At 40.4% G+C, this 144,179-nt stretch overlaps 1 protein-coding gene across 1 annotated transcript; it reads left to right on the top strand.

Annotated features, from left to right (window-relative positions):
• The first annotated feature begins 65,501 nt into the window (after positions 1–65,501).
• LOC139463885 (protein OS-9-like) lies at positions 65,502–128,269 on the top strand. Its single transcript, XM_071245296.1, has 16 exons — positions 65,502–65,648; positions 68,501–68,674; positions 69,631–69,694; positions 70,471–70,547; positions 71,363–71,470; positions 73,158–73,359; positions 75,766–75,930; positions 76,713–76,838; positions 77,389–77,596; positions 79,891–79,988; positions 80,392–80,501; positions 82,003–82,105; positions 86,576–86,701; positions 97,117–97,290; positions 108,588–108,706; positions 124,477–128,269. Exons 1-16 carry the CDS (start codon positions 65,502–65,504, stop codon positions 124,600–124,602), a joined length of 2,127 nt encoding a protein of 708 aa, XP_071101397.1. The 3' UTR covers positions 124,603–128,269.
• Positions 128,270–144,179: the final 15,910 nt, after the last annotated feature.

Raw genomic sequence — 144,179 nt, 5'->3', positions numbered from 1 at the left:
TGCTTTAACCACTAGGCTACCCGACCGCCCCCGCTCCTTAGAGAAGCATGTGTAGCTGAAGATCAATTCTAACCTGGATCTTCATGGGTCCACAATCACAAATTGCATCTTTTAAACATAGCATTACAAAGAAGCTGAACTCGTTTGATGCTCATTTTCAGCAAGTCAAATACCAATTAGTACAGCTGGCAGTATTCCTGTCCACACAACCTGGATGTAGTCCATAGTTTACTCAAACCATTTCAAGCTGGGATAAACATGTGTATTGATAATCCAGGTGAGCTCATATGAAAAATTACTCTTAGCCACTTACCAATGCCTTAACCCTACATTCATGAACAGAAACAAATGAATTCTTTTTCTATTTCAAGTATTATTTTTAAGGACAATTTTAAATCCTCTTCCAAATGAGATCCCGCACAAGGTGTCAAATATGATTAAAGTGATAAAGACAAACTAATTTATCATCTACGTGTCGAACTGCAGTGTACATATGGGTTAATGGGCGACATGATCACTGCCCGTCTGTCCTTCCAAAACTGACCTGTCAGTACCCTGGGGGCAACTCTCATCTCCAAAATGGCCCATTCATGACAACAATTGCCATTCACGGGAACTCAACCATATCCAGGCAAACAACGACCTACCTACGTGTGTAGTCAATGTTTCAAAACAACTGCAGCTCTCACCGAGCAGATTGTTATGGAGGTAATCACAGCAGAGGCTGATAGAAGTGTGCCTGAGAGACTCTCTTATTTCCACTTAATGGCTACAAAATATAATAGACAAACATTCATTACCTGCAGGAACACAAAATCAAGGACAGGCCCCCTGTGGAGGCAAGCATACTTAGAAATATTGCCTTCGGCCATGACACGTCTGGTTATGAATTTTTCTTTACCTTATATTTTTAAGTGAAATGCTGTAATTATTAATGAAGTTTTGAAGTGCCACTCAGGCAGCCCTGTACACTTAAAGCAGGTTGTCAATCAACATGAATGAGAATCATTTTGTATAGATCATCTCATAGAGGGCCTTGGTATATCGTCCTGACCTAAGTGATATGGAGATTTGTGTTGAATCTAAGAACCACACACACACCCTACTGTAGGTACAGCCACACTGAGTTGATGGTACAACGTGCTGTGAGAGATGACCTCTCAATACCGGGGTGCCACCTTCCATCCATCCCCACCCCACCTACCCTCCAACACCCACCTGCCACCCCACCTACCCTCCACCAACACCCACCTACCACCCCACCAACCCGCCATCACCACCCACCTACCCTCCATCTCTACCCCACGTAACCTCTGTCCGAACCCCACCTACCCTCCATCATCACCCTGCTACCACCCCACCTACCCTCCATCCCCACCCCACCTAACCTCCATCACCATCCCACCTACCCTCCATCTCCACCCTGCTACCACCCCACCTACCCTCCATCCCCACCCCACCTAACCTCCATCACCATCCCACCTACCCTCCATCCCCACCCCACCTAACCTCCATCACCATCCCACCTACCCTCCATCATCACCCTGCTACCACCCCACCTACCCTCCATCCCCACCCCACCTAACCTCCATCACCATCCCACCTACCCTCCATCATCACCCTGCTACCACCCCACCTACCCTCCATCCCCACCCCACCTAACCTCCATCACCATCCCACCTACCCTCCATCATCACCCTGCTACCACCCCACCTACCCTCCATCTCCACCCTACCTATACTCCATCCCAACCCCACCTACCCTTCATCCAAACCCACCCTCCATCCCCACACCACCTATACTCCATCCCCACCCCACCTACTCTCAATCAACACCCATCTACCACCCCACCTACACTCCATCCCCACCCACCCTCCATCACCACCCACCCTCCATCACCACCCCACCCCACCTACCCTCCACCCCTACCCTTCCCATTACCATCCAAGTCTTATCATAAATTCACAAAGTTCCCAAACTTTCTTAAGTTAACTTTACCAACACAACCTTACTCTGACCTTGAGAAAATGATTTTTCTGACTTTCCCCACACACCCCAAACATATCTCCACAACAGCCCACATCCCGGGCTCCACACCACTCGACATCCTGAGCTCTAACAAATGTGTTTTAGCCCTAAAAGGCAAAAGCTCTGAAAAACAACTGTCTGTTGCAACAACCCTTGGGAATAGACCAGACAGCTCTAATGAAGTCCCTAAAAATGACCCCAACAGGAATACCCAACTGACCAGCAGACAGGAAACTTAGTTCGTTCTACCAGCAATTCATTCTGTGAAAAGCCAGCTTTGATCAAACGCAACCTAATTTCACCCGAGAAATGTCAGCATTTAGTCATTTACCTGTCTCCTGTCGGTCTCCCACCAACACAGGTACAGAGAGTTGTCTCCTAGCCGGGCTGCACTTCACACTTCCCTGTATCAGTCAATACAGACAGCAAGGCAAACCAAACAGACATTTTCTGACTACAATTAAATGTCGGTCGTTGTTCAGATGATTACTAAACAAGACTATCCAAAACTGACATGGATGAAACTGATGATTTCAGATATCATGTACCTTATGATATGCATTAAGTGTGGTGAAACAATACAGCATTTGTTGTGCAGAGATATTTTAGCTTGAAATGTTCATTGTAATTTTCTATGCAATGACTTAGAACAACATTGATACTAGCCATAAAACAAGTTACTAGTCATGAATCAAGTTACTAGTCATGAAACACGTTACAAGTCATGAAACAAGTTACAAGTCATAAAACAAGTTACTAGTCATGAAACAAGTTACTAGTCATAAAACAAGTTACTAGTCATGAAACAAGTAACTAGTCATGAAACAAGTTACTAGTCATAAAACAAGTTACTAGTCATGAAACAAGTTACAAGTCATGAAACAAGTTACAAGTCATGAAACAAGTTACTAGTCATAAAACAAGTTACTAGTCATGAGACATTGAAGTAACCTCAAATGTTTGTTGCAACTTTCTATGCAATTTTATATTTAACATATTGTCACCACAATTCCCGTATTCGACGTAATAAGTGGCTAGTGAACAATCCCAATTAGCACCCCTTCCGATTGATCAATGTACACAAGACTTATATATTCGCCTATAATACGCACTCGTGTGTTATATGCACCCTTAATTGTGGGCAATAAAATTCTGGAAAAATATATCTGCCGTATATAAACATTTCAGGCTGTCAGCATAAACCACGAAATTTATCTTTCAACCAAAATAATATTCTAATAAGATACCCCTATTTCTAATTTTGAGAGCGACCCGGGCGCTTATTCGTTGAATATGGTACACGTCAGACAGTGTCCTGACAGATCATAACAAAACAGAAAAATTTAGCTACAAGATGGATGATTTGATATTCTCAGTTCCATTTGAGTGAGTTTGGTTTTATGGTGCTTTGAACAGTATTCCAGTTATATCACGGTGTCAGCTTAATGTGGGATGAAAGCATGAAGTGATGCATGTCTTAAGACGTTTACCACATTGGTGAAACCCAAGAGCATGGCTATGGTGCTGACAAACCTAGAAACATAATTGGGGCGAACCGAGATTCGAACCATTAGGCTTCCCAGATCGTAAAGTTCATCACACAAAACCTTCAACTGTGGGAAAAAAGTTGAATCATTTCAAGTCCTGAGACATTTCAGTAACAAATGATTGTTGTGATTCAGTAACAAATGATTGTTGTAGATGACACATAAAAAATTCAATACCTTCGAGAAACAAAGCCATAAGGCAAATTAAAAGAGCACTGAAAATCATGAATGAAAATTGCAAATGTATCACAGAAATCCTAGAAATATACTGAAGGACATTTTAGGCATTGTTGCTTTAATATTTACAAAGTTTGTGAATGTCAAGTGGTAGAGAGCGTATTCAAGTCAGCAAAACCTAACGACATAGGTTTAATAACTCGGTCATCAGATCCACTAAGAATAATTTCATAGATGTGGAACATAAATTTAATTTTGACATGTCATTTTCTTCCAGTCAAGCCTATTAAACAGTAAAGATAAAAAAACTCTAAAGAAGGTTCCCATGAGAGAGGAAGCTGCCATCTAACTCTTTATTTCACACAAAATACAACACATATAACACATCACATTAAAATATAAAAAAATATATTACATATCTCTTTCTTTTTCAACCACCCACCTTATAGTTTTAGAATAAAACATCCTTAAACTAATAAAATATAATATAAGCCTAAATAACTCATTCAAGGAACTTTATATATAATTCCAAAGCAGTAAGACCTCTTCTAGCTGAGTCAGTAAGGTGCATTATGTTCATTCAAGTCTACCCTAATTCCAGTATACGTGAGGACCAGATATATTTCTCATTCTGAAAACCACAAAACCTCCTTCAATGAGCATGACCCACAAAAAAGGCAACATAATCGGAGATCAAGTACCTCTCACCCAAAATCCCCATTTCAGACGAGACCTATCACATGCTATTCCTGTCCATACTCGTATCTTACCTTGCCCAATAAACCTGATCTTATCATGGTCGGAAAAAAATCAATAGATAAAAGCATATTAAGGATAACACAGAATATGACCTACTTGCCCGTACGGTAAATCACCAAAGTCCAAACAGAAAAATCATTGAAGGCTTGGAGAATCAATCAGCTTGTCAATGCCAAACTTGAACAATAATAAACATTCACCTACCAAACAGGACCTATTTTCATTCATCGACACGAGCTGAGCAGAAAGTAGGCTGCACAATGAGCTAGGCAGGCCGGTTTCGAGGTATGCCATTCACAAAATGAAAACACTTAAAGCTTCTACCAAACACTACATGGTGGCAGAGATATTTACGATATCATTTAGTCCTACCTCAATACGGTCTATGTCAGCCGTCCGAGCAGTTAACGTGCGACTTCAAGTACCATCGTTGATTAAAAAAACTTTTGCATCGCTCACACTAGTCATGTTCCAATGTTTGCTAGTTCACACTTCTAGGCCCATGAAATGTCACATCAGCCTTCTAACATCTTGCATCTCGGGTTTAAGTAAATGTAAGTATTGACTTATGAAATATTATAAATATGAGATGAGCTGTTCATTGGATAGATGTGCCTGGGTTTGAAAGCAGCAGATGGGTGATTGCCTGATGTTTACACATGTTGTGGTATCTTGAAAGTTGGAAGACACTTAGCATTTAAAAATTACTTTCACAAGAAGTTTGCGACTTGAAGCAGACACCTAATTCTTTTCCCACCTGATCGTTTGCTCAAGACCCTTTGACTTTAACCAAGGTTTAAGCGGTCTTGCTGAGTTTCTGAAGGAATTCAGAGCACCATAATCAATGGGTGAAACAAAGTCTGTAGTTGATCCAAGTATGATATTTGAGAGTCAGTAAGTTAGTGTGTTGGGTTGAACGCCGCTTTGAACAAAATTCCAGTTGTATCATCATAGTGTCGGCTGGAAGTGAGAGGAAAGCCCAAAGTGATACAGGCCTCAGACGTTAACCACTTTGGTGAAACCCATGAGCATGGATATGGTGCTGACAAACCTAGAAACATAAATGGGGCAAACTGGGATTCAAACCCAGGATCAAAAGTTTTGGGCGTGCCCAAGGGACACAACTCTGCACAGAGAACTTTGGCACCTTGGACGACTGGGCCACCCATGCCCCCTTATATTTAGATCTTGTCACAATCTAATGGACCTGCCATTGGCATTTGTCCGTGGTTACCAGTTACCATCTATGTAGCAGAACTTAAAAACAAAAGCTTTCATACAGGCTACTGGTCTAAATGTGGCATTTCTGATCAATAAAACCATTTTGTTTCCGTCATTTTTTAAGGCCAGACCAACAAATTTTCTCATGGAATTTCTTTGCCTAACTAATGATGCCGAAAGGCAGGTGCAAACACATTAAAAAATAACCTCTTGAAATAATGTTACTCCAAAAATACAAGTAAATGTTCTAAAAAGCATGTTTTCCATCAAACAAGGCAGTTGGAATTTTTTGTTTTACCAATGCAAAATTTTTGGTAGAACTGTCTATAAACCACAACTATAATTGGTCTTGTCGACGCAGTGAAAAAATAACACTGTCCTTGTTCTCTGTAGGCGCCATTAATCAGAAAAATTACCTTGCATGAAAGTATCTTATTTATTCCTTTGGACAAACATGAAACTCTAGGTGGTCCATTTTTTAAGTTTTTCAAAGATATCTTCATGTCGGGAAAATTGAATTACGTGTACGAAAAAACTTCAAAAGTTCATATAAAGAAAAAAAATCATTATTTTCTGACTAGAACAGATGTTGAAACAAATTCAATGTCTAGTTACTGGTGGGTGCCAATTCATTCTTTACCATCATGTAGTGACGCAATTGGACATACCCACACACATTTGTTCTGTTCGTAACAAAATATTGTATTCACGAAAGGGGATTACGTAATGGCAAACTGATTCACTACCCACCCCAATGTTAAACATGATGTCAGTGCATCCAAAATACATAAATGTAAATGACATAAAAATCCAGCACTGAAATAACCAAAAAATGCAGGTTAAAAAAATTCAGATTTGTTTTTCTCCTAACTAGTCTTTCAACTGATTTCAATTATAACAAATGTTGTATTTGGGAAAAACTTTCTTAGTAATGACAGATTCTCGTACTTTTTGGGGTTGAGTCCCATCCGGGATTCGAACCCACACCGCCAGAGTGCGGCACCTAATTGCCAGCACATTGTTACATTTGACCACTCTCTAAATGGCATGGCGTGTTCATGATTTCAGTTATGAAAAATCCACTGTAGGTCCATATGGAAACCTACTTTTTTATTTCTTTTTATTCAGCTGACCAACAACAACATGCAAGGTCACTTTGATGAACTTTGTTTCTAAAATTTACATTTATTACTTTGACTGAGGGGGCGTTGGGGCAGTCTAGTGGTTAAAGCGTTCGCTCGCCATGCCGAAGACCCGGGTTCGATTCCCGACATGGGTACAATGTGTGAAGCCCATTTGTGGTGTCCCCCGCCATGATATTGCTGGAATATTGCTAAAAGCGGCGTAAAACCATACTCACTCACTTTGACTGAAGGCAGAATAGGTCCTAAGTGTCTCATAGTTGTTGAAGGAGATAACAGCCTTACATCTGAGTGGTCACAATACCTAGCTAATCGTGGGTCATTATATATGAGGGCGTGGATGGCTGCTTATGTTATCGACCACTGGTTATTCCTCTGCCACACTCTAGTGAGTTAGCATTGCAGCTGGGATGCCAGGGAAGAACAATAAAACCAACAGTTTTAGACCATCAGTAACAATACACATTTTTGTTTGTTTGTTTATTTATTTGTTGTTTAATGCCTAAGGTGACTATGCTTATCGTAAGAGGCGACTAACTGGATCGGGTGGTCAGGCTCGCTGACTTGATTGATGCATGTCATCGTATCCCAATAGCATGGATTGATGCTCATGATGTCAATCACTGGATTGTCTGGTACAGACTGGATCATTTACAGACTACCGTCATATAGCTTTAATATTGTGGAGTGCAGCGTTAAACAACAAACAAACAAACAATTTCCAGCTGTATGATGTCTGTCTGTGAATATTGATGTCTGGACTAAATGTTCGAGTCTGGACTAGACAATCAAGAGATTCATATTGAGCACAACGATCCACACCGACAGGTTAAGATGACACGCCATCAACCAAGTCACCAAGCCTGACCACCCAATCCATTTGGTCACCTCTTACGGCCACCAATAGGTTGTTAGGGACCTGTTCTTACCCATAATCCACCTTGGAACTATACACAAACAGCAGGGTCAAGTCATTCTGGTCTTAATCCATACCTGGCATTGATTGACAGCTTGTTATATCCTGGAGGTGTCTGTCCTGTCATGGAAACTCCAGGACGAGATCACAGTCAATATATGGAGTAGGTTTTTTACTTCACGCAGACATTTAACAATGTGGGTCAGCAAGAATAAGCTTATCATGAGTGGAGCCCTTGGGGAGGGGGTTTCTGTAAGATGACTTAATACACGAGTCATCAGGCTACTATATTTGACAAGATAAACTCAGATAATCCATGTGGTTAGATGTGGGAAGGCATGTGTGAGAAATGGACATGAATGTACTTTCATTGAGTAAGTGAGTATATCTTATGCTGCTTTTAGCAATATTGCAGCAATATCATGGTGGGGATACGATAAATGAGCTTCACATTCTACCCAGGTGGTGAAATGAAACTGGCCCTTCAGCATCAGTGCATGTTGTCGGTTTTAACCACAAGGCTGATCAGCGCCCTTAATCTCACTGAGATCTGCATTAAGTAAGTGCAATGATATATAGTTGAAAAATGATGACGATTTAAAATTTAAAAGAACAGTGTGAGTGTTGATGATGATGATGATGATTGTGATAAGGATGATGATGATTGTGATAAGGATGATGATGATGATGATGATTGTGATAAGGATGATAATGATGATGATGATGATTGTGATGATGTTGATGATGATTGTGATAATGATGATGATGATGATGATGATTGTGATAAGGATGATAATGATGATGATGATGATTGTGATGATGATGATGATGATGATTGTGATAAGGTAATGATGATTGTGTTTCACGTAACAAATTGATGATTGTTTTAGGAGATCAGTTCCGCAAAGGCATTTTTGATATTATTTTAACAAAGCAGACACCCAAATAAAATCATTAAAATGATAATGAAATTGGTGATGGTATCGATGATAATAATGACAATTGTAATAATAATGATAAAAAAAAATTGATCAAATAAAAAATCAGTGTAAACAATGTGCAAAGCTGACAGACAACTCACGATGTCACGATTCTTCTACATATTGAAATAATACTATCTTGCGTTTTAATAAATTCAATATTGACTGTCGTCTCTGATGTAAGTTAAGAAGGTAGACAGTATTTGCTGGCCAGAGGCCTAATGGCAGTGGCAAGTGCTGCCAAACTCCAAGTTCTAATCTAACAACACCTCCTGGGACTGAGTGGAACATCTTGTCTCCATAAGATGCCAAACCTACAAATTGCCTGTCTCTTCTGGTTCAATGATTACACACTGATTGAATCTCTTGGGATAGATGCAAACATGTTCGATTATCCAACATGTCTTGAATATTTCCATTCAATTCCAAGGATCAAGGTTCAGTATCATATATAACCTATTCCCCATAGCAATCCATCATTTATAACATATTCCCCCATATCAATCTATCATATATAACATATTCCCTATATCAACCTATCATTTATAACATATTCCCCAAATCAATCCATCATTTATAACATATTCCCCATAACAATCTATCATTTATAACATATTCACAATAACAATCTATCATATATAACATATTCCCCATAACAACCTATCATATATAACATATTCCCATATCAATCCATTATTTATAACATACTCCAGATTTAAATCCATCATTTATAACATATTCCCCGCATCAACTATCATTTATAACTGATTACCCATATCAATCTATCATATATAACATATTCCCTATATCAACCTATCATTTATAACATATTCCCCAAATCAATCCACAATTTATAACATATTCCCCACATCAATCCGTCATTAATAACATATTCCCATATCAATCTAACATATTCTCCATATCAACCTATCGTTTATAACATACTCCCAATATCAATCTATTATTTAACATATTCCCCATCATATAAAACATATTCCCCATATCAACCTATCATTTATAACATATTCCCCATATCAACCCATTCTATATAACATATTCTTTATATCAACCCATACCCTATAACATATTCCCCATATCAACCAATCATATATAGCACATTCCAAAAGTCAACCCATCATTTCTACCCAGAGACCATATATCAGAATATGGTCTGTTTCTACTATATTGCCAATATAGACCCTGTGACACAAGGTGACCTGCAACATAAACTCAATGAGCCATTAAGCCTGAGATACCAAGCCACCATCTCCTGCACCCCTCCTTGACCTCCCATTGACCAGAACTGTTATCTACCTAACAGCCCCCATTACAATACACTGTTTATTACCCAAGCACTATTGCTGGACACACAAACTATTCCATTGGCTGGTCAGTAGATTCTAAGACAATCAAAAGTATCTTCTAAGGCAATCTGGTTTGTGTTCAGTATTAGTGCTTGACTTGTATCAACTATCTTGATCCAATAATTGCCATTGTTGGGCGGTTAAAGGGTTTATGTCCGGTATAAAGCTTCAAAGCAGGCAATATCACAGATAGGTATCTGCAATCATTAGATCCCTTTTGTTCTTTTGGTTTATCTGCCTACTGATGGTGATATCATCAATTTTGATCAGGGAGACATGACTTCATGAAAACATTGGACAGTTCAACATATTACCAATATCATCACCCATACTGTCGTGATGGGTTACCCATCAATCACCACATCATCCTCAACACCACCACCACACTGCTCTTCCTCCTCCTCATTCTACTCATCAATCACCAGATCAGCAACACTCATATCATCATCATCATCATCATCATCATCATCATCATCATCATCGTAGTCTCATCGATCATCACTACATCAACACCACATCATCATCTTCAGCAGCAGCAGCATCCCGATCATCATCATCATCATCTCATCGATCATCATCTCATCGATCATCACTACATCAAAACCAGCCACATCATCTTCAGCAGCAGGAGCAGCAGCAGCAACAGCAGCAGCAGCATCCCGATCATTGCTGATCAATTAATTGTACCAAAACATGTTTCTTAGAAAACAAAAAAGAGCACGAAACAAAAAAATCAGTGTTTAAAGTATTTGGTTTTTTTATACCCTGATAATCAAAATTGTTTTGATAATAAAACTAGTTTCAAAAAATCTGGTGTCAATTGAAAACCTGAAATGAACTGTCTTCAGTGTTTTAGGACTAAAAAAAGAAAAGAAACAGTACAGAAAATATAAAAAAACAGTGAGACTTTAGTCTGTCTACCAGACCCTAGAGAATAAATAAAATTATATCAAACTCAAGTCTAGAATGGTTGGGCAAGTCTAGATTGACCCAGCTCTAGAAAAAAATAACCATTGTTCTGGGCTCCTTTTTGATTATTTTTTATAATTTTGTAGATATTTATGAATAGGATAATTCTATTTTGGGGACTAAATGTTATTCTATATATCTCCACATTTAATCTCAAAACCACCCACAGAGATTCTATTGAAATCATTTCATTTCATTATAATCTACTGACCACATTTTTCAGAAATAAATCCGTAACCTCCCCCTAAAAATGTCCAGGCTTAACCAGGAGACAGTGGTGTGTACTTGAAAGCTGGGATAATCTCCCACTGGGTGTAAGCCACACAGTCCACCACGGCTGATACAGATCTACAATGACTGCCCACAGCACGGCCTGGCCACCAGCTCATGTACCCACTCTCATTTAGCTGCTCATAAAAATATTTCCACTGCCCTCTGGTCCATTCTGTGGGGTAAAATAGCGATCAAAGAATTTTTTTGTTTGTTTGGTGTAAGCAAAATAGGACAGTGAATAGATCCATGGTTGAGATAGTTTTCGGTGGGGTAGGTTCCCAGTGCTGGAGCTCCTCAGTGAAATTCATTCAACATTTTTTGTATCCTCTGTGGAGGAACTAGCACCTGTTTTGAGATCAAGCTGCTTATCTAATCAGTATTAATATGAAAAACATGAAAATCCTTCATAAAACACCGGACATCAAAATTTGTTTAATGTCATGATTATGATGAACATAATGTAAGAACCGTTTATGCCCATTCTTTTTATGAACTATTAATCCAGAGTTTCTTGTGAAAGGGTGTTTTTCTATAGTAAAACATATTCAGATACAGATATATTAAATTAACTCCATGAGGGAGTTGTGTTGTGTTGTGTTCCTTTCATAAAAATATAAAATTAAAATTATGTTTCCCTAAATATAAAAAAATAAAACAGCAAACCTCCAAGACCCTGTTACTTCCAAACACTGCACATAATAATACAAAACACAAACGAATAAAAACAAAAGAAAATATATTTTCAGATCTGAACATGCACCTTTTCAAAACTTGAATTACATTTTCTCTTTCAAACAAAAATGCTTGGCTTGATTGATTCATTATTATTCTTTAATTAATTATTTAACGGAATAAAGAAACATATTTGTAATTTGTCACATAATGTGAGACATACATTTATTGGCTTTTAGTATAACGCTGTGTCGGCAGTAATGTCATGCAATATAGAACACAGAGACGTGGCCCACACATGATTGTCTGCAAAACCTGACGTCAGACACCGGGTTTCGAGATTTGTGATTATTGTGTAAGTGACTAAGTTAAAAGTGTGATCTTGTTATCAGATGTGCATGTTGTTGCTAGGTGATCAGTGTCCCTGTTCTAATCACGTGTGTGTTGAACGGACATTTTAACTGTATGATTCATTCGACAGATGTCACCTTGCACTCATGCGAAAGATATTTAATCACATGACATTGATATTTTATTTTAGATTTAATCAATACATTTTAACATAAAATGTCTCTTGCACATCGATGTCTTTAGGGGATATTAATAGGTGTGATTCACTTCTTACTGTTTGATAACAGAAGCCAATGAGTGAGTGTGTGAGTGAATATGATTTAACGCAGCTTTTAGCAATATTCCAACAATATCACAGCGGGGGACACCAGAAATGGGCTTCACACATTGTACCCATGTCGGAAATCGAACCCGGGTCTTCTGCGTGACGAGCGAAAGCTTTAACCACTAGGCTACCCGACCGCCCAGAAGCCAATGAAATATACAGAAAAACAGAATCAATATAAAAGAAAATGAATATTCGGAACAAAACAATTATCTGGAGCTCTGCGTTTGTTCTTGCATACTGAACACAAAAAGTTGGGGATCATGAATAAATTGGGGCATATCTTTATGAAAGTGTGTGCTCAGTCTACACGAACAAAAAATATCCCCATAAATATTCAACATCCCTAAATTTTTGTGTTCAGTAAACAAGAACAAATGCAGGGCTTCCATTGAATGTTTGTTTGGTTGGTTTGTTGTTTAACACCGCACTCAGCAATATTCCAGCTATATGACGGCGGTCTGTAAATAATCGAGTCTGGACCAGACAATCCAGTGATTAATATCATGAACATCGATCCATTCAATTGGGATCGATGACATGCATCAACCAAGTCAGCGAGCCTGACCACCCGATCCCGTTAGTCGCCTTTTACGACAAGCATAGTCGCCTTTTACGGCAAGCATGGGTTGCTGAAGATCTATTCTACCCCGGATCTTCACGGGTCCATTGAGTGTTTGAGCCACGGAGTGAATCCTCACTGTATAACCCACAGGATCAGAAATAACCGAGGTAATAAAAATCGTATGTGCACTGGTGCAAATATCATTTCTTATGCACCAGTGCATTGTTTCCGTCGTCCGGACGTCGAATCTCATTGTGACATAAGGACGGAATGATGTCACACTTATATAAAACGACATCATAGCTGAAAAAAGTTGACATCATTCAACAAATTGTGGTTTTCTAGGAATCAGAACATTTTTCTAAAGGGGACCTCAGGGGTATTAAGAAAAAATGGGTAATAAAGAAATTATTGCACGCAAATGCGTGTTATACTGATTTTACGAAACTCGTATGCAAATTCATTCATTACCCTTGCTCTGGCTTGGGAAATGCAAGAATTCTTACACTCGTTTAATAAAATCAGTATGACACATATGCTTGTATAATAATCTCTATTCATTATTCACACTGGTATTCACGTGTACCTGGTATTGACGTTTACTTGGTATTGACGTTTACTTGGTATTGACGTTTAATTGGTATTGACATTTACTTGGTATTCAGTATATTTGTACTTGTGTCTATTGAGCTTTTTATAACCAGAATGTAAACCTATTTTTAAATAATTCTGTCTGAAATGCTGTTTCGGGTGACTTTAATTTGCATCTGTTGACGTGTTGCCCCAAAAGTGTCACATGTCACACGAGCTGACAAAAGTGATACACGTCTCGTTACAAGAAGTGAGAAGAAGCTTTTGTACATTATTCACTGCAGGGGAGTGCATTATTCACTGCAGGAGAGAGCATGTATACTTGATCCCAGCATTCAGTAAGTAAATAAAGATCTGTGAGGTTATGCAGGTATGCATGTTGAATAGACGACATAGGGTAATACACACTGTTGTTATACTATTGGATGCAACGAATTGGGGATCACTTGGCAAATGTGCCACCCATGTCCCAAGCTTAAAACTTCAGCAACCCATGCTTGCCGTAAAAGGCGATTATACTTGTTGTAAGAGGTGACTAACGGGATATGGTGGTCAGGCTTGCTGACTTGGTTGAAGAATGTCATCGATCCCAATTGAATGGATCGATGCTCATGATATCAATCACTGGATTGTCTGGTCCAGACTCAATTATTTACAGAACGCCGTCATATAGCTGGAATACATTGCTGTGTATGGCATTAAACAACCAACCAACCATTACCAACCAAGCTCAAAATGAATGTTTAAGCTCATTGTGTCTATCCTATAGCATAAAGATGGGGTCACACAATGTAATGTTTTTTGGTTTTTTTTGTTTAACATAATTTGAAATGGTAAATTTGTCATTTCAATATGGGAATTTTTACTGACTTTTCCTGCAGACTTGGGGCCGAATATTGGCCTTTGAGCAGGTCTAGATAAATTCCTGCACTTTGAAATTAAAAGATGAATTTATATATTTGAGCAGAAATCAATTTATTTATTCCATAAAAAAAGGAAACTAACAGAGTATCTATCCTTCAGACAAGTCACGTCAAGTTCAATGTCAGCTCCCCTCCTCGAATAACGAGAACAATGACACCCATAAAAAAGGAAACTAACTGAGATTCTATCGTTAAGACAAGGCAAGTTCCATGTCAACCCCCATCCCCCAACCCTGACTCAATGACACCAGTAGTCGCGCCAGAAGTCAAGGCCCTCACAGCAGTGTGTGAGTGACACAACTCTATCCGCCTCACGGTCACAGATTCTCAACCCACAGCAAGTACATTCGGGGATTAGTTCATGGGCTTCCTGAAAATGGAGGAAGTTACGAGAAAACATGTTTCGAAGTCTTATTCATCCCCTGAAAGGAGTGCTTCATTCAGCAGTGTAGTGTTTCCTACCTAATCTTGTCAGGACAATCTGTACTTAAAGCCACACTGAACCTTTTTCTATCACAATTTCGTTTGAGGTGAGGTGAGGTGAGGTGAGGTGAGGTGAGGTGAGGTGATTTTGTTTGTATGTTGTTTAACGCCGCACTCAGCAATATTCAAGCTATATGATGGCGGTCTGTAAATGATCGAGTCTGGACAAGACAATCCAGTGATTGACATCATGAGCATCGATCCACGCAATTGGGTTCAATGACATGCATCAACCAAGTCATTGACCTGACCACCCGATCCCGTTTTTTTGCCTTTTATGACAAGCATGGGTTGCTGAAGACCTATTCTACCCCGGGAATCTTCACGGGTTTGAGGTGAGGTGAGGTGAGGTTTAATGCACTTATATAGCGACATGCATGTGGTGTGACTGATGCCAGTTTTATAGTGCGAGCCCACTGAGATACCATGCACAATTTAATATGAATACCCCACTCAGACACAGTATACTGACTCTGAGCCGACCAGTCCTTGTTTTACGCTCTTAATGACATTGTCAGGCAGGGAAACAACAAGTACAATCTATTAATCTCTTTTGGTATGACATGTCTGGGGATCAAACACCAACCCTATCCGCTCTTCAAGCAGACACTCTATCCACTAGACCACTGAGACAGAATATTTCTTATGGACATGTCAGCATAAATCTTGACAAGAAATATCACAAGTTTTAAAAGCTACACACTTAAAAAGTTCATATTTTTGTCTACATGTCTTTAATTTTGGTAAATCATGAGTAAGATGGGTATAATGTTGCTTTAACAATGTTCCCATCACATCACAGTGTGTTGACTCAATGTGGGAGGAAAGCCTGAAGTGATGCAGGTCTCAGACATTTACCACTTTGGTGAAACCCACGAGCACATGCAGGTGTGACTGGTGCTTAGAAACACCATTGGGGCGAACTCGGGATTCTAACCACAATCATAGATTTCAGGTGTGGACAAGGGATGCAACACTGCACAGTGAATTGCGGCGCCTTAGACGACTGGGCCACCCTTTCTGCTGGTAAAATATGAAAAAAATAACCAAATGGTTCTTTCTTAAGTTCAGTTTTATTCTGACTTTGAGAGGGAAATAAACTGAAGGCTGTTGTCGTGAAACTCAATATTGTTGAAATAAAGCCAGTGCAAGGCTGACAACTTGTGTATTTCCCATACAGCCTTGTTTAATCTTGGGAACAAGACGGACATGTAATGGCCAAAGCTGACAAAACACCATTTCTAAGGCTTCATTGAGTGAAGGATCAACAAAGGAGAAACAGATAGCCCATCATACACCCAGTCAACTCCGTTATAGAGTTCCCAGAACAAACCTTTATGTTTTAAACACGTGAAAACTTCATTTTCTTGGCTAAAAATAATGTTATGAAGTGACTGATGGACCAGACTGGATGGGACGACATTAAGATGAGTTTGCCTTGGCTTCCTAACCATGGGGCAACTTCATTTGAAAGACACTGAATATTTTATCCACTGATTCATTCACTGATGCCAGTTTTCACGTAACACTTCCATTTCAGAAAATAAATGAAAAATAACAGCTACACATTCCAGAAACATTTCCTGCTGTAGCCCCTTCTTCATAATTTTGCCTGGGTTGGGACAACCTGACCCTAACTCTACATAAATAATTTGAATTATATCCAGGGGTTATGATTTTTTATTTATTATTATTATGTACAGATTAAAATAAAGAATGCAGCAAAGATGGTTTGGGTGATCCTAGCACAGTCAGGCTGGTTAGGCTCATCATCAGCTCAGGGCCCTTGCCCCTTCTACACGCAGCCCAGACTTTCTCGAGTAGTCTGTCTTACAGACCCTGATACATTTATATCAAATACAGCCCATGCAAGTCTATAATGTTTGGCAAGTCTAGATTACTGCAGTATCTGAAAATGAAGAGAATCACTGGGCTCCCTTTTTATTAGATTTTTATTTTCTGTATGATATGTTCATTTCAGAGACTATATGTTAGTCTATTTCTCGAGTAGCGACTGAGGGAGGAAAATGTCCACCAAACCTTAAAGCTGGTCAAATGATACTATTGCAATGGTGTGGGATACTATTACAATAGTGAAAATAGTGAAAATATCCCCAACAGTCACCCTAACTTAATGGAACTCCTATTCACATTCAGCTGGCACGCTGATCATGCATTGTGAATTACATCCCTCTGACAGCATCTACAGCTGCAGACCAAAGGAAGACCTGAGCTTTATGGCAAGTAGTGTGGAAAATCTCATCAACAACAAATAACACCCTCCTATATCTGCCAGTCTCCATCATAACACTTCACAGAACCTAAAAACAGTCTGCAATGACCCAGAAAAACTGTTTCCCAATTTTCCCATAATAAACTAATGGGAAAAGAAACATACACTTGAAAATTGGATTTGACCAAAAAATGACTACCATTATCAGAATGTTACAAGGCTAAAAACAGATGCCGACACTGCAAACTTAAGTCCAAAACACAACTATGGTGCTCACATCAAATATTCATCACCAACGAACGACTGTTTTTTGTTTGTTGAATTTTTAGCCACCATCAAACATGGGTGTATACCATTATTTTCTTTTGCCTGGCAGTTTATAGAAATAAAAGGTCTTACAGCAATCGCATGTTACAGCGTAACTCTAGGAGCATAAATTAGAGAAATTCTTTCAAAAATGTCCCATTTTACTATGCAGGAATGTTCCATATGTGTTAATGGCTTGTTTTGCTAACATAAGAGCAGGTCACCAAGTGCTTGTTCACACTCTAAGGTAAGTGTTAAAACCTCTCCTTGTTCAGGTGTGGTTATTCACCTGCTCTGAAACATCTGCCATTAATGCTTTTTTAACTCGTTAGCTCAGGTGAGGTGGCCAGGCAGATGGTGGGGTGAGTTTCTTCAAGTTTTAAATATTTAAGTTCAATACAGGTGTTCCGAATGAAAAAGCCTGCAAATCATTTTACACAGTGATAGTGGGATGAAGAACTCTTTCAGGCTTAATGTCCAACATTGGCAGTGTTAGTTAATCACAATACTATATCCCACAGAAAGATCTGTAGCCAACAATGAAAGGGTTCTTGTGTGATGAACTGTAAATGGCTGAAAAGCCTGAAATGGAAATTACTCAATTCTGATTGGTCAATGAGAGGTTTCAAATCACATTAAGAACCTCCAAGTGAAAAAGCTGATTTAATGTAACAAATGTTATATTTGGGATAACACTTTCTTTATAGAGTACAGATTCTCATACTTTTTTGGGTTGAGTCCCATGCAGGATTCGAACCCACACTTGCCAGAGTCAGGCACCTAATCGCCAGCACACAAAGTCAGCGATCTAACCCACTCAGCCACAGGGGCTTCCACAAAAATGAAAGCCTGACAACAGGTAGTCTAGATCACGTACTTTGAGTACCCCTCTGACAAATGTATTCATAGCCGATTTAATGTCTTCATATTCAACGTAACATGGTTACACTACAGGTTAACAAGCTCTACGTTTTAAACAGTATGTTTATCACCTAAGCACCACACTCAGAACTATTCCTGCAAAATGACCGTTGCCTTGGGAAAAAAAATCAACCCTGGACCGGAAAACCTGGGATTGATATTCTGAGCATTCGTTTTTTTAACGATATTCAGAACTCTACTCTAGAGGTCTATTAAGGAAATAATTATTGTTATCTGCAATTAAATAATATTTGAAAGTTATGGTAAGTGGAAAACTAACCAACACTTGCAAAGAAAACACAACATCACACGACAAGGCCATGAAGTAACAGTGTCAATGAGGTGCATTTATGCATTGCAGGAAAAACTTTGTGTTGGACCTATTGTAACCTGGATCCTCAGGAGGTTACTGTTAGCATATGTAACTCATAGGTGAGTGAGTGAGTGAGTGAGTGAGTAAATGAGTGAGTGAGTAAATGAGTGAGTGAGTAAATGAGTGAGTGAGTGAGTGAGTGAGTGAGTAAATGAGTGAGAGAGTGAGTGAGTAAATGAGTGAGTGAGTTTGTTTTTACGCCGCTTTTAGCAATATTCCAGCAATATGACGGCGGGGGACACCAGAAATGGGCTTCACACATTGTACCCATGTCGGGAATCGAACCCGAGAGAGAGAGAGAGAGAGAGAGAGAGAGAGAGAGAGATAGAGAGAGAGAGAGAGAGAGAGAGAGAGAGAGAGAGAGAGAGAGAGAGAGAGAGAGAGAGAGAGAGAGAGATATCATGGGTGTCTTGCTTGTCTAAGAGAAGCAACTCTTTGCATCAAATTAGACGTGCCTTAGACGACAAGGCCACCTGTGCCCCCCCCTTACAGTCAATGGGCTCAATAAACTGCCTCTGCTATTCTCGATAGATGCCTTCCTTGATTGATGAAGGAGAACAGGAATGGTTTTGTCTTCTATTACAAAGGAGGACATCATCCAAGTAAGGATTAAAACATCTGTACGAAGAAATCTCTGACACCTACTGTGTCATTTTCTTAAGTGCTTTAGATTCACATTTATCTCAATCACACAATCAAATATCATGCCTGACCACACAACTGAAACCACTGGAGCAAAAGGTTATTGCTGCAGTGATTAGTAACAAGGGGTGCATCTGCCAACATGCTTCTAGAATTTCAATCTTATGAAAATCAGATCTTTTACAATCCATGAAGATCCGGGGTAGAATATTAGAAAAGTGACTATGCTTGTCGTAAGAGGCGACAGACGGGATCGGCTCGCTGACTTGGTTGATGCATGTAATTATTTCCCAGTTGCGTAGATCGATGCTCATGTTGTCAAGCACTGGATTGTCTGGTCAAGACTTGATTATTATTTACAGACTGCTGTCAAATAACTGGAATATTGCTGAGTGCGTCATCAAACAACAAACAAACAAAAGTTCTGTTACTCGAATACAATATCTGTGTGTGAAGGTCTGAGGTCAACTCCATAGAAGGTCACGTGAACTTTGACCTGCTGATCTAAATATAGGATACGTGGATTCTTGGGCCAATCAGATGTCAGCTTCATTTTTTTACTGCCTTGATTCGGAATTTTTTTATTTTTATCTCAGCAAAAGAAAATCTCAAAAGAACACAAATTGTACACCCTTTTGGGTGTAGATGCCATGGCACTCTGAAACTGGGTGTATATTGTATCTATAATAATGTCATAGTGCAGCTTATGCTTAAGCACTGAAAACATTTCTTAAGTACTATTGGGGCGGTCAGGTAGCCAAGTGGTTAAAGCGTTCGCTCGTCATGCAGAGGACCTGGGTACAATGTGTGAAGCCCATTTCTGGTGTCCCCTGCCGTGATATTGTTGGAATATTGCTAAAGGCGGCGTTAAACCATACTCATTCACTCACTCTTAAGTGCTATTAGATTCACATCTCTCTCAAAAATAGGGCTTGGATCAAATTTACTATGTGGGTACCACAGCCATATTACCCAACCCTACCCAGGTACCCACTTCAGGTCTCAGGAGACAGGTACAAAATGTCTGATTGGGAAAGGTTGACTGTAGCCCTGGCAATATGTAATTAGATACACTTATAAAACAATCTTGTCATGCATACACTAAAGATTTATACTGAAGTATTATCTTTATTCAAACATGAAGTCAGAAAGAAATGTGAACATTAGTGACTTGTAGTGTAGCCACGAGGTTCTAGATAATTCTTGACAAAAAACAAAATATCACATGACTAACCATGGGTCCGGGTAGTTTTGTGGGTACCCGGGTCCTACTCAGTACCCACTCGACCTGAGTTTCTGAGTCACCTTGGTTACCCATACCGGCCCTACTCAATGACACAATCAAATTTCCAGCCCTTCCCCACAACTGAAACCACTGGAGAAATAGATTATTGCAGTGATCAATGACACAGGTGAACTAACACCTGAAGTTTCGGAAGATATATCATTTTGATAGAGATAAACATCTCCATTTAAATTGAAAAGGAGCCCCAGTATCTGTTGAAAATTTAGACTTGCTTCATTTAGAGATGTAACATACAGTAAGGGCTGGCTGGAAGGCAAAATAATATGGTTCAGGGAATGTGAGAAAGGGTGCTTCAGTCAATTTACTCTGAGTTCAACAAACTCCTATCACTTTGTTACAGAAATTTGTTCTTGGCATTGACAATAACTTGAAGTACTGGCTGCTTTAGATTTTAGATTTACAATTTGACACTGGGTGATTTTTCCACCTTTGGCAGTAAATTGCTGTTTAGGAATCTTTGTCCCAATTGGTAAAATTATTGGATATATAATACAGTAATCTACAAAATCATCACATGGTTTTGAGATGTCCCTTCAGTTCAACAATATACTATCACACTTATAACACACACCTATATTGAGATGGCCCCTACAGTTACATCAGTGCATACATATACTGAGATGGTCCCCAAGGCTACTCAAACACCCACATATATTGCGATGATATTTTTAGAGAAACTGTTGGTGTACTGGACGCTACACAGAGGATAGGATGGGCATAACTAACTTATACCACACTGCAGGTGAATAAACATTTATACACCAGATATTCATTCAATGCAATGTGCACATATCACCACTGACACTTACATGGACATATATCATTCAAGAAAAAAATCCAAGTGACACAGCAGCTGAGTCAAATGACAAAGTTCAGAGTTCATATCTCTGGTGCAAAGGTTCAGAGTTCATATCCATGGCGGGATGGATTACATAATCCCTTGACTTTTTCTCAATAAAGGCAAGATGAGAAAAGTGTAGGTGTATTATTCATTGCAAGCGATTCTGTGGTATTAGATTGGCTAAACAACCAATTATCTTTGGTTTTATTTCCATAAACCAAAAAACAATTAGAGCATGTCTAATAACAAACTACTGTTTTCTGATTGGTTGAAAATAGAATGGGCAGAGCTTGCGTGGGATTATTGTGCTAAATGATGTCACTGACTTCTGATTTCACACCGGTGTGAAAACTTTGCCTTACACATTACGCACACTGTTTTTTAACTTCTATACCTCCATAAACGCAAAAAATATTAAGGTCAATTCTTAAGTGGGAAGGATAAGCGTAACTGCCAACATCCCCAGTTTTTAACAAGGAAACAGGACAAGTGGTCTATAAACACCAATAAACACTACAAACTGATGCCGATTTTTAGTGCTAGCCCACTGAGATACCATGCCGCAGTTTAACATGAATACCCCACTCAGATACAGTATACTGACTCCAAGCCGACCAGTCCTTGTTTTAGCCCCTTAATGCCGAGCACCAGACAAGGTAACAACAAGTACCATCTTTTAACGTCTTTAGGTATGACGCGGCCGGGGATCGAACCCCGGAACTTCCGCTTTCCTGGTGAACGCTCTACCACTAGACCACACAGGCGGTCACATACCTGAAGGGATACCAATAAACACATGTGTTGAGATGGTCCCCATGGTCACACACAACCCCACAGTTTACACACATATCTAGATGGTCCTCCAGTTACACAGGTGTATTGAGATAGTCCCCAGTTACACACAAATATTGAGATGGTCCCCAGGTACATACAGATACTGAGATGGTCCCCACAGTTACACAGACCTACGGAGATAATCCCAAGTACACAAATATTTGGAGATTGTCCCCAGTTAAACAGAATTATTGAGATGGTCCCATCAGCTTCACAGACATAATCCCAGTTACACAAAAATATACTGAGATAGTCCCCAAGTTACACAGGCCAACTGAGATAATCCCCAGTACACAAATATTTAGAGATGGTCCCCAGTTAAACAGAATTATTGAGATGGTCCCCACAGCTTCACAGACATAATCCCAGTTACACAAAAATATACTGAGATAATCCCCAGTTACACACTGAAATATTGAAATGGTCCCCAGAACATAGATTTTTTGAGATGGTCCCCACCGTTACACAGACCTAGTGAGATAATCCCCAGTGTCAAACAGATATACTGAAATGGTCCCCAGTTAAACACAGATATTGAGATGGTCCCACAGCTCCACTAATACACCCATGTAATGGTGTTTCACCAACACCCTCAGCATGTCCCCCAAGAGAGCTGCAAAACCACGAGACCATGAGTGGAAAACCAGCACTGGTCAAACAGTGTAGCATCAACAGGATGGACGACAGTAATACGTATTGTCCTCCACAGGTATTGACGGTGGGCACAATACCTTTCCCCTCTTGTAAATATTCATCAAATCTGTTCGCCTTTTCTCACTGGTAAGTAGAGCCTATGTCAACACATGGCACTGACACTGAACGTGATTGATGAAAGGTTTTCATCACCAGAATTTTACACAGATTTATCAAGTGTTTTACAGCTTTTATACCATGCCTAGTTGGTGTGATGCTTGCCATCCAAACCTCTACCTGTCTACGCCCTTTACACAGAGTGACAGATTAACTAGACCACTCACAAGTGATGGAAATACCCTTCCTTAATTGTCTCAATGAAAGATAGATTTGTCAGTGCCAGAAATACCGGAGTAGTTATTACATAGAGTGACCACATTCTTGTGGAATCATTCAGTCTGATTATATTTATTACCAGTGGAGTATGCTGGCATATACTGAGGTTCATAAAATGTTTGTGTATCATGTGCCATCAAATACCCAGCGTTAGAAATTGGCACTAGTCCTATCATCCTGGCCAAACTGCCCAATAGTTAAGGCATCATAAGAACTAGTAGACGAACATCTAGTCTCTGAAAAAAAACAGTTGTCAAGTTATCTTAATAAAAATATAATAAAAAGGAGCCCTGAGACTCATTTCCTCATACTGCAGTAATCTAGACTTGCCCACTAATATACGCTTGCATGGGATTTATTGGATGTATTTGTTCATGGTCTGTATGACAGACTAAAGGACTAGTAGAAATTTGACATTTTTAACAGTTTTGCCGTATGTTATCAGTATATATCATGTATGAAGCATATTTCATGTGTGAAGCATGTTTCACGTGTGAAACATATATCATGTATGAAACATATTTCATGTGTGAAGCATATTTCATGTATGAAGCATTTATCATATCATGAAGCAATTATTTAGCTGGTATCGTATGTCAGTGAATTGGACAGAATGCAGTCCTGAACAAGCTGTGTCACTACAACGAAGGTAGGCAGCCTAGACACAGTGTCGTAGACGTTTCACACTTTGTAAAAAATACACAGTTGTTACGCTGACTAAGTGTCATAATTTAAGTGATTTCCGGATCTGTTCCAATTATCAGCAGATCCTTGCACAGCTAAGAGAGACTACTCTGTACAGCAAAATGTGGCGCATACATTTGCCAACATCGAAAATGAAGCCAAACAACATAACCTACCTTTAAGATGCACAGTGCACTTTCCTTGTAGTGAATCATGTCATTTCTGAAAAGAAGATATAAACAATATGATGAGGATCTATTACAGAAAGTGACAATAACAATTGTAATCAATATTTAAGCGATCAAGCCTTTCTTTTTACAATACAGCAATTTCTTCTAGTCATTGTGTAAGGTAGTGCAGTTTGCAGTGAGATGCGTCCCTTCACCTTGTCAGGATTCTCTAGCTGTGGATTGAAATTTCAGATTACACCCCAATTGTAATCTTTTGAGTTTTGTTCACTAGTTTATAGTTTTCACAGAATTGAGAAACATTTTCAAACCTTGTCACTTTAAGATAATACATCAGGAATACATTACAAAATGCTAAAAATTGCAAAAAAATTGAGTAAAAACTGACTCACTCATGTTGTTTTCACAAATATAGCAACCATACCATCAATTCTTAGTTCTAAAAAAAAATACACGCCTTTATTATTTATGCAAAATAGTGACTACAGAAATAGCAAAGCAAGAATAAATTTACATGTGACCATCCATTAAAGCAACAGCCAGACACAAGGATAACGAACACTGTAACCTGGAGGCGACAGGAAAAGACCCTGATCCTACACTATCCCATGACATGACTCTTCAACAAGGTACTCCAGCTCCCTTAGCTGACCACTGCATAAGTTCCAGTTTCCGTCAAACCAGCACAAAAACATCCGATTCAGCTTTAAGCCATTACAAAACAGTGACAGACATGTAATTAGACATGGTTCTAACGCGTCCAGTCTATCCCAACAAGCTTCCTTCCTGCACTGCGGCTCTCATCACCAAGCATGGTCAACAGTATACATCATCAACAGCCATCTCTACACTGTAAACATACACATCTACATATCATACATCATACACATCATCAACAGTCACTGTCAACAGTGACATCTACATCAACAGCCATTACTGCATTGTCAGCAGTAACATCTACATCAACAGCAACAGTGTCAACAGCAACATCGACATCAACAGCCGTCACTGTCAACAGCGATATCTACATCAACCGCTACACTGTAAATAACATCTACATCAACAGCTACAATGTCAACAGCAACATCTACATCAACAGCTACAATGTCAACAGCAACATCTACATCAACAGCTACAATGTCAACTGCAACATCTACATCAACAGCAGTAAATGTCAACAGTGACATCTACATCAACAGCTACACTGTCAACAGCAACATCAACATCTACAGCTACAATGTCAACAGCAACATCTACATCAACAGCTACACTGTCAACAGCAACATCTACATCAACAGCAGTAAATGTCAACAGCCATATCTACATCAACAGCTACACTGTCAACAGCAACATCTGCATCAACAGCTACACTGTCAACAGCAACATCTACATCAACAACTACACTGTCAACAACTACATCAACAGCTACTGTCAACAGCAACATCTATATATCAGCAGTCACTGTCAACAGTGACATCTACATCAACATTGTCAACAGCAACATCTACACTGTTAACAGCAACATCAATAGCTACACTGTCAACAGCAACATCTACATCAACACTGTCAACAGCATTATCTACAGCAACAGCTATATCACATCAATAGCAACATATAGTCAACAGCCACTACTACAGTCAATAGCAAAATGGACAGTCAACAGCCACTACAACACTGTCAACATTGACTGATCTAGACAACAGTGACACATACTGACAACAGCGACATCTACACTGTCAACAACCCCTATTACTATGTTCATAGATACAACATCATCGTCCATACACACACTGCTTCATCATCCACACACACACTGCTTCATAATCCACACACACTGCTTCATGGTCCACACACACAGTACTTCATCGTCCACACACACTACTTCATTGTCCACACACACTGCTTCATTGTCCACACACTCACTACTTCATTGACCACACACACTGCTTCATTGTCCTCACACTACTTCATCGTCCACACACACACTACTTCATTGTCCACACACACACTGCTTCATCGTCCACACACTCTACTCCATTGTCCACACACACTACTTTATCGTCCACACACACACTGCTACATTGTCCACACACACTACTTCATTCAGCCACACACACACTGCTTCATCATCCACACACACTACTTTATCGTCCACACACACACTGCTACATTGTCCACACACACTACTTTATCGTCCACACACACACTGCTTCATCATCCACACACACTACTTTATCGTCCACACACACACTGCTACATTGTCCACACACACGACTTTATCGTCCACACACACACTGCTACATTGTCCACACACACTACTTTATCGTCCACACACACTCTACTCCATTGTCCACACACACTACTTTATCGTCCACACACACACTGCTACATCATCCACACACACACTACTTCATTCAGCCACACACACACTGCTTCATCATCCACACACACACTACTTCATTCAGCCACACACACACTGCTTCATCATCCACACATACTGCTTCATTGTCCACACACACACTACTTCATTGTCCACATGGACAGTGAACCTGCAGGAAAACTACCCCCAACCCAAGTATATTAATGGTCAGTTCCTAATAAAGCTGATGAATTAGTAATGTTAGAGGGTCACACATCATGTATGTGTTTGGTAATGTTATCATCAACAAACATTCCTGTAAGTTTTGTGGCATATGTCTCTTGCTCATCATCAGCATTATCTCAACATACTCAAAAAAGATGTTCCGATATCAACAGCGAACTATGTTTAGTTTAGCATGCTAAAGTGTCCAAATACCTTTGTACTGACTGTGTGAAAGATAAATTACAAGGCTTGGAGCTAAAAGCTGCAGCTATTTGATCATTCTCCATTTGGAACTTTGAATTGAACACTAAGGGTATGGATAAATCAAAATAAATATTAAAAAGTCAAGGAAAAAATATATGTAAAAGTCACGTGGTGGAAACCCAACCCATTGGATCTTTATGTAACATGTGTTAGGCTGAAAAGAATAATAGTCTTGGTTCTCAGTGAGTGAGTTGGGTTTAACACCGCTTTTAACAGTATTCCAGTCATATCACGGCGTGTCAGCTTAATGTGGGAGGAAAGCCCGAAGTGATGCAGGTCTCAGACGTTTACAACTTCGGTGAAACCCACGAGCATGGGTATGGTGCTGACAAACCTAGAAACACAATTGGGGCGAACCGGGATTCGAACCCACAATCATAGCTATCTGGCGTGCCAAAGGGATGCAACTCTGCACAGCGAATCGCGGCGCCTTAGACGACTGGGCCACCCGTGCCCCCCTTGGTTCTCAGGCACTGCCCAAATCATCATAAAGTTCACTGCACATTTTGTCTTTGTTTCCAATTCAATTTTTGTGTGTGTATTGTTTAAGTATTTTATATATTTTTTGTAAAAATGGAAATAAAAACTTAACATGCGGCAGACTTTATGATGATGCGGGTGGTGCCTGAAAACCAAGACTATTATTTTTTTTAAGCTTTTTATAGTTGTTTAATTTAGCGTTAAACAGTGATTGTAACTGTATTACATAGTTTCCGTTGAGATTCAGTTGAAGTTCATTGCATTGTATTTGGACACTGATTAGTTGTCAGGAATGTAGTACTTTTTAAAGTAAGCACAGGTGAGAAAGTTATTATATTTAGATGCTAGAATAATCTGTAAACTTCTAAAATAGCTTGGATGGATGTCAAGCTTTATAGAAGCATGTTGAATATTCTGTGATGTTCTAGTGACACTGGACTGGTCTGTAATTGTGTGCTGGACCCACTGTCTTATCTCACATTTCATCTGATATTACATCAAGACCAACTTTTGAGTGAAGAGCACTTATTGTTGATTGTATACCAGTGGTTGGTTGTTTGTTGGTTTCACACAAAATTCTTTTACAACCAGATTTCTGAGTTAACATGTTTCAATTTGGGAATCAACATGAAAGTATTACTTGAAAAGGCTTATGGAATTTGTAAAATCTAAACAATTTTTCTTTCGTGTTGAATAAATTTATTACCTACGTGGGCAGTATATTAGGCTCATAAAACTCAGATGATGTATACATGTAACATCTCCTTAGTTACAAGAGAACGAATATTCAAGTAACCTTTAAATGTCTCGCTGTTTATTACCATCACACACATCATAAGCCATAATACCTAAATGTCATACACATATCTTCAAGCAAAATAATAGACTTCAAAATGCTGGATGTTTAGAATATATTTGCTGTGTTGAGATGGAAATATGTTTTATGTATCTGAATATATTTCATTTGGACTTTTTGTGGGTTGATTAACTTAGTGCAACACGAACTGAAGCAAATGTTAATTCTGTTTAAATCTTTGATGTCTGCAAATGCTGTCTGCACATGGCAGGTCTCGAAGAAGAGCTTGTTTAATCAACATACCTACACAGGGTACTGAGACACAAGAACCAACATGCCTACACCGGCAACTGGGACACAAGAGCCAACATGCCTACACCGGGTACTGAGACACAAGAGCCAGCATGCCTACACCGGGTACTGAGACACAAGAGCCAGCATGCCAACACCGGGTACTGAGACACAAGAGCCAACATGCCTACACCAGGTGCTGAGACACAAGAGCCAAGATGCCAACACCAGGTACTGAGACACAAGAGCCAAGATGCCAACACCGGGTACTGAGACACAAGAGCCAAGATGCCTACTCCGGGTACTGAGACACAAGAGCCAAGATGCCTATACCGGGTACTGAGACACAAGAGCCAAGATGCCTACTCCGGGTACTGAGACACAAGAGCCAAGATGCCTATACCGGGTACTGAGACACAAGAGCCAAGATGCCTACACCAGGTACTGAGACACAAGAGCCAAGATGCCTACACCGGGTACTGAGACACAAGAGCCAACATGCCAACACCAGGTACTGAGACACAAGAGCCAAGATGCCTACACCGGGTACTGAGACACAAGAGCCAAGATGCCAACACCGGGTACTGAGACACAAGAGCCAAGATGCCTATACCGGGTACTGAGACACAAGAGCCAACATGCCTACTCCGGGTACTGAGACAAAAGAACCAACATGCCTACACCGGGTCCTGAGACACAAGAACCAAGATGCCAACACCAGGTACTGAGACACAAGAGCCAAGATGCCAACACCAGGTACTGAGACACAAGAGCCAAGATGCCAACACCGGGTACTGAGACACAAGAGCCAAGATGCCTACACCGGGTACTGAGACACAAGAGCCAAGATGCCAACACCGGGTACTGAGACACAAGAGCCAAGATGCCTACACCGGGTACTGAGACACAAGAGCCAAGATGCCAACACCAGGTACTGAGACACAAGACACAACATGCCTACTCCGGGTACTGAGACACAAGAGCCAAGATGCCTACACCGGGTACTGAGACACAAGAGCCAAGATGCCTACACCGGGTACTGAGACACAAGAGCCAAGATGCCAACACCGGGTACTGAGACACAAGAGCCAAGATGCCTACACCGGGTACTGAGACACAAGAGCCAAGATGCCAACACCAGGTACTGAGACACAAGACACAACATGCCTACTCCGGGTACTGAGACAAAAGAACCAAGATGCCTACACCGGGTACTGAGACACAAGAGCTCACGTTACTTTGCAAAACACGACCAGTTGACAAAACGTTTAATATCCCAAAATTTGTTTTTTACCCAATGAAGTCACCATCTCTTGCTGTGATGCTGAATATTTCCACATCAAAAAACACATCTCTAAAATCCATTAACCCACACAGCCTTAAGGTTCCAAACCAGGAATAGTGCTACAGTAGTTATTAATCATCTGGATGGCGTCAAAGCCTCCAGTAAACACACTACTAATGCTATTATCTTGACAAAACTCAACATGCAAAGGTCAGAAGGGGACATCTGTTGACAAATTGAAAATTTGACAGGTAGACTTGTTCAGATGCAGGGGAAATTCTGTTACACTTGCTTCACTGAGTTGACAGAATACAAATAACCAGCACAAATGAAATACTGACAATGCCGGATTGACACTGAAATGGGAGATTTCTGCAGCCATAAACAGATTAGACTGGAGTATACTTGTATAGAAGTGTTAAAGCCGTCTTTCAGGACACGGAGATGGAGATGATTCATCCCTCAACACACCCTAGACTTGTGAAAAAAGTAACAAAGGTCCCTGAAAATGCTTGAAAAAAATAATTATGCTTCAGACTGCTGGGAAAAAGGGAAACTGAACAAAAAATACATTCTGGAAGGTGTTTTTGAAAAAGATTATTTAGGATCATAGTTTTTATGTATTTTTTTTCTTCTGGTTTTCCAACTGTAGTTAGTGAATGAGTTTGCTTTTAGCAATATTCCAGCAATATCATGGCGGAGGACACCAGAAATGGGCTTCACACATTGTACCCATGTGGAGAATCGAACCCGTGTCTTCGGCGTGACAAACACTTTAACCACTAGGCTACCCAACCGTCCCTTTTCCAGCTCTAGCTCAACAAATATTGTCTCCATACAACCTCAAATATTCAGTCTCTTAATGGCACAGTGGTTCTTGGTTTTACAAATTCTCTAACCTCATAACTCAGCACTGAAATGTCAAATGATATATTTCATTTTGCCACGTTTTACTTAGTATAAAGAAAATGTTAAAAGCATATTTATGTTTTAAAAACATCCATTTTAACCACGCAAGTTCCCGTGTATATAATTTCATCACAATTTCTAGCAAAGCTTGTAAACTTGGGAAAGAGGTCAGGACTTGTACACACATCAAACAAACAGTATTAAAAGCAGCATTTGCATTTAAAATCAATTTTGAACAAGATAAGCTCCTGTGAATATGATTCTGTCACAACATCTTGCAAAGCTTGTAAACCAGGTTCAGAGGTCAGTGAATGTAAAAACACAAAATATTAAATTATCAAAAGCACCATTCACATTTAAACTCTATATCTAACACCATAAGTTTCTGTGTACGTAAAATGTCACAATGTCTTGCAGAGCATAAAGACAAAGGTGAGAGTTCACCGAAAATGCAAACAAAACCACTCAACTGCCACCATAACGTACCCACATAAAATCTCAACAATAAACAACCATGGTAATGTACATCCTACCTGACAAAAACAAGTCCCCCATGTGAACTAATCCAAATATCCACTCCAAACACTTACCCGAATCCCCCATAGAGCAATCTGGTGTTCAAACAGGTCAACCAGCATCAGATCCTAATCCACATCCCGAAAACAGCAGTCCGCATACACAAGATGAAAGTATGACTTCTATGTCAGTAATATATAGGGGAAATCTCTGTCTGCAGGGGTCGAGTCCACAAACCTAGAAGTGTCAATATTGACTTTGGACAGATATGGACAGGTTGGGATAGAATGACCTTCGACACTGTCCGAAATGTCAATCCTTGCTGATGCTGTAACATTATTTTGTCTACGTGTTTTGCATTAGGACACATAAGCACAGCTGTGTGCGTTTCCGATGCCAAGCTGTACATGTTTTGGATTACATCGTCTACCCATTCACCGGTACATGCATGTTATTAAAAGAACCTGTTCCACATTCTTATATTCTAAATTGGAATTATAAGCCAAATCAGGAAATGCCATTCATTTCTATGCTACTATTGTATTCTACACATGGAAAAGGTATATTGAATTGAATGGGGAATTTTTAAATTAAACAACTCTGCATTCATTTTTCACTGGGGAATGCCATTTGAAGTGAGTTCAATTCAATCCGTGAAGATCTGGGGTAGTACAGGTCTTCAGCAACCCATGCTTGCCGTAAAAGGTGACTTTGCTTGTCACAAGAGGCGACTAATGGGATCAGCTGGTCAGGCTCGCTGACTTGGTTGAAGCTTGTCATCGAACCCAATTGCATGGATCGACGTTCATGACATCAATCACTGGATTGTCTGGTCCAGACTTGATTATTTACAGACCAGGAATATTGCTTAGTGCGGCGTAAAACAACAAACAAAGTTTACTGCTTTCAGCAAAACTACAGTTCAAATCAAGACCAGGGCCCACTTGCACAAAGCGATCTTAGCGCTAAGATGATCTTAACTCCCATACTTTAACATAGGGTTACAATAGTCTTAACGCTAAGATCGGTTTGTGCAAGTGGGCCCTGAACAGTAAAAACAATGACTGACGATCACCCATCCACACTGTCTTGTTTGATGACAGTCAGGTGACACACTAAAATCACCCAATCCACATTCTAATGAGCCCTGACAAAAAACCTTGAAGATCTGGGTTAGAATTAGTCTTCAGCAATCCATAAGAAACGACCAACGGGATCGGGTGGTCAGGCTTGCTGACATGGTTGATGTCATCGTATCTCAATCATGCCAATTGTGTAGATCGATGCTAATGGTGTCAATCACTGGACCACCCTCTTATAGCTGGATTATTCATGAGTGCAGCGTTAAACAACAAAATAATATAAAAAACCCACAAACCCTACCACCAGTGGCAATTTTCATCATCAAGACAAGGGTTGGTACATGGGGTCATAGATGGCTGACGATGTTGCGGAGTATGTGTGAATATGTATTTTGTCTTGTACCTATCTTGTTGTTTGTTTGTTTGTTTTTAACGCCGCACTCAGCAATATTCCTGGTCTGTAAATAATCAAGTCTGGACCAGACAATCAAGTGATTGACATCATGAGCATCGATCCACGCAATTGGGATCGATGACATGCATCAACCAAGTCAGCGAGCCTGACCACCCGATCCTGTAAGTCGCCTCTTACAACAAGCATAGTTGCCTTTTATGGATAGCATTGGTTGCTGAAGACCTATTCCAACCCGGATCTTCAAGGGTCTGCTCTATGTGAATTTAGACATTTCACATCATGCATCATGTGACATTAGGAGTTAGTTTGTTGGGTTTTAAAAAACCTAACACAATTTGACTTATGCAACTGTACAGTTTACTGTTAGAATAATGGTTTCCAAAAGGAGAAAGATGTTTCATTTAAATAAAACAAATGAGCCCACATGTACGGAAAGTCAAACAGTCTTCCGAGACATCCGACAGAACTTGATACATGAGGTCCCTTGAGCTCCTGTGCTTATGAGAGACTCATAGAGAGTAGCGAGGTCCCTTGAGTTGCTGTGCTCATGAGAGTCTCATAGAGAGTAGCGAGGTCACTTGAGTTGCTGTGCTCATGAGAGTCCCACATAGCGTAGCGAGGTCCCTTGAGCTGCTGTGCTTATGAGAGTCTCATAGAGAGTAGCGAGGTCCCTTGAGTTGCTGCGCTCATGAGAGTCTCATACAGTGTAGCGAGGTCCCTTGAGCTCCTGTGCTCATGAGAGTCTCATACAGTGGAGCGAGGTCCCTTGAGTTGCTGTGCTCATGAGAGTCCCACATAACGTAGCAAGGTCCCTTGAGCTGCTGTGCTCATGAGAGTCTCATACAGTGTAGCGAGGTCCCTTGAGTTGCTGTGCTCATGAGAGTCCCACATAGCGTAGCGAGGTCCCTTTGACTGCTGTGCTCATGCGAGTCTCATACAGTGTAGCGAGGTCCCTTGAGCTGCTGTGCTCATGAGAGTCCCACATAACGTAGCGAGGTCCCTTGAGCTGCTGTGCTCATGAGAGTCTCATACAGTGTAGCGAGGTCCCTTGAGTTGCTGTGCTCATGAGAGTCCCACATAGCGTAGCGAGGTCCCTTTGACTGCTGTGCTCATGTGAGTCTCATATAGCATAGCGAGGTCCCTTTGACTGCTGTGCTCATGCGAGTCTCACATAGCGTAGCGAGGTCCCTTCGGCCGCTGTGCTCATGCGAGTCTCATATAGCATAGCGAGGTCCCTTGGCCACACTGCCAATGAGATACATGCGCTGTTCAGCCTATAGGCCAGCTCACATGGTGAAACCAGCTAGCCACTGGATCAATGTTCATCTGAGGTTGTCACCACTCCAATAACTAACTACATAAAACAAAGAGAGAGCCTTGGTCGATATTGAGTCTTAATTCCTAAGTTGTCACTCCTTCAAGTCCAAGCCTCTGCAGTGAAAACAGTTTCACTCAACCTAAATATTAGTCAAAGGATGAGTGAGTGTGTTGCATTTAACGCCGCTTTTAACAGTATTCCAGTTGTATCAACTTAATATGGGAGGAAAGCGCGAAGTGATGCAGGTCTGACGTTTACCACTTCAGTGAAACCCACAAGCACGGGCATGGTAGTGACAAACATAGAAACATAATCGGATCCATGATCAAAGGTTTCTGGCGTGCCCAAGGGATGCAACTCTGCACAGCGAATCATGGCCCCTTAGAAGACTGGGCCACCCGTGCCCCCCAGTCAAAGGATAAAAACCATGACTGTGGAATATATATGTATTCTATGTAAAAAAAAAAAAAAATAATCTAGAAATGTACATACAAAAGCAACTCTAGCCAGCTCTATTCCACAGAAATTAGTGTCAGGAAAATTATTGTTTAATTTTAGAGGCGAGTATTGTGTACTATAAGATTTTATGGACTTAATATTAATCTAGATGAAACCATACAAATGAATATATACTACTCAACTTTCAATAGGGATACTGCGATCATTACGTACTGTTATAACTAAGGGATAGTCTGTCTCACAGATCCTGAACTATATTATTTCCCTCCCTTTTTGTAATGCAAAAGCACGGATTGGGTGGCCAGGCTCGCTGAATCGGTTGCTGCATGTCAGTGATCCCAATTGCATGGATCGATGCTCATGATATCAATCACTGGATTGTCTGGTCCAGACATGATTATTTACAGACCGCCGTCATATAGCTGAAATATTGCTGAGTGAGGCGTTAAACAACAAATCAACCGAACCAAATCAATTGCCTTGATCGATGCTCATGATATCAATCACTGGATTGTCTGGTCCAGGCTTGATTATTTACAGACCGCCGTCATATAGCTGGAATATTGCTGATTGCGGCGTTAAACAACAAACCAACCACTAAACAAGTCCAGATGTTCATCAGGCACCTTCTCAATTTAAATGGAGTTATTTGTTTCAATAACCATAAGTTATATTCAGTATTAGTTGGGGCACTCAGAATATCCTTATCACAAGTTGAGCAGCACATAAATGTCGAGAACTGAATCATCACACGGCTCCTATCTGTGACTGACTGCCTAATTTGTAGCAGAAACTTGCAATGAAAGATTGCCATGACATCATCAAATTGTCTCAGGAATTTTACAACACTATTGGGAAACATGTCAGGGTCAAATTCCTCTTTCTGCATTCCTCTTTCTGACTTCAATAATTTTTTGGTGTTTATGGAGGTAAAATGTGAAAACACTTACAGTATTTTTCCACCATACACACATTAAACCTGTAGTCAATATGAACTCACCGAAATCAGGGCAAAAATGCAACACAAGCCCCAACCATTCTATTACCAGCCATTCATGAAACAGTAGTCCAGTGGGAAGGACATTTTGGGGGGTGAGTTATGGAAACATTAATGCACAAAATTTGCATGGTTAGCCAATCAAATATGAGAACTTGTAACCACCCTCATTTACACATATATATCACCCGGACAGGAAGGGTCGGAGATGGGTGGTATCCAGACAAACTGGTTCATGACTATCTGCTTCACAGCACCAGAAGGTGAGGTGAGGTGAGGTGAGGTGAGGTGGTGAGGTGAGGTGAGATGAAACGGAAATTGCACTTCAAAACCGACGTGCATACACACATGCATGTGAGTGTGTGCATGCGTGCGTGCATCACTGCTTGTACGAGTCTGGACTTCTGCCAGTTTTTATAGTGTCAGCCCACTCAGATACCATGCCACAGTTTAACATGGATACCCCACTCAGATACCATGCCACAGTTTAACATGGATACCCCACTCAGATGCAGTATACAGACACAGGAAGCAAGCCTACAGGTCCCTGTTTTATCCCCTTAATGGAGAGCGCCAGGAACAATAACAACAAGTGCCATATATGAACATCCTTTGGCATGAAGCAGCCTGGGATCAAACCAAGGAGGCAGTCCTAGTTACTAGGATATTAAATCCACTATAGCCTGCAAGTGGGTGGACAAGCCGGAGTAAGATCTACCATAGATAGGACATATGCCCAAACATTATAACCTGACACCTCCCATGACCTCGGTCTATACAAATACGCCTGAAGATAATTGTGACCTAGCTAGGGTTTACATTATGATAGCATCTACTGGACTAACACTTCAGTCTCTGAAACTAACTAATTTTGATACAAACAAGCAACTCCATTTCAACTGAAAAAGAGCCACAGTGAGATTGAAGTTGAACCTGTTGCAAATCTAGACTTGCTTCATTTGAGACTATATCAAAACAGTAAGGGACGGGCAGAAGGGAAAATAACCAGGTTTAGAGACTGGAACACAGTCTAGGCCAACCCTCATCATCATTTAAGGTGCCACAGTTCGCTGTGAAGAGTTGTGTCCCTTGGGCACACCAGAAACCTATGATCATGGGTTCGAATCCCAGTTCACCCTAAATTATATTTCAAGGTTTGTCAGCACCATGCTCGTTGGTTTCACCAAAGTTGAAAACTTCAGAAACCTACATCACTTCAGGCTTTCCTCCCAAATCAAGCTGGCATGCTGTGATATAACTGGAATACTGTTCAAAGCAGAGTTAAACCCAACTTACTCATTTATTGTAGTGTCTGAGTCCTAAAAAAACATCAACAACTGGACCACAATAAACTGAATGTCAGGTTCATCTCCAATGGTTGGAGTCCAGATTGAGTTGACCTACATGGATAAACACATGCAGTGTGAATGTAGATAATGTTATGTGCATTGTTAACCACTGCTAAACAGCATATTGATGCATCTAGTACATTTCTGTGTTGGCAGTGTTTGAACACAGGTGAGCGGAGAGTCACAGCTGACTACGGGGCTCTACACACCTGGCCCTTTCATTCATCATTCATGATTATGAACAACGAAAATAACAATTCGCTTCTATTCTTCACTTTAGGCCATAACAAATTAATCAATAACTTTCCTCAAGTCTTTGAAGGCATTTAGATGTTGAGAGATGTTGAAAAAACTGGAACCATATGATATATCATACATTATATCATACATCATACATTATATTTCATTAATTCAATTTATTTTGATTTGATTTAATTTAATTTAATTTGATTTGATTTAATTCAATTTAATTTGACTTAATTTAATTTCACTGTACTGTACAGCACTGAGTATTGTATTGTATTGAATTGCAATGTATTGTATACCATCAACTTCAACATATTTGAACATATCTGTGTAAAAATTAAATAAAATAATAATTAGCTCCAATTCCCTCCCTCAGTGTTGCAGGACAGTCACTATCCAGGAGAGTCTGTGTAACATCATTCCACAGTGATGGTCATTATGACCCACATCACCAGGAGCTAAGGCTGTATAATTATAAAATAAAGGAATATTTTACCTGTTAAATATACCCTGCCCACTCCACAACATTATGTTGTTATCTAGGAATAAATGAATGTTATTATCTGTCACTGCTAGCATGGTAACCCTCAAACCAGTGTTGACAATGACATACTTTTACCTCAACAATGGCATCCTTCTAGCTCCACCATCATGCCAGCTTGGAAAAGTCGACTTGGTAAATCCACAGTGAATATCATTGTATACAATTAAACAAATGACAAAAGCCACAACTCAGATCATATAGACATTTATATTTCCCCATCTTCCGAGGTAAGGGAGTTAACTGATTCCAATTTCCACCCTTGCTGAACTTGGCTGGTATTTCTGGGCTTGATCATAGCGCCACTAGTGGCTATTACAAGTTATGTCCCACCTTTCACCCTCCTATTGACCAATCAGATACCACCTCTCATTTAACTTGCATTTGCTTCAAATAAAATGGCATTACCCAGTGAAGACAATCTGATTGATAATCATGATCTATATTGTAATAAAACTGTTCTTACTTCACAAAGTGCATCCAATTACATGAGCACCTTGATTAAAAGAATGAAAGATTTGGAAAATCTGTTGATGCAAAGTTGTCGATACACATATTTTGCATATCCTGCAACTGACCGAAATCTGGACAGCAGTTTATGTACCGGATGTTGATTTTGTTACAAGATTTGCATTGGACTATACATAGACTCGTTAGTCCAGTCAAAATATAATTCCAGCCCAGGGTTGAAACAGGACTTTTATCATCAGTTAAATCCCTTGCTTCTGGAAGATGAGATTTCCCGTGAACCAGCAACTCATAGAAGTATAATCATTCCTCTTTCATTCTTTATTATCAGTGAGTGAGTGAGTGAGTGAGTGAGTGAGTGAGGCTTAACACTGCTTTTAACTGTATTCCAGATGTATCACACCATTTCAGCTTAATCATAAATTAATTCTATATTTAGATTATATGTACTAAGTTTGAGATGAATCCACTGAATAGTTTAAGAGAAATCGTGCGGACAAAGTTTTCAGACGGACGTTAGGGTTTGAAAAATTCATAAAAAAATGGAAAATTAATAAAAACAATTATTTTCTTATGACTGCACCCCTCCATATGACACAGATTATATGTACTAAGTTTGAGATGAATCCCCTGAACAGTTTAAAAGAAATCGCGTGGACAAAGTTTTCGGACGGACGGACGGACGGAGTGAATCTTGGTATAACTATAAACCCCCGACATTTTGTCAGGGGTATAAAAAACACTGCAGGTATAAAATTAGTTTCAAGGACACACCTCAATGTCCTCAAATCATATGAGATATGCTGACTTATTGAAAACCACTGTGCGTGTCACCTACATAATATTAAACCCATTTTTAAAGGACACCCCTCAATAGTCTCACATCAGCTGGGACAAGGTTGACTATGTGTCACACAGTGGTGCAATTAGGGCAACTGAATCATTGACACTTGGCAGCATGGAAGCTCGGCATTAAACCATATTTTCTGTAACAAGACACAAACTAAGCCTGCACAAATGACTATCAAGGCTTAACCTTGATTATTGGTAATTACAGCTGATAATGAGATAATTGTGTTGATATTCTACTGGAGAGCTCCTTTCTGAAAGCCTGTAAGGTGAGCCATTGACACCTCCCAGACCAGACACTGAGGGTTGATTGTGTGTGTCACACACTCTCTGGTGGCCTGTGTCAAGGTTCATCTGAACGGTGACAGCATTGCTTATTCCTGCAGTGTGGTATAACTACTCGTATCAAATGGCAGTATTACACCCTTGGGCACAATTGGGCAGTCATTAAATACCAATGAGTCAGGTTTTTTTATATGAGCCCAAAACATGATGCGTTGTTGTAAAATGTTTAATGATGATGACAAAACGTACCAATATTTAACTACAGTTGAGTCACAAAATCGTGCAGTGTCTCAAATTATGTCGATCATTTTTTTGTGAAAAAGAAGAAAAACTGCGAAGAAGTTCAAGAACCAGAAGGCTGTCCTCTAATTCATGGTCATATTCAGGGAGGGAGAGAGACAGGGAGAGAGGAGGAGAGAGGGAGAGAGACCCACATTTAACAGTATTTCTGCAATTTCAGAGAGGTGGATGCCAAAATTGGTCCTAACAAACCTTGCACGTGCTGGGCAACAAGTCTGGGTCACTGGTATGATGTCTTACCTCATGATGAGGAGGCCATGGAGAATCTGGGTCAAGGAAGATCCCCAGAAACCCATTCAGTAATAAAAATAGCTGATTAATGTTTGTTTGTTGTTTAAAACTGCAATCAGCAATATTCCATCTATATGACTGCGGCCTGTAAATAATCAAGTCTGGACCACACAATCCAGTGATTGACATCATGAGCATCGATCTAAGAAATTAGGATACAATGACATGCATCAACCAGTCACGGATCCTGACCACCTGATCCCGTTAGTCGCCTCTTACAACAAACATAGTCACCTCTTATGGCAAGCATGGGTTGCTGAAAACCTATTCTAACCAGGACCTTCACGGGTTAGCTGATTAATGAGGATTGGGTGATGAGAATGTGTCACCTGTCGGAGTTTGTACCATCGTATCCCCAACTGCAAGGGATGTTGATCATAATACAAAACACTGGTCTGTCTGGCCCAGACTTGATGGTGTGCCTTGCTGCCTTGACATCACTGCTATGTTGTTTGCGTGCTCACTCACTCACTTCAGTGAGTGAGTTGCGTTTTATGTTGCTTTTAGCTATCTTCCATCTATATCATGTCAGGGGTCAGCAGAAATGGGCTTCACAAATTGTACCCACATGGAGAATCAAACCTGGGGCCTTCGATGACAAGTGAATGCTTCAAGTCAAGCACTTGGCTACCCACCGCCACGACTCACTCAAGATCATCAGAACAGTATATGCAAAGCAATCACATAATTATACAATGAGAGTGACCTATCCAAAGGCCATGTAAACTGTCCCTATCATGATGATGTGATATTTATGCCAGATAATAGTTGCATCATCATTTCTCATGATAAGATCTTATCGAGGGAATGAATCTGAAGTCTTCCCAAATCATGTTGATACATATGATGTCAATGACAGCAGCACCAAGAGACACTTACCTCATCTAAAAACAAATATTCATCATTCCTTCTGTAAAATGGGAATTTGCGATGTTATGCAACTCTAACCAGCAATTCATATTAAAGGAACAAAACCCTTTCGATAATCAACCGAAATCAGAGTCCAATGTACTATTCTGACTATATCATAAACATGTGTTCAACAATCACTATCAAATAGTGATGATATCAGATGTTCGCGAAAAGGTGAGTGTTACACGCTGCCCCATCGGTGGGAACCATCACAAACACATACAAAGGCAAGTCAATTGTTCACCTGAAAACACATGGGGACATATGGTGCAAGTTAGCCTTGCTTTAAGGCTGTACTGAAAGATAAGCCCATGGAAGTGTAGTACTTCTATCCATCTAAAAGTGAGTGAGTGAGTGAGTGAGTGAGTATGGTTTTACGCCGCTGTTAGCAATATTCCAGCAACATCACGGCGGGGGGGACACCAGAAATGGGCTTCACACATTGTACCCATGTCGGGAATCGAACCCGGGTCTTCGGGGTGACAAGCGAATGCTTTAACCACTAGGCTACCCGACCGCCCCCTATCCATCTAAAAAGGATTCCAGTCTCTTATACATGTTAAAGGGACAACTTGTTCCTATTATTTACATAATCTAGAATTTATTATTAATATTATTATTATTATTATTATAATTATATATTTATATATAATTATTGCCTTTGAGACTTGTGCAAGTCTAGGTACAAGTCAAAATAGGGAATTGCATCAGACATAATTTTTGCCACTGATGCTTCAAAGTAATGTCCCAAGATGGCGTGGGAACTATGATTAAACATCAATATGGCACATAAAATCCTACCTACAAAACGTCTGTGTCAATTTTATCTAATCTTGAGGCATGTCAGAAATACCTATAACCTTATCAAAAAGTTGCCAGACAATTTAGATTATATTGTGATCTCCACACCAATTTAAATTTCAGTTATTCCCCATGGGAGCTTCCTATCCTCAGACCTATCTCAGATAGATATTTCAGTGTCGGCTATCTTCAAGACTTAATCAGCACAAGTGGGTCCTGTTAGAAAGGGGATTACAACTGATAGAGGGGGCATCTCAAAGACAAATACATGTATGTGAAATGGAGAGACATTGTATCAGCCAAAAAAGAATAATCAGATCTGGAAAATCTTTCATTTCCACAATGAATGAGTTGGCTGTGAGACTTAGTGATATATAAGCCCGAAGAACATAATCAGATCTGGAAAATCTTTCATTTCAACAATTAATGAGTCAACTGTGAAACTTAGTGATATCATATAGGCTCGAAGATATCATATAAGCCCGAAGAACATAATCAGATCTGGAAAATCTTTCATTTCCATAATGAATGAGTTAGCTGTGAAACTTAGTGATATCATATAAGCCCGAAGAACATAATCAGATCTGGAAAATCTTTCATTTCCACAATGAATGAGTTAGCTGTGAAACTTAGTGATATCATATAAGCCCGAAGAACATAATCAGATCTGGAAAATCTTTCATTTCCACATTTCCACAAAGAATGAGTTAGCTGTGAAACTTAGTGATATTATATAAACCCAAAGAACATAATTAGATCTCGAAACTGGAAATATATATTTCATAATTGAAGCAGAGATCCCAACTGTCACTCCCCATGGGGAAGAATTGGTGCTCATGCTTTTTGAAAGGCATCTACTGAGAATGGTTGACTTGGCTGATTGAGTGTCATTGTATCAGTGTTAATCATTGCTCATGCTGTCAGCCACTGCAAGTGAGTGTGGGAGTGGTTATTGCTTTACACCATATCAACAATTTTTCAGCTATTCAGTGAGAAATTCTTAATACCGTATTCGACATAATAAGTCTTGTGTACATTGATCAATCGGAAGGGGTGCTAATTGGGAGTGTTCACTAGCCAATATATTAGCAAATATCGCCGTGGGCGCTTATTAGAGCGGGGTGCTTATTACGTCGAATACGGTAATGCATAAAGAAAAAAATATTTCCAAACAATATACAACACCAATACGTGATTTCACAGCTGACATAATACACCAGTCAATGTCACAAAAGAATATATAAAACATTGGTTATTTGAAATAAAAGCTATTACTTATCATAATACTTGATTTCCTTCAGGAAATTGCTTGCCTGGCTTAGACTACTTTCTAGAGTACCCTGTGAGAAGCTCTAACCCTGTAACAATACTATCCGATCTATTAAGGAATGTGGGTACAATGTGTGAAGCCCATTTCTGGTGTCCCCCGCTGTAATATTACTAAAAGCGGCGTAAAACCATACTCACTCACTCACTATTAAGGAATGTCAGCTTATTATCAGGGAAGAAAGACTAAAGTGATGCAGCTCTTAGGAAGTTTACCACTTTGGTAAAACCCACCAGCACAAGTATGGTGATGACCTAGAATCATAATGGGGACGGATTGGGAATCCAAAGCCATGACTATACTCAAAGGATATTGTCATGCCTAAGGGACACAATATGAGCAGAGAACTGTAGTGCTCTAGATGCCAGGGCAACCAGTGCCCCTAGCTCATCCAGGAACTGTCCACGCCCAGCAGCCTATTTGGCCTTCAAATCCTCATTCTAAGACCATCATGAGATATCTTGCCTATATGAGATAACCTGCATGGATTTCATGTCCAAATTTCATCTGCTAGATGATGAGGTGAAGTGAAATAGGGTTTAACATCATGTTCAAGATCATTGCACTTATATTGTGATGTGCATACACAAGTGGGTGTGTGGGTGTGTGGGTGTGTGGGTGTGAGGGTGTGTTTCAGCTTGTACTACCCAGGACTTAAGCTGGTTTTATAGTGCTAGGCCACTCAAGCCACTGGACCAAAGAGGCAGTTCAAGCAGACGCTCTAGCCATTTGACCACGGAGGCAGTTATGGCAGACACTCTACCCACTGGACCACAGAGGCGGTCCAGGCAGATGCTCCATCCACTGCACCACAGAGGCAGTCAAGGCAGACAGTCTATCCACTGGACCACAGATGCGGTCCAGGCAGATGCTCTATCCACTGGACCACAGATGCAGTCCAAGCAGACGCTCTAGCCACTGGACCACAGATGCAGTTTGGGCAGATGCTCTGGCCAGACACAGAGGATGAAGAATCAATAGGCCCGAGGCTATCACAGATTTGTACACCACATTATTTCATGTAGACAGAAACAGGTGGACATAAACGGCTTGACACGGCTCATACAGATCACAGACAGGGCGAGTCCGATTCACATGAATATTTAATATGTCTGCGAGATCAATTAGATTACGCTGCCACACACCAACTTCATCTTCGTTATATAATGCTGGAAACATGTTCAGGGATACTAATGACCTTTAAGATATCTCTTTGATGGTGTTTGTGTCATGCACCATTATTCATTCTACACACTATCAAGCTCACTGAATTTTCATTAACGTTGTCTTCAGGTCTGTATTCAGAGTATGATAAGTATTTGTCAAGTCTAGTCGACTTAATCTAACTTTCCAATCAAAAAAGTGAGTGAGTGAGTGAGTATGGTTTTACGCCGCTGTTAGCAATATTCCAGCAATATCACGGCGGGGGACACCAGATATGGGCTTCAAACATTGTACCCATGTCAGGAATTGAACCCGGGTCTTCGGCATTACGAGGGAACGCTTTAACAACTAGGCTACCCGACCTACTCCTCAGAGTTTGTTCCCTGTTTACATTTCTGTCTGTCTTATTCATTTCCAGCTTGTAGACAAACTTAAGCATTGAGAACAGGGTCAGAATCATAGCCCTCAAAAGCTACTGGTCAACGAGGAGAGCCATCATTGGACATTGGGCGTCTCCTTGTCCTCAGCACAATTTAGCAGTCGTGGACTAGCAGCATAGCATGAATTTTGAAGGCTGTGACATACATCTTTCTCCTGTATTAGTCACCAGACTTAACACTTCATACACACAATCCGTGACTTTATACATCACCAAGACACTGATGCTGAGACGCTTCACCCAAACTGCAACACTTAATTCGTTAAATGTCCAATCTGTGAATCACAGCTCATGCCCAACGGCAAGTAAGCAGTATTACCTGAGTTCAAAATACCAACAGCTATATGACGAGTGAGTCAAGTCAAACACTGTTAGGAGGGGCGGCCAGCCAGTAGCACCTTTCATTACTATGCGGAAACACGCCCAACCCCACTACACTTGTTACAGTAATGGGGCATGTGCTGTTTATGGAGTTAGTGGTTAGTAAGTGGGATTGAGAGTGTACGGCCATGTCATTGCATAATGCCACCTCCTCCTCTAACCCTCCTGGAAGCGAAGCCTCCCAACTTGATCCTGGGGTTAAGCAATGCACTGGATTGGCTGAGTGAGTGGGTGAGTGAGTGAGTGAGTGAGTGAGTGAGTGAGTGAGCGAGTGAGATAGATTAAGCAATACAGTCTCTCTGTGTGAGTGGTTGTGTGAGTGAGTATGATGTCATGCTACTTTGAGAAATATACCAGCAATATCACGGCAGGGGACATCAGAAATGGGTGCAATTGCCCACTAGGGGAATTGAACCCAGGACTTTGGCCAGATGAGTTAACACTTTAAACTCAAAGCTACCCATTGGTGCCTCTTCATACCACCAAATGAGTTACAATTAAAATCCACAATAAATAATGAGAAACGACCAAAGACAATAACTAGCAAACATTAACAGACTCTGAAATGAACAATAGCTAGCTTAACGTTAACGGACTCACAATGAACAATAACTAACTTAACGTTAACAGTCTCTACAATGAACAATAAGTATCTTAACATTAACAGACTTTGCAATGAACTATAACTAGCTTAACGTTAACGGACTCTACAATGAACAATAACTAACTTAACGTTAACAGACTCTGCAATGAACTATAACTAGCTTTACAATTAACAGACACTGCAATGAACTATAACTAGCTTTACAATTAGCAGACTCTGCAATGAAATAATTTGTAATAAGATCCAAACCCATAAACACTCATGTTCAACTCTCTACTGAGATTAGTGATGTGTACTGCAGGCAAGTTAAACAGACTGAAAATATAACTCTATTAGCATTAAAGCTAATCAATAGACATGTCTGATACAAATTGAGTCACTGGTGAATAAATCTAATATCTAATCTACCATACAGCTAGGTCACATGTGTCCCGAGCATAGTCACGACTGACAACTGGGTCATTATGAATTCATATTCATCATAATAACTAGAAATACATACAATGTGTCAGTCACCTCTCCGTTACATGTCACTATAAAGAATAGCACCAAAGAACTGTAGCTCATCGGGTACAATTCCACTGATACACTGAGTATGAAGAATGCATCACGTTGTTTGTGTGTGTTGTTTGTTTGTTGTTTAACACCGCACTCAGTAATGGCCAGCTAGTATGAAGACAGCAATCTGTAAATAATCCTGACTGGACCAGACAATCCCGCGACTGACATGACCATCGATCTACACAATGGGGATATAATGACATGCATCAACCAAGTCTGACTACCGATCCTGTTAGTCACCTCTTAAGACAAGCATGGGTTGCTGAAGACAAATTCTGACCTATCTTCAGCTGTCATGTAATTCTTTCCTAGGGTAATGTGGTTCATGTTAATATGTCTGTTATATGGTCTCCTTGATTTTATCAGAGGATAATGACATCAAAATATGTTCTAAGAAACTTTAAAGACAAATATGGTTACAAATATCCCTATAAAGCTTCATTGTCTTTTGATAAGAGCTGTGAGGTGAAATGGGGTTTAACGTCGCGTCTAAGATTATTGCACTTATATAGCGACGTGCATGTACGTGTGTGTGTGGCTGCTTGTACTAGTCCGGACTGATGCCGATTTAAAGTGCTAGCTCACTGAGATACCATGCCGCAGTTTAACATGAATACCCCACTCAGACACAGTAAACTGACTCCGAGCTGACCAGTCCTTGTTTTAGCCCCTTAATGCCGAGCACCAGACAGGGCAACAACAAGTACCATCTTTTAACGTCTTTTGGTATGACGCGGTCGGGGATCGAACCCCGGACCTTCCGCTCTCCGGGCGGATGCTCTACCACTAGACCACGGAGGCTGTCTTTTGATAAGAGAAGAACAAATCATAATATTCACAGTGGTGTTTTATCATACTAAATTTCTAAAATCCAAGAATTCGAGGTTGGACTAAAACATAAAATGTTTTGTATATAAATGTTTTGACAAAACCAGCATGTGAATATTTTGTTACCCTGATGTGTAGATGTCTTCGTCAAGATATGTTGCTGGACTACCATAAAGATGGACCCTCCAGCCATTTCAGAAAGTCAAACTTAATGGATGGACGACAAACAGGTTGACAAATGAAGGACTAACAACAGACACCTCACCATTACATAATCTCCCATACACCCCCTGTCCTGATGTGATCAATGGTGATAGTGTTACGAACAATGACTGACATCCACTAATTTCAAACACAACTCATAATTCATCAACAAAAACATCACCATCTTAGAAATTCAGTAAACCTTCATATCAGACAAAATAAGAATACTATCTGCAAACTATTGTCAATGTTCGGATATGAATTGTTGTCTTGTTACAAAACAAGTACATTGTATCTTAATTATAAATTATAGGAGATGGAGGGAACCGAAGATAAAATACATAATATGATTTTGAAAGAGGGGCAACCATCCTGTCAAGTGTGTGAGTGAGTTGGGTTTAACACCGCTTTTAGCAGTATTCCAGTCATATTGTTTCGTGTCAGCTTAATATGGAAGGAAAGCCTGAAGTGATGAAGGTCTCAGACGTATACCACTTCGGTGAAACCCACGAGTACGGGTATGGTGCTGACAAACCTAGAAACATAATCAGGGTGAACCGGGATTCGAACCCACAATCCTAAGTTTCTGGCGTGCCCCAGGGATGCAACTCTGCACAGCGAATAGCTGGGCCACCCGTGCCCCCCATCCTCTCAAGATAACACATAGATTGAACACAATCGGCTGTTTATTAAAACCATACACAAGTTCATATTTTGTTGTCAGAGTGAGTGAGTGAGTATGGTTTTACGCCGCTTTTAGCACTATTCCAGCAATATCACGGCTGGGGACACCAGAAATGGGCTTCACGCATTGTACCCATGTCGGGAATCGAACCCGGGTCTTCGGCGTGATGTGTTAACGCTTTAACCACTAGGCTACCCGACCGCCCCTTTTGTTGTCAGAGATCACGCAGTATTACACAACTTGTTCACGTCAATAAAACTAAATCTTTTTGACAATAGTTACTCGGCAATTATATTCCCTTTCCGCCCTGCTGTTTTCTGTAAGTAATCTGTAATATAGACAAGAAAATATTGACTATCCTTGAAAGTTTTGGGCTTCGTAGGGGGGCATGTATACTTTAAAGATTACTTAAGTTTGTAAGTTGGTCAGGGGGCACTTACGAATTCAAATTAATAGGCTGTTGTAGTCCTAATCAGCACTGTGGCCTAATACATTAGCTCTCTACTTGTCTTGCACTGAGGATAACTCAAATATTTATTATTTGTTGTGGTCCCTAATAATAATGGGTTATGACACAGCAGGCGAGTTTGTCGTAACACTAGAATCAAAACATACACTGTCGTTTCAGATTGTGAGCTCTGAGGGATAGGTCCATAGCCTCATTTGCTGCAGTAGAGGAAAGCAGTGTTCACTGAAACGTCGCAGTGATTACAGCTTCTCCTGCAGAGTCTTACAAACATAGGTTCACCTTATTTATTATCACGCCATCAAGTATGGAATGCATGAAGTCAGATCAACATTTATAAAGTGTGTCTCCCGATATGCAAAATACAACACAGGTGCAGATTCATATAAATACAATTATTCCACTTTGAAAATATACCAACTCGATACTTTCATTAACTATTTTATTTTTGTCAATAATGGTACTTATGGAAAAACTTTGTAAATACACATGGCCGAGTTATATAAAAAATATATAATAAACAAGCGATTGATATCTTTAAGAAACCATCAGCAACCTACAGAAGTATGTTATACTGAAATAGTGCCTGTACTTATCATTAATGGATGAACGGGGTTATTTTTCAGTCAAGACATTGAATCTGTTCTTGTTCATTGACAGTCTTTGTCAGTAATAAGTAACAGTATCTGTTATCTGTTATTATAAAAAGTGAGATAGGAAGGGGTGTAAAATCGACCCACTTACCCCTAGAACTTATACCAATGGCAACATAAACTCCCAATTAACTTGAACAAAATGTTAACATATACGATAAAGTTGTTATTTACTGAATAACGTCAGATCTAACATAATAAGAACATACAGGCATTAGATGACTTTCCTCACGATCAAATAAAGTACACCTTTTGTCTAGATGTTTTAAATTTACTTGATTAACTTTTTCCTCACCATATTTGTGCAATAATTAAACAGATCACCCAATTCAATTCCAGCGGACATTGTAACAAGCCTATACTACAAACCATCCCAAAGCCGTCATGTACCTCCTGTCTACAACATAGACAGGTAGAGCGCGACACATGTAAACAACCAAGTACAGTAATGGGACAGCAATGGGACATACACCTACCTTGCCAAACAAACGCCAAGTCCACCAAACACTCGTTTGCAGAAGCATAGGCGTAAATCCAAGATTGTATATTCCTGTATGGCGTTGTGCACAGTATTCCAGGAAGGGACAGTGGTCTAGTGAATCTAGATGGCACGATTAAGTCTGGCCTGCTGAGGACTGAACAACTCAACACACCTTGACAAGAGCGAGCCGCACTGTGCTAGACCCATACAGAAAAAGGGGCCATCTCAAAATCTACATGGTCATTTTACACTATTTCATGTTTGACTGCCTGTCGGCATATTTTTACTCTTCATGCAATGGCTTTAGAATAAATAACTCACAAGGATGTTATGTGCACATTTAATACAAAAAACTGCACTGTATTGACAGGGGTGGTATCAAAACCTGGTTTTCAATTTGTACAGGTGTTGAAGTGATCATGTTATTGGCTGTATGTAGAGAGATAGTGTGTTGACAATTTCAATCTGGAAACATATGTCACATTGATTATAATGATTTTCTATGAATTCTGCACATCAAATGTGTTCTGACATAGCAAGAAGCAAGACCATTATCCAACCATTAATTACACATGAACTGAAAATCAATGATTTGATGTCCATCATTTTCTAAATGCTTATTTTTGGTGACATATTAAATTTGTTAATAAAATAGAGTGCAAAAATATGCCTTCATGTTTGGCATAGCTGACCTAACAACCACATACACCATCTGAAGCTTATCGAACATCATTCTTCAATGTCATTAGAGCTCAACATGCAGAATCCTGTCTGACATACGAACAAAAAGTTTTTGCACTTATATCGTTGCAGATAGCAAACATCATACCAATTTAATTTAATGCTGCATTAGATTCCCTCGATTTGGAACATCTTTAATGTACATTAATTTCCCAAATGGGGCATGAAATCACATTTTGTGGAAGAGTGATTGGTATTTTCTGCTGAAAAGAAAATCAAAAAGGGCCAATTTAAGAAGGGAGATAACTTCCCGTTCTAAATATGTTTCATTTCACTTTTTGTTAACTTTCACATCACTTTCAAGATATAACTGTAACACAATTCCATTTTCACAATTTTTTACAAAATTTTAGTTTGCCCACTGACTAGGTTTTAGAAAAAAATATATGTGACATATACTAAATAAATTCATTAATTATACAAAGGCATGTTACAAGCTGTTTCTAGTATCAAGGTGAGGTGAGGTGAGGTGAGGTGAGGTGAGGTGAGGTGAGGTGAGGTGTGGTTTAACGTCACATTCAAGAAGCATACATGCATACATGAGTGTACTAGTCCGGACTAATGACGTTTTTATAGTGCTAGCCCACTGATATACCATGCATAGATGAATACCCTACTCAGACACATAATACTGACTCCGAGCCTACCAGTCCTTGTTCTAGCCCCTTAATGCCGAGCACCAGACAGGGTAACAACAAGTACCATCACTTGATGACTTTTGGTATGACGCGGCCAGGGATCAAACCCCCAATCTTACGCTCTCCGGGCAGGCCTTCTGTCCACTACACCATGGAGACAGTCTATGTACAACAACTAAACAGTGGAGAAATATATTTTTCTCGGTATTAAAAAACAAATGCATCAATCCAATTCTTGTAAAATTTCATCAAGTTGAAAAGACACTGATTTTATCACACCCCAGGTACAGAATGCGTCAACACATTGAACCATCTCAAATCCTGTTCACATGACAAGGTGATAAGAATCTTGTCTCCCTCCCTTCATGACCATAAGCCCCTTTAAAACACATTGCAACGATAAGCATCTCAAACAAATTTAAACATTCTTTTTTCAAAATGGTTGACAAGAAGTTGTGAGTCGTGCTGTGCAAGACACGGAGGCTGTCTCTGACGCTGCAGCGCACATGTCGAGAATGTCAACAACCTGCCTGTGATGTAACTGAGAAACATGGTACATCTCTGTCTCCTCTGACTCACGCCGTGTCATGACTCGGTGCCATTGAGACGGCAGACATTCGAGCCACTGCATAGGTCAGTGATAATGTCATTATCTGATAATAATATCTGACTTTATCAGAGAACGTAAGAAACATGCTGTACGACCTCTACAGATCTGCAATTTTATTATTGAAAATATTTTTCATTTGATTAGATTATGAAAATACAAGAATAAAATTTTGGATAATTTTCTCATTACTTGGTAGACATTTGACATGTTCAATTGTTCTATTGTTTCAACAAGGTTAGACACTTTCACTAGTCTGCTAGTACAGATCTGGAAGGTTCACAGTAGAACTATACATTTTTCTCCAAAATTCTGGTTATGGTACCATAGTGACATGACAGACAAACTTAGGCATTCATCTGGAACATATTTCAAGTTTTGTAAAAAGGCCATAAAATTCTTGAATAATCAAATTTGTTTTTAAATTAATATGATTTTCGTAACAAGAACAACTATATAAATTAGGACTGATTATCAATTACAAATCTCTCCTTCAAAAGCAGCTGTGTTTAACTAAAGAATGAAAAGGGGCCATGTTAAAATCCTTAAGTAAACATTATATGTTCAAGATTACTGATTTGATTCACAACATTTCAATTCCATAGCCTTCAACCTCAAGGACGCCAGGACCCGCATTAATTTAAAAAACTGTTTCAACAAACAGTTTCTCTTGTGAACTGTTATGCAGAAGCAGCAAGGAAAAACAGAGAAATATTCGAACCAAAGGATGACAAGAACATTGATTGAGTTTCAACATCACCTTAGCAACCCTTTTTTAAGGCACAGCAGTAAAAAATACAGTATTAAATACAAACTAAAATCAACATAATTGCAAAGAGCCTTTTTTCAAAAACAGGATGTTTATCAGGTAAATTCAAAGGTTTAACACCAAAGTCAAACAAGTTGTTTTACGAGAGGCAGGCAAACCTGTTTAATTTGATGGACAAACAGGAAACTACAACAAAGTTACCTCGTGGACCCAAAAGACAAGGCAGACCTAGGATGGCGTAATACGTCTGTGGTACATCGTGCGCAACTTGATGCACTGTGTAAATATTTGTCCGTCAGTTTCTTCTGTATTGTTTGGAGGTGAGAACACTTGTCTGGGGAGTCTTCCCACTGAGCAATGTTTAGGCTGTACAAATAGCCCTTTGTCAACTCAAACTTTTTACTCAGCACCTTCACAGAACAAATTTAAACACTATTTTGAAAAGTGTTGATCTCATTCATTGGAATGCACAATACAAAGCTTCTATATGTATGGCAATTTAGTTAAATAAATCAAAGATTCAACTCGCGTACCAAGATAGATAAAAAGAGCATGTAGTTTACTGTGTCTATACAAACAGGTAAGTTTACCACATCTGCACAACTTCATCTAAATAAAACAACTTTCCGAATGTTAAGAAAAGCTGTTCTACTGTTTTCCATAACAATCCTAACTCCTAAATGTCCAAGGCACCTAAAAAAGTCTGAGAAAATATATAATTCTTCATAGGACGAAATATAATTATGGGATAAAAAGTTCAAATTTCTGTTGACAGTTCACCCCCTCCATGCCCTTTGAAACATGTCCATTCATGCACACAATGAGGATCTTACGGTTTGAATTTGCTTTTTATGTTTGTAGAATTCCGTATGAAGTATCAAAATGTATAATCTTATCTTAGAGCATAGTTTTAAAGCCCTACTGCAGAAACAAATTATCAGTTACTAAACTACATCAGTTAGTTTATCAGCATCATACATAAACCATTAGACAAACATATAGTCCCTGGAATAAAGCTATAAGGGTACAGAAGGGGATGTGTGTAGGCTGCTAGAGCTGAGAAGGGGATGAGTGTAGGCTGCTAGAGCTGAGAAGGGGATGTGTGTAGGCTGCTAGAGCTGAGAAGGGGATGAGTGTAGGCTGCTAGAGCTGAGAAGGGGATGAGTGTAGGCTGCTAGAGCTGAGAAGGGGATGAGTGTAGGCTGCTAGAGCTGAGAAGGGGATGAGTGTAGGCTGCTAGAGCTCTAGGGTCTAATCATTGTTAAACATATCAGTGATCTATTTTCAAATATATCATAAAAAAAACAAAAGAAATAAAAAATAATTTCAAATACACAAGTAAAACTATTGTTACATTTTCCTTGTTGGACATCTATTTCTGAGTACTTAAGAAATTAACAAAAGTTTCAGAAAACATTTTTAAATGTTCACATGAATGAGAATGAAATGTGTAAAAGTTTGCATGTTTGGGATACATTTTATGAGTGAGTTAATGAGTTTGCTTTGAAGCTGCATTGAACAGTTTTTCAGTTATTCAAAGGCATGTCATTGTGATCTGGGAGGAAAGCACAAAGTGAAGCAGGTCTCAGACCTTTACCGCTTTGTTTAATCCCACAAGCACGGGGATGGTGCTGAGACATCAGGAATCACACCCATGGGTGTCAGAGTCTGGCATGACGGTGGGCTGCAACTCTACAGTTTATTCCAGGGCATCAGGCATCTGGACCATATGTGACTCCTTTTTCAACCCAGCAACACAGAATGCAGATGTAAGACTGACATGTTGAAGCTTGATGACATGCTCAGAAATGCACAATCCTGTGAAAACACCTGTCAGTAAACTCAAACCTGGTATTGCCTTCTACTTGTGAAGGATGCTACATCCCATCTGTCCAGACAACATAACCATACCTTCTGTACCTAGTAAGACAAGAAATTATCTAAACAGCCATTACCATAGTGACACAGAAATTGGATGAAGCTCCTCTAAAATCCTAGTTTTTTAAGATTCACATGTAAAACCAGTTTGGTCAAGTGTGTGTTCCACTTGTTTAACACTGCCCTCAGCAATATCCTAGGTATGTGTTGCAGTCTGTAAATAATTGGATTTGAACCAAATAATCCAATGATTGATATTATGAGCAAATGACCCATGCCGTCAGTGTACGGTGACAAGGCATCAACCAAGTCATAGAGCCTGACCACTTGTTCCATGTCACTTGTTACAACCAGCAGAAGTTTCAAATGCTGGGGACAAATTATGCCTCGAAAACCCCAGTGGTTCCCTATATAGTGGACCGCCTCTGTGGTCCAGTGGTAGCGCGTCCGCCCGGAGAGCGAAAGGTCTGGGGTTCGATCCCTGGCCGCGTCATACCAAAAGACGTTAAAAGATGGTACTTGTTGTTACCCTGTCTGGCGCTCGGTATTAAGGGGCTAAAACAAGGACTGTTCGGCTCGGAGTCAGTATACTGTGTCATGTTAAACTGCGGCATGGTATCTCAGTGAGCTAGCACTATAAATCGGCACCAGTCCTGACTGGTACAAGCAGCCACACAAACACACAAACGTACATGCACGTCGCTATATAAGTGCAATAATCTTGGACACAACGTTAAACCCCATGTCACCTCACCTCGCCCAATATAGTGACCCCTTATGACAAGCAAAGAAAAGCTAGAATATATTCAACCCTGGGTCCCCGAGGGGCAACATGTGACAATGACAATGATAAAATATGTCACTAACATTCTACAATCCATGAATGGGGGCGACAACCCAATTTGAACTTCAAGTAACCCCAAGTTAACCCCTTGTATAATCTGCTGTGTCTCAGGCAGGATGCTGTGGATATACAGGAAGACAATAGCACTTGAGCTGGACAGTCAATGGTCAATTAAAGCTTACGATACAAGATCACCTTATCATATCTACTAAATTTTCAACATACCATAACATACTTGACTGTTGGGAGAAAGAGATTGCTATTGTGAAAACTTTAAGGAGACAATCATATTTACATTGTACATTGATATGGATGCCATATTCACCATAATACGCACGCCAGGCTTTTAGAAAATTGGAGGACGACCTTATTAAAACAAGAGTCATCAGAAGATGACAAATCCCCCTGGCCCCTACAAATTCGACAGAACAAATTATCTGCCTGTTAAGTCCACTTGATGAAGAATTTCTATCTGATCTGTCTGTCAGTATACAAGAGTAGTTATTGAGCTATCAAAACAATACCATGGAATTGGGATTCGGAACTTTATATTTCTATTTCAGGTACACACCAACATAAACAGTCAAAGTCAAACTTGTTGCCAGGGAAAAGGAAAAAATATAAATTCTAACATTCCCTAAATAGCAAAAGGCATCAGATGACAAACTGGTCATGTGTGTGCATAGTCTCAAGGAAGAATACCTATTAGTTTTAAAGATGTAGTCAAAGTCAAACTTCTTGCCATGGAAACAGGGAAAAAAATTATCTAAATTCCTAAATAGCAAAAGGCACCACTTCAACCCCTGAATGATACATGTTCCAAGTTTGATTCAACACTGTTGAACAGTTTTTTTAGTGCTGCTCCAGAAACGACACCTACGGACGGACGGACAGACTGGCTGATTGCTATATCCCCCCGCATTATATACAGGGGGATAACTAGAGGTAAAACGATACAACATTGTCGGGATACGATATGTATCATGATACAAACGTCATGACACGATATGTATTGTGATACCGGTATGCATATTTATGTCAAATCATGCGGAAATGTCTTGACTATGAATTATAATTCAGAGCAAGCTCAAAAGGAAAAGCTGGCTGTAGACACATGTTCATTGCTGCTAATTTTAGTCGTGAACTTATTAACAACACATTTTGCGATTTTTGACTGACAAAAACGCCGGGGTTAAATCTGTTTTGAGAGATTGTTAGTGAACAAACTTAGTTTAAATATTTCAATAATACACTATTCAAAATAAGTTAAAGACCACCCAGTTTATTTCATATGGCTAGAGTTAATCTATCATGGCTGGGGGTATTGCAACACACAGCCTTCCAATTGTTTGGAGCAGTATTGTTACAAGGCAGTAATATAACCCTTCAGCTCTGCTGTAATATAAATGCTATATACACAAGAAAATATTGACTGTCATCAGAGACCATATAATAGATATGGTCTCTGCTGTCATGTAAATGTTCGGGTTTTGTAGGGGATGCTGACTGATTGGTCTAGATGTTGCACAGAGAGAGTTATTGGAACAGGGCGCTTAATATGGCAAATACGGTGACTGTTAGGAGAAAGAGATGGCCGTTGCAAACTGCTTAGGAGGCAAATATCTGCTGGATGTTTAGCAGCAATGCAAAGGTATAAATGTAAAATAAACTTTAGTTCATCATTTGTGGCACTGATTGTGTTGAGATGTTATGAATCTTATTATCAGCAAAAAGTCTCACAAACTGACACTGAAAGGGTACAGTCATTAAATCGTCACAGCTGAGCATGTGGTCATTGCACATGTATAGTTTCATGCAAAACTATTCATTAGTTTGAGAGTTGGGGCGAGGAAACAAAGCCTAGAGTTCATTGAGACTAAGTTCAAATTGTTGTCCAAACGTAACAAAACAAAAATTAGAAAAAATTCAAAATAGCAAAAGGCACCAGTGAAGCTGATGAACAGTCCATATCCCAAGTTTCATTAAAAAATGTTGAACAGTTTACAAGTTATTGCCCCGGAAATGAATGCTACCCTTGTTTGACACTATGTCGAAATTGTTTCCATGAAAACATAAAAAAAATATTTTTTTTAAAAATTCAAAAGTAGCAAAAGGCACCAGTTAAGCTGATGAGCAATGCATATGGTAAGTTTTGTTGAAAATCATTGAACAGTTTTCAATTCATGGCTAGGAAGGCAAGACCGAAAATCAATTGCAAGTTATCCTGTGGTATATGATCGGCTGACCAAGCAGTATTGTTTATGTTTAAGTTTTTTCTTAAACCTAGTCATCAAAATGTGTAAAATGTCACCATAAACTATCAAGCCATGTGTTCTACACCCTGTCCTTTCATGAGCAAGGTGTGGAAAGTCAATACTCGACTCGTTACCCGAGATCGCCAGACAAACAAAAATATCACCCTCAGTTGTCTGTGGACAGCCTTTAAATATAGCAGACCTTTAGTCAATTTTGATACATCATTTGTAGGAAGTACTAATAAGTTATTAAAAAGTTAAAACATCGCTAGTATAACCAATCCAACTGATGGCAACGTATTGTTTACCTCCTTGTTCTGATTTCAATCATGCTCTCTGATTGGTTGATCATAGTACCAGGTCACAGCAGTGGCTGCTCAAAATTTGATTTTGATTCCAAACCGTTTGTTAACGGTCTAGCAATGGATGAATTTATTATTCATAGTGGGAATAAGCACATAAATATGAAAGCTGATTCATGAATTTCAAAACGAAAACAGCTTGCAGTAAAGACCAACTTGTGATAAAAACACCATTTTCGGTCAATAATCTGGACAAGTAGACTTTGTCTGTGGACAAGTTCACTATTTCAATATTTCCACACCCATGACAAGAGACATCACAGAGTGAGTCAATGAGAAAGAATTCAACCAATTTCCATAGTCAGTTTTATGTCACTGAAGTTAAACAGTACAACATATTTGATACAAATGTTGATTTCATAACAGCCTATTACATGATAAATCGCAAAAAACAACAATGAAATAAGCATTGTTTATTTCACAATAAAACACTGTTCTATAATGAAGTCATTTCTTGAGATTTGAACTCGTCGTAAATTGGACCACTTTATTTTTTAGAGGGTAGCGAGTTCTTCCCCTCAGACGTAGCCGGACAAAACAGATAAACGCAATGGCTGACCGATCGCTTCTAAAAGTGGGCCCGATATGGCAATCAGTTTTGGGAGAAAAGGTGCCGATAATTGACGTGAGGATTGTGAGATTTATCAGGAAATACCAAACTTAACCCCGCTGTTCATAAAATGGACATAAACTGGTAAATATGTTTAATGGCTGATTAATTTTGTAATTTTAAGGTTGTAAATAATGTTGATATATCATATAAGAAATAAAGACTTTATCGGACATCAAAACACTGCAGGGAGAATAAACAACTCAGGGCAGCACCCCTCATGGTTAATTCTCTCTACAGTGTTTACTGCACAATAAACTACTCCCCCTTGTCATTTATTTGTTAAATAAAGTAGTATCATACAGGTTTGTCTTGCGTGATTGTTGTTTAATGCCTCAGCAATGTTCCAGCTATATGATGGCAAACTTTAATCAGGTCTGGACCAGACGAGCGAGCGAGTTGGGTTTAATGCCGCTTTAAACAGCCGTTTCAGCTTAATGTGGGAGGAAAACCTGAAGTAAAGCAGGTCTCAGACGTTTACCACTTCGGTGAAACCCACGAGCATGGGTATTGTGCTGACAAACCTAGAAACATACTTGGGCAAACCAGGATTCGAACCCACAATCATAGGTTTCTGGCGTACCCAAGGGACGCAACTCTGCACAGTGAATCGTGGCGCCTTAGACGACTGGGCCACTCTTGCCCCCTGGATCAGACGAACCAGTGACTGATTTCGTTTGGGAAGTGCCATCACCATCTCAATCTCTGTTATCAGTATCATCCTACATAATTTGTTTCGTGTTATTTGATTGGATGGCTTATATTCCATTGTGTCGTTTACCTCCCACTCATACTGAAGTTATAGCAGCAACACAGTCAAAGGTATTCGTAACATTACTGAGTAGGGTTTTACCCAATTTTTAGCAAGATTCCAGCGTTCAACTCTTTTCATATTATGGAACTTAGGAGCTTCTTCGGAGCATGTAGTTGTGTTGGGGAGGTAACTCTGTTGGTAACTTCACGTGTGAGGTGCGTCACATGCACGAAACTTCACGTGAAACATAACATGTGTTCGCCGGGGTCAGCCATCTTGAATTCTATGCACGACTGCAACATTACGGAAAATACATTTGAACCTGCTCAAGACTTGGCAAACGAAGAATACAACATTTCCTAGAAATGAAATCTATTTAAGTCTCTGTGGGAAGAAATCTGATGGTTTTTTTACACATTTGTAACATTCTGGATCTAAAGCAATTGCAATAACTACGAGGTTAACCCACCTACAGACTTAAAAGGGTTAACTATCTAAACATTCAGTCTGCAAGCTGAAAGATGTCATATTTTGACTTCTCAACCATCGTCAACAGCTGATCAATACACAGGGAGGGTTTCCCCTATTCTTTTACTAAAGACAATTCACTCTTTTGCATTTAGGAAACTTTCGAGAACCTAATTATTGACAGGAAATAATCAAAAGTATTTTTTTCAGTGTCAGTGATCTTTCCCAATTTGTAAGATTTTCTTTTAGCAATTAAGTTGAAGCCACATCTCAAAGCCACTCCAGCCTTTGACTTGGATACAAATGTGTCCATAATAGCGTTGGTCTTCAAGCAGAGGAATCATGGTCCTCTTTCATGTTTGGGTGTTTTATGTCATAAACTTTAATAACAGGGAATTTTACAGAGTGAGCAAGACAGAATTAACGCTGCTTTGAACTCATTCCAGTTATGTCATGGCATGTCAGCTTAATGTGGGAGGAAGGCCCGAAGTAATGCAGGTCTGAAGATAACTTCCTTTGGTGAAACCCTAGACTAACATCTAGTCTCTGAAATGAACACATCTTACATAAAAAAACAGTTGTTCAGTTATAATTATCTTAATAAAAATATAATAAAAAGGAGCCCAGTGACTCTCTTCATTTTCAGATACTGCAGTGATCTAGACTTGCCAAACATTATAGACTTGCATGGGCTGTATTTGATATATATTTGTATCAGGGTCTGTAAGACAGACTAGTGAAACCCCATCTTCCCTGGGCAAGGGGGTTAACTGACTACAAAAGTCCAGTTTCCACCCTTGCCAAACTAGACTGCAATTATGGAGTTATGTTTTGGCTGGACTAACCAGTCTTTGCATAGTCCAATCAAAATCGCCTAACGAAATCGACATCCAGTTCGTAATACCGCCGTGCAGATTTCAATTGATTTCAAGATTTGCAGAGCATGTGTACAGTCAACTGGGATTTGACAGATATTTACCAAATGTTTTCAGGTTTTTAATCAAGGTGCTCATGTGATTGGATGCACTTCGCGACGTAAGACCCTTTTTGTTACAAAAGAAATGTTGATTATCGAACAGATCATCTTGACTGGGCGCCACCATTTTGTTTGAGGCAAATGCAAATGATATGAGAGGTGGAATCTGATTGGTCAATAGGAATGACATAGATGGGACATAACTTGTTATATCCACTGGTGGCACAAACATCAAGCCCAGAAATTCAAGCCTAGTTCCGCAAGGGTGGAATCTGGACTCTTATAATCAGTTAACTCTCTGCATCACGAACATGGTGAATCCCATGACCACGTTTACAGTGCTGACAAACCCCAAAAACATAATCAGGGCGACCTTTCCATAGTGTGACTTGGTGTGAGTGTACAGACTAGAAAACTTACTATAACGAGTACACATTTTCAAGACAATACAGCTATTTGGAATGTTCTTGTTATTTCTTGGTCATTGTAATAACTTGTCCCAAGCTAGAGTCTAGTAAATTTCTGTTTGGCCAAGCAATCTCAGTTGATAACAATAGATCAGGGATGGAATAACTCCAAAAATCTCTGAAATTCTACAAGCCCTTAGATACATTTAACAATTAAAAAAACTGCTCCCAGCTCTGGGGTTATAGTGCTACTGTCCATCCCTTTAGTTAGTTCACAGAGCTACAGATAAGCAGCTAATTTGCGTAAAATACCCCTCAAAACTATTCCAAACCCAATTACTTTTAATTAACTTGTGTACAGAAACACATGCATTAAATGAAAAACACAACTGTTTGAAAACAGCATGCGTAAATACCCAATGAAGCTTTTTCAGCATGCGTACAACAGAGCTCATTTCCGAAACACAATTACAAGTTAATTTACTTTAAGAGTCAAGCCTGTATTTAGAGCCGTTACATCTAAAACATTATTTCATTTTTTTTAAATCTGAAAATGCTTACTCATTTGGGGGGATCCCCAATAGAGTGATGAATAGATGAGTGAAATCATATTGGTTACCCTATGAATAATGTAAATTTGTAAAAACCCAATTAAAATAGAAACCTTCGAGTAAAAACTCAATTGCTCAAAAAGTTATCTGGAGCTCTGAGTTCACATAATAACTCTAAAATCCTGATAAGAGCAAAGAACATATAAACTTAACATTATACATAAGAAAGGTAAAATTATGAGTGAGTGAATTGGGTGGGTGTACCCAAGGGACGCAACTCTGCAGGGCGAATCACGGCGCCTTAGACGACTGGGCCACCCGTGCCCACGGTAAAATCATGAAGAAATAGTGAGTATGGTACGATGCTCTTTTCAGCAATATGCCAGCAATATCACACTGGGGAAAGCAGAAATGGCCATGACATTAAAGATTTGAGCTAATCTATAGATCTATAGAAACAGTTCAAAGTGACAGACTATACGTCACTATGATGTTTTTTTCCTGTTATAATCATCAGCAACACTTTCACTGATACATTCAATTGTGTCAAACAATTTGTTAAGAAAAACCCACAGGGGTCTCTTATCATGACTTAGATTACAATGGATGCATTGTCTACATCACAAGGTTCAGGTCAGGATAAGAGTAAGTGAGTGAGCCTGAAGTGACGCAGGTCTCAGACGTTAACCACTTTTGGTGAAACTCACGAGCACTGGAATGGTGCTAACAAACCTAGAAACATAATCGTGGCAAACCGCAATTCGAACCCACAATCATAGGTTTCTGGCGGGCCCAAGGAACATAACTCTGCACAATGAATCACGGCGCTTTAGATGACTGGGCCACCCATGCCCCATCAGGATAGGACAATTTGAAGACTGAAAGTGTATTAAATTGCCAACTTAGCAAATATTAAATTGCATGTATGTTTATATCTAAATGGCATCATATACCATTTGACAGTGATGAACCACTGAAGGGGTCTGGTGTTATGGTATGTTCTGTTACCTCAAAATATCAAAGACACTTCAGTTATACAAAATACATTTTAGTATCCCTGGTATCACACTCTAGTTTTTTATTCATCAAAATGATTAAGATATGCTATTATCAATTTGTCGTCTGCAAACTGATATAAACCAATATTCCCCAAATTTGATCTACACATTCTTATCCTTAACACTATATACTATGGATTTTGCGATATAGATCTAGACTGGTTATGCATTTTTAGAAATATAGCTCAAATGGTTTTCAGAATTGTATTTTGGGGAAGATTTGTTTGTTTGTTTGTTTGTTGTTTATCGCCGCACGCAGCAATATTTCAGCTATATGACGGCGGTCTGTAAATAATCGAGTCTGTACCAGACAATCCAGTGAGTAATAGCATGAGCATCGATCCACGCAATTGGGATACGATGACAATATTGTATCAACCAAGTCAGCGAGCCTGACCACCCGATCTCGTTAGTCGCCTTTTACGACAAGCATAGTCGCCTTTTACAGCAAGCATGGGTTGCTGAAGACCTATTCTACCCCGGAATTTGGGGAAGAAATTACAGACAGAGGGCAAGCAATGACAGAACTGAAGGAGCATCATCGTGTTGTTTGATTTATATTTTCGTGTGAATTTGTCACGTGACACCGACTGTATGTCTTTTCTTAAGTAGTATTTGAGCAAGGTGATTATGGTGGTTTTTTATAAATATTTCCTCACAAGACTGTTTTTGTTTTGTTCATCATTATGGCATAAATATTTCTTTCTTCTAATGAATACAAGCAAAGTAAAATGAGATGCGATCATGTGTGTGCTATAAGGTGAAGTTGTGGTATTTGGTCCTTGGCAATAACTGGTTGCTGGCCAGTAGACTTAGGCCTATTGGTATTATGAATTTACAAAGACAAGAATAAAATAGATAGATCTATATAAATTAGACTAATATATTTCACAAATATAGCATCAAGTTTTTATGTGTCACTAAGAGAAAATTAAATTTACCGTATCTGTTATCATTCAATACTCTCTTCACGTTAGGCTACATGATTCTGCCCAGTCAGTACTTTTGTGCGACATGTTTCTGAGTGAATGTCATATGTCGAGAATATGTCATGGTACGAACGACCACAACTCGGCGTTAATTAGCAATGACAACACTATTCATCCATCCGTTTTGTACATCAAACGCATTTTGTACTTGGAAGTGTGATTTTGTATCTGACTGTTTCGATTTTATTGCACTTACACATTCCTCTCACCGACTATCCTCATCAAATCGCCCGCCGGGAATCACTGAATCTTCCCATCATACATTGTAATGCTGAGGTAGACTAAGTTGACACAAATTGGGTACCGGAATACAAACGAATCACGGATTTCCTAGTCCTCTGCAACACGCTAATATGTATTGAAGCGCTCGTACAATATATACTTTATACGTCCACCAAAGTAATGAAAACTTAAAGACTTGAAAATCGTTTGGCAGCAACTCGTTTTCACGCGAATTTGTGTCAAATTGCTTCCTCTGTCTCTTGCTTTTATAATAAGATTACAAATAAAGATAGCAAACTACCATACGTATACATCGATGGATACGTGTTTTAGGACGCTTTCCCAACAGTTGTTTGATCAGGGTTACAACATTCAAAGCCTCAGTAGAGCTTTCGACCCGTGGAGATCAGGTTGGTTTGGTTGGTTTCTTGTTAAATAATTTTGTCTGTAAATAATAGCGTCTGGACCAGACAATCCAGTGATTAATATCATGAGCATCGATCCACGCAATTGGGATCGATGACATGCATCAACCGATTCAGCGAGCCTGACCACCCGATCCCGTTAGTCGCCTTTTACGGCAAGCATGGGTTGCTGAAGAGCGAGATATCCGGGGTAGAATTGGTCTTCAGCAACCCATGCTTGCCGTAAAAGGCGACTATGCTTGTCGTATGAGGCGACTAATGGGATCGGGTAGTCATGCTCGCTGACTTGGTTGATTCATGTCATCCTATCCCAATTTTGTAAATAAATGCTGATGATGTCAAAAATCACTGGATTGTCTGAACCAGACTCGATTTTTTATATAGCTGGAATATTGCTGAGTGCGGCATAAAACAACAAATAAACAGTAAAGCTTTCAGAATATGTGATAATAGACATGCGGAGGACATTTCCAAATGTGACGCATCAGTGACAAAAATTATGAGCGATGCAATTCCAGTTTTCGACTTGTACAATATGTTCCCGAATTATCAGGTGAACATTTGACTTGCCTTTGCAGATGTTTGTGATAGGTGCCACCTCACCTTTTAAATAGTGATTCATAAACATATACTCATGATATGATATATGGTTGGAACAAACAAAACATACTTTAATCAAATACAATTCCAACAAGCAATAACCGAATGCTAACTAAATTAAGGAAATTCTTTTTCCATTAAATTGAAGGAAACCTATTTCCTAGCTTCATCTGTTATTTAACCGGATATCACAATTTATTGTTGTTCTGAAAGTAATCATTATGTTATTTTTTGCTGATGTGATGCAAATGCCCCCAATAGAGACAGTCTTATAAAGTTACATAAGCAAACGCGATTCTACAGGAAACGATCATGAAATGTGTTTGGCTAAAAACTATTCTGGCACCAGTTCAAATAAGTTCAAATATCACCTGGTTCCGTTATTTTTTTCAATGTCTTCGTAGGTCGGAATTGTTATTTCGAATCATGTTTCCCGTCCATGTTTTGGAATCGTAATTTACAGGTGCTTCAAAATGGCGACCAAAACAAACAGGCTTTTGCGTGTATGTTGTCTCCTGGTGCTGTTTCTAGCGCAGTCGAAGTCATTCCTTGATTTTGAGGAATTAAAATCTACTCATTATGGTATAGATATTGTCAACGAACCCGTGAAAATGGGACAGGTATGTAAATTATGATGCTATGGCGAATTCGTAACGAGATGTAATATCATTTATCATTAATAATTCTACCTATTAATGAAAATAACAAAATTCATCTGTCATAAGGACACGTTGGCATACTGTCCTTGAGGGCTACTGTCAATGTCACCAGCGTAAATGTTAATCATTTAAATCATTGACATATGATCAGGTGATGACAGCAACAACCCTGATGACAGCTAAAGGCCTGCTATCACCAGCTGATCACCCGTGAAGACACAGTTAGAATCGGTCTTCAGCAACCCATGATTGTCATAAGGGTGTACTATGCCTGTTGTCAGAGGTGACTAACGGGATAGGGTAATCAGTTTTGCTGACTTGGTTGACGCATGTCATCATATCCCAATTGCATAGATCAATGCTCATGATGTCAATTACTGGATTGTCTGGTCAAGACTTGATTATCGTCGGATTATAGGTTTCCAGACATCGTACATTTCGGGAAGCCATGTTTAGCACGGTTACTCTTGCTATAAAAGGGGGTGTAGCATCTAACAGACATTATGAATACTATGGGGCTGGTTGGTTAGCCTAGTGGTTAAAGCGTTTACTATTCATGCTCGTCACGCTGAAGACACAGGTTCGATTCCCGACATGGGTACAATGTGTGAAGCCCATTTCTGGTGTCCCCCGCCTTGATATTGCTGGAATATTGCTAAAAGCGCAGTAAAACCATACTCAGTCAGTCAGTGAATACTCAGATGATGGCTTGTTTTTAAGAGAAAGTGTCTTCTATAAGTACATGAGGTGTTTTACAGTTGTTCAGTTGTGATTAGAGAGAAAACTATGAATGTTTCTTAAGTATGCGAAAACCCATAACAGGAATATTTCGGTTCACCATAAGAAGGTGGAATATTGCTGAGTGAAGCAGTAAGCAATAAACAATCAAACAAACAAGATAATAACCACTGGATACCAGTAAAAACTGACCAGCGCTACAATGAATCAGCTGATTTGATCATAATGGTCATTTGGATGGTCAAAGCAGACCACAGTTAATTCAAACACACCAGTAAAATATCAGATTAAAACCAAAGACTGTATCTTTCATTATGTACAGAAAGAGAAATAGTTTTGTTATGTGTCATACGTTACATAGTGGTACTTGTTATCTATGATAAACAGAATAAAACTTAAGCTCACAAAGCTTTATGATTATTCATGTCCTCTATATAAGATGTTAATCATTTACTATGCATATCTTAGCGATAAAAGTTTATTATCTTGCTAAGGTTGTTAAGGGAGAGAATTCCATCTGATTGCAGTATAGGGAAATGTTGTGTATACAGGCTCAAATCGGACAAAAACGGGATATGATTCTACCAGCCACAAAGTATGATGATACCAGACATAAGTGATTTTTCCAGACAAGTGCAAAGACAGCACATAGGAAAAAATTGTAGAAAAAGTTCATTAAACCAGAAAATCATCTGAAATAACAAAATATCAGAAAATATATCTTAAGATGTATATACAAAAATTGTGAAAATAATTTGTAAAAGAGTAGAACATTGTAGAAAGCATGTTACAAGTTTAAAATAAGAACATGAAAAGCACTACTTTAATGACAACTTGTCCTGCACCTATTGTTATGGGTACAAATTCACCCCAGCATGGTAATGGCTAAGATAATAGGGGGCATCTCACTTAAGACAAGTATATGGTGAATATCTCAAAAAATTATAACGACGCAACTAACTGGTGAACTCCATTCACATACCCTGAGTTCAAAAACATTTTAAATATATATCAACATGATCAATGAGTGAGTGAACATATTAATCGTTTAGTACAATTTGAGCAATAAAAGAAATTACAGGCAAGAAACTGTGGTAAATGTGCAGGTTGATTTACAGTTTATTCCTAATTCTAAGAGGGATTGGCACTTGTTTTTTGTCGGCTGCAAGTTCACAATTAGACCAGATGTCAAACTTCCATTCATCGGACATGTTCCCAAAGAGGATGTCCAACGATCATTAACACCACAGAGGATTTTGTCACGAAGCACCGTTATATGTCTCTGAGCAGTGGGACGATGCCACAGATCAGATCGAGGGGTGACATCCAAATATGTACAAATTCATTGAGATACTGCAGGTTCAGATGGATAATACTGCAATCACAATCCAGGTAGTTTGATGCCACCAAAGAAGAAGAAGTAGCGAAACCTAGGCCATGTCCTTTAGAGGGAGAAGAGACAACTTCTTGAGATTCAGTAACCAGTGAATGATTATCACAATGCTGTTTCACATCTGGACTGGGAATTATGTAAATGGAAATTTAAATGTAAAATTAGTAGTAACCAAATTGGAATTACTAATTTCCAAATTCATGTTATATAGTAATATCTCATGTATGTCTTTGTAGACATGTAGAAGTCACTAATATTTCATTAATGATTTTTTCCCCAAATTGCCTGCCAAGGGTTTTTAGCTTGTTACTCCTGTGTTAGATGATCAGTGAGCCCTCTGTTCTTGCCTCCAAGAGGGTGGAGCAGATCTCTAAATATTGCATCCTAAAAATTAAGAATGGATGTTCATAAGCATGATAAGATCCTTGATTAAAAAGTGGTAAGGTTATCTTTAAAAAAAATCAAAATAGCTGCCAATGGAATTTGAAGAAATATGTTCTGCATGTTCATTGACATCAGCAAGGTCAGATGCTTTACACTTAACACATATCCTATATGCAGGCTCCACTGAGTCGTCCATGACTCCTTGCAGAGACTGGAAATCAAGCCCCTGTAACTATTCTTTTTCACAATTATGTGTATGGCATATATTCCTTTGGCTTGACCTTTGTCTTTGTTTCAGGAAGTACCTGGCAGCGTTGTCCAGCTAAGTTCGAAGTTCGGCCAGGCGTACCAGTGCAGCTTCCCCAACCAGGTGGAGCAGGAGAAACAAAAGGAAGAGGAGGAGAAGCTGGCCCTGGAGACGGGGATACTGCAGCTGCTGAAGCCCTTCACCACACAGGGCTGTCTGTTTAAGGTGGGGACTGGCATATTACAGCTGCAAGCCCTTCACCACACAGGGCTGTCTGTTTAAGGTGGGGGCAGTGGGGACTGGGATATTACAGCTGCAAGCACTTCACCACACAGGGCTGTCTGTTTAAGGTGGGGGCAGTGGGGACTGGGATCTACAGCTGCAAGCCCTTCAACACACAGGGCTGTCTGTTTAAGGTGGGGGGCAGTGGGGACTGGGATATTACAGCTGCAAGCACTTCACCACACAGGGCTGTCTGCTCAAGGTGGGGGCAGTGGGGACTGGGATCTTACAGCTGCAAGCCCTTCACTACACAGGGCTGTCTGTTTAAGGTGGGGGCAGTGGGGACTGGGATATTACAGCTGCAAGCCCTTCAACACACAGGGTGTCTGTTTAAGGTGGGGGCAGTGGGGACTGGGATATTACAGCTGCAAGCCCTTCACCACACAGGGCTGTCTGTTTAAGGTGGGGGCAGTGGGGACTGGGATATTACAGCTGCAAGCCCTTCACCACACAGGGCTGTCTGTTTACGTTGGGGGGCAGTGGGGACTGGGATCTTACAGCTGCAAGCCCTCCACCTTTCAGGGCTGTCTGTTTAAGTTGGAGTTGTTTATGGTTTAGTTGGAGTGAAGTTATTGATCTTCCTAGCTTGGAGACATACACGAAAATGTTTATTTAGGTTTAAGGAACTGCAAAATGACATGTTTGTGGAAACACTCTCTTAAGGTCAACCATGTGAACCTTTAGTGAAACAGGTTATTCCCAAACACCATTTTCATTTTGACAGTTTGGATTTGAATACTGATCCTTCATTGTTAAGCCTGAGCATTATGATGACGATACTTGCCATACATTCTAATCATGTCGATCATTAAATTTTCCAACTTGTCTTTTGAATATTTTGGCACAATATTCCGTAACTTGTGAAACACTTACATGACAGAAGGTTTATTCTGTTGCAGACAAAAGATTGGTGGAGTTATGAGTTTTGCTATGGAAAGTATATACGTCAAATGCACATAGAGGGTGAGTACATGTGCACCGGTCATGATGACACTTCCTATACAGTGCTTGTGTCTTCATCTTGTCGGTCATTGTTTTGCCCTGACAGAGATGTTGTCCAGACATCCTCAGATGCCGATATTCAGCCAAGAATCTGCAGCAAATGTCTTTGTAAATAACCAAACGAGAATTCACAATATCCCAAATCATTTTAATATATGTAACTTATAACTAATGTTATGACTCTGGAGAAATAACCTGTATTTTACTGATAACAGGATTAGCTGATAGAAAGAGGTATTAATGCTTAGATGTATAGTTTTACATTGAATGCAATCTCAAAATACAATGTTAAAATACTTCTGAATTTAAAAATATGGAACTCAAGAAAAATCCCACGATTTTTCCCCCAATTTACCAGCAGGGGATTAATCTCTGCCCAAGATTTTCATACAGAACGACTGTTTAAGGAATGGTTTCGTATTTAATGTCGATTTAATTTGTGGTGATATCACATTGTGACCTGCAGTGCTTCTTCTGTTTGGGTTCACTGTGAAGAGTTGCATCCCCTTAGCATACCAGGAACCTGTGATTGTGGGTTCGAATCCCTGTTCGCCCCGTTTATGTTTCTTTGTCTTTACAGTGCTCATGGGTTTCACCAAAGTGGTTAATGCCTGAGACCTGCATCACTTTGGCTTTCCTCCCACATTAAGTTAACATGCAGTGTTTTAACTGGAATACTGTTCAAAGCAGCATTAGCCCAACTCACTCACTCACGCACTGTTTCTGTTTGCCTACAGATGGTAATGTCAAAGGAGAAGTCATTTACCTTGGCCATTATGAATCAGATTTTGATTGGGACAATGACACTTTAAAGGTATAGTAAACAATCTTTTACAGTTATGATTTAAATATGTTGAGAAATATATAAATAGGGTTGTTGCTGTAAGATGCATGCCAAGTGGTCTTTGATGCTGCAACTAATTGAGCAGAGTTGCATCCCTTAGTCTGCTGGTTGCGGTTGGGCTAGGACGGGTAACTCGAGTCTGGTAGGTTCTTAGTAGGAACCGGGTACTCACAGTACTACCCGGACCCATGGTTAGTCAAGTGATATATTGTGTAATGACAATAATAATAAACTCCATGGTTACTATGCATGCATTCCTTCTGACTTTTATATCTTTGAGTAAAGATAAAGCTTCTCTATCTCGATCTTCTTACTTCAGTCAACGTCAGTGGATTCATGATCTGATCGGTTTACATGTGCATCTAAACAGTTTTTGTCAGGGTTCAAATGAAAACAATTCTCAGTCAAACTTTTTGTACCCAACTCTTGAGACCTACAGTGGGTTTAGTACACTGGGAAGTAAATTTGGACTTGTCCCAGGCTTAGATTGTACATTCAAATTTCCGATTTGACTTTGATTTGTCCGAGCTGTAAGTGTGCTTTTTACCATAGTAATTAGCAATAACAGCCTGTTTTACTTGAGGCTTTCTTTTTGTTTGTTTTTTGTTAAACATTGCACTGAGCCATATTCCAACTTTATGAAGGCGGTCTAGACCAAACAATCAAGTGATCTTCATGGGTTGGGGCTTCTTGTCCACATTTAGCTGAAACATGTTGCTAAAAAATCCATCAGATGGTCATGGTTTCAGTATTTTAGTGACAGAATGATCTGCATGTATTTCCAGGACCAGCGCCTCAGGAGCAGGACTATCCATAGCAAGTACCACAGTCAGAACTATACTAATGGCACCAAGTGTGATCTCACCGAGGCAGGCCGCAGAGCCGAAGTCAGGGTTAGTTGAAGCAACTTATTCTCGTCATAGTTACATACCTTTTGTTTTCCTATTGGGTGAGTTTTAGTTTTTACGCTGCTTTTAGCAATATTCCAGCAGCATCACTGCGGTAGACACCAGAAATGGGCCTCACACATTGTCCCCATTTTGGGAATCGAACCCGGGTCTTCGGCATGACAAACGCTTTAATCACTAGGCTACCCGACCGCCCCCGTTTTCCTATTGACAGGTTTTAATGATGATGATGGGGAGCACGGGTGGCCCAGTCGTCTAAGGCGCCGCGATTCGCTGTACAGAGTTGCGTCCCTTGGGCACTCCAGAAACCCATGATCGAATCCTGGTTGCCCCGATTATGTTTCTAGGTTTGTCAGCACCATACCCGTGCTCGTGGATTTCACTGCAGTGGTAAATGTCTGAGACCTGCATCACTTCGGGCTTTCCTCCCACATTAAGCTGACACGCCGCGATATGACTGGAAAACTGTTAAAAGCGGCGTTAAACCTAACTCACTCACTCAATAATGATGATGATGAGTTTTGCATTATTATCCTGGTCAGTGTGCACTTGATTTTCATTCTGTGCTGCCTGCGGTGATGGAAGGGTAACTGTCACATTGCCATCTCATCCTACCAGGTACCCATTCACTGCTGGGTGAACAGAGGCCAGTTTTGAACAAAGTCTTTCAGGCTAGTAGCACTTAACCACTAGTCTGCAATGAAAACAACTAGTCCAAGAAATATGTTTTATCAAACAATTCATGAAAATGTATCGCAATTCAGTGTTTCAAAGGACAACTTCATTCAACAGCCTCATGTGGAATCGGGGCTACAGTAGCATAACATTCTGGATCCTGGTTTGCATATTGTTTCGCTCTTTCTTTACGTTCTGGTGGTGTTTTTTTCTGTATCGCTGATACAGCATAAAACAATATTTATTCATTCATTTTCTTTTGAGGTTGTCAAGTGATTCAGCTGTCAGATAGCGAAACATATTAAGTGTGGCCATTTCAATATGCACAGTAGATCACTCCCTCTCACATGACCAAGTACTGATTCACTGTGCATCTTGCAAATGGCCAAGCCCAGAAGATCACTGACTTTTGACTTTTTATTGTGATTTTCATTGTGAGACTCTAAAATTATAATTTGATTGCCAAGAGCATTTAAAAATGTGGTAGCCTGATTGACAAGTACATTTTATGCTTTATTAGCCTATGTTAAATTTGTGTCACCTCAGGCTAACGGTTGAGTGTAAAGATCAAAGCCTGACTTTCATGGATTTATCATAGGCCGATATTCGGCACCATGTCTGCAGGCATTGACAGTACAAACTAAAATTCCCAAAGTTCTGGTGCCTGGTAGTTCACTGACTATTAGGGAGGTTAACAAGACATTAATCATGTAATGCTTAGTTAACACTATTGCACTGAACATGTTGAATTTAAGAAACTTTACACATTAAAACTAATCCCAGTTTTTAAAAAATGTGATTTATTCCAATTTTCCCCCCAAGGGAACTTAGTTTTGATTCCAAGTTAAATATCCGGCTTACTAGAAATAAAATCTGATGGATAATGATTTCAGACTATTGCTAAAGCAAAATGGGAATACACTGTTGGAATATACAAGGAATACACAATGAATACACAGTGTCGTATAAACAAACTGTTTGGATTTTATGTCTTTAGTTTTTCTGTGAGGAAGGAACAAGCGACTACATTGCCCGTATAGACGAGCCGGAGACATGTGTGTACATCGTCACCATATACACGTCTCACATCTGCAACCACCCCTACCTCAAGCCCCCCACCCCCAAGAATCCAGTCCCTATCACCTGTAATCCTGTGGTGTCCGAGGAACAGTATCGGGAATATCTCGCAGATGCAGAAGGTAACCATGGTAACGCCTGCAACAATACAACAGTGATAGGGACAATTTCCATGTGACATGTTGTTAAGATCTGTACACAAAAACAAGGTTACACTAGCTATTTATTTACAATAATATATGACATGGTATTGACTTCAGATTACAACATGCCCCCAGCTCTTCCATGCTCTAATATTGGCATCAGCTTGATCAGCTGACTCGGCTCTGTGACTTTGGTGTCACGAGAGTAACGATGTATTTATTAGAGGTGTAATGATACGGAGGGGTCGCCATATGATATGTATCCCGATACTATGGATGCGATACAATTCAAATCCTTATTCAGTACTTATTTCACAAGTTGATATTCTTTCTTTTTGCAGGTGAGTAAGCCCTATCGTTTGTTATTATTTTCAAAGATCAAAGAGGGCACTGTTAATGTTAAGCTATTTATAGCCAACCATGAAATACTGGAGAATCTGCGTAAGCTGCTGGTGGAACAGTTTCTGTTATTATTCACATGTTTTTACACCAATATAACTTGTAATTAAATGTATCGTATGTATCACGATACAGGGCTCGTAAATCTATGTATTGTATCATTTGCCTTGTATCACAATACAATACTGTATCGCTGTTTCGTTACACTACTCTTCTAGCCCTCCGATTGTACTATATCGATAGGAATATATAAACGCTGATTGATTGTCAATTGTATGCACAACAATCATCACAATTAGTTAAAATGGCTGCTTAGTAAGTTGCTGTTGGTAGTGCTTGGACGGCTTACATGTGAGCAGATCAAGCTGAGTCATTTAAAGTGTTCCTAAACCCTTATGTAATTTGATGTGGATCTTGACTCTGTTCCAAGCCAGTCTACATCTCGATTACACAGTCAGTGTTCAAAATTAAGCACAAGTATCATGGGGTCCATGTCAAATTAGCCCTAAAGTTAATCATCATATATTCCCAAAATAAAATAATTTTTAAGGACCCTAGGATCCCCCTTCAATTTTTAAACGTATCATATCTCACACTATGCATTTCTCATCTTCTTTCCATCCCAAGTGGAAATGTGCCGAAACAAAGGTTTCCAGCTTCTAAAAAACAATTCCCCTGAACACACCTAGCATCACCATGGTCACCTCCCATCAATCTTGGTCATGCAAGCTTTTCATGCCGATTGACCTACACACGCTGACCACGTGATTTCACTCAGCCAACTCATTCTCTTTCTAATAGTGCTTACTACAAGGGAATCCATTTGGGTTTCTCTTTTTCCAATTGTCCCTCTTAAATTTTTCTTCATCTTCTTCTTAGTCAATTTATTGTAAACTTAACAATTTTGAACACTGGTATTACTGAGGTGTTGATGACTCTGAAACAAGATACTTCACACAGGAAGTCGTCATGGGTGTTCCTGGGCAGAGCCTAGTGGGGATTCTGGGATAAAAGGGGTCCCCAGCAACCTGAACCGTGAAGATTCGGGTTAGAATAGGTCTTTTGCTTGTTGTAAGGGGCGACTTTATGGATCGTGTGGTCATGCTTGGTGACTTGGTTGATTGTTTTGTCATTGCTCCCCGACGTTGCTCATAATATCTGTCGCTGGTTTGTCTGGTCATGACGAGGTTATTTACTAGCCACCATCACGTACTGGTAGCTGGAATATTGTTGAGCTGAGAAGAAAAAAACACAAACAATGCAGAACCCCATGGTTGAGACTGGAGATGCACCAACTAGGAATTAGGAATTTGTGCATCTCCGAATTGGTGCAACTCCAATCTCAAGTCGACTGCCTCCGGGGTCTAGTAGATGGAGGGTTTGCCTGGAGAAGCGTAACCTTCGGGGAACACCCAGCCGGTCCCTAGCCTGGATAAAGAAGGGAGGTTGGGCATGGGGTTAACACCCCCATCCCGTAAAAAACAACTTGTTACAGAAACGCCAACGACAGAACAAAAGAACCTCTACCCTGGGAGAGGAAGGGTCCTCAAGAGGATGTATGAAGCTGTGTAGTGAAAGCCCTGAGTCAACGGAAGCTACAAGGCCGACCCCCCTTCAAAACAACTAGAGAGGGCAACCTATGCTTCGGGAGGAGCGATGGGCATAACTGTACTGACTGGAGAGCGGAAAAGCAAACACACACACATACACACACACATATACACACACACACCTAACAAGTTAAGATGAAGAGGTTGTCCATGGTGCAGTCACAGTTGTCACATCCCCCATGAAAGGATGACAGGTGCTTGTTTAATCACTTAAAGCTAGTTGTTTGACAGCTATCATGTTATCCTGATGACTACTGGTTGCCCACCCAAGACTTGATAATAAACAGGTTGCACTCAGAAAGTAGCCTACTTCTGACTGTAATGTTAGTTTTCTTTATATAATGTCACTTGACCATCGCTCACTCTCCGTTGACAGCTGAAAAGGAGAAGAAGCGGTTGGCGCAGATGGCAAGGGAAGCTGAAGCTGCAACAGCAGCAGCAGCAGCCAGAGCTGTTGCTGAGAGTGTAAACGATAAAATGGAACTGGAGCCAACAGAAACTGTCACGTCTATAGAAACAGGCATAGAAGCACCACCATCAGGTAGGACACAGTCTTCATCACTTAGGGTATTGATGGGGGTGTTACAAGTCAGGAGTCAGTAAAGTTTCGGGTCTTTTGTCAGTTATCATTATTTTTTTTGTTCTGTCAGTTAAAAAAACTGTTGATAAGTGAGTAATGCTTTATGCTTATTATCAACCACTGCAGTGAAAACTTATTCCGGACCCCTTTAGTCCAGAAGCCGCTCTGTCCAGTTGAACCCTGCAAGGAACACTTCAACACTGGGTATTCCGGATTAGAATAGGTCTCTAGCAACCTGTGCAGGCCGTAGGAGGCGACCAAATGGATCAGGGGATCAGATGTGGGGACTTGTTGAGTGTGTGTCATCATACCCTGAAGGCGTGGATTGTTGCTCACAATATCGATCATTAGATTGTCAGGTCCATCTTGATTATTAACAAGCTGGCTTAAGATGGCTGAAATGTTGCTTAGTGTGGCTTTAAACAACGAACAAAAAAACAACAAACATTATTCCATTCTCATTCAAAAAACACTCCCACTCACTATAAGTTTCATTATAGCGCACTGAGCACTTCTGCACAGTGAATGCTGCGCTATACAAATGCATAAATTATTATTATTATTTATATTATTATTATTATTAATAATCGCTAATCTGGAAATTGGTTCATCTGGACAATTGAACTGAGAACACTACTGTCCAGTTGAACAGGGCTTCACGGCATTGATACCTGGTTTTGTGTCATAAAGGTTTCACAGGACGTTGAGTCGAACCTCTTTGTAAGTGTTTCACCATGTTGCAGACCCGGCCGAGCCGGTCATTGACGAGGAGACCACGGATATGGACAGTATATTTGGACCCTCTGTGGAGTCGCTCATGAAGAAAACACTCAGCAATGAAATGAAAAATTTAGCAGGCCAGTCAACAGGTGAGGAAGGTTTATAAGACAGGTTGTGAGAATGTGTAGCTATTACTGGTGCAGGTTATAACTGTGTATCAGGATATATATGATAGCTATGCGATAAATAGCAAAGAACAGTGAACAACGAAGTGTGGTTTATTTCATGATAAAACATTGTTCTATCATGACGTCATGTCTGGAGATTCGGACATGGTTAAAGCGTTCGCTCGTCACGCCGAAGACCCGGGTTCGATTCCCCACATGGGTACAATGTGTGAAGCCCATTTCTGGTGTACCCCGCCGTGATGTTGCTGTAATATTGCTAAAAGCAGTGTAAAACCATACTCACTCCATTATTGTATTATAAACAACTCCTACTCATCAATTATTTCTTGAATTTGACGGATGACTGAAACGTTCTGAGCCTAACTACAGCTTGGCATGTGTTAAGTACAGTACTCTCCATGCTTACAGGCTGCCTTTGAACCAACTACTTTACCAGGCCGCATACAACTGCAGGCATCAAAGGGACTAGATATTTGTCTGTTGATGATCAAACATACAAACACTCTTCCAGATAAACCTATTGATGTCAAGCTGTCATTCAAAGTTGTAAGAAATCCAAAAGATATCGACAACTTCATCAAGGATACTTTCGGACAGGAAGGTGACGAAGGAGCAGTGGATTCTGGGCCGGCCAGTGAAGCAGCAACCCCAGGAGATACACCCTCAGATCTTGAGTTGGATCCAGATCATGGCGTTGAGGAAGATTTAAAACTTGAAACGTAAGTGTTGGACAAGCAATGTTCATACATACACCATTCATGTTCATATTTAACCTTAAGGGTAAATAATGTTATGTTTGAGTTGTCATGACCCTGGTACTATTTATTTAATACTTCAAGTGATCTTTGACTCAATACTGTTGTAGCGAACCTCGTATACCCTTAAACTCCCATTGTTTGAGAATGCTGATACTATAATGGTAACGCTATTTTTCAGGGCATTATCATTTGCCGAAGCCCGAGGTCTTCCATTACTGCCCAACGAAAGAGGGCAGTTGAAAAGACCGAGGGCTTCTGCAAATGATAATGCCCTGAAAAATAGCGTTACCATTATTACACCTAAAATGGATGGAATTTGTTATCAAATAAAAAGAAACAATGATATCGGTTTTGAAACATTTACTGCACCAATGTCACTGACCAACTTTTAGAGTATGGAAACGTCATAGAAAAAAACAGATGACATCACTGTTGAACGTGATGTCACCTATCCCTATCCTATGACATCACCTAACAACAGGCGTGATAATGGCCCATCGTCAAGCAATATGAGGGCATTATCAAGTTACAGTGGCCGGCTGATTTTTGATTACATACGGGCGGTTTAATGATAATTCTTTCCATTTTAGCAATACTGACAGTTAGAGAACACTCCATGGGACTTAATGAAAGTCTGGCTTCACTTGCTATGTGTTGAATGTTACTGCCTTGGAACAGTGTGGCAGGACTTCACACACATCAACCACACACCGACTCAAGTAGCCATTGTTTGCTTATGTGTTTGTTGTTTAAAGCTGCATTCAGCAATATTCCAGCTATAAGACGGCGGTCTGTAAATAATCAAGTCTGGGCCAGACAGTCCAGTGATTGACGTCAGTGAGCCTGACCACCTGATCCTGTTAGTCACCTCTAACAAGCATAGTTGCCTTTTATGGCAAGCATGGGTTTGCTGAAGAGCTATTCTACTCTGGATCTTTCGGGGTCAAAGTATAGGTTAGACCAAGAGGACCCAGTGTCTAATCGTTGAAATGGTTAAATATACCATGAGGCCCACAGCGCCGAGTTGTTTAATTAACCATTTCAACGATTAAACACAAGGGTCCGAATGGTCTAACATGCTTAAACCATGTCCAACATTTATAGCACCTAAAATACTTTAAAAACATTGTTTTGTGAAGATATTCAGGAAGTCTATGCTCAACTGTGCAAACACTGTGTGAGTCGGCCCTGCGTAATGCACTAGAAATGTGTTCCCCCAGCCTTTTGCACATGCACCCTGCACTTTGCCTGTAGGGTTATGAAATGCATGTCCCGGGGCCAGTATACCATTCATTTTGGACCAACTCGAGCACATTTATCAATCACCTAAATGTTACTTGCCCATGTTGATGGGCCTATTATGAGCAAACATATCCCTGATCAAGATGATAGTAATTTCTTTTCTGTCAGTTCATTTCGTTGAATGAAAAGTTACCAAATCACAAGTACTGTACAAATACTAGAATGCACAGAGTAACATACTGTATAAAAATTGCATAAAACATATTTCACAGTTCATAAACGGATAGGCAATTAGTACTGATGTACATAAATATTAAGTTGTTAATTTCATATAATTTCTCCAAAGTCACCGTGGCAGAAGTCTACATTTGTTAGCCTCCTGTGCGAATTTCGCTGGTTCGAATCCCGCTGGCGACATAAGTTTTTCATGAAATTGTTCTATCATCAAGATAAATGATACAAAAAAAAAGAAGTTCCGACATTGCCAAGTGGTATTTAACCAACAATTCAGTTGGTTAGACCATGGTCAAAAAAGGAGCCATGGTTTAATAGCCATTAATGTCTATGCATTGGGTGGGAAGGTTGCCTAATTGTTAAAGCTTTGGCTCGTTGCAAGAAAGTCCCAGGTTGATTCTCCATGGATATACATTATGTGGAGTTCTGTCACGACATTGCCAGAATATTGATAACATTGTCATAAACCTTATTTGATCCAAGTGGGGATTTTTCGGGGGAAATATGATCTGAATAGTCAATGAGAAAACTGAAGCGGCCATAAAATCATTTTCCTTATCTGGGAAGTCATCCAGATGATTAATGTCCTACTGTCATCATTTTGCTGTGGTTCTATTTCCTTGAAAGAAAAGCCAGCAATGTCTTGATAAGATTACTTGACAGATATGTATATGAATTATGGGGAATAAAAGTATTTGTCATCTGTTATTTCTCTAAAATAGTGTAATTGTTGTGCATTTATTACCATATGCTTACATGTTTTGTTTATTTTGTTTTAGCCATCCTGTTGAGGATGCTCCACCTGAAGATGTGGTTGAAGACGAAGATGTCACTGTGGATGCAGAGGAAGAAGAACTTATGGATGAATTTGATAAAGGTATGGCCTTACATAATGAAGATCCATTAATAAAAGTGGTGGTCGGGTAGCCTTGTGGTTAAACCGTTTGCTCGTCACGCAGAAGACCCGGGTTCGATTCCCGAAATGGGTACAATGTGTGACCCATTTCTGGTGTCCCTCGCAGTGATATTGCTGGAATATTGCTAAAAGAGGCGTAAAACGTCACTCAATCACCCGTTAATAAAATTAGTGTAATGGCCACTGTTTAAACCATGGTTGAACATATATCGCAGTTACCTCCCTTTAACTTTAACTATGGGGTTTTACAAGCTCAGCATGTATGAACATTTTGTTCACCTTCAGACTGACGTACTCTCCCATTCAAATCTTGTACACTCTGCTAATGATACTTGTAAGTCATGGACCATGTTGAATTTTTCAGAACTTGGTAATCTGAAGACAGCTTATAGAAACAAGAGGAACAAGTTTGCCAACATGAAAAACAAAGTGCGGGACTCTGTGAAGCTGCAGTTTCATGAAATAATTGATGAGGTGGGACACTATTAAGATCATTTGGTTGACTTCAGCTAAGAGTGAAACCTCATTGAAGTAATGAGGACCGTCAGAAATATCTCTACTTTCCTGTACTTTGAGTCAAGAGCAGTCTCATTGAAATCAGATCTTTTACTCCAACTAGGTACCTCTCTATGTGAAGATCTTATGACATCTCCATAGGAGGTTGGGTCAGGTGAACTTTAAGATCAGCCAATCAGTGTTGAGTGCATTTAGACATGCACATCTGATTCGCTTCCTCGAAAATGAATAAAATCAGGGAGTTCCAAATGCTAAAAGATAAGGTAACATCATTATGTTGTTGTGGATATTTTATTCATCCTTTGATTTCCCAGAGCCATAATACACCCAGAAGGGTTTACTATCGATTATATATTTGTGTTCTTTAGTGGGTTTTGTTTGGTAGGGCTGGGGGAAAGATCTGATTTTAACGAGATTGAGACGAGTGCCAATTTTAGGATGAACCATAGTGTTGAGGGATTTCCTTTATGCTACATCTGACATGTAGATCTGACAAACTAGGTGGATGGAGCGGTTTGCCTGGAGAGTTTGTTTGTTGTTTAACACTCAGCACTCAGCAATATTCCAGCTATATGATGGCGGATGCCTGGCAGGCAGAAAGTCGGTTGTTAGTTCCCCATACCAAAAGACCTGATCTAAGTAGTGAGGTGTGGTGAGGTGAAATGGGGTTTAACGTTGCATTCACGATTATTGTACTTATATGGTGACATGCGTGTGTGCGTCTGCGTCTACGTCTGTGTGTCTGTGACTGTGTCTGTGTGTCTGTGTGTCTGTGTGTCTGTGACTAGCCAACTGTGATACCATGCCGCAGTTTAACATGAATACCCTACTCAGACACATAATATTGACTCCGAAGCGACCAGTCCTTGTTTTAGCCCCTTATTGACGTGCACTAGGCAGAGTAACAACAAGTACCATCTTTTAACGTCTTTAAGAATGAGGCGTCCGGGATTAAACCCCTGACCTCTTGCCCTCCAGGCGGAGGCTCTACCTCTAGACCATGGAAGCGGTCTCACACTCTTTTATATGACGTCACAATACTTTGTGACACTTGTGTGTCAAGTCACGAATGACTCTGTTTATTTTTCAAGTTACCACACTCAAATTGTCACAAGATAAATGGGATTGTCACACAATTGTGACTCATTTTCTGGATATACAGTTTGTTTATTTTCATTCTTGATTGATCTTTAATTGTTGTTTTTTTAACCAATGATAGTCTTTGATAGGCATTTAGAAGTTGGGAGAACACATTTTTTTATGGATAGCAACTTCTTTTATTCTTTGTACGATGTTTCAGAGCTATCAGGTGATGATGGAGCAAAACGTAGCTCTGAATCTTCGTACAAAGAATAAAAGAAGTCGCTATCCATAAAAAAGTGTCATGTATTCAATGGTCAACCATCACGAGTTAGCTTCCAACACAAGTTGACTTATTAGCAGTGTTCCTCCTTCTCAGGCCGAGGAGATGTATGGTGAGGAGATTGACAAGGAGCAGGCCTTCAAGCAGCTCGCCGGGACACTGGACAAACTCATCACTAAACTGGAGCACACAGAGAAGGGTAAGGAAGGCGGTTATAAATAACAGACCCAGTGAAAGATTTCCTGTCTTCCCTCCCGATAATGGAGAAGTGTAGGTCCTCAGTGTTGTGATTCACACAGACCGTGAAACAAATGTATCCAATACAGCCCATGCAAGTCTATAATAGTGGGCAAGTCTTGATTACTGCAATATCTGAAGATCAAAAGTCCCTGGGCTCCTTTTTATTCTATTTTTATTGAGATAATTTAACAACTGTTTTTTTTCTGTAAGATATGTTCATTTCAGAAACGAGATGTTAGTCTACAAGCCATGGACAGGCTCTGTGATTGAGTGTCATTGTGTGATTGTGTCCCTTACTCACGAAAAAGTACAAGTACAAGCAGCAACACATGCACGTCTATCCGGGGTAGAATAGGTCTTCATCGACCCATGCTTGCCGTAAAAGGCAACTATGTTTGTCGTAAGAGGTGACTAACGGGATCGGGTGGTCAGGCTAACTGACTTGGTTGATGCATGTCATCGTATCCCAATTGCATAGATGGATGCTCATGATGTCAATCACTGGATTGTCTGGTCCAGACTCAATTATTTACGGAATATTGCTGAGTGCGGCGTTAAACTTAACTTAAACAACAAACAAATCTTTGGCATGGATGATTGACTGTCACTCACTCACTCACTCACTCACTCACTCACTCACTCACTCACTCACTCACTCACTCACTCACTCACTCACTTTTTAAAGCAGCACTGCACATAACAAGTATTTTCCTCAACTGGAAGCAAGTGATTAAACCTGTCATGTCTATAGCTTTCTTATGAGGATAGCTGGAAACATAAGACAGCGTTACAAATTGGCACTAGTCCTGTAGTTCTTACCAAACTGCCCAATAGTAAAGGTATCCTAAGGACTAGTAGAAATTGGCCCATTTTAAGGGTTTTGATATATGTTATCATTATAAGGACTAGTGGACAAAAACTGTTAGTTTCTAACCGTGTAAGACCCTCTGGTTTGATATTGTACTGCATTAGGAGTGTGTTTTCCAAACCAGAAGTGGTGTCATTGTACTGGAAATCATATACCAGCAGGGATTCATTAGCTAGAGACAAGGTACTTTATCATGTTTGAGGTTGTAGTAGGCAAGTTATTGCCCAAATGAATGGTAATGGGATGGTGCTATGTAATGGTTTCTGGGACCGTCCCAAACTGAGGGTGAAGGGCTGCTGCTGTGTGTGCACGTTAGGGCTAGGACGAGTCCAAATTTACTACCCAGGTACTCACCCCCCTCTTACCTGACCCTACCCAGGTACCCGCTATAGGTCTCAAGAGATAGGTACAAAATGTTAGATTGGGAATTGTTTGACCTTAGCCCTGGCAACATGTATTTAGATACGCGTATGAAACGATCTGGTCATGCATACACTGAAGTTGCCTGAAGTTTTATCTTTATTCAAACATAAAGTCAGAAGGAATGGGTACATAGTCAGAAAGAAATGCAAACATTAGTGACTTGTGGTGTAGCCATATAGTTCTAGATCATTTTTGTCATCAAGCAATACAGTATATCACATGACTGACCATGGGTCCATTAGTCCTGTTGGTACCCAGGTCCTTCTCAGTACCCACCCGAGTACCCGAGTTACCCGTCCCAGCCTTAGTGCACAAACTTGCAAACACTTTTCTAGTTTACTAGTGTTCATGTTAAATAATGCAGTCAGCTTCAGAGGTCATGTTGAAAAGGAAATGTACCCACTGATCCCTGTATCTCTGTGAATTTAGCAACTATTTTGAGATGTTTCCCCCAATTCAAGTACCGTATTCGACGTAATAAGCGCCCAGGGCGCTCTCAAAATTAGAAATAGGGGGCTCTTATAAGAATATTATTTTGGTGAAAAAAAGAGTTGAAAGATAAATTTCGTGGTTTATGCTGACAGCCTGAAATGTTTATATACGACAGATATATTTTTCCAGAATTTGATTGCCCATAATATAGGGTGCTTATTACACACGAGAGCGTGTACATTGATCGATCGGAAGAGGTGCTAATTGGGATTGTTCACTAGCCAATATATTAGCAAATATAACCGTGTGCGCTTATTAGAGCGGGGCGCTTATTACGTCGAATACGGTACATATTTATTGTATGTTTATTTGCATGTCAGGGACCACCTTAAACGTTTATAAACTTCCTTTCAAGATTTGGGTGACATAACATGCATAAATAAAACTGTGGATGACTTTTTTGTTGTTGAACTGTCAACACTGAACAGCAGCCCTAAACAACCGTAAACTGTGCTCCAGCCTTGCCTGTGTTATAGGCTCAGCGGCAAGTGTGGATCTTTTATCTTCTAAACCATGGAATGTGCATGTCAAAAAACACTTTAATGATTGCCTCCGAGAGTTTCACAAAGGGAAGAATGTTTAAGGTTGCCCTGGCTGCTTGTTTCCCAATAGGTGTAGTTTAGGTGTGGGTGGAGAGAAAGTGCAGGAGTTGAGGGAAGTGATACGTGTTTAAGATTTGCTCTAATGTTGAGTGTATACCATGTACAAAGGCGATATTTGGAACGATGGTCATAAAGGAGTGAGTGAGTGAGTGAGAGTTATTTTAAAAAATTATTTCAGTTGTTTCACAGTCATCTTCCCGAGGCAAGAGACTTAACTGACGATGAAAGTCCAGTTTCCACCGTTGCCGAACTAGGCTGGAATTATGGAGTTATATGTTGGCTGGACTAAAACGAGTCTATGCATAGTGCAGTCAATATCACATGACAAAATGAATATCCGGTTCCTAAACAGACGTGCAGATTTTGGCCGATTGCAGGATTTGCAAAGTATGTGTACCGCCAACTTGTTGTCAAAAAATATTTTCAAATCTTTTAATGTTTTTAATCACGGTGCCCATGTGATTTGATGCACTTTGCGAAGTAGGACCAGTTTTATCACATTTTTGAGAGGTGGAATCTGATTGGTCAATAGGAGGGACATAGAAGGGACTTGGGGAATCAGATCTTATTAAGAGCTTGGGGCCCAAAGGAGTCAGGCCTTACAACAAGCTTGGGGCCCAAGGGAATCAGGCCTTACAACAAGCTTGGGGCCCAAGGGAGTCAGGCCTTACAACAATCTTGGTGCCCAAGGGAGTCAGGCCTTACAACAATCTTGGTGCCCAAGGGAGTCAGGCCTTACAACAATCTTGGTGCCCAAGGGAGTCAGGCCTTACAACAAGCTTGGTGCCCAAGGGAGTCAGGCCTTACAACAAGCTTGGTGCCCAAGGGAGTCAGGCCTTACAACAAGCTTGGTGCCCAAGGGAGTCAGGCCTTACAACAAGCTTGGTGCCCAAGGGAGTCAGGCCTTACAACAAGCTTGGTGCCCAAGGGAGTCAGGCTTTACAACAAGCTTGGTGCCCAAGGGAGTCAGGCCTTACAACAAGCTTGGTGCCCAAGGGAGTCAGGCCTTACAACAATCTTGGGGCCCAAGGGAGTCAGGCCTTACAACAAGCTTGGTGCCCAAGGGAGTCAGGCCTTACAACAAGCTTGGTGCCCAAGGGAGTCAGGCCTTACAACAAGCTTGGTACCCAAGGGAGTCAGGCCTTACAACAAGCTTGGTGCCCAAAGGAGTCAGGCCTTACAACAAGCTTGGTGCCCAAGGGAGTCAGGCCTTACAACAAGATTGGTGCCCAAGGGAGTCAGGCCTTACAACAATCTTGGGGCCCAAGGGAGTCAGGCCTTACAACAAGCTTGGTGCCCAAGGGAGTCAGGCCTTACAACAAGCTTGGTGCCCAAGGGAGTCAGGCCTTACAACAAGCTTGGGGCCCAAGGGAGTCAGGCCTTACAACAAGCTTGGTGCCCAAGGGAGTCAGGCCTTACAACAAGCTTGTTGCCCAAGGGAGTCAGGCCTTACAACAAGCTTGGGGCCCAATGGAGTCAGGCCTTACAACAAGCTTGGTGCCCAAGGGAGTCAGGCCTTACAACAAGATTGGTGCCCAAAGGAGTCAGGCCTTACAACAAGCTTGGTGCCCAAGGGAGTCAGGCCTTACAGCAAGCCTGTGACCCTAGGGTGTTTTACTCCACCTGGAATCCCCATTTTGGGGTAAATAATAATGAAGTCAGGATATAGGATTTAACAGCAGTTTTGTAACTTTGCTATGTTGATTTAAACATTTTAACTGGTTTATATCTTCCAGAAATATATTGTGTAATTATCAGTATGGAAAGTGCAGCAATGATAGATATATCATTTGCTTTGGTTGAACATGGAATTATGAATAACTAGGAACACATCTTTAGCAGATAGCTAAGAAATATCTTTAACTTAAACTTGACATTTATTTATTTAATAGGTTCACCTGATTAGGGAGCAAAGGGTGGCTTAGTGGTTAATACATGCTGTTCTAATGGTGTGAAACCCAACTCACTCACTTAGATTAGAAAATAAATGTAATCGTGAAAGTCTGCTTTGCCACATGAAGCACATATCTCTTTATCCTTTCAGAAATTGACAATGTCGACAGAGAACTAGAGCAATTCAATAAGAAAACGATGACCAGTAAAAGCGGAGGGACTCCCAACATCCAAAAACCAAAAGGTCCAGGCAGCCAGACCCCGACAACAAGCAAAGGTAAGACCAGGTTAATGTTGGGGCCCAGTGCAGCACAGTGCAGTGAACTCGTTAGGAATGTATACAAGGAGAATCTCATCGAGTGTCTTTCGATTAAGAAATATTCGACTGATGGTCGTTGTTTATAGTACAATAAAACGTTGCAAACCCCGAGTGGTTTATTCTCCCTGCAGTGTTTTATTGTACAATAAACAACGACCATTAGTCGAATATTTCTTATGTGAGATATCAACATTATGTTCAGCCTCTTTAAGTATGTTGATGATGAAATGTACAAGCTTTAAAAATATTGACTTATATTTTAATAATGACGACTCCCTCAATAGAATCTACCCTTGGCAATGTCGGACAAGTCCATTTTATGCACAGGTGGGTATTTCCCACATATTCTCACAATCCTCATGTCGATTACCTGATTATCTCTCTCGCTTTTGGATGCGAAAGACACTCCCCTCTAAAAAATAACGTTTACAATGGTCTTTTAGTGGTGTTATTTGATTGCAAACTTGGTAACTGATGACATCACAATGGTGTATCAGTGATGTCATTTGATTGCAAACTTGGTAACTGATGACATCACAATGGTGTATCAGTGATGTCATTTGATTGCAAACTTGGTAACTGATGACATCAAAATAGTGTATCAGTGATGTCATTTGATTGCAAACTTGGTAACTGATGACATCACAATGGTGTATCAGTGATGTCATTTGATTGCAAACTTGGTTACCGATAACATCACAATGGTGTATCAGTGATGTCATTTGATTGCAAACTTGGTAACTGATGACATCACAATGGTCTGCAAAGCAAATTGTGATGCAATTTCATTGTATCTATATCTACTAGGAGACATTGTTTCCTCTCACTTAATAATATAGGTAATATCTCCTGTGGAAGCCAGTTTGGGATGATTTATTATCTTTGCAAAGTTCTTTCCAATATGTCTTATGGAAAAGTTGATTGGCCTACTCTCTCACCATGAGGGGCGGTCGGATAGCCTAGTGGTTAAAGCGTTTGCTCATCAGGCCGAAGACCCCGGTTCGATTCCCGACATGGGTACAATGTGTGAAGCCCATTTCTGGTGTCCCCCACCGTGATATTGCTGGAATATTGCTAAAAGCAGCATTAAACCATACTCACTCACTCACTCACTCTAACCATGATGTTGCTGGAATATTGCTGATCCTGCTAATAGTGGCGTAAAACGCTACTCACTCATTTACTCTCTATCTTCAAACATTGTCGATTGTCCCTGTCCGAGAAAACATGACTTGATTGTAAATAGTAAACTAATAAAACATAGAATTATTTTTATGTCTAAATGCACCTGGTGCATGTAAAAAAAAAATCAAATTTGTGTCTGACTTATGCTTACTTGTCCAAACAAAATCAATCTTTGAACACACTCAGTACCTCTACAGTTTATTTACCATACTACATCACTAATCTTGGTGTTGCGTGTAATTTGTCACGCTTTCTTGGGGGTGATGTCATCAAACTGTGGGTACTTCAAGATTATGTGCACATGTTACTATTAAATTTTTCAGCAGTGAGTCATTAAGTTATGTGACACTGGCAACAGACATGTTTTAACTTTGATAAATTTATGGGACCCAGGGCAACCTGGTTTCGTTTTGTGCAACTTGGTTTTCAGGTTTTCACCTGACGCAAGCTAAATCGAGTTCCTTAAATCGAGCCCTGATGAAGCCCATTTCTAGTGTCCCCTGCCATGATATGGCTGGAATGTTGTTAAAAGCGGATGAAAACCTTTCTCAATTCGTTTATGAGAGGACAGTACAAGCAACATTTCTGACCCTCCAGGAATAAAGGGACCTTGTGGGTGCTAGGATACAATTGTGCTGTGATGTATGTCTGTTATGTATCTCTGTAAAAAATATGAATTGAAGCTTGTGAATTGTATTTTTATGTTCCGAAGATGCAGTCGTTTTAAAATATAATGAAAAGTCAGAATGTGATTGTTCACCCATAAGGTCCCTAACCTCATGGTAGGTCACATTTGTTGATTCATTGAGCACATGTCCAGCTTACATCCAGGAATGTGGAAACGCTATCTCCAATCCTAGAGTCTCATCTACATAAAAAAATTCAAATTTCAAAAGAATGTCAAATTTAACAACCCTCATGTCCAACAATGAGGAAGTGAAATCTCCTTTTGACTACTTTTGATTTGCGCAAGTATTTATCCTGATGTGGAATGTATTGACTCTGCTCAGTCCAGTGCAAACATATCTTCCTATGAATGTGTGATGTTGCTCAATTAAGGTGCGTCTACCGGGCACTTAATACTTTCATCACCTTGGTCGTTATGTTTGCTCTCCTTCTTGCCCTGATAAAGTTGTATCATCCCAAACTCCATTAGATGTTAGTTTGAGGGTTTGTTTTGCAACTCAAGGGCACATTAGTGCAGACGTTTACGGTTTGTTTGAGACTATTAATGCTCTTCAGGTGTTGAATGTAACACATAGTACGTTGATAGGAATGTGTACGTGAAACGTCACAAGCCCTAGCTGTGGGAAGAATTTGTTGTTGATTTGATTGAATAAGTTGGTGAGGGAATGAGTGAACATTGCTTTGGGTGTACAGCTTTTTTTACGGTTTTTCAAAGGCTGATTTCAGTCTGACATTACTTTACTTCTGAAAAACGAGATCAGGACAATCTGATTCTTTTTTATTACCATACACCAAGGTCACGATATGATACGTATCATGATATGTAGGTCATGATACAATACGTATCGCGATACACATATTTACGTCAAATCATATGGAAACTTCTTGCCTAGGAATATTTCAGAGTACATTCAAAACGTAAAGCTAGCTGAAGACACATGTTAATAGCGGCTATTTCTAGTAGTTAGTGAGTATTGTTTTACGCCGCTTTTAGCAATATTCAAGCAATATCACGGCGGGGGACACCAGAAATGGGCTTCATACATTGTACCCATGTCAGGAATTGAACCCGGGTCTTCGGCGTGACAAGCGAACGCTTTAACCACTAGGCTACCTCACCGCCCCTCTAGTAGTAGACTTGAAACTCTAATTTCATGATATTTGACTGACAAAATTGCAGGGTGTCATTTACGAGTAGTATGAAAGAATCTGGTGGTCCTTAACTTTCTGTTGGTAGTATAGATCTATATATCTTTGGACATTGGCGATTAACTCAACCATTCATGAAATTTCAAATTAATTGCTCACATATGCATGTGTTTTGTTCTGTGTTAATTTTATCAAAATATTTATAAATTAATCAACACAACTGTTTATCCACAAAGCAAATTTAGGCTATAATGATCCAATTTTAGAACCACTTTGAGTATGTTCTGTCTATTAAGAATTATATGAAATTTATGTTCAATTTAACATATCACTTAATTCTGCTTCTTGTTACCATGCTTACCAAGATCAGTAAAAATAGGGAAGTAAAATTGAACATGTGGAATACAAGAATTATGCCCCTGCAGTAGAATTGTCTTTATTAAGGCCTTGCTTATTTCAAAACTGAATTATTTGTTTCCTACCCTCCCAAACCTTCCTGCCTATTTCCTGAAAGTGGTGAATAAATTGTTTAAGTTTCTTTGCTGTGGAAAGCCAGATAAAATGAAAAGAACTCTTGCATGCAGGCCTGTGAACGAGGAGGGTGGATTTTGTGTGATTGAAGTTTGTTTAAGTGTAAATCTTGGGTTAGAAAACAGTTTGCTTTGGCAAAATAAATAAAAAATATAAAAACAAATCACTTTTTTCCCTCACTGTCAGCATTTAGCCTTCATATGGTAATCCTGCCTTTCTGAAACTAATGTTTTTCCCATGCTCAAGGCTTTATTTCAGCACCATACCCGTGCTCATGGGTTTCACTAAAGTGGTACCAACTTAAAACTTGCGTGGCTTTCTGACATACTGTGATATGACTAAATAATGTTCAAAACAAGATCAATGACAGATTAACAAATGCCTTAAAAAAAAAGTAGGGTGTTTCTTTAACTTCTTTTGAGTAATGGGGGATACAGATGGCCCAGTTGTTTAAGGTAGCACCTTGCACTGTGCTGATTTGTGTCCCTTGGGCACACCAGATACCTATATTCATGGGTTCGAATCCCAGTTCACCCCAATTACGTTTGCCAGTACCATACTTGTGCTTGTGGGTTTCACCAAAGTGGTAAACGTCTGAGACCTGCATCACTTCGGGCTTTCCTCCCATATTAAGCTGATACACTGTGATATAACTGGAATACTGTTAAAAGCGGCGTTAAACCAAACTCACTCACTCGTTTAAGGCGTGTGTTGTCATGCCTGATTGATTTCCATGGTGAACCAAAATAATACTTCGGACAAATGTAAACCATATTTATTTCTCAATCTTTCTTTCTGAAGTTTAAGGACACCAGTTTGAAACACCTTTAACAAGAAACAATTTGTGTGAAACGTTGGCAAATGTGTGCTATGTACCAATTGCAGATAACATTTTGAACCATGCTGAAACTCTATTGGTCGAATTTACAAAAAGTTCATTTCTAAGTGGAAGACAGTATTGTGCAGGTACATGCTGTCAAAGGAAAGGTCAACCCCTCCATGTCAGACGGGGTAGCTTCAAGAAAACCACTCCAATGTCAATCTCCTTGCATCGTTTAAATGCCATGTGTTGATTACTGCAATTACGCGCTCTAACTGGATAGCTTGTCAGGGCAGTTTTACATTGAAACTTTTTCTAAGCCATTTAAGATGTTTTGGAAGGGAATTTAGTATGTTTGTGATACTTTAATTTAGTTTAGATGTTTTTCTCTCGTTTTTTTCATGAAAGGATCATTGAGCTGATTCTGAAAATAGTGATTTCAAGGTGATAAAAAGAGTATACTTTATGTTAGGTAGAGGGGGCACAGGTGGCCCTGTCGTCTAAGGTGCTGTAATTCGCTTTGCAGAGTTGTATCCCTTCGTCGCACCAGAAACCTATGATCATGGCATACCAATTGTGTGTTTCACCAAAATTGTAAACATCCGAGTCCTGCATCACTTCAGGTTTTTCTCCCACATTATGCTGACACGCCATGATATAACTGGAATACTGTTCAAAACTGCATTAAAAACAACTCACTTATGCAATTAGCTAAGTTACTGAGTCTGGCCTTTATTCTTACCAGGTTTGGGGTTTGATCCCCGGCAACGTCATACCAAAAGACGTTAAAAGATGGTACTTGTTGTTACCCTCTCTGGCGCTTGGCATTAAGGGGCTTATACAAGGACTGGTCGGCTGGGAGTCAGTATACTGTGTCTGAGTGGGATATTCATGTTAAACTACAGCATGGTAACTCAGTGTGCTAGCACTGTAAATTAGCATCAGTCCGGACTACTACAAGCAGCCACACACACATGTGCATGCACGTCGCTATATAAGTGCAATAATCTTGGACGCGATATTAAACCCCATTTCACCTCTCCACCTCCATTCTTACCATCCTGTAGATGTCAGTGTTGAAGCAGATCATTTTTGTGGTAATGGGAAATAAAACCTTGTTTCTATCCCAGTATACCAATATTATGTTTGTGTAGGCACAGCGGTCACGTGTCGTGTGACCAGGGAGTCTATGCGAGACTTGTATACGAATAGGGTCTGTGGTTTGGTATTATTCATGCTGTTCCGGACAACCACCGTGCTGAATTGTAATTATTTTGTGACATGGGGGCTTATATACGTAAGTGAATGGGAAGTAAATGCAGTGTTTATTTTATTAATGTGTGTAATATCTTTTGTTTAACGTAAAATGTGTTGTATACATGGGGTTTATTCACAAAAGAAATCAACTGTATTTTTCAGTTTAAGACGTCTTGAATTCCAGCGTTTATATCAGCCATGTCATCACAGTAATGAGAGCGACTTTGTGCGTTGTTTAACGCCACACTCAGCAATATTACAGCTATATGACGTCGGTAAATAATTCAATCTTGAACAGAAAATCCAGATGACATCATGAGCATCGATCTAAAACAATAGGGATACGATGACATGCATCACCCAAGTCAGCGAATCTGACCACCCGATCCCGCTAGTCACCTCTTACGGCAAGCATAGTCGCCTTTTACGGAAAGCATTGGTTGCTTAATGGTATGTTTCTGAAATCATTGTGAAAGTTAACAAATATGGTGACAATATGTCCTAGGTGGCAGTGTGTTTCAAAATTTGTGCACCTCATACATGTTCTGCTAAGAACTCAATTAAATATCTCCCTGTTGCCAAGGAAATATCTTATGAGTGTTTAAATTTCTAATTTTTGAGGCAAAGTACACATAACCCCTAAATTCCTCTCAAAATGATGACAGCTGTTTTTCTTTCACAGCTATTTCCACTGATGTCAAGGAATTCTACTTTCTTTGTACACAAACAGTGAAAATTTTGTGATTTCCAGCTGTGTTTTGTCATTGCGTATGTTCAACCTGACTACAAAGCAAGGTAATGAAATGTGTGTGTGTATGTGATAAGTAGTCAGTTATTGTGGCAACTTTACACACGTGTGTGAGATGTGTCAACCCACGTCATCCCCACCTGTTAACAGTTCACTTGTAAGATGTCATAATTTGTTGTGTTCAAGTGGTTCACCGCTGTCTCAATATTTTCACTCTGTTGTGCAGAATCCGAAATTGACGCAGATGTCTTGAAGTTTGGTTTTATTTTTATTGAGAAAGAGCAATAATAGAATGATTGCAAGCATGTGTTTTGAAACCAATTTTTTCAAGCAGGATAATGTTTTTGTTATTTTTTTCTTCATTTTCAATATTCATTTTCCCCTTTGATCAACAGATTTGTACCATGTTTCTTGAGATAATATTTATTGAAAATTTGTTTTGTTAGTACTAGCAATAATATGTGCAGATACCAGTTTTAATAATAAAGGATTTTCAAATTTAACAAATAGGATGACAGCTTTATAACACATGTTATGATTTGGTAAATACGTGTACTGGTATGATGAACTGAATCAAAAAGCAGTTAGTCTATCAGCTGATTACAGTTAAATTGGTTGTTTGTCATGGTGGTTTTAGGGATCCGTTGGGACATGTTCAAATCATTATCATAAGTATTATTATTAGTTGTCCATGTTGTTGGAGGAACGAAGGTTTGTTTCTTTGCTGTTTCATGTGACAGTCACCCAAATTAAAGCTTTTTTATGGTGGCCTGTTAATAATTGATCCTGGACCAGATAAACCTGTGAGCAATGATCCATTCAGTCACCTCATACAATTTGCATTAGGGAACTTTGGACCATTTCTAACAGTGTATATGGGGTTGGATTCAGGGTTAAAATAGAGAAAAACAAAACATGACTATTTTGACATATGTACGTAGACATTGGTATAACAAGTAGTCAGATAAGCTCATCTCCTCTCCTCTCCTCTCCCTGCCTCCTCCTCCTCTCCCCTCACTCTTTACTTCACTCCTCTTTCCTCCCCGCAATAGGGCTGAGATATTGCTGATGCTAAATTGTTAGCCAGTGCTTCACCCACTCCTCTCTGTTCCACTTGACTTGCTCCACTTTCCTCCCTGCAATAGGGTGAGATATTACTGATGCTACATTGTTAGCCAGTGCTTCACCCACTCCTCTCTGTTCCACTTGACTTGCTCCACTTTCCTCCCCGCAATAGGGCTGAGATATTGCTGATGCTAAATTGTACCCAAGTCATTCACCTACACCTCTTCACTCCACCCTGCTCCACTTTCCTCTCCGCAATAGGGCTGAGATATTGCTGATGCTAAATTGTAACCCAATCATTCACCGACACCTCTCTGTTCCACCCCACCCTGCTCCACTTTCCTCCCCGCAATAGGGCTGAGATATTACTGATTCTAACTTGTTAGCCAGTGCTTCACCCATTTCTCTCTGTTCCACTTGACTCGCTCCTCTTTCCTCCCCACAATAGGGTGAGATATTGCTGATGCTAAATTGTACCCAAGTCATTCACCCACTCATCTCTGCTCCACTAGACCCGCTCCACTTTCCTCCCCACAATAGGGTGAGATATTGCTGATGCTAAATTGTACCCAAGTCATTCACCCACTCATCTCTGCTCCACTAGACCCGCTCCACTTTCCTCTCCGCAATAGGGCTGAGATATTGCTGATGCTAAATTGTACCCAAGTCATTCACCCACTCATCTCTGCTCCACTAGACCCGCTCCACTTTCCTCTCCGCAATAGGGCTGAGATATTGCTGATGCTAAATTGTACCCAAGTCATTCACATACACCTCTCTGTTCCACTCCACCCGCTCCACTCTCCTCCCTGCAACAGGGCTGAGATATTGCTGATGCTAAATTGTAACCCAATCATTCACCCACTCTTCTCTGTTCCACTCGACCCGCTTTACTCTCCTCCCTGCAACAGGGCTGAGATATTGCTGATGCTAAATTGTAACCCAATCATTCACCCACTCCTCTCTGTTCCACTCGACGCCCCTCTTGACATGGTTGTTTTACTTCCACTGCTGAGCGGGTACAACTGGTCCTGTTGTCCTAGCAAAACAATTCCCAGTGCGAGTCTCATCCTTTGGCTGTCAATTTACCACCCTTGGTTCTACCCCCTCACTGCGCTGACAAAGACACACCATGATTAACTCACCGAAATACATTCCGAGCAGCATTAAACCCAACTCCCTCTAAAGCTATAACCGATTATTTTATTTTCCAGCCTTAAATACTTTAGTCCTCGTTTCTTACTCATACAATAGATGAAGGATGATTAATAAATGAATCTACATCTATTTCTAGCGTAAAAACAGGAAGTTTACTGGAATGTGTAATCCGGCCAGGCACAGTTGTCCCGTATAAACATTACACAGACCTTGAAGTAGATCTTGTTGAACCTCGTGTGTCACACACAGTGATTAATACGGCTTCTTATCCGGAGAACTCGGGGCTGTGACAACATGCTTCATTCACGCTTTGGAAAAAAACATGATTTAAAGGCCCAGTGTGTCTTCAATTTGTAAATGTCTTGACCTTTGAATAATTACTTAATGGCTTCAAATAACTGACAGTTAGTTTGGGTCGGGATACCCCAGTTTGAGGAAATCCATTGTCATTTGGGAGAAGGATGTTTTATTGCATAATGAAAACAAAAACACTCCTTTTCGTACAGGTAAAAAAGTTGATGAAGTCAACCAGGTCAAAACATTTTAAAGAAATAAACTACGAGTGGGAGTTGTTTATCATACAATAATACACTGCTGGGAGAGGCGCAGCCCCGAATGGTTTATTTTCCCTGCAGTGTTTTATTGGCGATAAACAACGACCATGAGTTGTTTATTTCTTATATGAGATATTAACATAATGTACAGCCTCTTAAAGGATGTTGATGAAATGTACAAGCTTTAAAAATATTTACCCAAATTTTATTAATGATGACTCCCTGAATAGAATCCGACCTCGGATATGTCAGACAAGTCCATTTTATGAACAGGTGGGTGAAGTTTGCTATTTCCTGCATATTCTCGCGATCCTCATGTCGATTGTCTTTAACTTTTCTCCTGATACAGATTGTCATATCTCTCCCACTTTTGGGGCGGTCGGGTAGCCTAGTGGTTAAAGCCTTAGCTTGTCACGCCGAAGACTCGGGTTCGATTCCCAACATGGGTACAATGTGTGAAGACCATTTCTGGTGACCCCCACTATGATATTGCTGGAATATTGCTAAAAGTGACGTAAGACCATACTCACTCACTCACTTTTGGATACAATTGTTTGGCCACTGCGTATACCAGCGTAGTCCAGCTACTTCTTTGGGGAACAACTTGCAAGACACTTACCTTTGAAGAATAACGTTGTCGAATACATGATGTTATCAAAGTGCGAGCACATCTTCGAATCTCGAGAAATGATGTCATGACAGAAAAATGTTTTAACATGAAATAAACCATGCTTGTTCTTGGTGATTCGGGGGGTTTCTATATAATATCACCAGTTGGGCTAGTACACTTTCAAGGTTAATTTCAATCTCTGTTTCAACCCAGGCTTCACCATCCGTACCCACCCACAAACATTATTGATGGTAACATACAACTGTGACTGACCCATGAAGATCAGGGCTAGAATAGGTCTTCAGCAACCCATGCTTGCCATGAAAGGCGACTATGCTTGTCGTATGAGGCGACTAATGGGATGAGATGGTTGGTTAGACTTGCTGACTTGGTTGATGCATGTCATCATATCCTAATTGCGTGGATCAATGCTCATGATGTCAATCACTGGATTGTCTGATCGAGACTCGATTATTTACAGACTGCCATCATATAGCTGGAATATTGCTGAGTGCGCCTTTAAACAACAAACTATGAAAACAAAACTGCTGTTGCTAAATGTTGATTTTGTCTGTGTGAAGTTATTGACTGTGTTGCCTTGTGTTTCAGACACTCCCGGCACAAAGGGGGATGTAGCGGATGATGACCGGGTGAAAGTGCGGGTGACCAGAGTCAAGGCGGGCGATACAGTCAAGGCTGGAACTGATGTGCCAGATGAGCAGAAACAGCAGTTGGAGCAGACGGTCAAAGATGAACTCATTAAAGCTGGCTTGGACACCGGAGGTATGTTCAGCTATTACTGGTGGAAACCGGTTTCCTATGTTTGTTTTCAGTTTTCCCTGATATTGACAGAGCAAGCTGACCCATCCAGTTACCTTTGGTAATTTGCACCTGCAACAGATTAGAAGGCTTGCATTAATTATCCTTGCTGATAAATGATTTTATCATACCTCCATGTCAGAATGATGAGATCTGATTGGTCCATGTGATCTTGATAAAATACTATGTATCTACCCTTGGAGGGAAATAAATTTCTCAATGGGTGAATATATCCCTTATCCCCTACCACAAGCACGACAGGCTGCAAGTGGATTTCTGAGAGGCAGAGTAAATCCCTTTTCCCTTCTGCATGCTTTTTCTGAGTCAATGAAAGTCATGTGACTTAGCACAGTTAACTTCCGCTCAATCGAACTGCTGTTTTCTATCAATTTTGAATTTGTTTTAATTCTTTGACAATGTCATATAAAAACATGTTGGTAAGATAATTTTGTTGTAGTGGATCACTTGGGGAACATGGGATTTTTTGCGCCAAACATGGTATAAAACCCCATGTACCCCTTGTGATCCTCCTAAAACTTAATGGTGGATGCAACTTGATTGGCTTCAACTTGGATTCGGACAGGTAACATGGATAACCTTGTCTCATCTGTGACATCACAATTTAATTTTCAGATACCTGTGAAGATATGCTTGTCCTTAGAGGTGACTAGTGGGATTGGGTGGTCAGGCTAGCTTGGTTGATGCATGTCATCATATCCCAATTGTGTAAATCGATGCTCATGATGTCAATCACTGGATTGTCTGGTCCAGACTCGATTATATAAGGACTGCAGTCATATAGCTGGATTATTGCTGAGTACAGCAAAAAAACAAACACAATTTCGCAGAATCGCTTCGCTTAGGTGTGCCAAAAAACGCTGTTACCAGATTAGTGGATAACATGTAAATGAACTTTTCCAGATTTCCTCTGTTAATTCATTTGTTAAATATTTCACGAGAGGGATATCAATGTAAAGAATTTTGTTTTCGGAAACCGACTACCTATATCTTACACAGGGTAGACCACAAACCTGGTTGTCATGACTGAGATGTGGTGATAGATGGGTGTGTTAGCAATTGTTTAATTTTATATCACAGGAATTTGTTATGAAAGTCTATTTCGGACACCAGGAGGCTGTTTTGGGCCAAAGTTTCATACAGTGCTTGAGCTTGGGAGCCTTTTGACTTTTGTCTAAGATAAATCCTCTGGTAAATACATCAGCCTGATGAGGATGCAAGCAAGTGGTGGCAGCACATCCACAGGTTGTTGTAGGGAAGTCCTGTCCATGTGTTCACCATTGCTGGACAATTTAGAACAATCCTGCCTGGCTTGCTGGCAAGCTTGACATAACTCCCACATCAGGCACAGCTCAACTCCACCGTAATGAGAAGGGCCTGCTCAAACCACAAGCCTTTTTTAGGGGTCTGGGCCCTGTATTTGAATTATGCCAATGAAATCTTCAAGTTCAGGTTTGTCTGAAAATCCATTGCCCCAAAAGTTTGACTCCTTGTTGAACTTATTCCTTATAATATTAGAATTCAGTCGTTGAATAGGTGTGAATACAAAATTAATTTTGTCAAAGATTTCAATATGACAATTTTCACTTAATCATGAAAGGGAGTTTTCGGAATTGAGCATGAAAGTGTCAGTGTCACAACCCTAAGGTAACAGACTGCCTCCATGGCCTAGTGGTAGAGCGTCTGCCGGAGAGTGGAAGGCCCGGGGTTCGATCTCTGGATGCGTCATACCAAAAGACATTGAAAGATCTTACTGGTTGTTACCCTGCCTTGTGCTCAGCATTAAGGGGCTAAAACAAGGACTGGTTGGCTCGGAGTCAGTATACTGTGTCTGAGTTGGGTATTCATGTTAAACTGCAGCATGGTATCTCAGTGAGCTAGCACTATAAAATCGGCATTAGTCCAGACTAGAACAAGATCACACACACCCACACACACACACACCCACACCCACACCCACACCCACCCACCCACACTCCCACACACACACACACACACGCACACACACACACACACGTGCATGCACATTGCTATATAAGTGCATTAATCTTGAACACGACGTTGAACACTATTTCACCTCACCTCACCACCCAACATGCCCAAAGGTTACAAGTTTAATATTTAAATAGATTTAAGTACTTTAGTAAGGATATCAAAGATCCCCTTTCATTTCAAAGACTTCATGAGAATTACCATTCAGCTTGCTTGGTGTCCCCCTGGTGTCTGTTATATTGTTAAAAGAAGCATCAAACACAACTCTCTCACTCAGTGAATAATGTAAGCTCAGGGGATCAAATATGCTAAAGTATGGAGGGTCATGTTAGTTTTGTTTCAGGGGTCAATTAGGGTCAATTAGGGGTTAGTGTGTGATGTTCCTGTGATTTATTCCAGCAAATGCATCCTCAGTTGGGGATCCGGAATTGGTCCCAAGAAACTTGTAAGAGGAAACTTTGATCAGGTGGTCAGGCCCAGTGACTTGATTGATTGCATTTCATTGTACCCAGAGTGGACCGTTGATCATTATATCAATCATTCGTTTGTCTGGTCCAAATTTGTTTATTTACAGACTGTCATCGTATTACTGAAATATTGTTGAGTGCAACATCAAACAACAAACAATGCAATGACAAATAAACTGTAGTAATGTGAAAGAATCAAGTAAGGATAAGATATATGGATGAAAACTTCTTTTTACAATTAGGAGCGACGTGTCGGTGTAGGTCCCTAAAGCTCCACTCACTCCTCCCTTAAGCTCCACTCACTCCTCCCTAAAGCTCCACTCACTCCTCCCTAAAGCTCCTCCCACTCCTCCCTAAAGCTCCACTTACCCCTCCCTAAATCTCCTCCCACTCCTCCCTAAAGCCCCTCCCACTCCTCCCTAAAGCTCCTCCCACCCCTCCCTAAAGCTCCACGCCTCCTTAAAGCTCTACGCCTCCCTAAAGCTCCACTCCTCCCAAAAGCTCCACGCCTCCCTAAAGCTCCATGCCTCCCTAAAGCTCCACGCCTCCCTAAAGCTCCATGCCTCCCTAAAGCTCCACGCCTCCCTAAAGCTCCACGCCTCCCTAAAGCTCCATGCCTCCCTAAAGCTCCATGCCTCCCTAAAGCTCCACTCACTCCTCCCTAAAGCGCCACTCCTCCCTAAAGCTCCACTCACTCCTCCCTAAAGCTCCACTCCTCCCTAAAGCTCCTCCCACACCTCCCTAAAGCTGCTCCACTCCTCCCTAAAGCTCCTCCCACTCCTCCCTAAAGCTCCACTCCTCCCTAAAGCTCCATGCCTCCCTAAAGCTCCACTCCTCCCTAAAGCTCCACTCACTCCTCCCTTAAGCTCCTCCCTCTCCTCCCTAAAGCTCCACTCACTCCTCCCTAAAGCCCCACGCCTCCCCAAAACTCCACTCCTCCCTAAAGCTCCACTCCTCCCTAAAGCTCCTCCCACTCCTCCCTAAAGCTCCTCCCACCCCTCCCTAAAGCTCCACTCCTCCCTAAAGCTGCACTCCTTCCTAAAGCTCCTCCCACTCCTCCCTAAAGCTCCTCCCACTCCTCCCTAAAGCTCCACTCCTCCCTAAAGCTCCACTCCTCTCTAAAGCTCCCCTCCTCCCTAAAGCTCCAATTCTCCCTAAAGCTCCACTTCTCCCTAAAGCTCCAATTTTCCCTAAAGCTCCAATTCTCCCTAAAGCTCCACTCACTCCTTCCCAAACTCATGCGCTAACTATACATTAACCATTGTTAATTTCACCTCATGCAACAGTTCACCGCTTACACAATTCCCAACACATGTGATGACCTTCAGAATGATTTCTAATAAAGTGCATCTCCTTTCTAACATAGTCAAATCCTACCTGTCAATAAAGCCCCTTATCATCCCTTCTCCTTTCTGGTGTAACCAACCATAGGTACTGTGTTACTTCACAATCAATATCCAGCTGCTCTCAAGTCATTGCCCTGAAGGGGTTCCAAGTAATTTGAGTCCGGGTCAACAAGTTCTTTGTATGATTTCCATTTGAAAACTAAACTCAGTCTGAATATTGAAGTATTTTCAATATGCAGCCCCCATGATGATGAATAACAGATAACAGACAATATACTACTCGAAAGAAGTTAAAGAACGCTTGATTCTTTGATACGGCTATGGTTAATCTGTCATGGCTCCCTTGCAACATATTGCATTTTTTTGCAACATATTGCAACAGGTATTGCAACATACAGGCTTCCAATCATGGGTGTGACAGAATAAGTATAGTAATTTGAAAGAATCAGGTGTTCTTTAACTTCTTTTCAGTAGTAATATACTGCTATTTCATTTTCAGCAGTTGATATGATTCCAGACATGGTCTAACATGTCTTAGGCACTTATATCATGTATAAATTCAAACCACAGCATGCTATCGTCGGCCACCCATATTAACAAGGCATGGCGGCAAATAAAAAAATGAACATCGCATTATTGTTGTCGTGTTGTTGTATGGGAAAGAATTTCCTGCCCGACGAAGGTTTGAGGAAATCAGCAGTCCCGTAGGAAATACCTGTCTGGGTTTGGGATCGATGTAGGCTGTTGGCCATTGCAAAATGATTTGCCTACATGCGTAATACATGTTTGACATGTATGTACTCGTGTGATCAAAACTGCTTCACTTTCAGACAAGTAGACTTACGTCTTTGACTTCTACGCAGAAAAGTTGCTTGTGTTTGAAAATAACTCAAAATGGTTTGCAGATGGAATCCTCTGAAACGGTGGTGGTATGCAGGTTTAATCTAAATTCCTTTGGCAGTTTTAACAGTAAATCGGTCAAAAGTATCCCTTTAAACACTTATAATTAGGTAATTGTTAGATTTTCACCCGCCTCACTACCAACCTGCCATCCATCAGTTTATTGTCCCCAAATATTTAGACCAAAAAAATCACCAAAAAATCCCTTCTTTCTCAACTTGATTACATTAACCATATGTGGTCCTCTTGTGAATCACATCCATCAACAGTCAATGTACATATATACCTTTTAAGGAAATAGTTAAAAAGAGTGAAAAATATAATGTCTCCTGCATCACATTTTAGAAGAACTTGAATGAAAATGTAATTATTTATTTATTTGAAAAGTTCTTGAGAAAATTGCTTTTCCTTTTATGGCCTTCCTTCATGATTTGTTGAAATGTGTTTCCCACAAGGCAAAGAGCATTCTGCTGCCAATGGTTCATTGTGTTATGTTCCAGCAAGCACCATGGTGATACAGTATCGTGTCTTTACATTGCGGTACATTCCGACAGTTGTTATGATACATAACTGACAAGGGTACACTGACGTGATGTTGCAGCAAGCAGCATGGTGATACAGTATCGTGTCTTTACATTACGGTACATTCAGACAGTTGCTATGATACATAACTGACAAAGGTACACTGACGTGATGTTGCAGCAAGCAGCATGGTGATACGGTATTGTGTCATTACATTATGGTACATTCAAACAGTTGCTATGATACATAACTGACAAGGGTACACTGACGTGATGTTGCAGCAAGCAGCATGGTGATACGGTATTGTGTCTTTACATTACGGTACATTCAGACAGTTATAAGGTACATAACTGACAAGGGTACACTGACGTGATGTTGCAGCATGGTGATACGGTATCGTGTCTTTACATTATGGTACATTCAAACAGTTGCTATGATACATAACTGACAAAGGTACAATGACGTGATGTTGCAGCAAGCACCATGGGGATACGGTATTGTGTCATTACATTATGGTACATTCAGACAGTTGCTATGATACATTACTGACAAAGGTACAATGACGTGAGGTTTTCAGCAAGCAGCATGGTGATACGGTATTGTGTCTTTACATTACGGTACATTCAGACAGTTGCTATGATACATAACTGACAAGGGTACACTGACGGGATGTTGCAGCAAGCAGCATGGTGATACAGTATTGTGTCATTACATAATTAAATTTTTGTTGTGTTCATTTATACCTCCTCCATTCTGATTTTAGGACTACTTTTATTACTACAGAATGTCGAAGCATCCCAATATTACAGTCGAAGGAATTCCCTTTCTGCTCTTGTCCAAACTACCCTTTGAAACTGAAGGCCGAGAAGGAATGAAACAGCAAATGTGCAGGTTCTCCCTTGCCTGTTTTTTGTCCGCTCACTGCGCTCCTCAAATTTCATGACTTTGGGCTTCATTTCTAACCTGCATTTGTCCAACTTTGTCTTCCCGTTCTCAGGGAACTCATGGCTGTAACTGACTACGTCATTTGAAACAACCGCCTTCTGAATCTCCCGGACATACTTGTTCCGGTTCGTTACAGTCTGACTGTTGCAGTTCTTCTCGCCTCTTGCCTTGTTTGACAGGTCCGATGACCTCTTAGATCCTACTCTCCTTTGATTGGCTACTGACTTTGTAGGTGTGTCAAGTTATGTGCATAAATTAAACAATCATCTGATTCGTGTCACGCCACAGTATGTATTCCTACACCTGGAATGTGTATCAATCCCGTCATTTTTGTCTCCTTTAAAACTTTTCTTGGTTAAACTATTGTAGATTGTTGTCGAATTTAATTATAAGGATTGACTGTGGACTTTTTTTGGTTCATTGAGGTGTGAATAAAAAAAATAATGCGTTAACTTTTGTAAGAATCCGCATAACATTTTCAAACAGTTTGCACATCAGTTTTTGATTCAGACCTCAATGAACCGAAAAAATCCACAGTCAATACTTAAATAAAAAAGTTGTTATAACACATAATTTACAAGAGTTCACTGACATAATGTTTGAGAAAACAACATGGTGATACAGTATCATATCATAACATCAGACAGTTGTTATGATACATTATTGAGAAACTGACAAGGGCTGTCGACTGTTCATATTGAAATAATCAAAGAGAACATCAGATAAGTTTATCTACTAACGTGACATGGGGTAGAGTGGGTGTGAGGGGGGTAGGGGGGGATCTTAGTTTGGTTTAATTTCACTCCGTATGGCATTGTTCTAGTACTGTTGGACATACATTGTTCTTCAAATGTTAGGCTCATCTACTCTTCTCTTGTTCCTCATGATGAAAACACAATGTCAAATAATCCTTTTAAAGAAAAAAAACCCAGTTAAATAGACCCATGCTATGCGAAAGTTCCAGAAAATATGTGCAACATGTGTTCGATTTTAAATAGTTTAATGATTCCAATGCCAACCACATGATGGTGTGTTTGTTTTCAAGTATATATGGATGATAGCAATGTTTATGATGTACTCTCATATCCAAGGCTTGTTTCACTTGAGGGAGATAGGGTTTGTGATGATGAGGAGGAAAGAGTACACTGAAGGAATTAGTGGTGATTTTCTCTTTGTATTCCAGCAATGTCTTTGAATCTCTCTGCATGTGGGGTGAATTTGCCATGTAATTACGATCATATTTGAGTGTGGTGGGATAGATAGGCATGTTGTTTGCAGATTGGTGAGTTGTTGAAAGTATTTCAGTCTGTTATTGCCTCTGCTCTCAATGAAATGATCATTCAACACGGACATTTTAGTGGGGTAATTTCACAAATATGCCTTTAAACTACACAATACTGGGATAATATTCCTAAGTATTAAGTGCTATTAATGTGTTCTGTATGGTCTTTGTTCCTATCAGCTGCTAGCTGTAATGATTGAATCTTGTGATAGGACAATGTGGTTCACAGGAATTTGGTGAGTATCGCTGTGCAAAGTGATTGATATCATGAGCAACGTCTTTCATTGGGTAAAATGAGGTGAGGTGAAATGGGGTTTAACATCTCGTCCAAGAGAGTGTCGACTAATGCCGATTTGATAGTGCTAATCCACTGAGATACCCCTCTCAGACACAGCATACTGAGTCCAAGCCATCATCCCCTTAATGCTGAGCTCCAGGCAGGGTAACAACAAGTACCATCTTTTAGCATCTTTTGGTATGACGCATCCATCAAACCCCGCACTTTCCGCTCTCCGGGTGCTTTATTTGTTTCCTAATCAGGCCGAGGGCCTAGATGGTTCTGCCAGAGAGGCCTGACCACCCCATCCAGTGAGTCCCCTCTTACAGCATGCATAGTCGCAGCGTTAGAAATTGGCACTAGTCCTATAGTCCTTGCCAAACTGCCCAATAGTGTAGGTATCATAAGGACCAGTAGAAATTTGCCCTTCTTAAGGGTTTTGCTCTGTTATCATTACAAAGACAAATGGACCAAAACTGTTAGTTTCTATCGCTCTAACCTCTTACGACAAGCGACCGCCTCAGTGGTCTAGTGGTAGAGCGTCCGTCCGGAGAGTGGAAGGTCCGGGGTTTGATCCCCGGCCGCGTCATACCAAAAGACGTTGAAAGATGGTACTTGTTGTTACCCTGTCTGGTGCTAGGCATTAATGGGCTAAAACAAAGACTGGTCGGCTCGAAGTCAGTATACTGTATCTGAGGGGGGTATTCATGTTAAACTGCAGCCTGGTATCTCAGTGAGCTAGCACTATAAATCGGCATCAGTCCGGACCAGTACAAGCAGCCACACACACGCGTGCATGCATGTTGCTATATAAGTGCAATCATCTTGGACGCGACGTTAAACCTCATTTCACCTCACCTCTTACGACAAGCAAGGGTTGCTGAAGACCTATTCTAAACTGGATCATCACGCATCTAGAGGTAATAGAATGAAGCCTTGGTTGAAAGGGAAGCAGACCCTGGTCGTGTCCTCGTTGTACATGTTGTCTAGGCAGGCCAGTCGGGGGTGCAGAGAGGCAACGGCCCCCGGAGGCTACAAAATTTAGAAATTTAGTCACGGACAGGCCAAGAGGAACTGTCGATTATGTGATCATTCCCCGTCTTAACAGTTTTGCATGAAAATATGATTAATAGTATTCAATTTTTTATAACAGAGTAACCACATACAGATATTACATCATCTATAAGAAAACATGATAATTTCTATTTGGATAATAAATAATGTGTGGACTTTTTTTTTGCAAATGGATTATAATGATGACCTCAATGATTTCTATCCTTCTAACGTGTAGCGATATGCCATTGATGACATTATACAGTGTGATGACATCATGCAACAAGTTTACAATGCAGTGACGTTAGAGTTTAAAGAACATTGCAGCGCTGCTCTCAATCACTGTCGATATGTGAAGCCCATTGATATTGCTAAAAAACTGCTAAAAGTTGTGTACAGAACTTTCTACTCTCTGACGTGAACCATGGTAGGGCGATACTGTATCTGATTGTACCCAAAGGATACTCGAGACGTTATATCTCCTGGCATTGTGTAAATAATGGGAAGGGTTCCTTGGTACCAGCCTTGAACACACTGGATCTTGACCTATTTTTTCACATTTTTTCTTCAACGCTGGTTTTTATTCTTTGCGTAAAATATAATTCGAATTTTTCAGCAATGCAAATCTGTTTTGTACACTGTAAGAATTTCAATGCACCATGGGTGTTCAGAAGTTGTTTTCGAAAAGAAACCTATTCATTTGGGAATTCTTTCTTGAATGAAAATTTAGAAAAAGCGGTGAAGTGAAGGATATTTCAGGCGTTGTTTAGTTGTTTAGTTTAGACTAACAATGAAATGACAATGTGAGGTATTACAAGATTGTGTGTTCAACACCTTCTGTTGGTTGGAATCTGTCACACACATGGGCATTTGTTGTAAGGGAGGTAACTCCATAATACTTGGTCATATGAGGCTGAAGAAATGCAACTTCTAAAACAGGTTTGTTTGTTTGTTTGTTTAAAGCTGCACTCAGCAATGTTCCAGCTATATGTCAGCCGTCTGTAAATAATCAAGTCTTGACCAGACAATCCTTAAAGAGGTAGCCCAGTCAACTCAGATTATAACCAAGTCCTCTGGACCTCTATGAAAAGTTTATTATATATTTGAAATTATGCAATGGTGTGGGGATTCAAAGACATAAATGAATGGAATCTGGACCAGACAAACCAGTGATTAATATCATGGGTAACGATCCTTTCCGTGTGGGTACAATGAAACCACTGGATCCAATTTGATGCCTCTTACAAGAAGCAGAGGCAGCTGAAGAACAAATAATGTCCTGAAAAGCCAATGGGGGAGTTACCATTATGACAGCATTGTTGAAGGGGGCACTGGGGTAGCCTTGTGGTTAAGCGTACGCTCGCCACGCTGAAGACCTGGGTTCGATTCCCCACATGGTTACATTGTATTGAGGCTCATTTCAGGTGTCCCCTGCTGTGATATTGCTGGAATATTGCTAAAAGCAGCATCACTCAAACTCACTCACTCTCTTTACATCTGAGGATTTCATGCCAGGATTTCAGAGGTGGTTTCAGTAACTACACCTGTAGTTTTTGACAGCCACCTTTACCAAACAGGGTGGTTTGCATTTTACAGAGGGGCATAGGTGGCCCAGTCATCTAAAGCGCCGTGATTCGTTGTGCAGAGTTGCGTCCCTTGGCACGCCAGAAACCTATGATTGTGGGTTCGAAACACGGTTCGCCACTATTATGTTTCTAGGTTTGTCAGCACCATACCCGTGCTCGTGGGTTTCACCGAAGTGGTAAACTTCTGAGACCTGCATCACTTCGGGCTTTCCTCCCACATCAAGCTGACATGCCGTGATATAACTGGAATACTGTTAAAAGCGGCGTTAAACCCAACTCACTCAATGTATTTAAGGGAATGTGTTCACAGGTTAAGAAGAAACACTTTTGCATGTACTCTGAAAACTTTGTGAAATCTTGCTTTTACCACCTTAATAAAATGCCCTGGGAACATCCTCACTGACTGGCTACAATGCTCAGTTGTCAGCTGTGTTTACTGTGTAAGTATTTCAGCTCATAAGGGCAGCGAGGTAGCCAAATGGTTAAAGTATTGATTCATTACAGGGTTTGATTCTCTCCGTTGGTACAATATGGGAAACCCATCAATGGCATCCCTGCCGTGATATTGCCTGAATACATTTGCTGTAAGCAGCAAAAAGTCACTCACTCACTCACAGTTAACTTTGTATATACTTCTCTGTTTTGATATTGATGATGGCACTGGATTCTGTTGACTCTGGAAGAAAATCAACTCGCCCCTCAAATCTGTTGATTCCAGAAACAACCGATTCGAATGACGTCTTCATAGCTGAATCAACCGATTTGAACAACGTTATCATAGTGTCACATCTTCATAATGGTTAAGTACATGAGTCATTAATTATTTGCTGTTATTGACATTACTTGAGTTTAGTTCAATGTCTCCATTTTCAGGTGGGAAGATTCAAGTAAAGATCATAACAACTGGGTACTATGACAACGAAGATGAATCCATTCACATACTGTCACAGGAAGACACGTCTAATTTCCAGAATATGATTGTGGCAATTTTGGTGAGTATGTTTTTGTTTCCACATCAGCCTGGCTGGGCCAGCGATACATGTTCACAATGAGACACAATGTAGTTTAGTTACTGGACTTCAATCCTGAGAGTAATCATCTCGAAGTATTCTTTGACAAATGGGGAATAACAGTCTGTTGTTAAGTTTCAAGAACTGAACTTTGAACAGTCAACTTGATTTTATCTGGACTTGTTGTGGTTAATTATATTTTGGTGCAAAATTTTGGGAATTCACAGTGTCAAATACATCTTTCTGATCCATATTATCCCTCGGTCGCAAAGTTCTATCGGTAATTGTCTCCCCTTGTTCCTTCAGAATTCTCTGTAAACAAGGGAGATTACAGCATACAGATTTTTAATGTTAACCTTGATATTAATAATTCCAGTCATACATCTGACTTGAGGATTTTGTCATACTCAATATGTGAAATATCCTGTGTCTTACCAGAAAACATTAAACTTCAAAACATTTCTTAAGTACGTACACCCCTTTGTGCACCAAGAGTTCATGTTCAAGTCCTGTACTTATGACATAACTCTGTTCATCATGGAGGTGTTGTGAAAATATATATGCCCTACTTGAGGCAATTAGCTGCATGGATTCGGAAGTCCTCTAAAAGTTGGACCAATTTACTCCCTGAGAATGCATATCTGTGAAACTTCAATCTCGAGATGTAAAGCCATGTGTCTGCACTTTGGTTGTGATGGCTTCCAGTTGACTGAATACATTGTATCTGACAACAATTATTCCTTTATCTTGAGATGCCATTCTATATAGAAATGTTTTACACACTGCGATATGTTTATGATTGGTTTGTGGAGTGAAAGATTATCGGAAGTGCAAATCTGCTCCGTGAAAGAATGTCCTGTTGTGGTTTTGGGAGTTCTGTTGAATTTGAACACGTTGGTAACACAAGTTGATATAATGGGAGGGTGTTAATTATAAAGCCATGTGGTGGCTGCCAGGGTTACAAAGAGACAGTTAATGTCCCACCATGTGTCTATTCAAAGTCCTGCTGCTGGCCTGTGAAGGAAGTAGAAGGATGTTTGGTCAACAGAATTTCAACCAGATGGGGTTAGTATCTCAAAAACTGTCATGTTTTCTCTTGGGGTTTTTGGGCGGTGATTCTAACATATTTTGTGCTATTTTTGGATCCATTTATCTTAATTCATTGAAAGTTAGATTTTGGTGCAGTTTCTCGATTGACAGCAAGTGGAAGGTCAGTGTTAGAAATTGGCACAAGTTCTGTAGTCCTTGCCAAACTGCCCAATAGTTAAGGTATCATAAGGATTAGTAGAACGTTACCCTTTGTAAGGGTTTTGCTATATGTTATCATTATAAGAGTTAGTGGTTCAAAAGTGTTAGTTTCTACCGCTGGAAGGTCCATCTGACACAGTCAAACACCTTGGGCCCAGTCAAATAGCCTCATCTCTGTCAAACACTCTGGGCTCAGTCAAGCATCTTATTCTTAATCAAGCAACTTGGGCAAAGCCAAACACCCTTGTCTAAGTCAAACACCTTCGTCTATGTCAAACACCCTGGTCTGAATGAAACCCCCTGGTCTGAATGAAACCCCCTGTTCTCTGTCAATCACCATGGTCTCAACCAAACACACTTGTTACATTCAAACACCCTGGTCTGAATGAAACCCCCTGGTCTGAATGAAACCCCCTGGTCTGAATGAAACACCCTGGTCAAAGTCAAACACCCTGGCCTCTGTCAACCAACATGGTCTCAACCAAACACACTTGGTCTCACATTCAAACACCATAGTCTCTGTCAAACACCCTGGTCTGAATGAAACACACTTGTCACACTCATAGTCTCAGCCAAATTCCCATCTCATAGTCAAACACCCTTGTATCATTCAAACACTTTGGTCTCAGCCAGACACCCTTGTCTGAATCTAACACCCTTGTCTCAGGCAAACACCCATCTCATAGTCAAACACCCTTGTATCATTCAAACACTTTGGTCTCAGCCAGACACCCTTGTCTGAATCTAACAACCTTGTCTCAGGTAAACATCCATCTCATAGTCAAACACACTTCGGTCACAGCCAAATACTGATGACCAGAGGTGACCAAGTGGAATGGGTGGTCAGGCTCTGTGACTTGATTGATTGCATATCTTCGTAACCCGATGACATGGTTTGTTGCTCACACTGGATTGTCTCTGGCAGACTCGATTATTTTCAGGTTTCCATCACAGAGATAGAAATTGGCACAAGTCCTTTAGTCCTTGCCAGGCTGCCCAGTAGTTAAGGTATCTTAAGGACTAAATGAAATTTACCATTTTTAAGGGTTTTGCTATGCGAAGACTTGTAAATAAAAAAAAGTTTCTATCATGGCGTGAAACAGACGAACTTGTCAAGTAGACCAAAGACAGTGTTTGAAATTAAGCATGAAGACCCTCATATTAAGGTTAAGTTTTATGGGGTTCAAATACCACAGGAAACAAACTCAAGGATCACATGACTTCCCTTAATCGAACACTGCAAGAGCTTGTCAGAAGAGGAAGGGCCAGGGTGAGGTAGTCTGAATGAAACAAACAGGGGATGTTTGCACTGGCTGCACCCACAGGTAGATGCAGTGTACTGTGTGACTGTGTACTGTGTAACACTGGCTGTAGTCTCCTGGTGTTGCCAAGGGTATGGGAGGGTCCGGGGCTGTCTCAGATGACGGAGATTGGAAGAAGCTGTTGAGGGATGGTAGTCCTGGGTCTTGTTTCAGAGGCTGTTTGTGATCCATCATAGCTTGATGGGGTTCCAGTAGATATGTTTCTTGCTATTTCATATGTTATAAGGCAGGTGGGGTAGCCTAGTGGTAAGAGGGTTTGGTTGTCATGCTGCAGGTCCAGGTTCAATTCCCAACATGTGTGAAGTTCATTCTTGTGTCTGGTGATGGAATATTGCTGAAAGTGGCTTTAAACCTTTCTCACTTATAGTACAGAAACTCAAAGAGTGAGTGAGTAAGGTTTAAAGTCAGGGTTCATAACTTTGTGTTTCCATTAGACCATTGCTCACTAGATCAAAGTGATCATAGTACTAAGTCTGTGACTGTGTTAAACTATGGGAGTTTGCTCAGTGTTCCATAGGTCGGAACTGAGTTGTGGGGATGGAGGTTGGTCTGCCTCCGTGGTCTAGTGGTTGGTCTGCCTCCGTGGTCTAGTGGTTGGACTGCCTCTGTGGTCTAGTGGTTGGTCTGCCTCCGTGGTCTAGTGGTTGGACTGCCTCTGTGGTCTAGTGGTTGGTCTGCCTCTGTGGTCTAGAGGTTGGACTGCCTCCGTGGTCTAGTGGTTGGACTGCCTCCGTGGTCTAGTGGTTGGACTGCCTCCGTGGTCTAGTGGTTGGACTGCCTTTGTGGTCTAGTGGTTGGACTGCCTCCGTGGTCTAGTGGTTGGACTGCCTCCGTGGTCTAGTGGTTGGACTGCCTCTGTGGTCTAGTGGTTGGACTGCTTCCGTGGTCTAATGGTTGGACTGGCTCTGTGGTCTAGTGGTTGGACTGCCTCCATGGTCTAGTGGTTGGACTGCCTCTGTGGTCTAGTGGTTGGACTGCCTCCGTGGTCTAGTGGTTGGACTGCCTTTGTGGTCTAGTGGTTGGACTGCCTCTGTGGTCTAGTGGTTGGTCTGCCTCCGTAGTCTAGTGGTTGGACTGCTTCCGTGGTCTAGTGGTTGGACTGCCTCTGTGGTCTAGTGGTTGAACTGCCTCTGTGGTCTAGTGGTTGGACTGCCTCCGTGGTCTAGTGGTCTAGTGGTTGGACTGCCTCTGTGGTCTAGTGGTTGGACTGCCTTTGTGGTCTAGTGGTTGAACTGCCTCTGTGGTCTAGTGGTTGGTCTGCCTCCGTGGTCTAGTGGTTGGACTGCCTCTGTGGTCCAGTGGTTTGACTGCCTCTGTGGTCTAGTGGTTGGACTGCTTCCATGGTCTAGTGGTTGGACTGCCTCTGTGGTCTAGTGGTTGGACTGCCTCCGTGGTCTAGTGGTTGGACTGTCTCCGTGGTCTAGTGGTAGAGGGTCAGCCCGAGGAACTGACAGTTTGATGTTCCATCCCCGGCCGCATCATACCAAAAGACGTTAAAAGATGTACTTGTTGTAACCCTGTCTGGCGCTCGGCATCAAGGGGCTAAATCAAGGACTGGTCGGCTCGGAGTCAGTATACTGTGTCTGAGTGGAGTATTCATGTTAAACTTTGTAATGGCATCTCACTGATCTAGCAGACCCGTGAAGATTCCGGGGTAGAATAGGTCTTCAGCAACCCATACTTGCCGTAAAAGGCGACTATGCTTGTCGTAAGAGGTGACGAATGGGATCGGGTGGTCAGGCTTGCTGACTTGGTTGATGCATGTCATCGTTTCCCAATTGCGTAGATCAATGCTCATGATATCAATCACTGGATTGTCTGGTCCAGAATTGATTATTTACAGACTGCCATGATATAGCTAAGTGTGGTGTAAAACAACAAACAAACAAATACTTTAGGGTTTCCTCCCACATCAAGCTGTTACGCCGTGATACAACTGAAATACTGTTCAAAGAAGTATTAAACCTCACTAGTAAATATATATCATGTGAACTACACTCTTTTCAGGCTATATTTCATTCAAGATCGTACAAAATAATGAACACAAGTTATGTTTTAAAGATCCAAGTATATTCCTATAACGTGCCTATCATTCAGCAAGTCTGTCTGTTGCATTTGTTTCATAGGGGGTCATATGTCTGAAACCTGAAATCCGAACCAGATTTTCCATGTGTTTTGAGAATGTCCTGAGAAAGGCAAGCCTTCACCTGCTTGGTGTGAGCAGGCTGGCCGCTGGGTCACAGGTTATGGCCATGCCAGGGGTGGAAATCAGAAGCAGATTCACTCCCGAATCTTGTTGTCAACTTGCACATACATGAGCTTTTGTTCAAATAATAAGGTTATGATTGCGACAAAACAGAAGAGTGTTAGTCTTGTTACTGTGAACAATTTTTCAAATATTGACTGAGAAGCCTTTGTGTGTTGTCCAACATATTAGTCTTGTTAAGGATCGTTGTAGGGGTTTAATCCTGTGAAGGATGTAATTGAACCTTTAGCTCAATCCATACAATTGCCTCTTACAACAAGCGTAGGTTACAGAACAAGCGTAGGTAATAACCAACAATCGTACATGGGTGCAGAATGTAAAACAGTAGCCATGTCCAGCGCTGTAGTCTACAGATACAGCAGGTATGTAAAACAGTAGCCATGTCCAGCGCTGTAGTCTACAGATACAGCAGTTGTGTGAAACCGTAGCCATGTCTAGCACTGTAGTCTACAGATACAGCAGGTATGTGAAACAGTAGCCTTGTTTAGCACTCTAGTCTACAGATACAGCAGTTGTGTGAAACCGTAGCCATGTCTAGCACTGTAGTCTACAGATACAGCAGGTGTATGAAACAGTAGCCATGTCTAGCTTGTAGCCTACAGATACAGCAGGTGTGTGAAACAGTCACCATGTCTAGTACTGTAGCCTACAGATACAGCAGGTGTGTGAAACAGTAGCCATGTCTAGTACTGTAGCCTACAGATACAGCAGGTGTGTGAAACAGTAGCCATGTCTAACACTGTAGCCTACAGATACAGCAGGTGTGTGAAACAGTCGCCATGTCTAGCACTGTAGTCGACAGATACAGTAGGTGTGTGAAACAGTAGCCATGTCTAGCACTGTAGTCTACAGATACAGCAGGTGTGTGAAACAGTCGCCATGTCTAGCTTGTAGCCTACAGATACAGCAGGTGTGTGAAACAGTCGCCATGTCCAGGACTGTAGTCTACAGATACAGCAGGTGTGTGAAACAGTCGCCATGTCCAGGACTGTAGTCTACAGATACAGCAGGTGTGTGAAACAGTCGCCATGTCTAGTACTGTAGTCTACAGATACAGCAGGTGTGTGAAACAGTTGCCATGTCTAGTACTGTAGCCTACAGATACAGCAGGTGTGTGAAAAAGTAGCCATGACTAGCACTTTAGTCTACAGATACAGTAGGTGTATGAAACAGTAGCCATGTCTAGCTTGTAGCCTACAGATACAGCAGGTGTGTGAAACAGTCGCCATGTCTAGTAGTGTAGCCTACAGATACAGCAGGTGTGTGAAACAGTAGCCATGTCTAGCAGTGTAGTCTACAGATACAGCAGGTGTGTGAAACAGTAGCCATGTCTAGCAGTGTATCCTACAGATACAGCAGGTGTGTGAAACAGTCGCCATGTCTAGTACTGTAGCCTACAGATACAGCAGGTGTGTGAAACAGTCGCCATGTCTAGCAGTGTATCCTACAGATACAGCAGGTGTGTGAAACAGTCGCCATGTCTAGTATTGTAGCCTACAGATACAGCAGGTGTGTGAAACAGTCGCCATGTCTAGCTGTGTATCCTACAGATACAGCAGGTGTGTGTGTACTGGCCTCCTCGCCAGTTACCCTGACCTACTTTCACATACAATACTTGTTAGCATCAAAACAATACTTTGTAGAGCGGCCTACAACAACTTAACTGGTCACACATGCCAAGACAAGGATTAGATTATTTTAACCACCTGTCAAAACCCCTCAGTCGCAATAATTACTGCTGTCAACTGTCCAAATATTGCTGACCTCAATTGTGAAATATTTTACATATTTGTTAAGTAATCTGTTGGTTTGCACATCAATATAAATGAAGGAATGTGGCGCCAACTGCAAGAGGAATTGTTGCCATAGTTACCTTATTTGGTGGTCTCTGTTGCTGTTTTCAGAGTTTGTCATGGCTTCATTTGTTCACTAAGTTTGAAGTCCAAGTTAAAGTCAGTTTGACCTTCAAATATACCCAGTCCTTACCTGTATCATATTTCTTTACTCTTTTGACAAAATATTTCTGAAAAAAATAGGTAAAAACTTTGATCATTGCTTACCTGAGCAGTTTTTGAAATGACAAATCTTGTTTGAATTGTGTTGGAGTTCTTTTCAGTTGTTACCTAAACTAAGGTATTTTAGCTAAGAATGTCATTGTTTTATTAGGATATTAACAGTTAAGTACAGCAAAGCATAGCAGCAAGGACTGATCCAGCATTTATGAAAGGGAGGGGTCCAAAATATCAAAATCCTCTCTCAAATACTTTTCTGCCGACAACATACTATGTTTGGTTTTCAAAAGGGGGTGTTGTTCCGGACCCCTGGACCCCTCCTCTGGATCCACTGAGTATAGAAGTTACCTCCCACTCTTGGCCATAGCTGGAGATTTGATCTGGAATAGTATGTCTTGAAACTGTGATTTTGTAAGAGTTGGTTGTTTTTACCAACGTGTCCTGGGTGGTCCAGATGTCTAAGGTGCTCCAATTACCTGTACAGAGTTGCCTCCCTGGGCCTGATAGGTACCTGTGATTGAGGGTTCGAATCCCAGATTCACCAAGATTATATTTCCAGGTTTGTCAGCACAATACCTGTGCTCTTGTGTTCATTCAGGGTGTTAAACATCTAAGATCTGCTTCCTTTCCAGCATTCCTCCCACATCATATATCCCCATGTCACACGTTTTCAATCCTCACCTTTTTTCGAGCCCTTTAACAATTCGTGACCACGTGCTTAATGCTATGATCAAGGTAGACGCTTCAAAGCCCCGTGAAGACATCAAAGTATCACTGAAGTTATGTTGAGAATTAAGCTACATGGGGAAAGATATTTAATAAGTAATGAAAACAAACCTCAAAACTTACTTTTTCACTCATGCACATTTTAAATAAAAAAACCAAATGGGAGCCCAGAAAAAATCATTTATTTCAGGGACTAACAAAACCTACAAAGCTCAATTTGTTGGAATTCCAGTATACTTGTCAATGTCAACCTTTATTTCTGTTTACATGCCACTCCAAAAGTTATCTTATTTCAAAATATATATTTACAAAATAAAAAAAGTAAAACTCTAAATGGAGCCCAAAACAATTTTAATTTCAGGTACAAACCAAATCTGCAAAGCTCTAATTTGTTTGAATTTCTGTAATCTTGTCAACGTCAACCTTCATTTCTGTTTACATGCCATATGTCAGCATGTGTCTGACCACTCCCAGGCACCTCCCCCCTCCCTTGGCATCCCTCCTCTCAGCGTGGCAACAAGACTGTTGCTTTTCTTGTGTTTTCCAGCTCTTGGTATAAAAATGATGTAATTTCAAATCTTAGTGACTGTCCATTTCCAGTTGTTGATATACAGGGAGGGCGAAAGACTTGTCGTATTTGATGTAATAAGCGCCCAGGGCGCTCTCAAAATTAGAAATAGGGGGCACTTATTGGAAAATAATTTTGGTGAAAAAAAAACAGAATTGAAAGATCATAAATTTCGTGGTTTGGTGAGTGAGTGAGTGAGTGATTGAGTGAGTGAGTGATTGAGTGAGTGAGTGAGTGAGTTTGGTTTTACGCCGCTTTTAGCAATATTCCAGCAATATCACGGCGGGGGACACCAGAAATGGGCTTCACACATTGTACCCATGTCAGGATTCGAACCCGGGTCTTCGACGTGACGAGCGAACGCTTTAACCACTAGGCTACCCGACGGACCCGTGGTTTGGTTAACGCAGCATACAACTGTTCTCAGTATTTTACCCCTTTAAATATATATGTCTCTTACAAATAATCCTACCTGCATACTTGCACGTATTAACTTATATATCTATGTATTTGTGATAACGCAACTCCACATTAATGACGAGTAAAAATGATCGTCGACACCCATCGTTCCAAACAGGAAGTACGGATAATCAGAAGGTAAAGATGAAAAATCAAATATAAACATCCGCTTTGTGTTTGTGATTTTCAAACATTACCTTATATTACTTACCTTATTTTTGGTGAGAATGATGATGTATTTAATGTTTATAACAGAAGAAAATAAGATCGTTGTTGCATTGATAAATATGAGTTGGTGCTGTGGTTGTATGTGGTAAAGCGGGTTCCATGGAATGGGGTGAACGGAGCAAGTTGTAAGTATCGTAGGGACACGATTTTGCTAACATTTTGAATAAAATTAATAAATAGATTGCAAACATAAGTCCAGATATACAATGAACACTTAAACAGTGTAAGAGAGGGGTTAACTTCCGTAGCTCAAAGTGGAATTGTTGATATTCTATTTCCGATGTCATATATCCGCCTGAATTGATACTAAAGAAAAGGTCTGTGCATATTGTACATGAGAGATATATTTATCCAGAATTTAATTGCCCATAATTAAGGGTGCGCATAACACACGAGTGTGTTTTATACTCGAATAAGTAAGTTTTATGTATACTGATGAATCGGAAGGGGAGCTTATTGGGATTGTTCACTTGCCAATATATTAGCAAATATACCGTATTCGACCCATTAAGCGCCCCTCCCCCAATAAGCCCCCTTCCTGGTGCCGAAAATCTATATAGTAATTATTTTGTTTTAAATGAAAATCGTCCGGGAACTGAGGTTTCCGGATATTTGAAGTCTGTATAAGCGGGGCATGATTGTATTCTGTTTATTTTAGATATTTGTGACTTTGAATGTTATGCGCAGAAAAAATTTACACTGTACCCCTTCAGCGAAGTCCGGCAAACGAACGGGTGATGAGAAACTTCGTCAGTACAAATTCGAAATTTGAGAAGCGCCCACCCCTTCTGTCTTTTTTTAAGCGCCCTGGGTGCTTAATGGGTCGAATACGGTAGTAACTTATGAGAGCAGGTGCTTTTTGCATGAATATGGTATTCACAAAAACAAGACATTTTCCACAGCTTTTTCTGAAGTTGACACATCACAGTGATTCTTCAAACGGGGCTTGACCACCCTCAGAATGTCATCAATGGCCACATGTTGTATGTGAAAATAGGTCAGTTGGTCAGCAGTGGTCAGCACAAACCAGCCAGGTATCAGGGACATAGCAATCCGCATGCAAACAGAAGGTCCCTGTTGGCTATCAACTCTCTTTGCTTGCGTCTTTGTGAAAAATCCCTTTGGCTGTGGTCAGTTTACATCATGACACTGACATTATGAGAACAAGGCTTCTACAAGTCGTCAGAAAACTTAGCAATTAGATGGCAAACGTGTCTAAAACAATGTATTTTGGATGAAGGCAGTGAGTGCCAAATTTGATAGTGAATAAGTGAGTGAGTGAGGTTTTACGCCGCTTTTTGCAATATTCCAGCAATACTGTAAATCTTTAAATGAATGTGAGCGTGAATTAAATGCGAAAAATGCGAGTGGGCTTTGCTCACATTATTAAACATCGCATATCAACAATAAGACATTTTGGATAGCAGAAATACCAACTTAGACATAAGTTGAAAACAAACAACTATGTATTCAACATCACTGTTTATTGAGCAGCACTTGTAACAAGTATATAAACAATGTCACTCAAACACTAATTACATTTTGTGAATTGTCACTGCTTGGGTCAAGACAAGAGTTCTACTCACTTATGTCATCACTGATCACACCTGCAAGTCCAGACTGACGCCACCCACACAACACAGTGTCTTTGTTCTTTGCGACTGCGTCAAAGGCGCCACAAGCAAGCGCACATGTATTGTTTTAGCGTGAGTACTCTACTTAGCACTAATAAGCGATGCTATTTGGTGTGTAATTGGATTTTTGTAAGGTTGGATTAAGGTGATGATTCTCCTGTAAACCTGACAGAGGACGTTTTCTTTAGATAGAAATCCACTGATGCTTCAGAGGAGGGGGTGTCGCATTCATATTGAATCGCATTTTTGGTAAGGGATCAGCGGTCGCATTCTTTTGGAGACACATTAATTTCATGATTTACAGTATCACGGTGGGTGACACCAAAAATGGTCCTGTAGTGTAGGGTGCTGCACTTACATGTGCTGGAGTGAGTGAGTGAGTTTGGTTTTACGCCTCTTTTAGCAATATTCCAGCAATATCACGGCGGGGACACCAGAAATGGGCTTCACACATTGTTCCAATGTCGGGAATCGAACCCGGGTCTTCGGCGTGATGAGCGAACGCTTTAACCACCAGGCTACCCGACTGCCCCCCATGTGCTGGAACTGGAATACTGTTCAAAGTGGTGTAAACTGATTCACTTATTTCATCTTATATTGGTCTCACCAACAGAAACTTAGATTTGTGAGACCAATTCTCCCAGCAGCAGTAGGTCCATTTCAATGATAATAATACCCTTTTTTTATGTCAAACAAATTGATTTTTTCCTGGGAAGAATGTAGCATTCAAATTCTGTGGGAAATATGACTTATTGTCCATTTTGTCCTAATTACCAAACCTATAGCAGTTTGTGAGTGTCTTGTAACAGAACATGTGTCATATCATTTTGGTTATTTTTGAACATGGTGTAAGAATGTATTGTATAGTTTTGTGTGTTAAAAATGTGTTTGAAATTGTCTCAAAACAAAGACACAAAGTGTCATTTTAAAACACATATGTTTTCACAGGTCTAAGAGCATGCATTTTTCTGGCTTGTAAGTCAACTTTTAACCTCATGCCAAAGATATGTCTGTCAGGAACCTTGGAGCAATGATTCCTGTTGACATACATGATATCCATTTTGAGAGAAGTCAAACGATGCCAACTTTGGCAGGCATTGAATCTCACTCAAACACTTTGAATTAAATTGAAAACATACATTGTTTTGTTCAACTTTTGTTCAATAGTTGACATTTTTGTTTCGTAAGACACATGTTGGTATCATATGGATATTAATGGGATTGCCTCTTTGCATGCTTAGTTCTATTCTTTACATCACATGGTTTATGTTTTTGTTTAAATTGGTGAGGAAGTTTTAAAGGCAGCTAAAAGCTTCAGGCAGTGTCAGTTACAGACCCCAGAGCATATACCCAATAAAACAACAACCCCATTCCATCCTTCATCCACTTTTCAGCCTGTACTTATCCATTCTCAGATCTAGCCACGAAAAATTAAGACTTGGGGGTTCCTTAATACCTCAGACTTGAGGGTCCCTGAAAACCTCAGACTTGAGGGTTCCTTAATACCTCAGACTTTAGGGTTCCTTAATACCTCAGACTTGAGGGTCCCTGAAAACCTCAGACTTGAGGGTTTGCAAATACCTCAGATTTGAGGGTCCCTGAAAACCTCAGACTTGAGGGTTTGCTAATACCTCAAACTTGAGGGTCACTGAAAACCTCAGACTTAACGGTTCCTTGATACCTCAGACTTAAGGGTTCCTTAATACCTCAGACTTGAGGAACCCTGAAAACCTCAGACTTGAAGGTTCCCTAATACCTCAGACTTGAGGAATCTATTATTTAATCAGATGCATAACTTTATTTCAGGGACTATTAGTTGGTCTTCTTCAGGCATGAAACTATACTTCATCTTTTAATTCACAAAAGGATGAAGCCTTAGTGTAGGATGATGTACTAGTGTTATGTTTTAATTCAAAGTGTTCAGTGGAGATTCCAGGATGCAGCTGGAGTCAAATAATAAATAAATAAGTGACAACTTAAATGGATCAGATGGGCAGGCTCAATTATTGCATGTCATCATAACCTGATGGTGTGGGATATTACTCATAATGTCAATCACTGGTTTGTCTGCTTCTGATTGATTATTTCTGCTATGATGTCTCTGCAGTATTGCTGACTGTGCTAAACTCCGTTCGTTTTAGGACCCTTTGTTATCAAACGTTGAGTGTTCAAGAAATGCAGTTTTATTTCAAATTATGCTAAAAAACATCAATAAAATTAAAGCTTTGGAGAGGATGTCAGGCATATGGTATAGGCAAAATATGAGACTATTTTGCGACTTTAACCACTAATCCGAAGCCCGGGTCTAGTTAGAATCTGTTTGGTCTAGCTCAGCTATTAATAGTCCTCATGATAACGCTAAGCTACCCAGAAAATGATGCAAAGAGCCAAGCTTTGGGTGGTAGTCTCAAAACTTTTTAGCACAGACTGAGACATGATACACTCAGAAACACAACGATGTTAACCCAACAGGAATAATTTTCAAAATATCTGTTGATCTGTGAGATGTCCTTGGCTCACATTCAGAACTAAGTCCAGTCCATGTTTGACCTGGGTTAGGAATGGAACGTCTAAATCCCTTGTTTTGGTGATCCTGGTCAGTTTTGTTTGTTGTAGATCAGTGTTGTCCCTCCGCTGACTGCTGAAAGGATATCTGGGACTTGTTCACCCCAAGTGGCTAATCTGTAAACTTGGGTTCCTTGTAGTAGTAGTTTATTCTGTAGTATGGCCCCATGGCCTAAAGTACAATTTTATGGGAAAAGATAAGTGGTTACACGAGAGCTTGTAATTGAAAAACATGTTTTATGAACAAAGCAACAGATTTAAGAAGATGTACATTTGTAGTATTTAACAAATTCACCATTGACTGAGTTCTGGTAAAGCTATAATGAGGTAAATACCTTATTGTAATATTTGAGTACTTAGGACATATAAACATAATATGATACCCATCTTCAACAGAAGCTTAATTACAATGTGTACGTAGAGTATCGGATTTAAGTTAAGATATTCTAAATTTACAGAAACTTCTTCGTATCTCTCAATCCTCAAGGTTATTGATGTAAGATTCTGGTTCAAAGAGAGATATTTTCATGGCACTGTAATGAGATAAAAAGTTAGAATTTGTAATTGCATCATGCCAAGTCTGGATTACTTTATACAGTATTCGACGTAATAAGTGCCCAGCTCTAATAAGCACCCACGGCGATATTTGCTAATGTATTGGCGAGTGAATAATCCCAAGTAGCACCCCTTCTGATTGATCAATGTACACAACACTTATTTATTTGCATATAATATGCACTCATGTGTTATATGCACCTTTAATTATGGGCAATTAAATTCTGGAAAAATATATCTGTCGTACAATAACATTTCAGGCTGTCAGCATAAATCACGAAATTTATCTTTCAACTCTGCTTTTTTTCACCAAATAATATTCTAATCAGAGCCCCCTATTTCTTATTTTGAGAGCGCCCTGGGCGCTTATTATGTCGAATACGGTAAGTCTTGGTTACTTTACATTTAAAGACCGTCAGGGTACTACTGTATTATCACATACTTTTTTCTGGAATAGTGACAAAATTTAAAATTTGATTTATTGCAGAATTTAGTGAACTACCGGTAATATATTACACCTCAATAATATCAGGTTCTTCTTATATATATGACTTTGGGTTTAATAAAATATGATATAGTTTGCCTTGAACAAATCCAAACAACTTCCCTGGCAACATTGCTGAAGTTTTTTTTATTTTTATTTCTTTCCTTAATATAGGGCAGTGGGATGACCAAATGGTTAAGGCTTTGCTCAGCATGCCAAAGGCATGAAGGCCCACGTTATTATTCACCCTCCCTCCCTCCTTCCCTCACTCACTTCTCCAGTGTTACTGACTGCCTCTGGGTCTAGAGGTAAAGTGTCCGCCCAGAGAGTGGAAGGTCAGGGGTTCAATCCCCGGCAGCATCATACCAAAAGACGTCAAGAGATGGTCCTTGTTGGTATCCTGTAACGGCAGGCATGAAGGGGTTACAACAAAGACTGGGTGACTCGGAGTTGGTATACTGTAACGGCAGGCATGAAGGGGTTACAACAAAGACTGGGTGACTCGGAGTTGGTATCCTGTAACGGCAGGCATTAAGGGGTTACAACAAGGACTGGGCGACTCGGAGTTGGTATACTGTAACGGCAGGCATTAAGGGGTTACAACAAGGACTGGGCGACTCGGAGTTGGTATACTGTAACGGCAGGCATTAAGGGGTTACAACAAGGACTGGGCGACTCGGAGTTGGTATACTGTAACGGCAGGCATTAAGGGGTTACAACAAGGACTGGGCGACTCGGAGTTGGTATACTGTAACGGCAGGCATTAAGGGGTTACAACAAGGACTGGGCGACTCGGAGTTGGTATACTGTAACAGCAGGCATTAAGGGGTTACAACAAGGCCTGGGTGATGCGGAGTTAGTATACTGTAACGGCAGGCATTAAGGGGTTACAACAAGGACTGGGGGACTCGGAGTTGGTATACTGTAACGGCAGGCATTAAGGGGTTACAACAAGGACTGGACGACCCGGAGTTAGTATACTGTAACGGCAGGCATTAAGGGGTTACAACAAGGACTGGGCGACTCGGAGTTGGTATACTGTAACGGCAGGCATTAAGGGGTTACAACAAGGACTGGGCGACTCGGAGTTGGTATACTGTAACGGCAGGCATTAAGGGGTTACAACAAGGACTGGGCGACTCGGAGTTGGTATACTGTAATGGCAGGCATTAAGGGGTTACAACAAGGACTGGGCGACTCGGAGTTGGTATACTGTAACGGCAGGCATTAAGGGGTTACAACAAGGACTGGGGGACTCGGAGTTGGTATACTGTAATGGCAGGCATTAAGGGGTTACAACAAGGACTGGGCGACTCGGAGTTGGTATACTGTAACGGCAGGCATTAAGGGGTTACAACAAGGACTGGGTGACTCGGAGTTGGTATACTGTAACGGCAGGCATTAAGGGGTTAAAACAAGAACTGGGCGACTCGGAGTTGGTATACTGTAACGGCAGGCATTAAGGGGTTAGATCAAGGACTGGGCGACTCGGAGTTGGTATACTGTGTCTGAGTAGGGTATTCATGTTAAAAATGCGGCATGGCATTAGTGCGGACAAGTACCAGCAGCCACACTCAGACATGCCTGCACATCGCTATATAAGTGTAATAATCTTGAACACCATTTCACCTCGCCTCACCTCCAGAGCTCGTGTTTTCACCTCCATGTGTTTTCTCCTATTTCAGGGTGGAACAAATGAAGCCTCCAAAGAAGCAGCAAGACAGCAACAACTAGAAGACAACTACAATAATGTTTGGGGACAAGGCCAAAGTAAAAAATCAAAAAGTAGTATTACTGACAAAGGGCAATAGTATCATGGTAACCTGAAAGATTTCTATATTTTCTATGTAGAGGTAGTTCCTGGTGTTTGGATGTTTGGTGCAGGTGGATGTGGAATACGTGCATGATATTACACCACATGACCAAGTGGTATTCCATGCTGTCACTTATTGTTTTCTGATCTGATGAATTAATGAATATCAATGAAAATGGGTAAATTATTGGTTCATAAAATATCTTAAAGATTTTGTTTGTGATGAATAAGATGTATTTCGCATTTTGTCCTGCAGTCAGTATTAGTATTTTAATTCAAATTATTTATCTATGAAAATAAACCTCTTGCTGAAAATTTTGGATTTTAGAAGTGCTAAGAACTGAGTGACTATATTTTGCAAAACCAGTGCAGTTATTCCAATCTTAATTCTGTGACCAGTTCAGTTTCAGAATTTTGCAAAATTTCAGCTGGCCACAGTTTAGGCTATTTGTTTAAACATTGTTGACTTTTTAACAGAGTGACAGCTTAAGATGCAAAGAGTTGGAATCTTGTACATAAAATTGGAATCCCGTGCAAAAAGTTGGAATCCAGTACAAAAAGTCTGAATCTAGAGCAAAAAGTTGGAATTCAGTGCAAAAATGAAATTTGAGTTAAAACATTTCCTTGACAGTGCTTGAAAATGAAAAAAACAAATTAGGCGCATGCAGTTCATGAGAAACAAGACATTTATTTTAGCAAGGCTTATCTGATTCAAAGGGTACCATTCCAGCATATTCTCTTGAATATTAGCTGATATAAAGGCATGGTAGCACCTAGGAGCGTTTGTGTCAGAATATACTGTTCCTGTGTCTTTTTTATGTGTTTGCTGTTAAATGATACGTGTGCATAATGAATACCATGAAGTCTATTGTGGACATGTTTGAAGGATGTAATAATGTGTGTATGAATTAATCAAAGTGTTGAGGTACTCCAAAGACAAATAGAATTAGCCAACTAGTGGTTGTGTAGCCCAGGTAGGTATGTTGTTATCTTGCAAACCATATTGATATTGATAAAGTTGAGAACTCAGCTTAAACTCCTTCATTGACTTTGAATAGCTGCAAGATTACTGATGCAGTGTTAAACAACAATCACCCACTTAAACTCCTCGTGTTGGGATTTGGATTGATCTGGGTTGGCCATGCCATGATATTGCTGGAATATTGCTAAAAGCGGCGTAAAACCATACTCTCTCACTCACTGGGTTGGAAGTGGTCTTCAGCATCCCATGCTTGTCGTAAGAGGCGACTAACTGGATCGGGCGATACACTGGTCATGCTGTAATTTGAAAGCAGGGTCTGGATTGCAATATTGTTTGTGATGACCAAGGTGATGGCCATTGAACATGAAGTCGTAGTCATCTTGGCAGGTAACCACATGACACGGGGTGCTGCCTAGTCGTGGTCTACACTGATGCAATACCACACTGCATGTTTATCTGATGCCCCTCTATAAGGTGAAGCTTAACCGATCTTTAACCGCCAAATCTAAATGAAATGGGTGTTTTTTACACAATCAGATGGGATTTGGCTTCATTATATAACTGCCTGGATTCAGGAATTTCTATTTCATCTAAAGAAAACCCACACAGAACACAATTATATTCCTCTATGGTCCTCACTTTCTGATGTATAAAGTTCCCATTACAGTGTAATCCCAATGCCTTTGTTATTGACATTCAGAACTTGACAATTAAGTTCATTTAAGAAATATTTGGAAAACTTTACACTGAGTAACTGATTAGGAAGTTCACCTTATCCAACGTGCTGTGGAGGGATATCAGATCTTCATACAGAGAGGTATCGTATCAGAGTTAGATATCTGATTTTAGTGTGATTGTCTCTTGTCAGTCTCCTCTAGGATGTATCCTTGCCGAATCTTAACCTATATGACATCTAACTCTGTCATTCCTTATCAAAGACTTGCCATAAAAAACTGGCTTTGGTGTTGTCAATACAGTCAGATTCACAAAGTAGTGATACATGTAATTTTTGTAATATTTTCATAAAATCATTTTGTATATTTTGAGGGTTTTGTATATTGTGCAGTGTTTAATTATCAAGGGGGTCCCTAGATTCTGATGCTTTATACAAGCAAACCTTCAGACACCAGGACTATCCAGTGACTGACATCATTTGAAATGCGTAGATCAATGCTCATGATGTCAATCACTGGATTGTCTGGTTTAGACTTGAATATTTACAGACCGCCGTAATATAGCTGGAATATTGCTGAGTGAGGCACTAAACAACAAACAAACAAACAAACAAACAAACAAACAAACAATTAAACAGCCCTTGCACCCACCTTCCTTTCGAACATTGGCCTCTGATGCACATAGGTTCTAGTCAGATAATTTCAGTTGTTAATATGTACATAGCTTGTTGTTGGTGTACTAAGTTAAGTATATGTGTGTTTAATGTATGTAGTTTGTTGGCTTGCTAATTTATTTTTAGGACATTGGTGTTTCTGATGAAGGCGTTTACAATATCACATTGATCTTTAGATGTGGCACCATAACACACCCTCTGGTTTCACTGAAGCAATGGGGGAAATATTGGGAAAATGACAAATCCAAATTTAGTCCAATACAGGCAAAATTATTTTGAGTTTACAAAGTGTTTTAAAAAATGTCATCTTTAAAACTTATGATGGTCAATTTGGCAGAGATATTTTGCCGAATTGTTCAGTCGCCATCTCATCATGAACATTTCTTGCATATATAAATCTAGAGATGTAGCCGTTATCTTTGATATACAGATTTTGCCCCAGATATCGACCTTTCTCTTACGAGAAAAAAAGAAGAAGCTTGCAGCGTATAATGGTCCTAAAGTCATCAATTTTGTTTAATTTTTCTTCTCCCCCCCCACCTGCTGCAGGTAATATTTATAAAAACATTCCATGATCAAGTTTTTAATTTTTATTCCCTCTTCTCCATTTTTCTTGAAGGATGCTAATTATTGTGAACAAGGTGCTGCCGACTTGCGATTCACAAAATGGTGTTAGAACTTACAAGATACAATCAAACAAATGTTTTTTTAACTGAAATAATCATTGAACTTACAACACACGATGATATGACTATATACCAAATGTTTTTTAAGCTGACAAGACACAAATGACTGAAAAATATCTTTTTCTTGAACTTACAAGATACAGTCAAACTGCTTGGTAATAAATGTGCTTCTAGAACTAACGAGACATAATCAAAACTTCAGCTTGAATAACCAAATGGTGTTTATAAATTACACACCACACTCAAACTACTGAATAACAAAATGTATTTAGAAGGCACTGGTAAACAGAAACACATTCATTTTTTGACAAACTTTGTGATGCTTAGAGTCAGGTTTCCTGTCAAAATAATTAATTTTATCTTTGTTTGTGGTCCAGGTGGAGAACTAGAGAATCATAGATACTGTGTTATTTGTTCCCAAATATGAATTCTAATACTTTGACTTTTATGTCCGTATCATATAAAACTTGATATAGACCTCATCTTGTATATAAAGAAACTCGCCAGTAGAAATTGAAGATAATTTGCCCAAAATATTGTTAAAGACTATTTTTTTAGTTGTATGATAACTGTTATGTTTTTGTTGTAACTTTCCAGCAAAGTGTGTGGGGATGCAAATCCCTTGCATCTCTCCCTCCTCCCTCCCCCCCCCCCCCCCCCCCCCCCCTTCTCTGGATTTCTACACTTGTCTAATGTTTGTTGAATTCATTATGCTTTGACCTCCTAATGTCGTTTTTATGTGTGTGGAATATTACTCTATTTTTTTATAAGATAAGAGTAACTTACCAAGTTCTATATAATTTTACGTTACAATGTGTGCATTGTCATACGGGCAGTAAAATGCATTGATGCATATGAAACCAATGTTATTCAGTGCGGGAATGCCAAAAAATATATTTGCTTCTAAGGACACAATTTATGATTCTAATACAAATCAAAAGTAATACATTGCCAGTCTTTAGACTCTTTATCTGTTTTAGTTAGATCTCCAGTTACCCATTTTGATGTTAAGAGATGGCTTTGGACAAGATGTGGCAAGTCAGGAGATGTGTGTATTGTAACATAGTGTATGATGCCCAATGTTGGGACACTGCAGACAGTGGTTATACTTGGTGTATCAAGTGTGACGACTTTGTTGTTCAGTTGATTTATTGGAATAAACATGTTGGTTACAATATTTTCTTGTTCTTTATTGTCATATCACCTTCAAAATAACATGGTGCACTTTGAGACAAGATAATGTAGGGTATGGCTGGCCCAGTCATCTAAGGTGCTGCAATTTGCAATTTGCTCTTAGGTTTCACCAAAGTGGTAAACATCTGAGACCTGCATCACTTGGGGCTTTCTTGCCACATCAAGCTGACACGGCATCATATAACTGGAATACTGTTAAAAGCAGTGTTAAACCCAACTCACTCACTAAGAGTGAATGTTGTTTTATCCAGCAATATCACGGCAGGGGAAACCAGAAATGGTATACCCACGTCGGGAACCGAACCCGGATCTTCGGCGTGACAAGCAAACGCTTTAACCACTAGGCTACCCGACCACCCCCATAGCATTGTGATTGTTTAAGCCTATGTTAAGGTAGGTGAGTTGGCCATGATCACACCCAGTGTAGAATTTGTTTCCAAAGTTCACTGGCCAGGACCGCTTGTTAACAAAAGATGCTGCAAGGCCTCATCATATTTAAGTAGCCCAAAACACTTTCAGTAAACGAAGGAATGAAAAGAAAATGACATGAAATGTTACTAGCCCAATTTAGAAGTCACTGGCATTTGGCTAGCAGGCAGGCAAGCTATTTTGAACACTGATCACACCAGGATGTGCTGACCACTGGTAGTACCATCAACCACCGGTCTGCTTTGCCCAGATTCAACCATATACATGATGCTAACTGTGAAATTAAACCCCAAATCATATAGCTGGAATATTCCTGAGTGCAGCGTTAAAAAACAAACAAGTTAAACCTAGAACTGGATGATGAAATACAATAGGAAACATCACCTACCATTTAGCCCTGGGACATTTGTATAAAAATATCCTCAGTCTTTTCATCACCAGTAGATGAGGAACTGGATGTGACCCCTGATGCTGATAAAGCTAACCTTGCAACGTGATGACGACCACTGTTCCACAAAGTTCTTTTGATGTCAGAATATGAAACACAAGCACAACTAACTCCTAAGATGAAGTAGAGGTGAGATTGTTTCCTCTTTGCCTTCGTCAACATTAGATTTCCTGGACTTCTTTTTATGTGAAGACCTACAATAACAATCAACAATCTGGCAGCAGTTTACAAACAAGATGTTTATATAATGGTTTATGTTGTTTGTGTTTTGTGTGACAAACAGAAAGGATTGACCACTTGGCTTGTGAAATTTCATTTCAATAGTTTCATGTGAATTTGAATGTTTGAATGTTTGAATGTTTCATATTTGAATGTTCAGACGTTTTGAAAAGGTCTCCTTTTGTTTGTGACCAGGTCTTTTGAACCAATCGGAAACAAGGCACTGACTGAAAAGTCTGTTTTTTTGTTTGTTGTTGTTTAACACGCATTCAGCAATATTCCAACTACATGACCGTGGTCTGTAAATAATCTGGACCAGACGATCAAGTGATTGATATCATGTGCATCGATCCACTTCAGCGGATCTGATGACAGGCTTCCAACCACATCACCAGCCTGACCACTGGATCCATTTGGTAGCCTCTCATGAGCAGCATGGGTTGCTTGGGGCCTATTCTAACTCCTTAAAGGAGTGAGTGAGTTGGGTTTAACACCGCTTTTAACAGTATTCCAGTTATATCGCTGCGTGTCAGCTTAATGTGGGAGGAAAGCCTGAAGTGATGCAGGTCTCAGACGTTTACCACTTCGGTGAAACCCAGCACGGGTATGGTGCTGGCAAACCCAGAAACATAATCGGGCGAACCAGACTCGAACCCACAACCATGGGTTTCTGGTGTGCCCAAGGGACACAAATCTGCACAGCGAATCACAACGCCTTAGATGACCTCAACCATGGCCACCCTCCCCTTCTTGAAGGAGCTGACTTCATATATTGTCCCAGACAGAGACTACGAACATGTCAAGTAACCAACCAAAACGGTAATTTTGACCAAAAAGAGAGATATGAGGTTGTCTGAGTTCAAACATTTCTGTATAATAATCTCAATATTTCAGGCACAAATCACACTTTCATAATAGAATAGACAAGGTGTTCGTCCAGACACAGCAAAATTTCAGGTACGATAGTTGGGATTCAAAAGGCATTAGAAGAAACATCTAGTCCCATCCATGTGTTGTTAATAACAGGTATTAATTGTGCGACAGGTCCTACGTTTGTTTGTTTATTAACGCTGATCTCAGCAATATTCCTGCTGAATGATGGCGGTCTGTTAATAATCGAATCCGGACCAGGCAATCCAGTGATTGGCATAATGAGCATCGATCCACACAAGTGGGATACGATGATATGCATCAACATGAACCAAGTCAGCGAACCTGACCTCACGATCCATTTAGTAGCCTCTGACGACAAGAATAGTCGCCTTTTACAGCAAGCATGGGTTGCTGAAGACCTGTTCTAACCATTCTTCACGGGTAGACGGGCCCTACGAACGTACAGTTTTAATTAGTATTCATTCCATCAGCATGGTTCGCTGGGGACCAATTCAAACCCGGAACCTCCACGGTAGACTGGCAATACTGTTATACTTTGAAATACAATACTGTTTAGCGTATGAAAACTGTCCATGACGAATCTGTCTTCCAATTACCACTGCTCACAAATACCAAAATAATTCCAGAGACTCGATTTGTCCGCGGAAACAGTAACATTGGTGTGTTTGTTGCTACAATCTGACCATGAACTTCAGCAAGTTGGCAAGCTATGTCCCAAAGGCAGCTACCACTTGTTTGACTATTGTCTGTTGTTGTAAATAAGGGGCATGCCAGGTAGCTGTTTATTGCTACTGATAGCAAGTTGATGGACATGTGCTTCCGTCCCTCCTAAGGGGGGTAATCAGACGCCGAACTTGTGTTCTACCATACCCATGTGCTCCGGCGGATGGGCGGAAGAATTTCCTGCAAGGTGTGCAACGTCCTTGGCGGACTGATTCCCTTGTCTGTAGAATGCTTCTACGACTGACTGGGAATTTCGGTCTATTGAAGTTCACGGAAAGTGTCGAATGTAAAGTTGGTGCTCAGGAATATTCGTCTCCCGGAGAAAGAGAGTCCACCAAACTCAGTTCCCATTTAACAGTAAATCCACATGTTAAAAACACAGGATTTAAGCCCTTAGGGATTCCAAGAGCCAGTAAACAGCTCAAATAGAGCTAGATCCGGGGTAGAGTTGGTCTTCAGCAACCCATGCTTGTCGTTAGAGGCGACTTACGTGAACGGGTGGTCAGGCTCGTTGACTTGGTTGATGCATGTCATGGTATCCCATTTGCAGTAGAACGGCGTTCTTGATGTCAGTCACTGGATTGTCTGGTCCAGACTCGATTATTTACAGACCGCCGTCATATAGCTGGAATATTGCTGAGTGCGGCGTTGAACAACAAACAAATATGATATAAATAAGTTTCAAGAATGCTTTCAGTAATTAAATTATTGTGGATGTGATTTTTTTCGAAACTGACCGCACTATTAATAAAAATACTGAGTTAGATGCTGCTCATAATATCAACCACTGGTTTTCTCTTGCCGAGGCTTGATTACTTACTGTCCGAGGAGGTGTAACTTTGTTGTTGCTGGGTGCGACCCGTGAAGATATGTGGTAGAATTATAGGTCTTCAGCAATCCATGCTTGTCGTAAAAGGCGACTATGCTTGTCATAAGAGGCGACTAACGGGATCGGGTGGTCAGGCTCGCTGACGTGGTTGATGCATGTCATGGTATCCCAATTGCGTCGATCGACGTTCTTGACGTCAATCAGTGTCTGGTCCAGACTCGATTATTTACAGACTGCCGTCATACAACAACAAACAAACAAATATTGCTGGTTGCGCCGTATATCATACACCAAACACCTACACCTAGACATTTGAATACACATTGCGGGCCCAGAATAGAAGCCGAGAATTGTTGTCAAAACCCAGCGACAACAACCTGTCCAATTCGTTGTGCATTTCATATGAATAAGAGTGAGTGAGTGAGTGAGTGAGTGAGTGAGTGAGTAAGTTGGGTGTTAACGCCTCTTTGGACAATATTCCAGTTATATCAATGCGTGTCAGCTTGATGTGGGAGGAAAAGCCATAGTGATGCAGGTCTCAGACGTTTATCGCTTTGCTGAAACCCACGAGCACGGATAGGGTGCTGACAAACCTAGAAACATAATCGGGGCGAACCGGGATTTGAACCCACAATAATAGTTTTCTGGCGTGCCCAAGGGACACAACCCTGCACAGCGAATTGCGGCGCCTAAAACGACCGGACCACCCGTGCCCCAAACATTACCCGGCGGTTAATACCGACAAGGGACCGTGGGAATTGAACCTGGGTCTTCTGTGAGACGAGCTAACGCTTGAACCACTGGACTACCTATAGCCCGTAAAAGTACAGGCGACCGCTCAACACTGAAAGCTCTCCTGTTCTACATCACTGTTCACCGAGACCTCCATGGACGCTCCCCCACCTGATTGTAGGCTAATTTTGTAACCAGTTTAACACTCGAAAGGTTTCGTTGTTGACATGACTATTTTAGGAACTTTCTTCTGAGAAAATGTAAAACACAAAAGTGAAATATTTCCCCTTTTTTCTCAAACCCCTTAACTTCTATAGTGGCATCGTGGTGGGTTTTCCATTGATGGCGACAACAAGCTCCTACATTCCGACATCAACATGGGTAATTGTTCTTTTGATTAAAAAACATGCTTCCTTTGATTTCAAAAATATTTACCTTAAACCACGTTTTTTACTTGCGAGTTTGTGAGCTTAACATTAGGTAATGAAAATCACAAGCATTTGAACTTCGTGTACCGTGAGTCAAAGCGCTTTCAGAAATAAGACTACCATTTAAATCACAAAGGATCAAACCACTAATTTGACTATATTTGTTTTAGGCTCTTGTAAATACGTGGCGTGCTGGGTATATAGGATAGCGATTAGAGATTGTTAAACCGACTTGTGTCTATCACAAGATGTCTGTGGTATTTTAATGACTAACACACATCCGTCGAACATACTTCAGCATTTGCATAACATGTTGCTGACCATTTTAAACAAACACGTTACGATAATAAAACAGGAAAACGTCGGAAATAAAACACAGAAAAATACACACCTTACACATATTGGATACAACGGGAGTTAAGCTATTATTACGCAAGAACTACTTTGATAAACAACCCGAGCAAGATTGTTTATTTTTTCTTGGTGATATGCAAAAGAATGCCGTGTGTTGTATTTCCTAAGGTGTTTTCGCCATATTCCTACGTGGCTGTTAAAATGGAGATTGGGAATGTGGTAATGCATTAATATGTTCCATTGTAAATGATAGCTTGCATGTGTTATATAATATCAAAACTGAAACAGTTGCCATGGCCGTGTAATACCTGAGACTGGATAAGGTTTGGAAGCCAATATTGAAATTAACACCATTCGATTGCATTTTATAATGTGTCAAATATTGTTTAAGTGTCAGTTTTAATTTATACTAATATGTGATGGTATAATTTGTCGCGTACTTCATGTTAAGGGGGCGGCGGGGTAGCCTCGTGGTTAACGTGTTCGCTCATCACGCCGCGGGCCCGAGTTCAATTCCCCACAAGGGTACAATATGTGAAACCCATTTCTGGTGTTTTCCTTCGTGACATTACTGGAATGTTGCTAAAGGCGGCGTAAAACTTGTATTGGGTATAACAATCGTGTTTCAATTAGGTATAGAACAATGTATATTCTTTTGATTACATCAAATATTTTTAACTAGTGGCGTATCGGAAGTTGTCGTTAAGGAAAATATCTTCCCAGCTGTGAGTTGGTTTAACGCGCCTTTAATAAGCAGATCAGTTATGTCACGACGTGTCACATTAACATCTGAGGAAAAAAACAAAGTTACCCAAGTCATTGATATTTACTATTAGGGGGTGAAACCAATGAGAATGGAGCCGAGAGATCAAGGATCAAGGCTAAAAATGGATTCGAACCCACGATCAACGGATCCGGGCACGGCTGAAGAAACATACACGCGCGGTACCTTAGACGACTGGGCAACGCACGGCTTCTCAAAGAATCATACAAATATAATCACAATACCCCAATGAGTGAGTTCAGAGATTATTGTGTGTAATTGTTAGTTTATTCCAAGATTACACAGATTACGGTGTACTCGCTCACTTGGGGCAGTGGGATAGCCTGGTGGTTAATGCTTTAATGCCCTGCGTATAATTCCGGGGGGGGGGGGGGGGGCAACTCATTTCACTTACTTATTTATTGATAGTATTTGTGTGAAAACAATTCCAAGTCTTATTCTACTCGTCACTCGTATGTTTGGCACGACCTTAGTAACAGGTGCCTTCTTGTTTATCGGCTGGTTATTACCTTTGATTTGTACGTTTGAAAAACTAAAGGTCCGCTTGTGTAGTATCTTGGAGGTTTCTTGAAGATGGATGTTCCGCTTGTTTTGTTTCTTGATTATCCTCTGGTCCTGTTATCCAGTTTCTTGAAGGACTATGTGTTGGCTTGTCCGCTTGGCCATTTTCATAAACAGCAACTGGTCAGTTTCTGTAAGTAAGTGGCTGTCACTATCTTCTTGAAGACGTTCTGATCCAATCGTTTCTTGAAGAGCTACTGCTCCGTTTGACCAATTTCTTCAAGAGCCTCCGTGGTCTAGTGGATATAACGTCTGCCCAGAGAGAAAAAGGTCCCAGGCCGTGTCGAACCAGAAGACTTTAAAATATGGTACTTATTGTTAACCTGCATGGCGTTCGGCATGAAGGGGCTAAAACAAGAACTAGTCGGCTGGGAGTCAGTATACACTGTCTGAGGGGTACCCATGTGAAACTGCAGCATGGTATCTCGCTTGGCTAGCTCTGTAACACCGTCATCAGGACTAGTTAAGCAGACGCGACGTTAAACTCAATTTCACCCCATCTCACCTCTTCAAGAGCTACTGCTGCGCTTGTTCAGTTCCTTTGAATACAAAACGATTTTCTTATCCAGTTTCTTAGACAGCTGTGGGTCAACGTGTCTAGTTTCATAGGCAGCTGTGGGCCCAAGTGTCCAGTTTCATAGACAGCTGTGGGCCCAAGTGTCCAGTTTCTTAGACAGCTGTGGGCCCACGTGTCCAGTTTCTTAGACAGCTGTGGGCCCAAGTGTCCAGTTTCTTAGACAGCTGTGGGCCCACGTGCCCAGTTTCTTAGCTGTGGGTCCAAGTGTCCAGTTTCTTGGACAGCTGTGGGCCCAAGTGTCCAGTTTCTTAGGCAGCTGTGGGCACACGTTTCCAGTTTCTTAGACAGCTGTGGGCCCACGTGTCCAGTATCTTAGACAGCTTCGGGCCCACGTGTCCAGTTTCTTGAAAAAAAGATAGTGTTCGCTTGTAAAGTCTCATGGAGTAGTACCAGTCTACGTGTCCATAGCCTTGAAGAGTTGTTGGTCTGCTTGTCCAGTTTCTTGGAGAGCTACCGGTCCACATGTCAAATTTCTAACAGAGCTACTTGACAAGTGTCCGGAAAGAAAGACCGGACCGCTTTCATTGTTTTATATCTTACATGTAATTAATTTGTTGATACACTCTTTCAGTAACTATTTACATGGCTTTGTTCCAATTCAGGATTCAAAAGTCCCGCGAACCACTCCACTCCACTCCCTCTCCACGTAATACGCAAAGCAAACAGTTATTAGTTCTAAAAGCATTCTACTTACTGGGCGTTAAATATACATCGTATGCGATACCTTTCACCGTTTGGCTGTCACGCCATTATAATATTTCCAAGTCAACACAGCATTATCAACGAGTTTCGGAAAGGTCAGCATATCTATTACCCTTACGAAGTATTGAAAAAAGCTGGGATGAGAATGCCCCACTTCCTTGATTTATGACATAAAGAGGTGTGAGATTGAACCTCCGGGTGATGTGGTGTAAGACAATCGTTCTTGTAGGCTGAAGAACACATTTCTGGAATTAGCCGTGAGCAAAGCGGTATTCGGCGTTATGAGGACAGCATGTTGATGACTTAGATATAGACGGGTTCGAGCCCAGATCAGCACCACGTCTCCTGGGGTTATCAAATATGAATAACCTTAAGAAGCAAAGCCGTCAACAATAACACCGTGGTCGAGGTCTCTGGTTATGTTAAATGTTTCCAAGCATTTGTTTTGATGTCAGTATGGCTCGTGGTCATTTTTTCAACATTCACAAGAGGCAGAATATCAAATCTGCAGATTCTGTTCGATCCGGCTCATTCTGTGGAAATTGTTTTGACTCTCCAGGTACCTTATTACGACATGCGGCTTATCCAGCCCTTAGAAACTATTGTAGTAAAGGGCTGGCCTTTTTCAAGGGTAATTCTTGTGGAATCAACTTTCTGATGTTGTTTTTTTCTTAGCCTTTCAGGTAGTTTGCGTTCAGCGAAGCTTGTAGATAACGTTCCGCGAAGCTTGATACACCGTGTAACGGCTCGCTCCATGAAGTGATCTACGCTATTTCAATGGCAAGCTCGTGTCCGTGTTAAACGAAGCTATGGCAGTCGTGGCGGGTAATACTTGTCGTGACTAGTGTTTGCATACAGGTTGTATGAAATGGTAGTAATGAACAATGTATCTCTTCTCTAACAACAATCCGAGGCCTCCGGCAGATGGCAGAACATAAAATGGTGCTCCCCCACCCCCCTTCCCGGGTATTAACTATAGCGCTTTTTTTTTAAAAAGTGACTCTTTCGGTAACATTCTGACAGAATATTAATGCAGGGCCGCCGCAGCTTATAAACTGTGGCTGTTATTCAATATCTTAATATAATTATACCCTTAGTTTTAAGAAAAATATGATTAATAAAGGATTTGCCTCAAGTTTTTTTTTCCAACAAATGACGTTACACTGATATATTGTCGCCTTACTGAACCGTTTATACCAACCCTAGTTTTGTTCTTGGGTCCTAACATAGCAATACATCACAATCTGTACCCCTTGTATAATGCCCCAGGCCTTAAGAATGGACTTGGGCCATATGTGACCTTGGCCTATCCACGGAGTATAAACCAGCGTCTGGACGGAGCATGTTCACCGATGTAGTATCAGTGATGATGTTGTCTGTGGGTATACTGCTGTATGCTGTGGCATCATGGATAGGGGATGCCAGCACTGTTTTCTTCATCAATAGATAGATATAGATATATATTCTGAGTGGCGGGTACTGCCGGTAAGCGGGACATGCTTACCTTTTTAGCGAACACCGGGTGTCATCACTGATTGTCAGTGATCCATTCAAATAATTTTCACCGCTATTTTGCCTTTTACGCCAAATGGAATCTGTTTCGCCAGCTAATCTAGACTGCTTATTCACTGGCGTTGACGTTAAATATTTGCATACAGAACAAAGTATATTGGACTCTTGAATGTATATGAAATCTAGTTTCTTCCCTCTCCGTTCCCGGCTTACGGGCGACGCGGATGGCCCAGTGGTCCAAGGTGCATGTTTGATTCTTAGGCGTGATAGGATCCGCTGATTATTGTATCAATCCAATATTAGCCCCGATTATGACCCCTGCTCTGACAGCATCAATAACATCTGCTTCTCTATAGTTTTTTTTCCATCTGCTTTCCTACCGGATGAAGCTGACACGCCGTGAAATAACTGGATAGGGCCACCTATTTTGAAGTGTATTTTTGTTTAATATTGCTATGACAACAAAGTTTCCTTTTACATGTTTGTACAAAGTACCCTGTTGATAAAAATGAAAATTGTAATCAAACCGATTTTTTCCCCTCGTAAGACGAGGAAGTGCTCCGTTTACATCCTTTCAATAAAGTCCTATCTAATCTGCATCTCGGTTTGAAGTGTGAGTCTGCCCACAATATGTAATCTGTCCACGTGACATAAAAGCATTAACTTCAAAGACGAATAAACTGCAACAGGAAGTTCGCCCGTCGCCATTTTGGATTTCGGACTTGAAGGTCAAACTGCTTAAAAGACACCATACAACATCAAGCTTTTAACTGCGGAAATATGCAGTGATTATGTTCTCTCTTGAACAATATCTGTATGTTCCCTCCTGATAATAATGACCCCTATTTTGTTTCGTATTCACACTGAGGGCACGGATGGCCCAGGACCGGAACTATATGCAGAGTTGCGTCCCTTAGGTGTGCTAGAAACCTGTGATACGTGGTTTGATTCCCGATTCGCCCTGTGTATGTTTCTAGGGCTTCACAAAAGTGGTAAACGTCAAAGAACTGCATCGCTTTCCTACCATACCAATCTGACTCGCAGTGCTATAACTGAAATGTTATTCAAAGCGGCGTTAAACCAACTCACTCATTCATATTCACTATTGGACAGGTTGTTGTCGCTGGGTTTTGACAACAATTCTCGGTCTTCTATTCTCGGCCGGTAATGTGTATTCAAATGTGTATACTTCGTGTTTACAGCCAATAAACTGCACTGACGTTTGTTTTCATTTGCCGTCACCGCTAAGGCACATTGGTACTGTATATGCGCATTTCCTCAAACCTTCGCCTTATTACTCAGAGAACAATATGTCACACTCGCTGGTGTCATGGAGTCTGTGTTGAGTGCTTTAAGCGTCACATACAAACGAACGAAGCTTTTTCCTCTGGAGTAAATCATCTAAGAGATGTCCCTAGAGACCCTACACCCCTGACCATTTTGTACTGCGTAGAGACATAATGCTGTTGTGCAGATGGCGTCGTACGATGGCGCCCGAGTAGCAGTTCCACTCTCAAACATCAAACTAACGCTCGGAATGTCAAGTGAAACTAATCATACGGGGAAAAGAATTTTATTAAAAGCATAGCACCTCCCCTGTCTAATATACACATTTGCCATGGAAAGATTTTATTCGTTATAAGCTTTGTTCATTAAAACGAGCCTTAAAGAACGTCGCTGGCTCAACCATTTCCGATTAATGTAACACTTCACACAATTAAATTGTACAAATATTATGCTAGTTCACTTTTGTCAAACTGTGGACAAGCATGGGCGCCAAAACGCTCGTGGTAGTTGCCATGGTGTCGCGTGGCCACCTGGTGTCAATCAGTTCTCCTTAACTGTTGAGGTTTGGTGTAAATTGGGGAATATCAAAAACTCGAAATAGGCATTGAGCGGGTTCTAACATTCCGCGAACCTGTGAATCGCTTTGTTAGATTATCTTTAAAGAGGCGTGGTGTAATGCATAGGCTCTTGAAGAGTATGCCCCCATCCCGCTAAGACATTGTGCGGAGTCCTATCACAGGCACGCCCCTGTTTATTTCTCTAAACGTTATTCGTAATCAGATGCAAGAGAGGAAGAACAGAGAGTGATTGGTATCAGACGTGTTTTCAGTGCATGTGCTCGTGGCATGCGGAGGTATACAGGTTGTGACTGAGGTGATGCGGTCCTCGGGAACTGGCCCTGGCAGGTTTCAACTTGTTTTGGTCTTAACCCTGTGATTCTATATATGGCCATGTTTACTAGAAATTCATTGTCCTGTGGGCGTCCCAAGACGTCCTTTTACATAACATGACCAATTTTCACACTGCTGTATGTGTAAAGTATGGTTTTTGTAACGCCAGGAATGTTGAAGTATATACGTTATTTTGTTAAAATTTTGGTAACTGACACTCTGAAAGTTATTGAGTGGAACAGCAGGATGGTCAAAGTGTTTTTCAACTACTACTTCAACTGCCTCTACTACTACTACTACTGCTACTGCTACTGCTACTACTACTACTACTACTACTACTACTACTACTACTACTACTACTACTACTACTACTACTACCACCACTACTATTACTGCAAAAACTACTGCTACTACTACTACTACTACTGCTACTACTACTACTACTACTACTACTACTACTACTACTACTACCACTACTATTACTGCAAATACTACTACTACTACTACTACTACTGCAAATACTACTACTTCATGTACTACCACTACTGCAACTACTACTACTACTACTACTACTGCTACTACTACTACCACCACTGCTACAACTACTACTACTATCACTACTACTGCAACTACTACTATTTCTATAATTTCTACTATTAGTATTACCACAACTACTGCAACTACTACTACTTCATGTACTACCACTACTGCAACTACTACTACTACTACTACTACTTCTACTACTACTACCACAACTACTACTACTACTATTACTGCAAATACTACTGCTACTACTACTACCACTACTACTACTACTACTACTATTACTGCAAATACTACTGCTACTACTACTACCACTACTACTACTACTACCACTACTACTACTACTACTACTACTATTACTGCAAATACTACTGCTACTACTACTACCACTACTACTACTACTACTACTACTACTAATGCAAATACTACTGCTACTACTACTACTACCACTACTACTACTACTGCAACTACTACTACTACCACTACCACAACTACTGCAACTACTACTACTTCATGTACTACCACTACTGCAACTACTACTACTACTACTACTGCTACTACTACTACCACCACTGCTACAACTACTACTACTATCACTACTACTGCAACTACTACTATTTCTATAATTACTACTATTAATATTACTACTACTGCTGCAACTACAACAGCCACTAACATTACTACTAATACTACTTCTGCTACTACTATTTCAACCACTGCAACTGAAGATATTAATCCTTCTACTGCTGACACAAATGCCTCCCCGATTCTCCCCATGGTGTAAGCCATTTTCGGAGGGTGTAGCTCCACTCTACAACATGGTGTAATATCTCCAAACACGGTTTCAAGCCGAAGTTGTGCTAGCGGCGGTGACCCTATCTCTGTCAACATCCTGCCACTGGACGAACGATAACTTTGTTATGTTCATGATAAATGGTGTTTTGCCCACTGTAACCCTGGTAACGAGTAAATATGCACATGGAAGTTTGACCTTGTAGCCAGTACATCCTGGACTGTGGTAAGGGAGAGCATCCGATGTAGCTATGACAAGAACCAAAGAGCAGACTCTTGAAGGGTATAAAAAACATTCAAGCACCATCGTCTACTTCCTCAACACATATATAGTAGGTAACCCAAAAACAGGTGAAAACAAATTGGAAATACCATTGATTTGGTATTTCACATGACAGACGTTGATAAACCTAAATTCTGTGTTTGGTAATATTGTATAAAATATTGTATGAATAATCATATTGTATGAATACCACATCTCGACCTGACCTGATAGTTTTATTCGGGACAGCTAATCTCTTGCGATATTCTTTTAACAAATCAAATCGATGCCATTGTCTATTTTCCTAGTGGGGCGGTCGGGGAGCCTAGTGGTTAAAGCGTTCGCTCGTCACGCCGAAGACCCGGGTTCGATTCCCGACATGGGTACAATGTGTGAATGTGTGAAGATATTGCTGGAATATTGCTAAAAGCGGCGTAAAACCATACTCACTCACTCACTCACTCACTCACTATATTTCTAGTTTGATCTGATCCGGGCCATGCAAACCAATGCTAGAATAAAACTTTAAGTTACGTCACGCCACGGCAGTACGTCATGATAATACGTCACGTCGTTGATGAAAGTCCACAATCAAATAGGATTCATAACTATGAATCATAATACCAATCGATTTGAGCTGTAATTGGATCTCGACCTACTGCAGGTACCATCACGGAAAAATCTGCCCAAACCACATAAACTCGATATTAACATAACGCTAACATCGCTCCATGCAACCGGTCCTAATGCTATCCCCCGAGACTTCGGAAATGATGGTTCAATGTACAGACCCCTATCGAAACAATATTCTATAGGGTTATCTTAATAAAACAACAGCTAACGAAAAAAATGAACGTCAAACTCCAACGGAAATTGGTCAGTGAGCACTTACGGGAGATAGGGTTTCTTACTTGTAGATAAAAGGAAACATGAATGTATTTAATATCTCACTCGCAAAGTTATTACTTTCCAACGTCACGTTTAGACAAATAGACGTCCATTCGTGTAGGCAGTAAGTAGCCATTGTTCTTTATTCCGGTTCCCCATGTCTTAAATATTTCCATAATACCTAATCATATTTACCTCGCCAATAATGTTTACCTTTCCTCTGAAGCGTCTGAGACCCCACATAAGGATTTTGTGTTTCTCAAATGATAAACTATTGTTTCAAAATAAAGCCCGTCTTCCGGGTCGAAAATGAAGACATGATTCTGGAAATATTTGTAAAAACCGGAAGTGAGACATCACGTGATCTCTTGGCGGACCTCCGAGAAGACATTGTTAAAAGAGCGACCTCTGGGGGTTAACATAGTTAAGAAAAGCCTATGGCGACAGTGTGATGTGTCGAACTTCCTACAGGGACTCTGATAGTATTTGTCTAACATACTTAGTGACCACGGCTAAACGCAAGCAACTGTCGGCTAGTCTTTGAGATTTGAAGACTGACCCACTTATCTCAAACGTGGGTCACACTGTCCAAATGAAATTGTCCTCGAGTTGATTTTACATTTTCCTGTTGTCTGCTTCATACAATGGCTGAATATGTCATTGGACAAAAGTAAATGTGACTGTTGCCATATTGTGCTTGTTAAAAGATAACATCCAAAGATCCTTACATCTTCTGTTTTGGTAGAAAAATATGTTCTGATGTTTTAATTGGCTTGATATTTTCATTTAAAAATATCAAACAAATTTCAAACTTCAAAGTCCATTTCTACCTCTCAATCTGTGTGTTCTTACACTATTCACGGTTGTTGCATTGTTGTTTTTTCAATTACATGTACGGCAGTATCGACTGTAAAACTATCTTTATCACATCAACCCTCGTGGTCTTTTCTTGTGGGGCGGTGGGGTAGCCTAGTTGGTAAAACGTTCGCTCGTCACGCTGAAAACCCGGGTTCGATTCCTCACATGGGTACAATGTTTGAAGCCTATTTCTGGTGTTCCTCGCCGTGAGATTGCTGGAACACATTCCTAGAGCATTGCTAAATGCGGCGTAAAACCATACTCACTCATTTGATAATGTATACGGGAGACTCTTCAGTCTGTCAATCAATGTGGCCCATGACGTAATAATTAGTGTCAGTATTAGGTCTTTGAAAGGCATTTAGAAGTGATACACATAAGGAAGAGAATATATGGATGCCCATATATTCTCTTCCTTATTGTCATTATTAGTTATCAAGAGGACAGGGTTTGATAAGGACCCTTTCGGCCAAATTTTATCTGCTTAATTTACTAATTTACGACATAATGAGGTGAGGTGAAGTGGGGTTTAACGTCGCGTTCAAAATTATAGCTCTTACGGCCATTCCACAGTTAATGTACACCACAAGCCATCAAGGCTATATCATTCCACCCCTCTGCTATGAACTCATTAAGCAATAATCACCACACCT

This window comes from Haliotis cracherodii, unplaced genomic scaffold, assembly GCF_022045235.1.
Source record: "Haliotis cracherodii isolate W230 unplaced genomic scaffold, xgHalCrac1.p SCAF_16, whole genome shotgun sequence".
NCBI lineage: Eukaryota > Metazoa > Mollusca > Gastropoda > Lepetellida > Haliotidae > Haliotis > Haliotis cracherodii.
Note: the sequence above shows the minus strand (reverse complement) of the source record. Positions and strands in the feature narration are given on the sequence as shown.

What these genes read in the sequence shown, in the direction of transcription:
- LOC139463885 (XM_071245296.1), top strand. Translation starts at nt 65,502, where the DNA reads ATGGCGACCAAAACAAACAGGCTTTTGCGTGTATGTTGTCTCCTGGTG. An exon ending in GGGACAATGACACTTTAAAG is followed by an intron (nt 70,548 to 71,362) that starts GTATAGTAAACA and finishes ATGTATTTCCAG; the next exon opens with GACCAGCGCCTCAGGAGCAG. An exon ending in GAAGATTTAAAACTTGAAAC is followed by an intron (nt 77,597 to 79,890) that starts GTAAGTGTTGGA and finishes ATTTTGTTTTAG; the next exon opens with CCATCCTGTTGAGGATGCTC.